The sequence below is a fragment of the Thalassophryne amazonica genome, chromosome 18, assembly GCF_902500255.1.
Source record: "Thalassophryne amazonica chromosome 18, fThaAma1.1, whole genome shotgun sequence".
NCBI lineage: Eukaryota > Metazoa > Chordata > Actinopteri > Batrachoidiformes > Batrachoididae > Thalassophryne > Thalassophryne amazonica.
In genome coordinates this window covers 33,862,149-33,973,214 of record NC_047120.1, presented here as the reverse complement: position 1 = coordinate 33,973,214, position 111,066 = coordinate 33,862,149, and the positions used below count along the sequence as shown (strand labels likewise).

At 41.0% G+C, this 111,066-nt stretch overlaps 3 protein-coding genes, 2 long non-coding RNA genes and 2 other non-coding genes across 7 annotated transcripts in view; 5 read left to right on the top strand and 2 right to left on the bottom strand.

Moving 5' to 3' along the window:
• Positions 1–746: 746 nt before the first annotated feature.
• LOC117531389 lies at positions 747–1,360 on the top strand. The gene is made up of 2 exons (XR_004566619.1): positions 747–1,211; positions 1,315–1,360. It is a non-coding gene; the product is annotated as an uncharacterized LOC117531389 (long non-coding RNA).
• A 21,822-nt stretch (positions 1,361–23,182) lies between these two features.
• On the top strand, positions 23,183–42,591 carry tha1 (threonine aldolase 1). Its single transcript, XM_034194289.1, has 7 exons — positions 23,183–23,542; positions 34,631–34,714; positions 34,803–34,891; positions 35,609–35,794; positions 35,947–36,084; positions 41,993–42,185; positions 42,282–42,591. Exons 1-7 carry the CDS (start codon positions 23,290–23,292, stop codon positions 42,578–42,580), a joined length of 1,242 nt encoding a protein of 413 aa, XP_034050180.1. The 5' UTR covers positions 23,183–23,289; the 3' UTR covers positions 42,581–42,591.
• LOC117531267 lies at positions 24,384–35,704 on the bottom strand. The gene is made up of 3 exons (XR_004566594.1): positions 35,575–35,704; positions 27,248–27,258; positions 24,384–24,393 (listed from the first exon to the last, which is right to left on the bottom strand). It is a non-coding gene; the product is annotated as an uncharacterized LOC117531267 (long non-coding RNA).
• Positions 42,592–45,642: 3,051 nt separating the features above from the next.
• trnal-uag lies at positions 45,643–45,723 on the bottom strand. The gene has a single exon. It is a non-coding gene; the product is annotated as a tRNA-Leu (tRNA).
• Positions 45,724–46,442: 719 nt separating this feature from the next.
• On the top strand, positions 46,443–93,425 carry eef2k (eukaryotic elongation factor 2 kinase). The gene is given in 20 exon segments (XM_034193530.1): positions 46,443–46,625; positions 48,493–48,782; positions 53,034–53,087; positions 59,650–59,750; positions 68,587–68,647; positions 68,745–68,782; positions 70,770–70,941; positions 71,331–71,480; positions 71,572–71,704; positions 71,824–71,951; positions 75,557–75,776; positions 75,888–75,934; positions 78,949–79,026; positions 79,971–80,027; positions 84,982–85,113; positions 87,164–87,256; positions 87,258–87,353; positions 87,475–87,599; positions 90,140–90,318; positions 91,152–93,425. Coding segments are annotated over 19 exon segments (2,250 nt in total). The 5' UTR covers positions 46,443–46,625; positions 48,493–48,506; the 3' UTR covers positions 91,262–93,425.
• Positions 93,426–99,776: 6,351 nt separating this feature from the next.
• trnal-aag lies at positions 99,777–99,858 on the top strand. The gene has a single exon. It is a non-coding gene; the product is annotated as a tRNA-Leu (tRNA).
• Positions 99,859–99,959: 101 nt separating this feature from the next.
• Positions 99,960–111,066, top strand: part of polr3e (polymerase (RNA) III (DNA directed) polypeptide E) — a 22,798-nt gene continuing 11,691 nt past the window's right edge. Inside the window, exons 1-10 of the mRNA XM_034193456.1 lie at positions 99,960–100,121; positions 100,795–100,875; positions 106,153–106,203; positions 106,315–106,392; positions 106,481–106,596; positions 106,815–106,897; positions 107,357–107,464; positions 109,454–109,503; positions 109,582–109,701; positions 110,851–110,940. Coding sequence (XP_034049347.1) covers positions 100,837–100,875; positions 106,153–106,203; positions 106,315–106,392; positions 106,481–106,596; positions 106,815–106,897; positions 107,357–107,464; positions 109,454–109,503; positions 109,582–109,701; positions 110,851–110,940 — 735 coding nt within the window. The 5' untranslated portion in view covers positions 99,960–100,121; positions 100,795–100,836. The remainder of the gene's footprint in view (positions 100,122–100,794; positions 100,876–106,152; positions 106,204–106,314; positions 106,393–106,480; positions 106,597–106,814; positions 106,898–107,356; positions 107,465–109,453; positions 109,504–109,581; positions 109,702–110,850; positions 110,941–111,066) is intronic.

The following is a 111,066-nucleotide window of genomic DNA, read 5'->3' as shown; positions in this document are numbered from 1 at the left end:
GTCTTGGAAAATGATGACGTGTCTAATAACTGCTTTTACAGTGCACCTCAGTGCAGGTAATTATAGTGATTCTGCAACCTCCTTCCACAGTTCGGTAGTTTTTTAGTGACACTTAGTACAAAAATGTATGGATGTACTTACACGTCTACCTTTGTGAGGACCGGCGAAGACATTTCCCTTTTTCAAAGCCCTTCAAAGAGCTAGTCGAGGGTTAAAAATGATTTTTTGGGTGAGGTAAGTGAGAGTAATCATGTCAAGAGGTCTTCACAAGAGCAGATGAACAAAAATGTGTTTATGAGAGGAAGATCGAGTGGGACATTATAGATAAAAAGTGATGCAACTTAAACAGAAATGACAGCGCTTTCTTCCCAAAATTCAACCAGAATAAACTGGTTTTATGCATGCGCGCACACACACACACGTCTAAATAAGCCAGCTCAGCTCGCAGTGACTCACTTTATGTTCCCCGCAGTTGTCCGATTAGTGAGGGTGGAATATTCAGAATGAGTCCTTCATTTCTTTTGTGAGTACACTCAAAATCTTTCCAGCGTGATTCATTTTTTGGGGTAATGACTAGCTGTGCCCAGCTTGAAAGTTGTCAACACGTTCATGGCCAAACACAACACTCGGCTCTCAAGGTTTGGGGAATCAAAACATTCACTATAAAGTTTCAGTGCCACCCTCGTCACGGTTTTGATCTAGGAACGTGAAAGAAGTTGTGCAACATGCCGATACTGTTCCTGTTGTCTGACTGTACAGTGTGAACAGCCTCATTATATTGTTTATGCAACTTCTGAACTCATGCCAACATCAACAGTATGGAGCCCAGAAGATGGAAACAATATTAAAACTTACATACATGCCCTGCAAAGAGAACATCGCGCTGGTTTTTCCAGGAAGGGCCTCAGGTTTGCTGACTGCTTCTTCCAGGAAGGCTTTTTGTTGGCTGATCAGTGCTTATAGGAAAGACGTTTGGTTGGCCCATCAGCACTCGTATTGTCACAGCCGCTTCTGATAAAGCTAGACGAGCTTCCAGGAAACCAGAGATTTACCCTCCAGCATTCCATCATTCCTTCACCATCAGCAGAGAGCAAGTGAGAGAAAGAGAGAGAGAGAGAGAGGAGCAGAAGGGTATAACAGCGATGTGGATCAATAAAAACAATATGGGAAGCATGCACATATTCATATACAGTTGAAATGTGTGCGTTTGTGTAAGTACAGTGCAGGGAGAGGTCTTATACACACACGCAGTGATACACTCTAATGCTGGGATTGTGGTTTACTTTAATTTCACTGAAATCCTCTGTTTTCCAGTAACACCTGATGGATGGGTGTGTCGGCGTTCTGCCTGGAAGAAGAATAGAAAAATCACCTGGAAGGACTTGAAAGTTAAACAGGTTGCAAAAGGGTTTTTGTGAGGCCCGTTGTCATAAGCAGTGTTGTTCTAGGCAGCGGATTGTCAGTGTTTCTGTTCCTCATTCACGGTTGGGAGAGCATAGCGGCGGAGAAGCTCAGGTGCCAAATGGTTTACTGTAACGACATGGACTCAGACCAAACCCCAAAAGCTCTCAGGTGTCACTCAGTCCCCTCAGTCAACGCGCAGGGCTGCTACATCAATGCTGCACTGCTCATATTTGAACAGACATAAGTATAACCCCCCCGTATTTTGGCAACAAGGAGAGTTTGGTGACACACCCGTCAAAATAGTAAGTTTCCCGAATTTTCACGCTTCGACTGTTTTGGGTTTGTATCATGACTGGCCAGGTGTGCAGTCACACCTGTACGGCAGCCTGCGTTGAACTTTCTTCTCGGAATGGACATGACAGAAATAATAAGGAGCTGGAAGTGTTCCACACCCGTGTCTTATGTTTGACACAGATTCATGTAACTGAATTCTTTGTGATTCAGTGATGCCATAATATATGTTGCTGTGTGGTCTTGACATTTGATCAAGTCTGTCCAAAATGGAAGCACATTATCCTTGAATAACACACGGCTCTTCTACTACGTTTACTTTTTTATTTGATTTAATCTTTATTTAACAAGGTTAGTCCCATTGAGAACAAGACCTCTTTTACAAGGAAGACCTGGACAATTTTTAAGTTTTTAATTCACCTAACCTGCATGTCTTTGGATGTGGGAGGAAACCGGAGCACCCGGAGGAAACCCATGCAAACACAGGGAGAACATTGCAAACTCCACCCAGAAAGGCCACAGGTGGGAATTGAGCCCATGTCCTTCTTGCTGTGAGGCAACAGTGCTAACCACTAAGCCACCGTGCTTTATCCATATTGTCCCCATATTGTTCCCAAACTGCTGTTGTGTGTTGGGGGGTTTGGCTGGATGTTTTTGTGTTGTTTTCTTTTCTTTGCTCTCCAGGTGGTATGCAAGCTGGTTTTTGTCTGTGGAGAAGGTGCTGGCAGAAGAATCCTTCACCCTCATCAACATTATTGGCTGCACTTGTGGAGGATGTCCACGTGCAGGCCTAATGACTCGCAGCACCTGTGGATGATGCTCACGTGCAGACTTAAGGACTTTCAGCTGAAGCAGATAATTAGATGGCGTTCTGCATTTAAGCCATGAGTGGTTCAAGCAGAATTGCCGGGAACTCGACCTTGTGACGTTCGTTTGTGAGACACTGAGGACCGCGCCTGGGTTTGACACATCGTGCCTGTGAAGGAGGACGGGTGAGGGACACATGCTGTCAGCACACATCAGAGGTGATTGTCTGAATAAGTGTTAATAGTAATTTGGTATTTTGTTACGCAGTATATTTGAACATTGATGAGAATTGTGCAGCTCGCTTCTCATGGCCGTGGCGTGCGGACTGATGATCCTCCACCTGTTGTGAGAAGCTGCTCATTTACATAAAGCTTAAAGTCAGACCTGAATGTGTTGCTGATAGCGTGTGCCTTTGAAGGATATTAGTTGTAGCTGTTGACTTACCTCACCTCTTCTATCCTTCACAGAGTCAGTTTGTCGTGTCCACCTGGGGGGTGTTTGGCGGTGAATTTGAGTCCAGAAGCACTGGGCTTCGATCCCTTTGGGCGCTGGAGAGCGTGCCATCCTTCACTCCGCCAGACAAGCTATATATTATGTTGTACACAATTATTGCACGGAAAGGGAAATAAATGTTTTGTTTTTGGAACCGCTTTCTGGTTATTTAGCGCTGGGTTCAGTCAGACGCAGGTCCGCTCCTCAACCCGCGTCGGCACATAACAACTGCTCCAGTTAAACAGTTATGATAGTGAGTTTGACCTTTCAAGGTTACCCAACTGACCCTTGGGTATTGACTAGGAAGTAATGATGACTTGTGATAGTCATGAAGGCTGTTATGTCATTATGAAGCCTGTGTCAAATCTTTTAGTATTTACTATTCTTAATAAGTTTAATAATAAATAATAAATTCTTAAAAAAAATTATTTAAAAAATAATAATAATAAACTGTTAATAAATTAATAATATTGTGATACCATGAAAAGTCAACTACTGCGCAGAAAAAATAATGGCCTCTTGCAGAAGAATCATAGTTGATTTATAAAATATACAAATAGGAAACAGATAACATCAAGGATTAGAATTTATATTTCTGAATAATTTGTTTCTTTAAAGTTAAAACAGACTACTTTCTGCATAATTAGTGTGAACAGTGACATAATTATGATTGCGATATGTATTGTATCATTACACCGATATTATTTACATCAGCTCACGTGCCCAGACTTGATTTAATTACTGAGTTAGAACGCAAACACTGCTGTGGCCAGCTAATTAATATTATAGGGCGAGACATTCAGAATCACTCAGAGAAAACTGCTTCTTGTCGCCACTGAAAAGGTGAAAATGTCTGGTAATAATAAGATAAACTTTATTGACCCTCTTGGGGAAATTTGTCTAGGGACGAAGCACAGGACGCTGCCACATACAAGTACAACAAAAACAGACCTGTAAGGGCCACAAAAACAAGGACAACAATACAATGCCAATAAGTACAAATAATTAAAGTGCCATACAATCACAGTGCAAAACATGTACAGCACAACACCATTAAATAAAGTAAGACAGGTAGGATCCCTGTAGAAGTAAATTTGCATATATTTAACTGACTAAATGCAAAGAGAATATTTAGGATGAATGGTTGTATGGTTAGCCGTTTACCTTTGTTGGATGTATCTGTGGCTTTATATACTATTTTACTCTTTTTTTTGGTATCAAAGAATGACCTTACTCAAATGATCATACTTTTAGTCTGGTATCTGCTTAAATGTGCATATGGAAGTGGATTTAACTGGTTTTAGTGCTTAGAACAAAGAGAATCAAGTTACCGTATGTCCCGTCCTTCTGCGGGTTTGGGTAAAAGGTTCAGACTTCCCTCTATGCCCGTGGGGAGCCAATAAGCTTAGGATTTGTGAAATAAGGTCTGCCTTGTTGTCACTACTACATTGCTTTTATAAAAAGTGTTTCTATTCCTTTGTTCGGGATTCTGGTCGAGTGGACCTACTGTAAGAGCGATGTTATGTTGTGAGAATCCAGGCTTGTAATAACTTTGAATACATTTAATCTGACAAATAGTCTGTTTACTGACCTTATTGGGACTGAAAAAAGAACCAGGAGAATACTTACACCTTAGTATCTTGTGCACTGGCCACTTGAGTCACATTTGACTCTTTAAAGCTCTTGACTAGGTGGTCTTGTCCTCATCACTAAGTATCAGTAGCTTGGAGACATTAGTTCCACTGATGATGAAATGGTTACTGAGGCAATATAATGGTTATACTTTGTGGGTGTGTTCAGGCTTCATCTTCTACCCAAGTCATGCACTGCCTTTTTACCCATTTAAGGGGAGGCTTAGAATTATGCACTGCCAAGGTGCTGACATTTGGAATCACCCCATTTGAGCTTCAAACTTGCTCTTCAGAAAAACCAATGGGTGACATCAGAGCTTTGTCCAGTATACGAGATAAATCTCAACTGATGTCCTTTAATAGCATTGACATTGTCTTGTGATAGCCCAGTCTCATGCTTTGTTTTTTTCATGATGCCATCATGAAATGCACAAACCAAACTCATGGCAGTTCATGGGACTGGGCTACGAAAAGTACATTAATCTATTGGTCCGTGACAGGGGTACAAAAATGGGATGTTTTTCATAACGGGGGCATGAATCGTCCCATCCTGTCTATGGCTGATGCTGAGACCCTGATCCATGCGTTTATCTCTTCTAGATTGGATTACTGCAATGTTCTATTTTCTGGTTTACCACAGTCCAGCATAAGGGGTCTCTAATTGGTTCAAAATGCTGCTGCCAGACTTTTGACACGAGGCAGAAAGTTTGACCACATTACACCCATTTTGACATCCCTTCACTGGCTTCCTGTCCCAGTGAGATCAGATTTTAAGGTTCTGCTACTAGTCTATAAAATTGTTCACGGACTGGCTCCTCCCTACCTAGCTGACCTAATTAAACCTTATGTACCGGCCGGGGCTTTGCGTTCTCAGGGTGCAGGACTACTTTGTGTCCCTAGGGTGAATAAGAAGTCTGCGGGTCATAGAGCTTTCTCTTATCGTGCCCCTGTTCTGTGGAATGATCTCTCTGCATTAATAAAACAGTCGGATTCTCTAGAGACTTTCAAATCCAGACATAAGACGCACTTATTTTCCCTTTCATATGGCTAACATATTGGCATAGTATAGTTCTGCGCTTTTTACTCTTTTAATTCCTTTTATTAGGAAACGGAGCAGGCCTCGGCCTCAACGTTACCTAAATTCTGGGTCTTTTAGTGAAGCTTTGGGCTAGTGGCCAGCGATCACCTTTGCATTAATTCTGTTTTTCTTGTTGTTTAATGCTGACAAATTATGCTGTATTTTTTTGTCTTTCTGATGCCTGATTCTGTTTTTTCTCTCTGTTTAAGGTGCAGCTCCATCCAGAGATGGGTGTGGTATTTGTGCTGGAGACCAGCCTGTGCTGTGCACCAACAGCATTTCCTGTATATTTGTTTTGTGAACTGTTCTGTCATTTGTGTCTGTAGCATGGCCCAAGCAGAGGGTCACCCCTTTGAGTCTGGTCTGCTTGAGGTTTCTTCCTCAGAGGGAGTTTTTCATTACCACTGCTGCTCTGGGGGTTAGTAAGGTTAGATCTTACTTGCGTGAAGCACCTTGAGGCAACTCTGTTGTGATTTGGTGTTATATAAATAAAAATAAATTGAAAATTGAAAAAATGAATTCATTTCGTGGTGGGAGCACAACATGTGGGGTGAAAGAGGGGGGTCTGGGAGGGTCATGGTTAACGTTTGGTGAGGGTACACACTTATGCTATAGTTATGGTTAGAGTAAGGAGAAGGGGAAGATTATAAATAGCAAAATAATAAAACCGTGTCATGAAAAGTGAGCGCTTTTCGTGAGGGAGGCACGAAAAAAAATGTGAGCCTGGGCTGGAAAAACATCACATGCCTGTGTCCATGACCTTGAACCAATTTTTGTCTAAATTACATCACTTCAACCTTGGCTGACCTTCAGTTATTCCACCAAATTTAGTCTAGTTCAAACACACATGACCGAAAAAAAATACCCCTCAACACACCATTTGTGGTGTGTGGATGTAACAAATTTTGCAGAAACAATAAGGTGCAAATCCAGCTTACTTGACCACTGAGCAAACATTTAATACTAGAAACACACACAGATGCACGATTTCATTGTTAATGAGTGGAAGAACTGACAGCAGGAGAGAAAGTGAATGGGAGGGTGTGAGTCTGTGGCTGTCATTCAGTTACATTATAAAGAGGTGAGTAATATCAAAGAGCCTCCACTGGCCTCGGCCAGTCTTTATCATCCAGGGTTGTTTCCACATCACATAAAATCGTTAACAGTCTGCCACATTGGCGGCAAATAAACACAGACTGCAGCAACTAATGAATTAAAAACCAAAAACTACAAAACAGGGCTTTTGTCACAAATTGAACTGTACGTTTTACACTGAATTTCACACCAAATGGAAAAAAAGGAGCTTTCAATCCAGCGACAGAGGAGTTTCTGAATGAGAACAGTGGCACTTTGCTGCCAATAAACTGACAGGCTGTTCTGTTTCCTCTCAACAAGAACCCAATTGGATTAACCCATCCCCTGTGCACGGACAGCTGGCACTCTTCACACTTTGTGTGTGTGTGTGTGTGTGTGTGTGTGTGTGTGTGTGTGTGTGTGTGTGTGTGTGTGTGTGTGTGTGTGTGTGTGTGTGTGTGTGTGTGTGTGTGTGTGTGTGTGTGTATGTATGCTTAAATGATTTCTCCTCCACTCCTTAAACATGCATTCTTTAAATGTTGCTCGAGATTACTTTTTTCTTCTTCTTTCCTGACAGTAGAAAACAGGGGGTCCCAGTCTGCCAACCAATCAGAGAGCTGCGTTATAGGCAGAGGTCCCCCCAAAGCACTGCTGATTTTATAGGGCTCCTTCAGAGAAGTCACATGACTTCCCAGAGAGAGAGAGAGAGAGAGAGTGAGAGAGAGAGAGAGCGAGGGGGGAGTGGGTAATGTTGGAAAGAAGAGTGAAAAGAGGGTCAGGAAGGTGACAGGGTTTGCTTCAAGGGGTGAGCTGAAGGTCTGGTAATGAATGGATGGAAAGGAAGCACAACCCCCCCCAAAAAAACAACAAAACAAAACAAAAAACGACACACCAGTTCTCAGAAGTGAATTTGTGCCTTCTGGTCACGACCTATAATTACAGCTTAATGAATAAAATGACACTGTGACTGGGAGCATAAATTAGTCAGTGCACAAATGAAAGATGCACAGAAATATAACTAAGGCAAAGCCTTGGACCAAACATCGACGTAGGTTGATGTAAATACGAGGTCTGTCCAAAAAGTATCGTACCTTTTTATTTTTTTCAAAAACTATATGGATTTGAATCACGTGTGATTACATCAGCCAAGCTTGAACCTTCGTGGGCATGCATGAGTTTTTTCACGCCTGTCGGTTACGTCATTCACCTTTGAGCACGCCTTGTGGGAGGAGTGCTCCACCCCCCTCGTCGGATTTTTTCTTGTGAGAAAATGGCCGAACGCTTGGAGCAGCGCTACAGCATTAAATTCTGACAGAAACTTGGCGACAGCCAGGTGGAAACGATTCGAAAAATCCAAACGGCTTTTGGAGATGAAGCTATGAGCACCACATGGATTAAGGAGTGGTACAACCGGTTTAAAGATGGCCGCGTAATGGTGGAGAGCGTGCCGCGCTCCGGTCGGTCATCAACAAGCCGAAATGACGAGATCATTTCCAAAGTGCACGCTGTGGTTATGCGGGATCGTCGTGTGACTGTCCGAGAAATTGCAGAGGAGGTGGACATTAGCAGGACTTCGGCACATTCCATCGTGACAGAAGATTTGGGCATGAAACAAGTGGTGGCGAAGTTCGTGCCAAAGTTGCTGACGGCAGAGCAAAAGCAACGTCGTGTTGAAGTCTCACAGGACATGCTGGACTCCATTCACACTGATCCCAGCTTTATGGACACCATGATCACCGGTGATGAGTCCTGGGTGTACGGGTACGACCCGGAAACCAAATTTCAGTCGTCACAGTGGAAGCATTCCATGTTGCCAAGACCGAAGAAGGCGCGCCAAGTGCGCAGCAATGTGAAGGTGATGCTGACTGTTTTTTTTTTTACTCCTGTGGTGTGGTACACCACCAGTATGCACCACAGGGTCAAACAATAACAAAGGAGTATTACAGGGATGTCCTCCGTTGTCTACATGATGGTGTGCGGCGCAAGAGACCGGAGTTGTGGGCCACAGGAAATTGGCGCATCCACCACGACAATGCTGCAGCTCATTCCTCTCATTTAATTCAGACTTATTTGACCAAAAACCAGACTCCGGTGGTTCAACAGGCGCCTTACTCTCTTGATGTGGCCCCTTGCGACTTCTGGCTCTTCCCAAAACTTAAAATACCATTAAAAGGAACGCGATTTGAGACAAGAGAGGACATTATGGCTGCAACAACGGCGGAGCTGCACTCCATCCCGAAAGAGGCTTTCTTGGAATGCTTCCAACAGTGGCGACACCGCTGGGAGAAGTGTGTGGAGTCCCAAGGAGACTACTTCGTGGGTGATTAGGTTTCCAACGCTCCAGGTAAGCCAGTTTTTTTTTCCCAGCCAAAGGTCCGATACTTTTTGGACAGACCTCATATATCGTGTTGATTGTATGTGATACACCATAGTTCAAAATTTCTTGGGTGTATGAAGGTCTTCAGATAAAGGTACTTTAAAATAAACTGACACGATTTGTTAATGAAAAACTATTGTTGGCTTTAATGGTACATACATGTGGGTTTATTAAAGGTATTCATGAAAATATCATTGCTAAGTTAGAATATCAAGAACACAAATGTCTGTATTGTCAAGATCGATAGATTTATTGAATGATCAATGTAATTTACAATCCCAATTCTAATGAAGCTGGGACGTTGTGTAAAATGTAAACAAAAACAGAATACAATGATTTGCAAATCCTCTTCGACCTATATTCAATTGAATACACCACAAAGAAAAGATATTTAATGTTCAAACTGATAGACTTTGTTGTTTTTGTGCAAATATTTGCTCATTTTGAAATGAATGCCTACAACACATTTCAAAAAAGTTGGGATGGAGCAATAAAAGACTTGGAAAGTTGATGAATGCTCAAAGAATACCTAACTGGAAACAGATGAGTGTCATGATTGGGTATAAAAGGAGCATCCCCAAAAGTCTCAGTCGTTCACAAGCAAAGATGGGGTGAGGATAACTACATTGTGAACAACTGCATGAAAAAACAGTCCAACTTTAAGAACAATGTTTCTCAATGTTCAATTGCAAGGAATTTAGGGATTCCATCATCTACAGTCCATAATATGATCAGAAGATTCAGAGAATCTGGAGAATTTTCTACACATAAGCGGCAGAGCGAAAAACAACATTGAATGCCTTCGATCGCTCAGGCGGCACTGCATTAAAAACCAACATCATTGTGTAAAGGATCTTACCGTGTGGGCTATGGAACACTTCAGAAAACCATTGTTAGTTAACACAGTTCGTCGATACATCTACAAGTGCAAGTTAAAACTCTACCATGCAAAGTGAAAGCCATATATCAACAACATCCAGAAACACTGCCGCCTTTTCTGGGCCCGGGCTCATTTGAAATGGACAGACGCAAAGTGGAAAAGTGTGCTGTGGTCTTATGAGTCCACATTTCAAATTGTTTTTGGAAATCATGGATGTCGTGTCCTCTGGACAAAAGAGGAAAAAGACCATCCAAATAGTTACCAGCGCAAAGTTCAAAAGCCAGCATCTGTGATGGTATGGGGGTGTGTTAGTGCCCATGGTATGGGCAACTTACACATCTGTGATGGCACCATCAATGCTGAAAGGTACATCCAGGTTTTGGAGCAACACATGCTGCCATCCAAGCAATGTCTTTTTCAGGGACGTCCCTGCTTATTTCAGCAAGACAATGCCAAGCCACATTCTGCAGGTGTTACAACAGCGTGGCTTCGTAGTAAAAGAGTGCGGGTGCTAGACTGGCCTGCCTGCAGTCCAGACCTGTCGCCCATTGAAAATGTGTGGCGCATTATGAAGCACAAAATTTGACAACGGAGATCCCGGACTGTTGAACAACTGAAGTCGTACATCAAACAAGAATGGGAAAGAATTCCACCTACAAAGCTTCAACAATTAGTGTCCTCAGTTCCCAAATGCTTATTGGGCTTCATGTATCAATGTTGCGCACTTGTGGTGTAAATTTATGGCGTAAACTTGAAATACACCAAAGTCGCCGTGACATGTATCAAGCAGTGCGCACCTGCCCATTTCTGGCGTACGCCTGATGTGATCTTGATAAATGCGGTGGGTGGAAACGATCGTAATTATAATAAACACGCCCATAAATATTCAGACTCCGCTTCAGACACACCCTCATTTTACGACATGGAAGCCGGGAAGACGGCAATGAAAAAGAACTCCACCAATCACGACGCATGCCAATAGAGTGTCAAAAGTGGCCGTCGTATCAATTGTTTTGTAGTATATAATCAATAAAGTGTTACAGTGGTCCCTCATTAATCGCTGGAGTTACGTTCTAAAAAATAGCCCGTAATACGCAAAAACGCGACGTAGTCAGCGTTATTTTTTACAATTATTATAGACGTTTCAAAGCTGTAAAACCCCTCACTACATAGTTTATACACTTTCTCAATCAGGCATGAACATTTTCTCACTTTTCTCTCGTGTGTAAACACTCTCAAAGTTCAAACCTTAGTAGGAAAATAATACCAAACTGTTTTCAGGCCCAAACATTTGTTTGAGACATAAAAATAGAACGTTTTTCTATAAATAATTCTGATGGCATTTAGAACTAACAAATTAATTTTAACGATCAACGAACGAGGTTGGACACATAAGAATTATTAATAGTGACTGACCAGTATTTCACAGATCGGGCCTCTGCGTCCTGGCGCTGCGCCTTTTCCCACTCACATCTCGCTGCAGCAGGTGTCTGTGTCCGTGTGACAAACACAGTTATGAGTAGTTGTTGGCGCTCTTTTCTCTTCTGGGCAACAAGATTCTTATAAACAGATACGCAGAACACAGAACACTGTAAAAAAAAAGGCATGCAAAATTGAACTAAATACTCTGCGAGACTCCGAGGCCACGACAGGTGAACGGCGTTATATCGAGGGACCACTGTATTCTCTTTTCACATGTCAATAATTCTTGACGTGGATATTTGCTCGCTCAATTAATAAGACACGCCTAATCTGTCAGATTTCTTTATTTTTTAAATGTATTTCTGTATTTATTTTATTGTGACAACCGAATGGAGAGGACAAAACCTGGTTGCAGCACGGGCGAATTAAGGGAATGACGAAACTACAGTTGTTATTATCAATTTCATAGTCTAAAACGATCACACCACATGAAGTTAAGCTCAGTGCTGCTCTGGCTCCAGGCTCGAAGTCTGGAGAAAAAGGCGAGCAGCGCAGTCTTTGCAGTCAGCGCTGTGGCCACAGATCGTGCTCCGTAACAATCCCGCAAAGGCAGGATTTGTATTGATTATTATGTAGTATAATCAGGAAAGTGTTATTTATGTAACATATGCATTGATTTGTATAATGGCACTGTTTATCATGTTGATGATTTTCATTTTTATGTGGATTCCAGCGCTGGTTCATTTTGGCGTATAATTTACACCACCTCTCGACCTGGTGTATATTTTCAGCGCAGCGTACGCCAACGCCCACGCCCACGTTGATAAATGCCAAGTAGCACAGCTGTTTTGGCGTACACCCAATATACGCTCAAATATCACCGTACGCAACGTTGATACATGAGGCCCAATGAACCCACCTGTGTAAGGTGCATCTGAATACAGCGTTGTATTCTATAAATGATAGAAACACCAAGATTTTATTGGTTTACTGGATGAAGTCGCTTTTCACTACCTTGTAGTGGGAATGCAGAAGCGTGCAGCACAACCACATTTTATTTTAAAATCAAACATGCCCACGGACACTGGGATGTGTGCATTAATACTCGGTAATTACACAATGTGTGCGCTGGGTGTGAAACTGATAACTGTGTTAGTTGTACACTAGGAATGACACTTGTGCTGTTCTGCACACTGCTTTGAGCTGGGTGAAGGGTACGACCCTACATCATCAAGATAGGGCCCCACAAGATGGGAGAGAGCCTTCTTTATCACTGCAGAACAGCTCATATGAGCAAACCACGAAAACATCAAGCCGACGGGCAGGTGTGCACGATCCCGCTGTGATGGTATTGTGCATGTGATGGTGTCGAGCGAACAGGAACACAGTGCAAGCAGTTGGGACGTGGTGCACCACATCCCGCCGCTGATATAGAGAAAAATAAAATAAAAACAAGCTGTATAATTAGTGAATATTACTGGGTTGATATAAATAATAAATAAAAGGGGATGCAACACAGAACCCCGTGGTTAAATAACCCTGGCTAAATAAAAAATAAATGCCACTCATGGGATTCGAACCTGTAAGCTCTGATTATCAGACAGAAACTTTACCACTGCAGGATAATCACTGTCTTATAACAGGAACGTGAAATGGCTAAAATCAACAAGCAGATAAAAAACGCTGTGATAACCGACCAAATGACGTTTGTTACGGCATATTTCTGCTGATACATGACCGAAAGTGGCATATTTGTCACACTGTTGACTTGTCATATGGTCCTGCAGCACACCGCTCACAGGACACGAGTGTTCTGTCAGACAGACATGACATTCAGATCGCCTGCTGCGTATCCACATGAACTGATGGTCCATTCCAGCTGGGACAGCCTGTTAATGTGCGTGCTGTGCGCGCTCTCCAGCCCACTCCAAAAGCAATATATGTTTTTATGTATTTCCAAGTGAGGACAGCAAGCACACACACGCAAGTGTCTGTCAAAACACAATACGTGTTCTGACCTCAGCTGTGACATCCAGAACCAGAGATCTCAACACCTGCAGCTGTCGGCGGACACACCCCCTGTCCAGCGCATACACACCAACACACCATCTGTACATCTGTATATCAGCAGCTCATGCAGGTGCACCCCCCCCCCCCCCGGCACGTCACATGTTTACGGATGGGGGGGAGTGCAACACAGATGCGATTCACACGTACAGCACATATGTGTGCGGGTGCAGCCGACAATCTGGTACCTCACATGTGTATTGCTGTTTTGCAAAGCCACAGTCGTGGGGGCACTTAGACAAATTTCACATCCAGCTCGATGATTGTCTGCTGACTGTTTTCGTGCTAACAGCGCAAATGGCCACACATTTTTCTAAGTGGCAAGCGAGCGATATTAGATGTTTGTGTGTCAGCTGGAATTTGGCCGACACCTGCCACAAGAGGGTTCGATGGGCTCACACAGGGCACACTCTGTCTTTCAGCCGCTGGTGTGCGCCAGTAGTTGTAGCACCAGCTGTACGAGGCGCTGGAGGCAGCTACGAGTTTACATGTATTGCATACGATTCCTGCTTCATGTGCAATTCAGCCACATTCATACTATGTGTGAATGGGCCCTTAATAATGTAATTAATCAAAACACTTTATCACTTCAGCTGACCCAGTTCACTTTACTTAACCCACTGATCTACAAAATGCTCATTCAATGAATCTGTACATTGAGAAGACCAGTGAGAAGATGATTTGGGTGAACTTGTTGTGAAAGTGTAGGTACACGGACCCACAACAGGGGGCGCAATGAACGGACAATAGAGAAAGGTGAATAACAAGTTTTACTGTTGTGAACAGGGCACAACCAATACAACAATTAATACTTTGTAAGTCGAAATCTGCTGGTGTTGTGTGGGCAGGCTCGAAGGTAGGAGACGTCCGTCCCCGTCGAACCGGAACCACCCAGATTTCCTCTGCCACCGAAAACCAGGAGTACTGGAACCGCCAAGTCCCGAATTCCCAGGTGGCCACTGCCTTCGCTCGTCGGATCCGGTACTGCTGGCGGGAAAGAGCACAAACACACAGGTATGGGTGCGACAGCACCCAGTAGACGGAGAGGGGAGAAGCCGCCTCCACCTCTTGAAATAATGAAGCAGGAAGGTGAGTACTTATCCAAGCAAGGTGCTTTCTGTAATCAGCTGTCCTGAAATAGTTTAGCAAGGTTTATCAGAGTCCTCAAAATATATACTAGCAGAGTAGGTTACCTTAATCTCAAGGCGATATCTCGGCACTGAGGTGGAGACGCTGTCCTGCTGATATACTCCGTCCTGAGTGCAGTCAGCTGTGTCTAGTAATGGGTGACAGCTGTCAGCCTGACAGCCTTCGTCGGCGGCAGCGCCCTCTGGTGCCTGGAGCCCGCACTCCAGGCAGGGCGCCCTCTGGTGGTGGTGGGCCAGCAGTACCTCCTCTTCAGCGGCCCACACAACAGAACTGACCCTTTAAAGAAGGAATGGAGGATGACCTCCTTTCTTGCGTGTGTGTTTGTGTGTGTGTTCAGAAGGGGGAGAGTGGCTCTTCTTCTTCAGAGTAACATACATGAGCGTGCGCACGTGTATGATGAAAGGCATGTGCACAATGTCCATGACATATGGGGAGTCAGTGTGAAATGTGAAACAGATGTTCTGAAGCAGTCATGTTGACACCTTTACACTGACCAGAGTTCAGAGCCCATGCATCCATGTGTACGTGCGTGTGCATATGCATGTAGACAGAAATTTCCAAAGTCATTTGCTGGGATGCACTCACTTCTTCATTCATTACATTCAGAATCGAGAATAGTTTTTTGGTTCTTGTCAGCATTACTACTGTAGCATGTAAAGTTTAGATTAGCTCAGTTGTTTCCCGGTTAGGCTGTGGGGGGCTGGGGTGAGCTCACAGGAACTAACAGGAACCTGAATTACTCTGATTCACAGAAACAACTAGAAAGGCACTCAGAAGAGTGCATACCTCCACCAATACCAAAAATCCTCTTTAAATAAGTCCAACAGGCCTTGAGGCCCTCTGGTGCTGGCGCTTATATCTGGATTCCACAGTGTGAAGTGTCTTGTCCCACTCAGGCAGTCATGATGAGTAGCCCAACTCCTACCCATTGACCTAATAAACACAGCCAGCCCCAAACCAAATTCCAATCCTTGGTCCCCTTTAATGGCTCACTCCTGTCTATTAATACATTTTTGTCCACCAGATACAGATTTTTATCTGGATATGGACTAAGATACACCTACATATACAATCCTGGTACCTTGAACACTCCCATTACAGCCTGATTACAGAGTTTTGATCTTTATTGTTGATCTTTGATCTTTATTCTCTATCTTTGATCCTGATGGCTGACCTTAAAACCTGAATCAATTGTTTGATCTTTGTCACTGATCTTTGATCCTGGTTGCTGACCTTAAAACTTGAATCTGATCTTTGAACTTTAGTGCTGACCTTTGATCCTAATTGGTGACCTTAAATCCTGAACTGGAGCTTTATCACTCATCTTTGGTCCTGTTTGCTTACAATAAATCTTGAACCTGACCTTTGATCTTTTCCACTGACTTTTGATCCTGACCAGCTTCAATCCTGATTATTGAGCTTTGTTCCTGATTACTATTCTGGAAATCACCCAGACAGGCAACTAGTCCATCTCCATCTTTCAGAAGTTATCATCTATCTGGTGTGGCTAAGAGAAATGTGATCATCACCTTGGCCTCCACCTTGGCCGGGGTCCTCATCAGAGAAGCACCTGCGTGCTGGATCACATCCAGAGAAATGTGCCACCTGGCCAAAATGTTGTGCCTGACATTCCCTCTTTACACAGGTGATATGCTTCAACAGAGTCTAGCACAAAGTAATTCCACTAACTATCCAGTGGGTGGCAGACACATCTATGGGACATTACAGGGGCAACATAAAGTTACCTTTTCAAATGAGCTCATGCATTAAAATTCACCAGATCGTAAACACTTTGTCTTCATTGTGTGCTCTTTTAATTTGGAGATGTAAAAGATGATAACATTTAGCATTTTTGAGTTATTGTGTTAACAATCTTAAGGTGATGGACACACGGTCTCCAAAGCCAAGGAATTTCGAACTTTAAACGTTGTGTCAGTGAATACTGTCAATCTCGCTACCCTGGGTCTTGACAGGATTGAATAATCAGCTTGCGTTTACAAGAATCAACGTCACTCAGCTTTGTTGACTTACAATTTTACTCCTGAGTCATTTGTTCTGTTCTTGTACTGGCACTGCGCTCCCCAGTTTGAGAACTGCCAGATTAGCGTAAACCAATGCTGTATCCCCTGAAAGGACGGACACACACACACACACACACACACACACACACACTGTGCACGTGTGAAAGACCTCATCCGAAGGAAAGCTTCCCATAAACACCTGTTTTGTTCCAGTTAATATCTGTCGTCACTGAGAAGAAATGATGGTCTCAGTGAAAGAGGAGCGAGAGAGAGAGAGCGAGAGAGAGAGAGAGCAAGAGAGAGAGAGCGAGAGAGAGAGAGAGAGAGAAAGAAGGGGGTGGGTGTAGGGGGGGGGGCGCACCTCACTGCCCTCCATTCGTGAAAGAGAAGAGCTCATGTGGGATGAACACATTCGTTTATTCATTCGGCCCGTCTATTTTCAGCCCAGTGGGTTTATGGTTATTGGAAAGGCGTTGCCGTCTCGCTCCTTCCCAGAAGGAGTCAATATTTCTCCCTCTCCTTCATTTCTCCCTCTCTCTCTCTTTTCTCCCCCTCTAATTCAATATTTTCTCCAAAACACCACACTCCCTCCGTGCGGAGGCAAGGAATGCTGGAAGGCATTGGAGGGGAACACGGTCAAAGTGTGCACACCCTCCTGCACTGTGAGGTTACTCAATGACCCCAAAGTAATAATAATAATAAAAAAAAAAAACATTCTGTGGCTCTGGACGGCCCCCGGTTTGTCTGTCCTATCAGGGAATATCTTGCATCTTCAGCTCTTGTGGGACTCTTGAGACCCACTGTGGCCTTTTTATGGTGATAATGTTTGCTAATGACTTTTAATGATGACTTGTTATGGCTCGTAAAATCTTGATCTGTTACTGGCAATATGAACTTTAACTACGGTGCTGATAAGGCGCACGGGGACCTTTATCAAGTGATTACAATGGGATCAGACAGTATGAACACGAGGGCTGTAAACGTGAAACGTGATTGTAGGTCATAGAGAATCCTGCTCCATTGCCATTAACTTCCATATTTGGTGCCGCCTAAGAGGACCAATACAACACTTCCATACAGTTTCAGTGCACCACAGACTACACAAAAATGTACCGTTCCTAGATTTGTTCCTGTAGCAATGTAGAGGTCAGTACACAGGGCTCAAAATTTCAAAATGCTGTGATCATGTTGAAAAGTAGTCCACATTATTTATCTGATCATCAAAATTCCAAAAAAGGTATAGTTTGCACCATTTACGGCTGAAAGCTCTGGAGTTATGGGGCAACAAAATATATGCTAAAATACCCTCAGCTGTATGAACATTGTGTTTTTTTTATAATTTTCAGTAGTTTAATTAAGATCCTATTGTGCAGTTTGTACATGTTCAATAAAGCACCTATATCAATCAATCAAACACAATATTTATGTTTTAACTGTGTCTGCAGGAGGCCTTGCGTGTGCATGTACATGAGCTTTTGACAAGAGCAGAAGTTGTGCAAATCAAGGAATATTTGTAGATCACCCTCTGTGCATTTGCTGGCATTAATGAGACATTAGGAAGTTAGCTTTGCATTAGTGGACGTTAGCCTGCACACTAAAGCCGCAAAATGTTTTGTAAATGACTCCAGAGTTGTTATCAGGTTACAAAAACAGCGTTTTCAGTCTTAGAAGTGTTTATTTCTCACTAGCTTTTACATAATATATGACATAGGATATATTTAGACACATTGCAGCTAGCAACTAGGCTGTGATATCACCATGCTAACGTCCAGGAAATGTCTTGTAAATAAGTTCAGAGGTGTTGTTAGGTTCCAAAACCAGCGTTTTCAGTTTTAGAAGTGCTTATTTCTTGTCAACCTTTACATAATATATGAGAGACATATATAAACACACATAAAGCGGTTTTGGAAAGACCAGCCACTGATGTCACAGTGCAGCTCCACTCTGATTGGCTGTCACTCCCGTCACTCAAAAACAAAACAGAACAGACTGAAACAGAATGTGACTTAATCTCTAAAAATACTTCTTAAAATATGTCAAGATTAACCATCTTTGAATTTGTCCAAGGTCTGTGTCTCAAGAATGTTCCCTGTAAATTTGAAGACAGTGGCAGTAATAGGACTGGACTTATGCTGAGCACAGAGAGGCGGCCAGACAGATGGACAGATGGGCGCAAAGCCTTCGTAATACCTGATGGCCATATTTAATGGCCTTTGGTAAGAAACAAAGCCTGATTAAATTTTTTACAGGGTTCAAATTTCGAGTTAAAAAAATTAAAAAAAAAATTATTGGTTAAGCTAATATTATGTTTAAAAAGGACTCAGTCACTTTATCTGTTATGTTGAGTTATCATGTTTTAGAGGTGCACTTCAAAATGTTTTGATAATTATGGCCTACAGTTCTAGAAATAGAGAAAAAAGTATCTTAAAATATTACAAGATTTCAGTTTGAGTTGCTATTTATGCAATATAAATACCATAAATCACTCAGTCTGATCTAGTACACACAACCACAATCATGGGAAAGATTGCTTACTTGACAATTGTACAGAAGACAATTTCTTGATACCCTCCACAAGGAAGGTAAGGTACAGAATGTCATTACTGAAAAAGCTGCCTTTTCATAGAGTCCTTTATTCTTGGAAAGTTGACTGGAATGAAAAATTGTGGTAGGAAAAGATTCACAAGCAACAGGGATGACCGCAGCCTTGATAAAATTGTCAAGTAAAGCTGATTTGAGAACTTTGAGGAGCTTCACAAGGAGTGGACTGAGCCTGGAGTCCAGGAATTGGACACTCCTGAACCAGAAGGCAATGTCCACTTCCTAATAAATAATCATAACAATTGTTGTCTTCTACCAAGCTGTTTGCCTGTTGTCCTGTAGTCCATTCCAGCCTTGTGCAGGTCTACAGTTTTGTCCCTGGTGTCCTTAGACAGCTCTTTGGTCTTGGCTATGGTGGACAGGTTGGAGTGTGATTGATTGAGTGTGTGAACAGGTGTCTTTTATACAGGTAACAAGTTCAAACAGGTGCAATTAATACAGGTAAAGAGTGCAGAATAAGAGGGCTTCTTGAAGAAAAATTAACAGGTCTGTGTGAGCCAGAATTCTTGCTGGTTGGTAGGTGTTCAAATACTTATTTCATGCAATAAAATGCAAATTACTCGTAATTATAAAAATCATACAATGTGATTTTCTGGATTTTTTTTTTTTTTAGATTCTCTCTCTCACAGTTGAAGTATAACTACGATAAAAATTACAGACCTCTCCATTCTTTGTAAGTGGGAAAACCTGCAAAACTGACAGGGGGTCAAATACTTATGTTCTCCACTGTATATACTTGACAACATGATTTTAGGTTTTGACCCCTGTGTAATCTTTAATTGACCTTTATTTAGTTCTAGCTACCACTCTGGGAGGGCCACCATACATTTCTTTGTAGGCTATGGCATACCAAGGCTGAAAATGCTGTCTAGTCCCCTTAAGTGTTACTGATTCTGTCAAAAATAGCTGTGGGTTCATGGATTACTACGCTTCTTCAACTCCCAAATGCTGGAATCATGTGGGAGTCGACAAAAATGGAGAACGAGGCCATGACATACTTGTTTAGTTTGAGTCTGAGCTCATGACTTCATAGTATGCCGTCATGTGTTTGTAACTTTGGTTCTGATTGGGAATCACACCTCCACCTTCCTGCCAATGAAATGAATGGATGACAGGTGAGAGGTTATAGTTAAATTTACTGCTCAGCACGGGGATAAAGGTCATATCAAAAGGAGGCTTGTGGCGCAGAAAGAAACGAGACACGTCGAGCTGTTTCACAAAATTTGTAAATAGGGCATACATAGATATCACTCAACCTTGGCAGTAGTCGGGAAATACAGTTGGATCCATTTACAGTGCATCCGGAAAGTATTCACAGCGGTTCCCTTTTTTCCCCACATTTTGTTGTTATAGCCTTATTCAAAAATGGATGCTCATTTTTTTCCTCAAAATTCACACACAGTATCCCATAATTACAATGTGAAAAACATATTGTTTTGAGATTTTTGTCAATTTATTAAAAATTTAAAAAAAATAATGAGAAGAAGAAATCACGCGTACGTAAGTATTCACAGCCTTTGACAGAAAGCTTAGAATTGAGCTCAGGTGCATCCTGTTTCCATTGATCATCCATGAGATTTTTCTACAGCTTAATTGGAGTCCACCTGGGATAAATTCAGTTGATTGGACATGATTTGGAAAGACACACACCTGTCTACATATAAGGTCCCAGAGTTGACAGTGCATGTCAGAGCACAAACCAAGCATGAAGTAAAAGGAATTGTCTGTAGACCTCTGAGACAGGACTGTATTGAGGCGCAAATTGGAGGAAGGGTACAGAAATATTTCTGCTGCTTTGAAGGTCCCATTGAGCACAGTGGTCTCCATCATCCGTAAATGGACAAAATTTGGATCCACCAGGACTCTTCCTAGAGCTGGCCGCCTGTCTAAACTGAGCGATCAGAGGAGAAGGGCCTTCATCAGGGAGGTGACCAAGAACCCGATGGACACTCTGTCAAAGCTCCAGCATTCCTCTGTGGAGAGAGGACAACCTTCCAAAAGGACAACCATCTCTGTAGAAATCCACCAATCAGGCCTCTATGGTGGAGTGGCCAGACGGAAGCCACTCCATAGTAAAAGGCACCTGAAGGGCTCTCAGACCCTGAGAAACAGAATTCTCTGGTCTGATGATACAATGATTGAACTCTTTGGCATGAATGCCAAAGGTGTGTCAGCAAAGTATTGAACAAAGGGTGTGAATACTCATATAGATGATTCTTTTTTTTTTTTTTTTTTTTTTAGAAATTTGCAAACATTTCAAAAAAGTTTTTTGAAATGTTTGCAAATTTGCAAACTTTTCATGCTGTCATTATGGGGTGTTGTGAGTAGAATTTTGAGGTTAAAAAAATTAATTTACTAGATTTTGGAAAAAGTTTGTAACATAACAAAATGTGGGAAAAGTGAAGTGCTGTGAATAATTTCCGAATGCACTGTAAATGCTATAACCTTGTCATCTTAATCCCTGTAAATTTTATTGCGATACATTTTTACAATTGTTGTATTGCCCAGGCCTATATAAGGCCCCAGCTATCAAAATCCAACCCCTCGACCATAGTGTGACACCTGGATAACAGATCAAGTAGGAAATTACCTGTGGTGGTAAAACATTGTGAGGTCCATGTGGCCTCTGCGGTAACCACGAAGGCCCAACAAGAGTGCTAAACATGAGATGGTGTATGAGGCTCTAGTGAAAAAGATGTCCTCAATGGCGGATCAAGCAGAGGAGATGATGGCTTGTAACCCAGTTACTGTAAAGGCAGATGAAGGCTGCAGCAGGTCCTCAAACCCTGATTGCTTGGGATTTACCGCCTATAAGAACAAGCTAAGGATCTGTCAAGGGCTGCATGTTTGTCAGTGTGCAACGTCATTCCCGCATTAACAAACCCATGCACAGATGTCTCTAGATCGAAACTGGATATAGAATTCCACCATCCCGTCCAGGAATCTACCAAATGATGATCTTCCTCACCACTAAGAAACTGCCAGGACACGAGGCCGCACATTTTACACTATAAACATAATGAGGTGACTTGCAGGATGAAGACAGAACCAGTGAGGTCCAACAAGCTTCTGATGAACGTGGACAGCTGTTTTTCAATAGGCACAGGAGCAGCTCTTCGTTTTGCACAAACATCATAAGATAGCGCCTCTGGCAAATCAGCAATCAAACGACACTGATGCTTTTTATTGTGCTGACATGTTGCTGTCACAATTTGACTTCACTTTGAAAGAAGCTGATCGGTTAAGTTTTCCATTGCAGTTAGATGATTGGCAACAAAATAACAGCCGCGGAAGAAGGTTGTTTTTTATTTAAAACAGAGAGAACCACGGATGATTTTCACAGCAAAAGTCCAGATAATTATTTTCCTTCACACAGAAGTCCTACACAGACACCAAGGGCCATTGGTGCCTGTGATTATCCCCAGAAACGGTACCACAAAGCAGATGAAAGTCTACAATTCCTCCAAGATGGCAGGAAAATGCATTGCAGGTTACTTTCCAAGATCAGGCTAGTACCCATTTACTACTACTACTACTACTACTACTACTACTACTACTATTTATTTATTTATTCACATTCCCTCCAATACCCCCTGTCATATTTTTTTTTCAGCCGTTTTGTAATCTGGCTGCTTTCAGGCTGCTGTTATTTAAATGTAAACAGTCCATCGTATAATAATAATCCGAATAAATTCGTGGGAAAACCATAATAATCTGGATTACTGTGAAAATCCACACATTACCAGTCACGAGTTGTGTTGTATGTCAGAATAAGCGGAGTTTGGCGCCGCCTGGTGGCTCACAGTGCTCTGTGCACAATGTGGATCGGTTATCCATTAACTTGCCTTGCAGTAACCCCAGCCAGTGCAAGTCAATGATTGTCGATTACAACGATACAAAGTTCGATCCAAAAAAATCGGAGTTTTAAATCCACCAGCAAACCGGGAAAAAAAAGGAGAAAGACGACAGATGAGTATTATTTGACGTATCACATCATGTGTTCACTCAGAACTTTATGGAAATGTGTCGTCCTTTCTGAGAAGCCGCACCGTGCGCTGCGGTGCAGCTCCGCGCGGTTTTACTATAAAACCGTCAAGACGCGGTTCCGCTCACCGGCCGCGGCGGCTCGCGTGCGGGTGGTGGACCTCCGCAGCGACACGGTGACCAAACCCGGAGCAGCGATGCGACGAGCCATGGCGGAGGCGGAGGTCGGAGACGACGTGATGGGAGAAGATCCGACAGTTAATGGTCAAAACACACACGAACGCGACACCTGACGCACGACTGAAAACTGTGGCGTATTATGGCGAGCCATAATATGAAAGCTCTGAAAACGTTGAATATTTGTGAAAAATATCATATTGTTTAAATGTATTGATATCTTAAGCTAATGAATTGCAAGTGATTTTCAGATACAATATGTTCCTCTATTCCCCCCCCCCCCCCCCCATATATAGGGCATAATATTTTAACCATGTAGCAGCAGAATCAATTCAAACTCATTCTAACAATCAGTACCCACTAAACAAAAACATAAATGAACTACACCTTTGCACATGCATATAATATTGATTCATTAAAATTACAAAAATCTCAATAAAATTTGGAACGGGGCAATTCCATACCCCATTAACGTTAACAGTAAAACATTCAACAATGTAAGAAATTCACTCATATATCTTTTAGTCAATCTTGAAATTTAAACTTTAAGGAAACAACAACTTGCTAAACCCATTTTAGTTTCACATTCCAATAGAATATCAAAACGCACCATTTTTGCTGGAAAGAGAGAAAAAATAGTAATTAAAAAAGACAAAATTCACTTTTTTAATCATTAAATATACGTATGTGTGAGTAATCCCATATCAATTAATGCATTCCTAAGAAATTAAGTGTGTGTTGTTTACCTCTGGGGTAATCCCACACCCAGGGGTATGGATTTACCCCATTCACAGTGTTGAGAATATGTCAAATCATTTTACAACTGAGTCTGAAGGTCAAGATATATATTTTTACATTATTAGATCCTTTATTTTGAAAACATATCAATTCTGTAAAATTATTTGAGAGTTTATAAAACATATTTACCAAAATGAAAGCTTGGATGGTGTAGTTTTGGACCCTAAAAATATGGATTGTTTTTTGTTGTCTGCTCAACTGCCATATTTTTGGCCAGATAGGTTCAAAGGTCAACAGCCAATCAGCAGCCTTGCTATAAAATATACCTGAAATTAGAGCCCGACCAATATGGATTTTTTTGAGGCCGATGCCGATAACGATATTTGGATGAAAAAAAAAATGCAGATAATCCATAAATCGGCTGATTTGCCGATAGCCGATAAATCAGCCGATGTTATTATTATTTTTTTTTGTAAATGAATAAAATGTTCTTTTTTGGACCCTTAACAAAAAAGGTATGAGCGAAAAGCTGAAGCTTTGTCCTCATATTGATTAACTTTATAACAGAGAAGAATTTTCAAGTTCAAAAAATGCAATTGGAGCAGTTAGGGGGCTATTCAAACGGGCCAACTAGTAAGATATCACTCCTGATAACAATCTTTGCCATATCACGTGAGGTAAATCTGCCCTATGATTGGATTTTGGAAAACCTTGTGACGGAGAACCAATTCTGATTGGACACTCGCGTTGCGCACATCATCACACATCTTCCATGAGGAGTACCAAGATGGCTCACGGTGGATCGAAAGTCCGCAGTTAACTTTTCAGCAAAAAAAAAAAAAAAAAAGTAAGTTTCTATCTCATACCATTAAAAGGTTATTTACAATTTAGTAAAATTTGGTCCCAGCCGTCATATACGACAGCGTCGGCCCCAGAGGGTTAATGGCGAACGGCAGTAATTCCCGGAATCCTTCTGGACGACCAGTGAATCTGAATGTTTCAACCTCTTAGCAGTAAATGAAAGTTTGTCATGCCAGAAATAAGGTCTACACAACGTGGGCTTAATAAAAAGCATGACCGACGCAATGAAGCACATTTGACACATTACTACTTAAACTGAGTTAATCAAACTGAGTTGAACTGAAACGGGAGAAATGTGATGTGAATGTAATCGCAAAGGTATTACAAACAACATCCTTATAAACTTACTTGTATGCTTTTGTCAGCCGATCAGTGCTGTGTGACGGCGAACTACGGGGGCCGGTGATGAACACATTTAAGCAGGGGTGTAAGCAGCTCTCAGTGGAATGGAGTCAGAGCTCCATCTACAAACGGTGCAAGGACATTTTACATTGCCGACACAAACATTATTTCAGTAACTGTTCTGTTTATGAGAAATTATCGGCGTTCTATCCGCAAAATTTTGGCTGATAGTGAGTACTTTGAAAGGGGCTTATATCGGCCGATAATATTGGATGGCTGATATATCGGTCGGGCTCTACCTGAAATATAACTTTCTCCCCTACAATCCTAAAGACCCATAACCAGGAGAAAATAAATCTGGTTATGGAATTTTCCCGTTATGGAATTACCCTGGTCTGCCCTACTTATATATGTATTGTGCCTGCTTCCTGGTTCAGCTGTTTTTTTGGTTTTTCTGCCTTTCTTTTCTTATATAATTCCTGTGCTTGTAACTGTGAATGTGGATAACAGCCTAGCATAACAGACAGCATCGATAATCGTATGTTATTGTATGTGTCCCTTGTGGTACTTCATTTACCATTGTTGGTATAAGATATCTACTGTCATATATTCTCATGGTACTGTCATTACCACAGTTGTATGATTAATCTTGTTGGCTGTGGTGATGGTAGTAACCAAAGGTAATTATGTATATGCTCCCCCCCCGTGATTAATGTTAAGTGTTGTATTTTCCTGATTTCAATGTATTTACCCCTTTCTGTGTCTAGTTTGTTATATTTATTTTTACTTTTTATTATTATTTTCTTTCTTCTTTCTTCCTCCTTTATCACTTGTTTGGATGTTTGCTATTGTTGCCCTCCTTTTTTGTTGTACTGTATATCTTATTTTGAATTAAAAAATATATATTATGGCAACCCAACAGTGCCACAAATATGCTACTTTCAGTCACGTATGACCAAAAATTCGCTGTAAAAAACGCTGTTTTGACAGGTATTACGGCGCTTTTTTCACCGCAATTAAAGGCAATGCCGTTAAATGCGCCGTAAAAAAATACGCTGTTTTTCTTCTTCTTCTTGGTTGTCGGCAGTCTAGGCACATTCAGTGCATTGCTTACCCCCTCAGGTCATAAGAAAATTTTTTGAAAAACAGACCACCAAATTCGCTCTCTTCTTTGGGGAAGAGCCATGCCCTAGTATTGCCCTCAAGGAAAAGGTACTACAACCCAAATCTGTCAATTCACTAAACATGACCCTTCTATCCTATATATACGAGGTCTGTTAGAAAAGTATCCGACCTTATTATTTTTTTAAAAAACCATATGGATTTGAATCACGTGTGATTACATCAGCCAAGCTTGAACCCTCGTGAGCATGCAAGAGTTTTTTCACGCCTGTCGGTGACGTCATTCGCCTGTGAGCACGCCTTGTGGAAAGAGTGGTCCAGCCCCCTCGTCGGAATTCCTTTGTCTGAGAAGTTGCTGAGAGACTGGTGCTGTGCTTGATCAAAATTTTTTCAAAAACTGTGAGGCACATCCGAGTGGACACCATTCGAAAAATTCAGCTGGTTTTCTGTGAAACTTTTAACGGCTGATGAGAGATTTTGGATTGTTTCTATCGCTGTAAGGACTTCCCACGGAGCGGGACGTCGCGCATCGCTCCGAGGCGACGTCGTCATCCTGTTTCAAGCTGAAAACCTCCAAATTTAAGCCTCTGTTGACCCAGGACGTCGTGAGAGAAGAGGTCGGAATCAGCAGTTTATCTGGACATTCCACTGTTAAAGGAGATTTTTTTAATGAAAGACGTGCGGATGGATTGGCGTGTCGGCTCGCAGCCGGCGCGGCGCGCCCGCCACAGGAAAAACACCTCCTTTGGAAGCCTTAAGGACAAGTTGGAACATGCTCTGCTGTTAAACAATTTCTCAGATACTCACTCAACTGAAAGCCACCAAAAGCCGCCTGGATTTTTACAGATGGTTATCAACACGGAGGTGTTTTTCCCGTGGCGGGCGCGCTGCGCCGGCTGCGAGCCGACGCGCCAATCCGTCCGCACGTCTTTCATTAAAAAAATCTCCTTTAACAGTGGAATGTCCGGATAAACTGCTGATTCTGACCTCTTCTGAAAGTTCTCTGTTCTCTCACGACGTCCTGGGTCTACAGAGGCTTAAATTTGAAGGTTTTCAGCTTGAAACAGGATGACGACAGCGCCTCGGAGCGCTGCGCGACGTCCCGCTCCGTGGGAAGTCCTTACAGCGATAGAAACAATCCAAAATCTCTCATCAGCCGTTAAAATTTTCACAGAAAACCAGCTGAATTTCTCGAATGGTCTCCACTCGGATGTGCCTCACAGTTTTTGAAAAAACTTTGATCAAGCACAGCACCAGTCTCTCAGCAACTTCTCAGACAATGAAAATCCGATGAGGGGGCTGGACCACTCCTTCCACAAGGCGTGCTCACAGGCGAATGACGTCACCGACAGGCGTGAAAAAACTCACGCATGCGCACGAGGGTTCAAGCTTGGCTGATGTAATCACACGTGATTCAAATCCATATAGTTTAAAAAAAAATAAAACTGTCGGTTTCTTTTCTAATAGACCTTGTGTGTATATGTATATATATATATAATATATATATATATATGACAAAACGGGTAAGTTAGAGCAAAGTTTGCCACAAAGAGATCTGTGCTGGACTTATTCGGTCTGCTTGTATTGATCATCGATTGGGCGCAAACTCTTCAATGGAGATAATTATCATACTGCACAAACACTGTTTTTTATGCGCGTTGCGATGTGCACAGACGCGCATATTTTACATGTGTTGTGTGCATCTAAATGGTATTTTTTACGGTGCTTTTAAGGGCTCCATTGCAGCGTGGAAAAACTGCGTATTTTTTGACACATTGCGGCACATTTAACGGTATCGTCTTTAATTACGGTGAAAATGCTCTGTAATAACTGACAAAACTGCATTTTTTTAAGGCGTATTTTTGATGAGACGTGATTGAAAGTAGCATATTTGTGGCACTGTTGGCTTGCCATAGAAACAACCCTGAGCCACTTTAACGCAATGATTTTTGTTCATACATTCTCACTACCCCACCGCAGTGGAGTTGAAATGAAAGGATGGGGATGTGCTTGTCCGATACTGGAGTATGCAGTTCTCATGTTTGTCTTGTGGCTTCCCAGACTTTGTGCTTCTTGCATGGTTGCAGACATATTTACTGTACAGTACCATACTGTTTCTATTTCATAATGCTTGATGATACAAATGAAGTCTGAGAGCTATTCACTAATTCAGGGTCATCTCCCGTTACGGATGTTTAACCCCCATTTTTTTTCCTGATCTCAAACTAGAGGAAATCGGCCCAGTGTTTTTTTACGTAGTCAAAATTGAGATAGATTATATAGAACTTTTATTCATATCTTGGGAAGACTCCCTCAGGGAAATTGTGGCTCCAGCAGCATTGGACAATAGCATACAGGGTAAGAAGCACACAGAGTATCAAAAGTAGAAGTAAGAAACAATTTGCAAAAAGTAAATACAAAAATAAATACCAGAACTACTGTCTACTACTGCTCCTCTCCTTCCCGTCCTCTGTATTCCTGTTATTCCTCCTCCGCACAAGTGAGGAGTTGTACAGTTGGATGGCCTGAGAGACAAAGGAGTTTTTCAGTCTGTTGGTCCTGCACTTGGGAAGGAGCAGTCTGTGGCTGAAGAGGCTCCTCTGGTTGCTGATAACGGTGTGCAGAGGGTGACTGGAATCGTCCATAATGTCCAGCAGTTTGTCCAGTGTTCTCTTCTCCGCCACCATCAATAGAGAGTCCAGCTTCATGCCAACCATTGTCCTTCTTGAATGTGCTTATTTTATCCCACGGGAATGTTGTTTGGTGGTGAGGCGTAGGGAAGCCTCTTGTGCATGCATGAATTTTTCTTGCCTGCAGAGTGCATCAGTTGCTAGCAGTCAGCTTTAGAGGGAACACATCACATTCTTATTTGTTATAACATAATAGAACGACATGAGGAAAGGTATTTCATAAAAATTTGCCAAAACCTTGGCGATGCATTGCATTTTTGCAAAGCTGCTCCAATTTTGGTAAAAAGTAACGCAAATTATTGGTTGAGCAAATAGAGTTGTAAAAACGAATAGTTTGCACCATCTGTCATGCTTAGTTATCTTATTACAGTGTAGTATATCAATCAATCAATTCAATCAATTTTTTATATAGCGCCAAATCACAACAACAGTTGCCCCAAGGCGCTTTATATTGTAAGGCAAGGCCATACAATAATTATGTAAAACCCCAACGGTCAAAACGACCCCCTGTGAGCAAGCACTTGGCTACAGTGGGAAGGAAAAACTCCCTTTTAACAGGAAGAAACCTCCAGCAGAACCAGGCTCAGGGAGGGGCAGTCATCTGCTGGGACTGGTTGGGGCTGAGGGAGAGAACCAGGAAAAAGACATGCTGTGGAGGGGAGCAGAGATCGATCACTAATGATTAAATGCAGAGTGGTGCATACAGAGCAAAAAGAGAAAGAAACAATGCATCATGGGAACCCCCCAGCAGTCTACGTCTATAGCAGCATAACTAAGGGATGGTTCAGGGTCACCTGATCCAGCCCTAACTATAAGCTTTAGCAAAAAGGAAAGTTTTAAGCCTAATCTTAAAAGTAGAGAGGGTGTCTGTCTCCCTGATCCGAATTGGGAGCTGGTTCCACAGGAGAGGAGCCTGAAAGCTGAAGGCTCTGCCTCCCATTCTACGCTTACAAACCCTAGGAACTACAAGTAAGCCTGCAGTCTGAGAGCGAAGCGCTCTATTGGGGTGATATGGTACTACGAGGTCCCTAAGATAAGATGGGACCTGATTATTCAAAACCTTATAAGTAAGAAGAAGAATTTTAAATTCTATTCTAGAATTAACAGGAAGCCAATGAAGAGAGGCCAATATGGGTGAGATATGCTCTCTCCTTCTAGTCCCCGTCAGTACTCTAGCTGCAGCATTTTGAATTAACTGAAGGCTTTTCAGGGAACTTTTAGGACAACCTGATAATAATGAATTACAATAGCCCAGCCTAGAGGAAATAAATGCATGAATTAGTTTTTCAGCATCATTCTGAGACAAGACCTTTCTGATTTTAGAGATATTGCGTAAATGCAAAAAGGCAGTCCTACATATTTGTTTAATATGCGCTTTGAATGACATATCCTGATCAAAAATGACTCCAAGATTTCTCACAGTATTACTAGAGCTCAGGGTAATGCCATCCAGAGTAAGGATCTGGTTAGACACCATGTTTCTAAGATTTGTGGGGCCAAGTACAATAACTTCAGTTTTATCTGAGTTTAAAAGCAGGAAATTAGAGGTCATCCATGTCTTTATGTCTGTAAGACAATCCTGCAGTTTAGCTAATTGGTGTGTGTCCTCTGGCTTCATGGATAGATAAAGCTGGGTATCATCTGCGTAACAATGAAAATTTAAGCAATACCATCTAATAATACTGCCTAAGGGAAGCATGTATAACGTGAATAAAATTGGTCCTAGCACAGAACCTTGTGGAACTACATAATTAACTTTAGTCTGTGAAGCAGATTCCCCATTTACATGAACAAATTGTAATCTATTAGACAAATATGATTCAAACCACCGCAGCGCAGTGCCTTTAATACCTATGGCATGCTCTAATCTCTGTAATAAAATTTTATGGTCAACAGTATCAAAAGCAGCACTGAGGTCTAACAGAACAAGCACAGAGATGAGTCCACTGTCCGAGGCCATAAGAAGATCATTTGTAACCTTCACTAATGCTGTTTCTGTACTATGATGAATTCTAAAACCTGACTGAAACTCTTCAAATAGACCATTCCTCTGCAGATGATCAGTTAGCTGTTTACAACTACCCTTTCAAGAATTTTTGAGAGAAAAGGAAGGTTGGAGATTGGCCTATAATTAGCTAAGATAGCTGGGTCAAGTGATGGCTTTTTAAGTAATGGTTTAATTACTGCCACCTTAAAAGCCTGTGGTACATAGCCAACTAACAAAGATAGATTGATCATATTTAAGATCGAAGCATTAAATAATGGTAGGGCTTCCTTGAGCAGCCTGGTAGGAATGGGGTCTAATAAACATGTTGATGGTTTGGATGAAGTAACTAATGAAAATAACTCAGACAGAACAATCGGAGAGAAAGAGTCTAACCAAATACCGGCATCACTGAAAGCAGCCAAAGATAACGATACGTCTTTGGGATGGTTATGAGTAATTTTTTCTCTAATAGTTAAAATTTTGTTAGCAAAGAAAGTCATGAAGTCATTACTAGTTAAAGTTAATGGAATACTCAGCTCAATAGAGCTCTGACTCTTTGTCAGCCTGGCTACAGTGCTGAAAAGAAACCTGGGGTTGTTCTTATTTTCTTCAATTAGTGATGAGTAGAAAGATGTCCTAGCTTTACGGAGGGCTTTTTTTATAGAGCAACAGACTCTTTTTCCAGGCTAAGTGAAGATCTTCTAAATTAGTGAGACGCCATTTCCTCTCCAACTTACGGGTTATCTGCTTTAAGCTACGAGTTTGTGAGTTATACCACGGAGTCAGGCACTTCTGATTTAAAGCTCTCTTTTTCAGAGGAGCTACAGCATCCAAAGTTGTCTTCAATGAGGATGTAAAACTATTGACGAGATACTCTATCTCACTTACAGAGTTTAGGTAGCTACTCTGCACTGTGTTGGTATATGGCATTAGAGAACATAAAGAAGGAATCATATCCTTAAACCTAGTTACAGCGCTTTCTGAAAGACTTCTAGTGTAATGAAACTTATTCCCCACTGCTGGGTAGTCCATCAGAGTAAATGTAAATGTTATTAAGAAATGATCAGACAGAAGGGAGTTTTCAGGGAATACTGTTAAATCTTCTATTTCCATACCATAAGTCAGAACAAGATCTAAGATATGATTAAAGTGGTGGGTGGACTCATTTACTTTTTGAGCAAAGCCAATAGAGTCTAATAATAGATTAAATGCAGTGTTGAGGCTGTCATTCTCAGCATCTGTGTGGATGTTAAAATCGCCCACTATAATTATCTTATCTGAGCTAAGCACTAAGTCAGACAAAAGGTCTGAAAATTCACAGAGAAACTCACAGTAACGACCAGGTGGACGATAGATAATAACAAATAAAACTGGTTTTTGGGACTTCCAATTTGGATGGACAAGACTAAGAGTCAAGCTTTCAAATGAATTAAAGCTCTGTCTGGGTTTTTGATTAATTAATAAGCTGGAATGGAAGATTGTTGCTAATCCTCCGCCCCGGCCCGTGCTACGAGCATTCTGACAGTTAGTGTGACTCGGGGGTGTTGACTCATTTAAACTAACATATTCATCCTGCTGTAACCAGGTTTCTGTAAGGCAGAATAAATCAATATGTTGATCAATTATTATATCATTCACCAACAGGGACTTAGAAGAGAGAGACCTAATGTTTAATAGACCACATTTAACTGTTTTAGTCTGTGGTGCAGTTGAAGGTGCTATATTATTTTTTCTTTTTGAATTTCTATGCTTAAATAGATTTTTGCTGGTTATTGGTAGTCTGGGAGCAGGCACCGTCTCTACGGGGATGGGGTAATGAGGGGATGGCAGGGGGAGAGAAGCTGCAGAGAGGTGTGTAAGACTACAACTCTGCTTCCTGGTCCCAACCCTGGATAGTCACGGTTTGGAGGATTTAAGAAAATTGGCCAGCTTTCTAGAAATGAGAGCTGCTCCATCCAAAGTGGGATGGATGCCGTCTCTCCTAACAAGACCAGGTTTTCCCCAGAAGCTTTGCCAATTATCTATGAAGCCCACCTCATTTTTTGGACACCACTCAGACAGCCAGCAATTCAAGGAGAACATGCGGCTAAACATGTCACTCCCGGTCTGATTGGGGAGGGGCCCAGAGAAAACTACAGAGTCCGACATTGTTTTTGCAAAGTTACACACCGATTTAATGTTAATTTTAGTGACCTCCGATTGGCGTAACCGGGTGTCATTACTGCCGACGTGAATTACAATCTTACCAAATTTACGCTTAGCCTTAGCCAGCAGTTTCAAATTTCCTTCAATGTCGCCTGCTCTGGCCCCCGGAAGACAATTGACTATGGTTGCTGGTGTCGCTAACTTCACATTTCTCAAAACAGAGTCGCCAATAACCAGAGTTTGATCCTCGGCGGGTTGTGTCGCCGAGTGGGGAAAAACGGTTAGAGATGTGAACGGGTTGGCGGTGTACACGGGGCTTCTGTTTAGGGCTACGCTTCCTCCTCACAGTCACCCAGTCGGCCTGCTTTCCCGGCTGCTCGGGATCTGCCAGGGGGGAACTAACGGCGGCTAAGCTACCTTGGTCCGCACCGACTACAGGGGCCTGGCTAGCTGTAGAATTTTCCACGGTGCGGAGCCGAGTCTCCAATTCGCCCAGCCTGGCCTCCAAAGCTACGAATAAGGTACACTTATTACAAGTACCATTACTGCTAAAGGAGGCCGAGGAATAACTAAACATTTCACACCCAGAGCAGAAAAGTGCGGGAAAGACAGGAGAAGCCGCCATGCTAAACCGGCTAAGAGCTAGTAGCTATGCTAAGCTAGCGGATTCCTAAAAACACGCAAAGTGAATAATGTGTAACTAATTTAGAGGTGATTCAGCAGAAGGAGTGCTTTAGTTAAGGCACGTAAAGATTACACTGGGAAACAAATCGTAATCTAGATAACTAGATCAATCTAACTGCGCAGATTAAACAGCTAACAGATACAGCAAAACACCGCTGTGCTCCGGAACAGGAAGTGATACAATACCGCAGTGAGAGCCAACCACCAGTAGAGGCAAGCAAGATATATATATATATATATATATATATATATATATATATATATATATATATATATATATATATATATATATATATATATATATATATATATATATATATATATATTCAATTGCATATATGTTATATGCAATTGAAACCAATGGATGTCGACATTGTTTGACCTTTACTGTGGAGACCAAACATTCAACACGGTCAAGACTATTCCATTTATTGATCCTATTAGCTCAGCTAATAATTTCATCACTTTCTCACCTTGATTCCAACCTTTACTGTCTTGTGCATCACACAAATAAAAATATTATTATTAGCTCTCATGCACATATGCATGTTTACTTTGTATTTTTTTCTACACTGATACATTGCATTATTTGCATAATTTCTTTAGAGTTGCAGAAAATCACGGCTGATATGTTTGGAATGGAAGCAGCACTGTTTGTTCCGTCTGGAACCATGAGTAATCTGATCGCAGGTAAACAGAACCAGAGTTTGAGATGTGCTGCGCTTTAATTGGCTGTGTCTGAATATTTAACAGTGGTCATATTTCATTTTCCATGCAGTCATGGTGCACTGCAGGGAGAGGGGTGATGAGATGATTGTCGGCGATTTGTCCCATTTGCACATCTATGAACAAGGAGGGAGCGCACAGGTGAGCAAGCTGAGCCTTCCTTAGGTGCCTTGACACTTGCACAAATTTGATCCGCGCACTTGCACGTAATCTGTCGTGCACAAGAGTAAACTTGTTGTAAACTGTATGTGGCTTCGCGCAAGTGCGCAAAGAAAATTTTGAAATTTTCAAAATCTCTGTCATGCATTAATTATGTGACCTTCACGTGAACATTGCGCAAACAATTAAAAAAACACTGAGTGTGAGTGCGTCAGAGCACCGCATCACAGCACAGCTCATCTGTTCAATTATAACGAGATGTTAAATCTGTCATAAACATAATTTTACAGCTACTCATGAGAAGGAATAAACATGCAGCTGTTGTACCAAGCTATTACAATATAAATATTACAAATAATTACCTTTTAAACTATTCCAAATGTGTTCTCCACCTCATGGAGCGCAGGAGAGAGATAGAGAAGCTGCAGCTGAAACGGTCCTCTGTGATTCTGGAAGCGATTAGAGGGGTTTTCAAGAGCCAAACTCTGACAGAAAATGATTAATTCACTACAAAATAATTATTTTATACACGCAGTGTCCAGTGGCACAAAGCACACCAGCTTGGGAACACAGCGGGTGGCATTGTCACAACAAATTGCGCGTAAGTGCGGAACCAAAATGCGTGCAAGTGTCAAGGCACCTTTTAGCTCATCCTGCTCATCTACTAATACTGAAACCTATGTTTGTGTTTTGACACAGCTGGCCGGCGTGCACGCCACCACCGTGAACACATTTCCCGATGGAACGTTCGACTTGGAGCAGTTGGTGACAAAAATCCGTCATGACTATCCTGACCCCCACTACCCCCGCTCACGCCTCATATGTGTGGAGAACACTCACAATATCCTGGGAGGACGTGTGCTGCCTCTGTCCTTTCTGACGGAGGTGCGTTAGACGCGTTGCACTCCAAGAGACTTACTCAAATATGTCATCGTGTCGACCAGCTGTAGCTGGACTACTTGCAGATGCTCACGATTCAGACATGCACAGCTCTCAAAGATTTGGTCACCTTCATGTGATACACTTCCATCCTCAAGGTGCGTGCAGTAGCAGACAAATACAATCTGTCGGTTCACATGGACGGAGCCAGAGTGATGAATGCCGCTGTGGCACAGGGGGTGCCTCCTTCCACCATCCTGCAACACGTACACACTGTCAGCGCCTGCCTCTCTAAGGTGGGACTGGAAACACACAAACATAATCTGCAGGGATTCAAAAGAAAAAAATATCTTTGGGCCTCTTATAACATTTTTATAAACTTCTTGTACATTTTTTAGTATGATGGGCTCGTCCCAGTACGGGTGTATCATGCCAGATTCGGCAAACACTCGTAAACCCAGATAATTGTATAAATTCCATGTGTAAACCTCCATAATTCCTTGTGTATGTGAATTAGCACCTGTTCCAGAGAAGAGTGAATTAGAATAAATGACACCCCAAAAATACTACAGAAGGATTCACTCCCAACATACATACTCAACAAAAATATAAACGCAACACTTTTGGTTTTGCTCCCATTTTGTATGAGATGAACTCAAAGATCTAAAACTTTTTCCACATACACAATATCACCATTTCCCTCAAATATTGTTCACAAACCAGTTTAAATCTGTGATAGTGAGCACGTCTCCTTTGCTGAGATAATCCATCCCACCTCACAGGTGTGCCATATCAAGATGCTGATTAGACACCATGATTTGTGCACAGGTGTGCCTTAGACTGCCCACAATAAAAGGCCACTCTGAAAGGTGCAGTTTTATCACACAGCATAATGCCACAGATGTCGCAAGATTTGAGGGAGCGTGCAATTGGCATGCTGACAGCAGGAATGTCAACCAGAGCTGTTACTCGTGTATTGAATGTTCATTTCTCTACCATAAGCCGTCTCCAAAGGCGTTTCAGAGAATTTGGCAGTACATCCAATCAGCCTCACAACCGCAGACCACGTGTAACCACACCAGCCCAGGACCTCCACAGCCAGCATGTTCACCTCCAAGATCGTCTGAGACCAGCCACTCGGACAGCTGCTGAAACAATCGGTTTGCATAACCAAAGAATTTCTGCACAAACTGTCAGAAACCGTCTCAGGGAAGCTCATCTGCATGCTCGTCGTCCTCATCGGGGTCTTGACCTGACTCCAGTTCGTCGTCGTAACCGACTTGAGTGAGCAAATGCTCACATTCACTGGCGTTTGGCACGTTGGAGAGGTGTTCTCTTCACGGATGAATCCCGGTTCACACTGTTCAGGGCAGATGGCAGACAGCGTGTGTGGCGTCGTGTGGGTGAGCGGTTTTCTGATGTCAGTGTTGTGGATCGAGTGGCCCATGGTGGCGGTGGGGTTATGGTATGGGCAGGCGTCTGTTATGGATGAAGAACACAGGTGCATTTTGTTGATGGCATTTTGAATGCACAGAGATACCGTGACAAGATCCTGAGGCCCATTGTTGTGCCATACATCCAAGAACATCACCTCATGTTGCAGCAGGATAATGCACGGCCCCATGTTGCAAGGATCTGTACACAATTCTTGGAAGGTGAAAATGTCCCAGTTCTTGCATGGCCGGCATACTCACCGGACATGTCACCCATTGAGCATGTTTGGGATGCTCTGCACCGGCGTATACGACAGAGTGTACCAGTTCCTGCCAATATCCAGCAACTTCGCACAGCCATTGAAGAGGAGTGGACCAACATTCCACAGGCCACAATTGACAACCTGATCAACTCTATGTGAAGGAGATGTGTTGCACTGCATGAGGCAAATGGTGGTCACACCAGATACTGACTGGTATCCCCCCCCCAATAAAACAAAACTGCATCTTTCAGAGTGGCCTTTTATTGTGGACAGTCTAAGGCACACCTGTGCACTAATCATGGTGTCTAATCAGCATCTTGATATGGCACACCTGTGAGGTGGGGTGGATTATCTCAGCAAAGGAGAAGTGCTCACTATCACAGATTTAGACTGGTTTGTGAACAATATTTGAGGGAAATGGTGATATTGTGTATGTGGAAAAAGTTTTAGATCTTTGAGTTCATCTCATACAAAATGGGAGCAAAACCAAAAGTGTTGCATTTATATTTTTGTTGAGTATAGATGTCATCTGATTTAGTCATCTGATTTGTTGAGTGTATGTCAGAGGCACCCAGTCAGGACATTGGAATCAGCAACACTGGGGTTTTAGTTTTTTTAAGGTGAACTTTAGCAGTTTGTGGTTAATGCCTCATGGACCAGCCTGAACCCGGAGTGATTTTTGCCCATTTCCTCATTGTGGGGCAATAAATGATTTTATTATATGGCTACAATGCTACGTGCACTCTGATTGGCTGGTTTCCAGTCTGATATTTTCCCATATCATACTGTTACCGTGACAATCAGTCTGGATCACGTATCAGATTCGTTACAAACCAGAAAGCTAAAAACAATGATTGGAAAAACCAAGTCAGACACAAACGTACTCCATAAATATCTAAGCAGCATCGGAAAAAACACACAGATAGAACACTTACTAGCTAATGACTGGACCATCTGTTAGCAAGTTCTTCATGGAGGTGAAGAAAGCGAATAGGTTTGACTAAAAGCCCAAAACCATCAGCAGCTTTCATATTCGGGCGATACTGTAAGTTTGCGTGTTTACATGTTTACAACCCCTGGCAAAAATTATGGAATCACCGGCCTCGGAGGATAATCATTCAGTTGTTTAATTTTGTAGAAAAAAAGCAGATCACAGACATGACACAAAACTAAAGTCATTTCAAATGGCAACTTTCTGGCTTTAAGAAACACTATAAGAAATCAAGAAAAAAAATTGTGTCACTCAGTAACGGTTACTTTTTTAGACCAAGCAGAGGGGAAAAAATATGGACTCACTCAATTCTGAGGAATAAATTATGGAATCACCCTGTAAATTTTGATCCCCAAAACTAACACCCGCATCAAATCAGATCTGCTCGTTAGTCTTCATCTAAAAAGGAGTGATCACACCTTGGAGAGCTGTTGCACCAAGTGGACTGACATGAATCATGGCTCCAACACGAGAGATGTCAATTGAAACAAAGGAGAGGATTATCAAACTCTTAAGAGGGTAAATCATCACGCAATGTTGCAAAAGATGTTGGTTGTTCACAGTCAGCTGTGTCTAAACTCTGAACCAAATACAAACAACATGGGAAGGTTGTTAAAGGCAAACATACTGGTAGACCAAGGAAGACATCAAAGCGTCAAGACAGAAAACTTAAAGCAATATGTCTCAAAAATCGAAAATGCCCAACAAAACAAATGAGGAACGAATTGGAAACTGGAGTCAACATCTGTGACCGAACTGTAAGAAACCGCCTAAAGGAAATGGGATTTACATACAGAAAAGCTAAACAAAAGCCATCATTAACACCTAAACAGAAAAAAACAAGGTTACAATGGGCTAAGGAAAAGCAATCGTGGACTGTGGATGACTGGATGAAAGTCATATTCAGTGATGAATCTCGAATCTGCATTGGGCAAGGTGATGATGCTGGAACTTTTGTTTGGTGCTGTTCCACTGAGATTTATAAAGATGACTGCCTGAAGAGAACATGTAAATTTCCACAGTCATTGATGATATGGGGCTGCATGTCAGGTAAAGGCACTGGAGAGATGGCTGTCATTACATTATCAATAAATGCACAAGTTTACGTTGATATTTTGGACACTTTTCTTATCCCATCAATTGAAAGGATGTTTTGGAATGATGAAATCATTTTTCAAGATGATAATGCATCTTGCCATAGAGCAAAAACTGTGAAAACATTCCTTGCAAAAAGACATATAGGGTCAGTGTCAACGAGCAGATCTGATTTGATGCAGGTGTTAGTTTTGGGGATGAAAATTTACAGGGTGATTCCATAATTTATTCCTCAGAATTGAGTGAGTCCATATTTTTTTCCTCTGCTTGGTCTAAAAAAGTAACCATTACTGACTGCCACAATCTTTTTTTCTTGATTTCTTATAGTGTTTCTTAAAGCCAGAAAGTTGCCATTTGAAATGACTTTAGTTTTGTGTCATGTCTGTGATCTGCTTTTTTTCTACAAAATTAAACAACTGAATGAACATCCTCCGAGGCCGGTGATTCCATAATTTTTGCCAGGGGTTGTATATATTAGCTATATAATAAACATTATTAACCTCGCTTGCTCGGTCTGTACGTGAAAATATCAGGCCGACGTGTTGACAGTGCGGACCGAGTGTTTACCGTCCGTTATGATGAATCCTTTTTAAGTGATAACTGTTAATTTTGATGCATTCACGGTAAAATCAGCTACTTTCCACTGTGCAAAAACTTAGTGCGTGTGAACATTGCACGAGTGCGGTGCACACTTCTCCGTTACAGAACAGTCTCATGTCAAGACAGACACTCAAAGTAAAATAAAAATAAACCCTACCACCTCCAGTGAGAGAGAAAAAAAAATCTTGAGCAGTCATCCACTTGTGATTTCCAAAGTTCGCTCCACCAAAGGAGTCACCACGCACGGATTGTGCGTGATCGCCAGCCAGTGTTGCGGAGCTCCTCACAAAGTTCTCTTACGGTTAGATAGAAAGTCCATTATCTCCCGAAAATAACGTATTCTGACTTTTTCCCCAATGTAAATAACGTGTGGGTGTGTGCATAACTTACCTACAACTTATGTCCCACGTATGCGTGATGTAAGAGCCACATGCTGGCATACGTCCAAAATATTGTGCATGCCCAAAATTTTTCGACAACCTCGCTGTACTACGACGTATATCATCGTGCTTCAACGTGCTCTTAACTTACACAAAACTTACCCATAACTTATTAGACGTGTGCCAGCGTTTTTAATACACGCAGCATGTGTTGGCTAAATCAAGGTGTGACAGGGGTTTTAGATGTGTTGAAATCTATTGGTCTCCAGAAAGCATAGCTACATGCTTTTGTTCTGCTTTACGCGGGTAACATTTTCATTGCATTTTCCTTTAAAATTATGTTAGAATAGGAAGAGAAAATAGTATTCAGATTGCTTTGTCAGGTCTCAAGTCGCTGTCAATCTTTACACCAATGGAAAGCTATGGCATGCAAATTCAGACCACTATTCATCAACATACAATTAATTAATTAATAGCACGCTGCAGGACCAATTTTTTTTTCTTAAAATGGTGCAACCAAAGACCAACCATGAGCCCAACTGAGAAAGTTGGTAGCACCAGTGCGACCAGGGGAAAAGTTAGCCTGGAGCCCTGTAATAGTAACAAAGCATCACGTCTACATTGGCTCCTTTACCACAGAGGCTCAGAAAGTATTTCATGTTGTAATTATTTTAGTTTATATAGGCAACACAGTGGCTTAGTGGTTAGCACGGTTGCCTCACAGGGAGAAGGTCCTGGGTTCCCTTCCGACCTGGTCCTTCCTGTGTGGAGTTTGCATGTTCTCTCCATGTTTGTGTGGGTTACCTCCAAGTGCTCCGGCTTCCTCCCACTTCCGAAGACAGGCATGATAGGTAAATTGATGATGCTAAATTGACTGTAAGTGTGAATGCGTTTGTCTTTAAGTGTCAACTCTGCAACAGACTATCCAGAGTGTACCCAGCCTCTCACTCACTGACCTCTGGGATAGGCCATAGCCCTCTGTGACCCTGAAATGGAATAAGTATATTTAGACAATGAATGGATTTTGGTGTTATTGTTTGCTATAGTGTGTTTTCAGTAGAATTAAAATGAAAAGTGAGCTCAGTGTGCAACATTAGCGGTGATGGGTTGCTTACTTATTACCAACCAGTATATTGGAAAAAATACACCTAGCTATCTGTATTTCCAAAGACATCATACCATGATCATGTCAACAATTACAGAGGCATTTGCTAGCATTATTTAATTGCTATTTCGAGTATACTTTGGATTTCCGAAACTCCTGGGACAGTTGCGCAGTTCACTCTTTTCATTCCTCTCTAAACTAATTTCTCAAAAACAGAATTTCTTGCAAATTAAGTAATCATTAATGTGAGTACAGCACTCTGAGGTTTGATAGCTTACAATGCTTTAATATGACTTGGTCTGTAATGCACAAACTTTCATTGAACTGGGTGTTACAGAGTTTGGGTGCCCCTGTGGGTAGCATGCTGGTCGGACCCAAAGACTTCATATCCAGGGCAGTACGATGCCGTAAAGCTCTCGGTGGAGGAATGCGCCAAGCTGGCATACTAGCAGCAGCTGGAAAACTGGCTCTGGTTGAGATGGCAGGAAGACTAGCAGAAGATCACCACAATGCAAAGACCTTTGCTAAAGGTGAGTAAAAGTTTTGCTTATAGCATAGAGATTTCTGCAAGCATATGCCTGATTGCCACTGCAGTGTCGCTTCTTCGTTCTTGTTTCTTCTCCTAGCACTGACAGATTGTGATCCTGATCTGTTTGCCGTCGACATGGCAGCTGTAGAGACGAACATCCTTCGTTTTAGTATACAGGAACCTCGCCTGAGTCCCTCAGACTTCTGTACCTACATGTCCCAGGTTGGTGAGGGAGAAGAGGCTGCATTGGGGCAGGTGGTGCAAGTGCTCATGTTCCCTCATTTTGGAAACTCTGTCCGGGCTGTGTGGCATCTGGGGATATCCCCCGAAGATACCCAAATGGCGATCCAAAAGCTGCACTTTGTGATTGAGCAGTACTTAAATAAAAAACTTTAAACCCACTGAAACCTGATGATTTAAGAAATGTTTAATGTTTAGGAAGTCATGAGAACCAGTACATTGGTACCAAGTCGATACCAAAATTCAGAAAAAGTGACTGTACTAGTTTTTCTACATTGTCAGTAATATCGCTGTTAACAAAAATGTACTTTTTCTTTTACAACTGATGTTAAACTCAAAGCGTCGAGCAGATGCTCAAAACCCTTAATGATGCCACACAGTTACTTTCCTAGCCGAGGCCGGTACCTACTTTTAGCGCTGGGTTGATTGAGACAACATAGATTAAAGGACATGTCGCACCAAAATCATAACAATTTAGATTTAGGCTGTTAGTGACCATCCGACGATCCACTGGGATTACTTTGTGCACTTCTGTGACCGGTTTCAAAGTATACGGCATTCACAACAAACAGCTATGGAGACGTCCGAAAACAAAGTACTCTTGAATACTCGGTTGTTTCCAACAGGTGACGTCGCTATTAGAAACGTCCCAGCATGTGTTTCAATGGAATGTAGCTGTTAACATTAAGAACTGAGGCACAGATTAATTTCAAAGTTGACATAAGTGTGATATTGTGTTATGATGACTCGTTTTTAAGTGATAACTGTTAATTTTGATGTAGTCACAGTAAAAGCTGTGGCTCCAAGAAGGTTGATTTGCACCTGCAACCACGAGTCATAAACACAGCCTGTCAGTAACAATCTCTGCTGCAGGATCAGTTTTGTGCAAAATTAATTATGAGTGTTATCAATAAAATCTAAAAAAAAAAACACATCTGCTGGGAGAAAACGAGCGTCTCGTCAGCTGCACAGTGCATGCATGTGTGCGCGCACACACACACACACACACACACACACACAGTGAGCTTCGCAGCACACATACACACATTCTAGCTCCAAATTCACTCTCTCAAAGTAAAAAAAAAAAAAAAAAAAAAGAAATCTAGCCACAAAAGGGGTAAAACCCTGAACATGCCAGACTCACCATTGTGCTATGAATTAATTTCCAAATGTAAACTTCACGTGACCAAAGAAGCACGAGTGCCAGATCACCAGCTTGCCAACCTTGCCACTAGATAGCACCAAATCCCACACTGTATCTTAAAAAATTTAAAAGATTTCTTTCAAAAAAAGCAGGTGTCAAAGTTGATCTTAGTAATCAGAAGTCGCCTGCTAACACTGATTTAATATGGCTTAGGTTGTAGGAAAAAAAAGTTAATTTGGAATATTCTGGATTGTCCTATGCCATTTAAGAAGGCATTCGTCTTAATATATGTGTTCACCCAGTGAAAAGCTGACTGAATAAAAATCTATCTGGTCATCATTATTTATAAATAACTATATTGAAAGCCCACAAAATATACCCTCCCCTCTTTATCATCTGTGTGGCAGTACCTCATTTGTGAAGATTGTCTATTGATCATAGGAATGTCACTGTACGCTAGTGATGTTAAGCTCGAGTCAGGCTGCTCGACACAGCATCGAGCTTTGTGAACCAGAAGTGTCGGTGAGCAGCGTTTCGAGCACGCCCCCATCACGTGACCACTGCGAGCGAGGCCTCGTTACGTCACACCACGTGTCGAGCTTCGCGGGAAAGTCGAATAATCTGGGCATGTCAATACGACCCGCCAAGTATTTAAATGAGATCTGAATCGCGGCACAAACTGGGTTTGTGAGAGGAGGAGACTGCTAGCGACAGTGTTATTGCCAATTACTACGTGACAGGGACAGCATTAGTTTATATTTAGGTCTAGAGCTCATTTAGTATAGTTAGCTACATACACATAGGACCTAACATAGACAGACACACACCACACACAACAGGCATCCATTCATATACAACATTTATCCACACAGTACATGAACACAGGTTATAGGTTAGACTATATATTCATAGGTAGATCAGAGACTGTGAGTGACTGAAGAGCTGTGATTTTGGCGAGTGGGTCTTCTCCAAAGCTGGAGGGGTGGTGAGGCATAAGAGGAGCCGATTAAAGCCCAGCACTGTTGAAATGATTCTTTTTTTGAATAAAAATTGTTGATAGTTGCACAATCACCGTCTCCTATCCCCTCTATTCTAATTTACAAATTACAGTATCATAAGCACAAGTTGCAGAAGCACATGCCTTTCTCACTTTTCCCGTCACATTCCATCCAAATATTGTTTGAGGACTGATGAATCTACATATAGTCTACAATAAAGGCTTTCATAACCAGTATGTGTGCATCTGTAAGGACTATTTATTACATTAAGAAAGACACAATAATGAAGATGACATTTTTTGTTAGTATTTTTCAAGGACAAACCACATCAGTCATGAATTACTGCAAACATTTGTCACAGCACTCGCTCAGGGTAATTCTCAAAGCAATCCAGCATTACATTTACAATCCAGCAGATGTCACCCTTCAAACTGTATCAAACGCCTCGAAGCAGTGTGTCGATTTTCAGCCAGTTGTGTTGAAGTGGCTCATTGGTTCATGAGGCCTCGAAATTGCCATCACTACTGTACGCTGACAGACACACAGTCCTTGACAGATCCTTAGCCTGGTCCAATGGCTGGAAAATCCTGGACAGTCTGGTTCTGAGGACCCGCTGCAACCTTCTTTCACCAGAGTACTATTAGCTTTCTCGTATTCAGGGTTCCTGTTGGGCCTTCATGGCTACTGTAGCGGCTACGGCCACACAAGGTCCCCAACTGTATTGCACCTTAATAGGCAATTCTCTACTTAAGATTGCCATCACTTTGAGAAGATGGAATCAGTTGATCAGTGAAATCACCCGGTAGAGTGGGTGGTTGCAAAGAAAACCTACACCCTCTCTGCCCTTTCTGGAATGAGTTGAAGACCTCTGCTCTACTTGATCTCCCACCCTTTGCCATAGCTTGCATTTAAAGGCCACAGACGGAAGTCAGTGTTGGCAAGGCAGCATGACCACAGTTGACACGAGTATTTGGGTTATTGCTATCGTTATTATACTAAAAACTAAATATTTTTTAAATTAGATATTTCTAACAATGTTTCTGTAGAACACTGGGGAAAGAAAGAAAAGTAACTACTGGCAGCGGTGGGATTCGAACCCACGCCATCGAAATGACTGGAGCCTAAATCCAGCGCCTAGACCACTCGGCCACGCTACCACGCAGTCAGCTCTCGCAAGCGCTTCTTTAGATGATAAAAACGTTTTTGTTGTTAACATTCCTACATTTTTACTGTTTATTATATTTGCAAGAAGGAAAGGAAATGATAGAGTATTGGAGTTTGTCATTCTGACAAGTCAAACTTCCTTCGGGAACGATCCCAGTTAAACATTATTTCATCACTTCCTCTTTGAACATGAGTCAATTTCAAATTAAAACAACACGATTGAACGATTTCCAAAAATAACTTGTTCGGGAACACAGCGCCTAGCGTACAATGCATAAATAAATGTGAATAAATCATTTTTATTAGCGTTAAAACAAAAATAAGACCTCGTCGAAGGCACTGTCATGCACTGTACATGCGCAGTGGCATCAAGATCGAGTCATTTTTTCCGAAACTTTAAACACGATCTAAACCTGAGCTACTACTACTACGGCAGCCCTGAAGGGCCATGTTGAGAATATATTTTTTGAGCTATTTTTAGAGATTATTTGGCGTACTACGAATAATAATGATAACGAAGTACAGTGATTCCGGACACATTTTTCACCCATCCATTCGTATTTTTCCATTTGCATATGCTTCATAATTTAAAAAAGTTCTGAGTTATTTTTACGTCTTGTCACTGTTTATGTAATAGTAATGTCCGACGGTCCTGAAGGCAGCAGAAGACAGGGGCGTGGTTATATGTGCAGTACGGATCGTACGTGCAAACTGCTGCTGGTCCTGTGGTGGATGTTTGTGCTGTTGATACGCACGGTTCGTAAACATTTGGAATACGCTGGAGTACCGACCGGGACCGACCCAGTCTGATCTTTGTTGGATGTGTGAACTGCAGCTACGTCACGTGAAGACATTCTGACGGAGTCTCCCGCTGCGCTGTTCCTCCATTGATAAGGTCGGTTGTTTATACTCGTGGTGATCAACAAGCCTGTCCTGATTGTCATTATAATGCATTATCATTTAACTTAAAACAATGCTGCTACAATTTTTTTACAAACGATTGTTTGAGAGATAGCGCGTAGGGATTTTATGTGTTGCGTTCAGGTCTGCGCCGTCAGCCAGTCGTCACTATACACAACTCTAAATTCCAGCGCTACTGTGTATAGAAACTTTCCTACCGTCGCGAAATAATTTTGTCTGCATGTATTTTTCGTGTAATGTTAAGTATATCTGGATGTATTTCCCATGCATCCGAATAGCTGTGTAATAAACAGCCACGTTGCAGGGTTATTGTGCATGCATAGCTGTGGTGGTATCGGGGCAGAAATCTGTCTCATCTAAACATTGTATTTGTGCAGTTTTTTTCCGGTTACATTTTATCTGTGTTTTATTGTTTTATGTTTTCCTGCAACATTTAACATTGCTGCTAGTTCTCTGGCAATCGGGTGCATCACATTCCATCTAGTAGTCTTCCACATGGTTGCATCACGTGGTCCATCTCTGGAAATGGATCTGAACCGTGGCTGTGTCCCAGTTCAGGAGCTGCACCCTTCTAAGGCTGCATTCATCTGCCGACTACATCATAAGTGGCCTGACTGCGCTGTTGTGTTTTGAAGGATCCTTGGAATGTGGCAGCTTTCTTTCCCCTGAAAACAATGGTCATTCTTTGCAGCCTGCAACAATCCCAGGAATCATTGCGCAATTTTCTCCCCCCAAGAGAAAATGGTTGGTAAATTTGGAAGGGAAGGGCAATGCTGGGCTTCATATGTACAACTGTAAATAAGTCGTGTTTATTAGAAAAGTATAACTAGCAAGTCCCCTTGGCTGCTTGCTTGTTTTGGAGTCACCACAACAGATCCTGGTGGATCTCCATGGTGATTTGGCACAAGTTTTACATGGGATTCCCTTCCTGATGCAACTCCATATTACATGGAGAATGGGCTGGGGTGGGTTTTGAACCAGGAACCTTCTGCACTGAAATAAAGCACACTTAATCACGTGGCCATAAAAGATAAGTATAAATAAGTATTGAAAATGGTTACCAGATTGCGGGTAAAGGCCAGTACTTTAGCTTATTGTGTGCAGTTATCAAGGTTGCCAGGTGACAGGGGGTAGGGACTGGAAAAGCTAATAACACAATGGCAAAATGCTCTGTGAACTAAAACATCTCATTTCAAAACAGTTTCTTCCTGCCTCCGCTGTCCCTGAAGGCCAGATTTTCATAGGTTGCAGCCTGAGAAGTATGCAGCCCCTGATTTGGGATACAGCCCGTATTAGAATTCTGGTCCTGCACATCACTTTCAGAAGTGTGCAAATCATGAAATCATTACACACAATTTTAGAAGTTGAACCATGTTTGAAGTATTGTTGAAATTTCAAGACTTTTTCTGTGTTTTCCCATAAATTACACCATAATTTCAAACTGCTAAAAGAGAAACTGATTTACAAGGTTGCTAGGCATCTTAGGCACCATGTTAGACCTTTGTTTCTATGCCAGAAGCGGGCAGCACCCTTCCGCAGCAGTGTCCAGTTTTGGACGCACAAAATGTATACATCCATTACTGTCCATAACATACACACAGTGGGTCATATACGGGCCTCTAAAACATACTGATTATACTTCTATCCTAATCTGTTACATAACCCCTTGTAAGTGCTCCATGAATGGATGCATCACCTACACACTAGTGTTCTGCCATGTCATTACAGGCTCTCGTACATCCAAGTGACTTGTGTCATCCAGTTGCTGGTTTATGCTACACTATCAGCTCGCTATTGTCTGACCTTGATTTCTGTATCCTGTATGGGACTTTTCTAAACAGTCTTTAAGCCACAAATGAATCATGGAGGACGAGCTGATGTTTCGCAATGGACGAGGAGGGGAGTGCCAAAAGACCTCCTCTGCAGCCAAAACTCTCCCAGCCAGCGAACCTCGTCACCTGGCAAAGCCTGCGCTGATGATGCCGATGACGAAGATGACGATGATGATGACGATCGCATCATCTGCCCCATACTGGCTGATTCCATGAAAAGAAATCACCGACTATATGAGCAAGCTGGTCAAACCTCAACAGCTGTCAAACTCTCTGTCCAAAAGAACTTTGTGTACAAGGTAAGTATCACTGAGTGAAAGAAATAGCCAGATTGCACGAGTTTATCAAGACAAACACTACTGCATCATAAAACCTGACAGAATTCAGTGGTGATAAGTCAGTTGTGTTTTTTTAAGTTCAAATTGTACATATTCAACATTTATCTACCTCTAACAGCTAAACATCTTTTTTAAATTTTAAAATCAGTGGTGGGCACAGGGGCAGCACAGTGGATTAGTGGTTAGCACTGTTGGCCTCACAGCAAGAAGGTTATGGATTTTATTCCGTTCTGTGTGGATTTTGTGTGTTCCTCCCCGTGTTTGCGTGGTTCTCACCGGGTGCTCCGGCTTCCTCCACATCCAAACATTGCATATAGGTGGAGTGGAAACTTTAAATTGTCCGTAGTTGTGGTGTGGGGGTGGTGGTGGCACACTTCAGATACAGCTAATTGGCAAAGCAACGGTCTCATTACCAGATTAGGTTTTCAGCTACCTTAGAAAACCATGAGTAAACCAGTTAAGTTCCACTAAATTTATATCTCTGTCAACTTTAATCAGCTTACTTTTTGGAAAACAAAGTTTAACAGTCAAAACATTTGTAACCTGTAAATACATACATATTGTTCCTGTTGGAGTTAGAGCTATCCAATAAGTGAAATGGACGCAACACTTTATGTACTGTGACTCTTAAACATCTTAAAATTTCAGCTCTTAAGTCTGGGCCTCTGTTTTCTTTCTTTCTTTCTTTTTTCTTCTTCAGGCTTTTAGAGCCAAAAAACAAGCCAAAGGCAAGTTCATCAAATACATTAGTGGTCAGCATTGTGGTAGCTTTTCACACTCTCACGAGCGCCGCTAGCTTAGCTTATGGCAAGCTAAAAGTGGACGCTCTCATTTTTGGCCAAACTTCTGGCCAGTTTCTGGTTATTCTGTGTTAGTACGCACCCAAGGCCGATGTGCTTGATGAATTCCTGCACAAAAAGTAGTTCCCAGATAATTGTGTTATATTCCTGTGGGATAATGAGTATATCTCATCTAAATCAATTCTAAAATTTACCAGTAATAAAATTATAAAGAGAACTGAAGTTTTAAGAGTGGCTGTAATAAATATTAAGAAACTTAAAGTTTATGAGCACCTTCACCTGTTATTGGTCAAGTACACTGTAAACATTGACACGATGGAGTTTGATGCGGAAGAGTTCAGAAAGATCAAAGTCAAAGTGTCTTTATTTGTGTCCCTAAGGAGAAATTTGCCTTAGACAGAGGGGTCTGCTACACAACAAACATATCTGATACATACCACCCATACATCAAAACAACAACATATTAGATCAAAGTTGAAATTAAATACACAATTAATAAAAAAAAGGCATTATTATCATCTTAGTGCAAATTCCGCAATAATAATAATAATAATAAAAATATAAGACCAGATGTCGGTCCCAATGAGAGCGACGCTCTGAGCATTGTGGTAGCTTTTAGGTAAATGTTTTAGCAGTTTATTGGTTTAGCATTAGCACAGTTAGCTTTTCAGTTTGTGTGTTAGCGGTTATGTGAGCTAACATTTAGGCTAGTTTTAGAGTTAGTCTCAAAATAGCTCATTTTTAACTTTGATATCTGTGGCAACACGCTAGGAAAAGATTGTGCAATTCTCAAAGTCGGTCATCCCGGGCATTTAACCTCGAGGAGCGGGATTCCTCAAAGAAAACATTGCCGAGCTCAATACAAACACATGTAATTTGGTCACTTTTCAAAGGGGTCAGACTCGTCAATAAAGTCAATTTAATGTACAGTGGTTCATTTCAGGTCATCTTAGAGTATAAATCTCACCTTTCGAGGCAACGATAGCTGTCAGGTAGCCATTAGAAGCAAGTTAAAGACAATAAAAAACTATCTGAGCCCAAGCGTGTTGTCACGGAAGTACGAATTCTTGCCTTCGGATTGGCCACTTCACCACGTCACCTGGGCGCCAACCTCAAGAATAAATTTGCCCAGATTTGTAATTTTCCTGTGTACTGTCAGATACAGTTAAACACAAGACGTTTTTAGAGCTGGAAGTTAGAGATATAATGAGAGATTTTGAATCTCTCCAGACTCTAGCAACATTGCGACTTCCAGGGCCAGTGATCTGTGCTAAGTGGTGCATACAACGTTGTAAACCGATATGTTAACATTTTCCATGCTATTGTTTAAATGCCAGGTACATTTTTTTGTTGTTGTTGCATTGCTTGTCAATCAAGCCCCTGAGTGCTCGACTCACCTTTGATAGTTTTGTTGTATGCAAGAAAAAAGGCCACCTGTAGTAGAGCTCAGTTCTAAAAGAAATCTGGCCATGTTTTTCCAAAGATTAAAGCTGCATAGCGTGGCTGTTAATGTTTTATTACATTTTACAATCATGCTATAGTCTGTCATCTGACATTTGAGTGCATGGTTAAAGCTACAGTGTGTAGGGTTCAGTGTCATCTAGTAGTGAGGGTGTGGATCGGTTGCAGGTCATTGCGGGTCGTGACGTTTACAATTGTGTTTCTCTTCACATTTTCAGTTCTTTGGTGAATGGGTTTTATGCTCCCTTGCAAGATGTGTGATCTTCCATTTCACAAAAAAAGGATTTTTTAAAACTTGTTAGCCTGCACTAGCAACCAGCATAGGTGAGCAACTACTGATTCTTCATTCTTCTTTAAGCTGCGTTTACACATAACGACGGCAAGTCACGAATGCCACAAAGTATACATTCTTGGCCGCTGATCACGAATGTGATGATTCGAGGTAGAGGTGTCAGGTGTCCTCAGGAACTGCTGCAACCTGTTACCGCACGTTACGATTAATGGCACGTGTTGGTGGAGAATTATCAGGAACCATATGCATGGCAAGAATAATGTTCCGCGTTGTTGCGTGCTGTTGCACGCTCTCGCGTGTAACAGAGCATCATTAAGTTCTGTCACATTGTGAATGAGGTGAATTGTCTCCACACACACCCATATTCATCCAACCATCAGTTGCTGAACAATTCAGATCCCTCCAGTTTGCTACTCAAAATCCACAGCAGAAGAAGTTTGTGATTGCATGCTTAGCTGGGCTCTGTGCCATGTGGCACAGAAAGGAGGAGGAGACTGAGAGAGCCAAATGTGTGGCTTCACACGGCTCTCCTCTTACGCGTTTTCACAAACATCAGGCACATGCAGCAGGTGGAACACCTGCAGGAGCACGCTGAGGAGCATTGGAACGAGTCTTTTAGCCGACTTCGTGTCATTGGCCTACTTCAGCATACTACAGCAATGAAACTGAATGCGGTGCAGCAGGGTTTAATTGTGCGCACGTCAGAGAAGAATGCTGTCATGCTCTATTAAGGATCACCACTAATCAAGACAGAGCAACACGTTCAGTTGCGACCTTCACGACATGAGGCGAAATGAGGGTGGTGCATGGAACATTTTTGACAGCCAAAAACATGCTCCACGAAAATCACAAATATCACGCACCAACACACATTATTAAGAAACCTATTCAGATGCATTAAGTCATGTTAAGTATGTCAGGAATGTGCCAAGAATGGCACAAATATGGCATTCGTAGCTTGTCTCGCCTATGTGTAAACGCACCATTAGTCTTCTGGCCATGCTGCAAGTGCAAAAGATTTACTAAGTTTGTCCCTTTTGGGCTACTGTATCAACATGGAATATGGCGACCCCCACAAGGGGGCCCACTCCTGTGTAGATATGAAGGACTCACTCCAAGCTTATGAGAACACATAGATTTGTTGTTCCAGGTAATTTATACAGTAATGAACAGATGGACGTGAATGTTATAGTCCTTTACTGCTGATAAACGCCCTGAAATCCAACACACATGTAGCTTTAAATAACTCTGCGGGAAAATTCCTGCACCAGCCAGTCCTTTGTTTAGTTTGTGGAGCAAATGTATGACTCCAAATATGGAAGTAAGTCTAAGTTACTGCTCAGGGGACATAGGTAAGAGCTATGTGTCATCTTTTCTACATGGTCATGTTCTGTCATGTTGAATAGTGGTTAGTGTGCCGTCAAAAACAGGAAGTGTCAGAGTGATTCGCACTTCAGATTATTTTGTTTCTCACTACTCGGTCAGACCTTCTGCACACCAGTAAACAGCACTTCCTCAAAGATACTGTTGGATTTGAACTCTTTGTTTTTTGTCTATCAGCTGTTCATGTCAGCATGCTATGTGAATGTCAGAATTGTTTGTCTTTGCTGTATAATTTGTTGATAAAGCCCTGCGCGCTGTCTTTACCTTTCCACATAGAATGACACAGAGGCCGAGCACGAGTCGCACAGGGTTTTGTCTGAGAGTGCACGGGTATGTTACAGAACAATATTTAACTTCCCCTTTCCCCTTATCACAGTCACCATCTCTTCCATCCCTTCTCCCAACTCCACTCTGGGATTTACTGTCTTTTCTTGTTTCATTCAGCACTTTGGAATGTCTCTTTATTTTTGTAGCAACATATTTTCCATCTGATTCCCTTTACCAAAATTCTCCCTGTAGCTGATTATCTTTCTTAATCAGATCTTTCTTTAACTAAATAATTTGTTCATTTGTACAAAAGAAGAGAGGTTCTATTTTTTTCTTTTTTAATACTCTGAAATTTGCATCCAAGCCCCCCAGTAACAGTGTCAGGCTTGGACAGCGAAAATGTAAATGAGTAAGTGGATTAATCCATTCTAGTCAGCTTGTATAGACAATAACTCCAAAACAATAGGTGCTATCATCTTGTAACTGACCAAAGTAAACGAGCATATAATGAGGTAGAACTGATTTAGTTGGTGGTTAAAGTGCATATCTCTGGTAAATGCAATGTCAAATCAGCTGACTATTCTAAATAAATAAAGAATTATGAAGGTATTGATCTATAGTGTTTATATTTTTGGTGTCATATGCCCCGAGAAATTAAATCATAATTAAATCATATTAAATTTGTAGTCGGAGTGAAACACGGATTGACTGTGTGTATTGGTGTAAGTCATGAAGTGGATTGTAACTGGACACAGGCCGAGTGACTTTCAAGCAACTACAAGTCTGTTCCAAATGTTACATAATGATTATGGATGAAATGGCTGTGAATCTCTGTCCTGCATTTTTCAGATGCACTCTGGCTTATTTGACTTTTGTAAGCTATAATCAGGGGCTGTGCAAGTTAAAAAGAGTTGGAAGAAATGATGTATGACCTGGTATATATATATATATATATATATATATATATATATATATATATATATATACAGTAGTGTTCAGAATAATAGTGCTATGTGACTAAAAAGATTAATCCAGGTTTTGAGTATATTTCTTATTGTTACATGGGAAACAAGGTACCAGTAGATTCAGTAGATTCTCACAAATCCAACAAGACCAAGCATTCATGATATGCACAGTCTTAAGGCTATGAAATTGGGCTATTAGTAAAAAAAGTAGAAAAGGGGGTGTTCACAATAATAGTAGCATCTGCTGTTGATGCTACAAACTCAAAACTATTATGTTCAAACTGCTTTTTTTAGCAATCCTATGAATCACTAAACTGGTATTTAGTTGTATAACCACAGTTTTTCATGATTTCTTCACATCTGCGAGGCATTAATTTTGTTGGTTTGGAACCAAGATTTTGCTCGTTTACTAGTGTGCTTGGGGTCATTGTCTTGTTGAAACACCCATTTCAAGGGCATGACCTCTTCAGCATAAGGCAACATGACCTCTTCAAGTATTTTGACATATCCAAACTGATTCATGATACCTGGTATGCGATATATAGGCCCAATACCATAGTAGGAGAAACATGCCCATATCGTGATGCTTGCACCACCATGCTTCACTGTCTTCACTGTGAACTGTGGCTTGAATTCAGAGTTTCGGGGTCATCTCACAAACTGTCTACAGCCCTTGGACCCAAAAAGAACAGTTTTACTCTCGTCAGTCCACAAAATATTCCTCCATTTCTCTTTAGGCCAGTTGATGTGTTCTTTGGCAAATTGTAACCTCTTCTGCACGTCTTTTATTTAACAGAGGGACTTTGCGGGGGATTCTTGCAAATAAATTAGCTTCACACAGGCGTCTTCTAACTGTCACAGCACTTACAGGTAACTCCAGACTGTCTTTGATCATCCTGGAGCTGATCAGTGGGTGAGCCTTTGCCATTCTGGTTATTCTTCTATCAATTTTGATGGTTGTTTTCCGTTTTTTTCCACACGTCTCTGTTTTTTTTTTTTGTTCCATTTTAAAGCATTGGAGATCACTGTAGATGAACAGCCTATAATTTTTTGCACCTGCGTATACGTTTTCCCCTCTCCAATCAACTTTTTAATCAAACTACGCTGTTCTTCTGAACAATGTCTTGAACATCGCATTTTCCTCAGGCTTTCAAAGAGAAAAGCATGTTCATGTTCATGAACATGTTAATGTTCAACGCACATTAGTGGAAATACCCTTGATTTGGTTCTCACACGTGGCCTTGCTGTCACGAACATTGACATTTTGCCTCTTGCCTCTGTGGTCTCTGACCACTCATTTATTAGGTGTGCATTTATGTTGCCGTGTTTAGTGGACCGAAAGCCTTGTCTATCTCTGCGGTGACGCATTAATCCCTCAACTGTGACTGAACTCGAAGCCAGGCTGCCTGAAATTTTGGTTTCAGGGTTGGAGAATATTCAATCAGTGGATAGTCTTGCAGATGGCTTGAATTCAGCGCTCAAGGCTACACTGGATAAGGTTGCGCCTCCTCTTTTAAGGCCACGCCTTCCCAAGGCACAGTGGCCTTGGTTCAATGGTTATTTGCGTGACCTTAGGCAGAAGGCTCGAGGTTTGGAACGGAAATGGCGTAGTTCTAAATTAGAGGTGTTCCACCTTGCATGGCGTGATGCTGTCTTAGATTATAAGCAGGCACTACTGGCTACAAAGCGTGTCTATTATTCTGATTTGATCAATAAAAGCAAACATAACTCAGTTTTTGTTTGAAACTGTAGCATTTCTCATTCATGGACAGCCACCTCTTAGTCACTTTCCCTTTTCAGCACAGGACTTCTTGGACTATTTTGAGAAGAAAATTGAGGATATTAGGTTGAGCATATCTCAGCAGGCTTTGGTCCAACCACTGCATACTGCTATGGAGGTGGATGCGTCCACTGAGGTGTTACCCAGATTTACAGATTTTGATGGTATCTTGCTAGGCGCGCTGACGAAGCTCATGACGTCTACTAAAAGCACAACCTGTTTACTTGATCCTATACCAACAAAACTGTTTAATGACCTGTGGCCCATTCTTGGACCAACTGTGCTGGAAATTATAAATCTCTCATTAACTTCTGGATCTGTTCCTAAATGTTTCAAGTCTGCAGTGATTAAACCATTACTTAAGAAATCCAATCTCGACCCTAGTGTATTGAAGAATTATAGACCGATATCAAATCTATCATTTTGTTCTAAAATCCTGGAAAAAGTGGTTTAGCGACAGCTTGTGGACTACCTCATTGAGAATAATCTTTTTGAGCCACTGCAGTCTGCTTTTAGAAAATATCACTCCACAGAAACAGCACTTACTAAAGTAGTGAATGACCTTTTGCAAGCAGTGGACTCAGATACCACTACAGTCTTGGTGCTGCTGGATCTTAGTGCTGCGTTTGATACTGTGGATCATCATATTTTACTCAATAGGCTGGAGAATCACTTTGGGATTACTGGAACTGCTCTTGCATGGTTGACGTCATACCTGTCCAGTCGCTCTTACTGTGTATTGTGTAATGGCACCTCCTCTGATCGTAGGGACATGAAGTTTGGGGTTCCGCAGGGATCCGTTTTAGGCCCCCTGCTTTTTTCCCTTTATGTAGCACCCCTTGGGAATATACTGCAGCGCTTTGGGATTCCCTTTCATTGCTATGCTGATGACACTCAATTGTACATGCCAATAACTGCTGGTAATCTCATTCACATAAAATCTTTGGAAGATTGCCTTGCATCAGTAAGAAGTTGGATGTCTAATAACTTCCTACTTTTAAATTCTGATAAGACTGAAGTTATGGTTCTTGGTCCAGCGAGGTATCGGCATCAATTTGATCAGCTAGCACTTAGCTTAGGTTTGTGTGTTATACATCATACGGATAAAGTGAGGAACCTTGGAGTAATTTTTGATCCTACGTTGTCCTTTGATCTCCACATTAGAGACATTATGAGGACTGCTTTCTTCCATTTGCAAAATATAGCGAAGATTCGTCCCATCCTGTCTATGGCTGATGCTGAGACTTTGATTCATGCATTTGTCTCTTCTAGATTGGACTATTGTAATGCTGTATTTTCTGGCTTACCGCAGTCCAGGATTAGGGATCTTCAACTGGTTCAAAACACTGCTGCCAGACTTTTGACACAAAGCAGAAAGTTTGACCACATTAAACCCGTTTTGGCGTCCCTGCACTGGCTTCCTGTTCCTGCAAGATCAGATTTTAAAGTACTGTTATTAGTTTATAAAATCGTTCATGGACTTGCACCTCCCTATCTGGCTGACCTGGTAAGGCCCTATGTACCGGCTCGGGCCCTGCGTTCTCAGGGTGCAGGACTTCTGTGTGTTCCCAGGGTGAATAAAAAGTCTGCTGGACACAGAGCTTTCTCCTACCGTGCCCCAGCTCTGTGGAATGATCTCCCGGCACACATTCGGCAGTCGGATACTGTGGAGACTTTTAAGTCACATTTAAAGACTCATTTGTTTTCCCTGTTTTATCATTAGTGTTATGATGTGTTTTTATTCTTGTATTCTTTTATGGTTGTCTTTCTTTTATGATCGTCTTTTTATTGTGTTTTAAATTTTAATTGTTTTTTTTTATGTTGTGTGAAGCGCCTTGAGACAATTTCATCTTGAATTGGCACTATATAAATTAATAAATTTGATTTGATTTGTTCAACAGGTGCTGGCTTCATCCTTACATAGGGGACACCTGATTCACACCTGTTTGTTCCACAAAATTGACGGACTCACTGACTGAATGCCACACTACTATTATTGTGAACACCCCCTTTTCTACTTTTTTTTACTAATAGCCCAGTTTCATAGCCTTAAGAGTGTGCATATCATGAATGCTTGGTCTTGTTAGATTTGTGAGAATCTATTGAATCTACTGGTACCTTGTTTCCCATGTAACAATAAGAAATATACTCAAAACCTGGATTAATCTTTTAGGTCACATAGCACTACTATTATTCTGAACACTACTGTGTGTGTGTGTATATATATATATATATATATATATATATATATATATATATATATTTTTTTTTTTTAAAGCTAGCATTGACTGGAGGGAGATATGCCCTTTAACATGCACCAGATCAGTTAACTATGCCGTTGGGTTGTGTGGATGTAATGTCCCACAGACGTGTCTCCCTCCTGCTGGATGGTTTGCAGAAATTTCCAAACAGCTGTGGTTCAGCTGACATGTAGTTTGCCTGACATTTGCTGGCATGTTGTGTGCTCGTCAGTGATCTGCACCCATCTTCACTTCAGTGTCAGCTAAAAATTTACGCTGGCAGCCGTGGGGAGAAACATGATGCAGAACAAAATATACAACATAGTGGAAATTAAACAATGGATAGAATGTGTGGCTGGGGATGCTGTCAGAACTTTTCTCTGCTACTGCAAAGTAGTGATGGCAAATTGGAAACACTGCTCAGGAACATTTGAAAATCTATTTCAGGACTTTGTTCCTTAGCAAAATGAAGACAGACTTAACACTGCCAACAGCTGGATGATTCACAGTTGTGCATCCTTATGAAATTATGAATTTAATATTTAAAGGCTTCAGTCAGCACATGGTCTGTAAGTCCACTAGCACGTGTTGCTTGTTTTTAGTAAGTCAGATTAAAGGATAAGTTCACTTATTAGCAAAAGGAGATATACAGGCACCTGGAGCAGATTTCTAAAATATTTTGTGTTTTCCCCAAACCTTAAAGTTGCATAGTGTCATTATTAATGTATTCATGCATTTTATGATAACTTGCAACATATATTCTTGGCAACTGTGAAAGGTACTGACATTTTACATCAAATGACACCCTTTAAAAACACGGTGAAATATATTTCCCGTAACGCGAGTCCTTCTGTCTAAATATAAATATGTCTAGAGCCCTACTGGACAGTGACCTATAATTTCAGACGCCATGAGTTATGCTCCTGTTTTTTACCAAACATCTTGGTTTACCAGTTGACTTGATTAATGATCACTGCTAAGAAAGGTATTTGTTGAAAATAGCTCATCTACAGGCAGTCATGGAAAAAGCTCGTGCATATTCCCCCAGTATTTTTGTTTAATTATTCTTTTATTATTATCATCCAAAGAGACGGGTTACACCTTCAGCAATGGTTAAGCATAAATCAGTGCCCCCAAGTTCAAGGGCTGCATATAAATTCATATTTTATGAAATATAAATGATACCATGTCTATTGTCAGATTCTGTCTGCTAATTTTCAGTGATTAAAATCAAATTGTTTGGCCCTGTCCAAAACTTTAAAGGCAATTTAAAAAAATTTATTGTATTTTTTTCCCCTCCTCCCATTTGGATCTTTTATACGAGTAATTTACAGCACTGTTTGGATTACCAGGTGACATTAACTTGCCCATTTTCAAACATGCTTATTATTTCAAGCCATTTTGTTGTTGCTGTTGTTTCACTTTTGTGATTTTTATTTATTTATTTGAGCTTTTCAGCTTTTCTTCCTTCCACGTGAGCCTTTGTTTCTTTCTATTCTGCTGTTGTCAGTAATGTTGGCGCCTCTGGCTTTGTGTACTTTGGTGTATCCATGTTTTGTTGGCCAGTTATCTGCATTTGAAGCACCCTTGCCAGTTTTCACACTTTATGCTGAAGACGAGCTGTTTCATGATTATTACAGGATGCCTGGAGGCATGCCATTGAAAAGGCCAAGTCCATGCCTGATCCGTGGGCACAGTTCCATCTGGAGGACATAGAGACTGAGCCCTGTGTACGCTACAGGTACTATCTTCAGTTGCACTAGACTAGTCAGTACTACATGCATAGTGTAGACTTGCATATGGAATGTCATTTTATGTGAGATAACGTTGATGAAAGTGCTTGCTTCCAGGTGTTTTTGATATTTTCCAAAGTGATGGATCTCAGTGTGTAAATCTAATGGTATAAGGATGATGGACCTCCCCTGGACAATGAATTCAATGGGAGAAACACATCTAAGATTGTTGGTGGCTTTTCTTGGGAAACAGCCAATAGCAGAGGAACACAGAGACAACAACAAGTATGGGTCCAAAACTCTTTAATCAAAGTGGTTAAACAGGCAAACATCAAAAACACAGGAGATTCTTGAGTGAGATGAAGGTGACTGTGAGATATTAGACAGCAGAGTAATCAGTAGTTTGCTTGTTCAGATACACAAAAACAAGTAAAACCGGCCAATCAAATCCACAGGGAGACAGGCGAAGATAGACAACAAAAGATTACTAGGAGAAAAAGTACCCGTTAGATTTGACATGTGGCGTAAGATGTACTGGATCAAAAGCACATAAGAACAGTTTTAACACACAGGGACTAATCAAACAAAATAAATGAAAGGCATCAGACGGCTGATGCCTCCCCTGCACCGTACACACCACAATATAAATGTACAAGTAAATATAAATGTGCCTGTATTGGTATTTTTGACTACACAGTAAATTTTGCAGAGCAATATAAAGTCTGCTGGAACTACATTTGATCCCACTCCAAATAGAGTTAAATAAACTCTATTACAGTGTTAAATCAACTCTATCATGCTGTGAATGACTCCTATTGGAGTTGAAAAGATGATAGAGCTGATTTTACACTATAACAGAGTTTATTTAACTCTTGGTGGAGTGGGATCTGGTGTAGTCCCTGTAGAGTTAACACTGCAAAATTTGCTGTGTATGTGTGACTAAATCAGATGACATCTATATTAACTTCATTATGGTTATTCATACCAATCAATATATGCTTTAGATCTTCCAGATAGGCTTCTTGGTTGTTGAACTATATAAAAAATATATAAAAAACGTGTTTTGTAGAATGTTTTCCTTGACCTTTGTCCAAACTACTCCAAAATCTAATCTCCTCCAGACATCTATTTAACTAATATTCTCACCACATTTGAAGGAAATCCATCCAGCCATTATTTTTAGTTATCTTGTCTACATGCACATGCCAATGAAAGCAATACCCTGTTATCAATGCATCACCAATGCGCAGGTTAAAAAATGGTGTGAGCTAAAGCAGAAGTAAAGAAAGGGAAACACAAGGGAAGGTGCTATCTAACTTAAACCTGAAGCAAGGATGGAAATCAACTGTGATGGTCAGTACGTATATGAAGAAATGGGATTTTAGAAGTTTTACACAGTTGTTTGAAGGAGATGAAGAAATCCTTGTTGAAATTGTCTTTGACACATTTTAAGCCTTTTCTGCTCCATTCCTGAAATGTTGCATCTTACTTTGAAGGAGGGTAATTTTGGGGTGCTGAATCTGAATCTGGGCTCGGATTTCCTCTATCACATCGCATTTGTTTGCAGTCTGCATGTTCCTTATTGATGGATTACGCAAAGGTTGCTCATTCACTCGTGAGTTTGACGTCACTAATCATGCACAAAAGCAACTTCAAAAGCATAGTTTTTAAACCAGGTTAGTAAGATGTGAACAAGAGCCGTAATATTGTTTATGGCGCTGAACAGGTGTGCGGAACTGCAGCTTTTGCTTCAATGCTTGATACAAGAAATATGTTTTCATATCTGAAAAACATCATATGATTGGCAAAAACTAACACTAGATTCTGTTTCATTGCCCCAAATTACCCAAAATCCATTGAAAAACACCATGCAAGAAAAACTGTGTTGACCAGTGTAGTCCTTGGCATTCATTGGTTATAACACCGGTTCTGAGGGTACCCTCCAAACACTAAATATAGCAGACTGGCAGCCAATGAAAGTTTCTCAGAGGAGCGATATTTAGAGGATAGGAAGGGAGCGTAATGCATCGCGGTCCACTATATATCAACGACCGGAAGCACTAGAGTTAAGGTATAGATCATTATCATATACCTATAAATGATACGCCAATATGATTGGATAAAACACTAAAGAATAAATAGCAATACACCCTTTTCGCGGACGGGTAATATTTTTCATACCACCGGAGTAATCAGCCAATCCTGTCAGCGGAGCGGCGCCACGACGAAGAGGCGCGGTCAGAGGAACTGTGAAATACTGGTGAGTCACTATTAATAATTTCTTACGTGTCCAACCTCGTAGGTTGATCGTTAAAATTAAATTTGTTAGTCCTAAAAGCCATCATAATTATTTATAAGAAAACGCTCTTTTTTTTTTTTCTACTAAGGTTTGAACTTTGAGTGTTTACACAGGAGAGACAAGTGAGAAAATGTTAATGCCTGTTTGAGAAAAGTGTATAAAGTGTGTCATGAGGGGTTTTACAGCCTTAAAACATCTATAATATTTGTAAAAAAATAATGCTGACTACTTCGCGGATTTCGCCTATCGCGGGTTAGTTTTAGAACGTAACTCCCGCGATAAACGAGGGACCACTGTATATGATAAAATCGTTACCAAGTTGTTCACCAATGAATATGACTTTTTACACCTTTCAGAAAACCATACAACATTTATCATTTATAGGCATATGATAAAATCGTTATCAAGTTGTTTCAGGGTGTATGGTTTTCTGAAGGGTGTATAAAGCCATATTCATTGGTGAACAACTTGATAACTGATAATATCTCGAACACTGTGGAGATTTTGAATGAGATCTAGACACCAGTCTGTGGATACCAATCTTGTGATCCAGTTTACAGCCTAGAAAATAGTCTGGCTCACATCCTGCATCATGGCCTTGAGCTAGACAAGGGATCCCAGCTGGACTGCACCATAGAACACCTCTGCAAGTCAGGTCAGAGTCAGGCCAACAGGCCTACTCCAGCCATGGCCCTGAGTGCACACCTTAGTCACGCAAACTGGACTGTGGGCGCGGTACAGACTGCATAGTGCAAGTTAATCCAGAACAAACCATGCCATTGTTGCCAATTGTACTGTGTAAACAAAAGCTTTTATATGATTAACCCTGCTCTTTTGGGCACTGTGGGGTTCTCAAAAAATGAGGTGGGCTTCATAGATAATTGGCAAAGCTTCTGGGGAAAACCTGGTCTTGTTAGGCGAGACGGCATCCATCCCACTTTGGATGGAGCAGCTCTCATTTCTAGAAATCTGGCCAATTTTCTTAAATCCTCCAAACCGTGACTATCCAGGGTTGGGACCAGGAAGCAGAGTTGTAGTCTTACACACCTCTCTGCAGCTTCTCTCTCCCTGCCATCCCCTCATTACCCCATCCCCGTAGAGACGGTGCCTGCTCCCAGACCACCAATACCCAGCAAAAATCTATTTAAGCATAAAAATTCAAAAAGAAAAAATAATATAGCACCTTCAACTGCACCACAGACTAAAACAGTTAAATGTGGTCTATTAAACATTAGATCTCTCTCTTCTAAGTCCCTGTTAGTAAATGATATAATAATGGATCAACATTGATTTATTCTGCCTTACAGAAACCTGGTTACAGCAGGATGAATATGTTAGTTTAAATGAGTCAACACCCCCGAGTCACACTAACTGCCAGAACGCTCGTAGCACGGGCCGAGGGGTAGGATTAGCAGCAATCTTCCACTCCAGCTTATTAATTAATCAAAAACCCAGACAGAGCTTTAATTCATTTGAAAGCTTGACTCTTAGTTTTGTCCATCCAAATTGGAAGTCCCAAAAACCAGTTTTATTTGTTGTTATCTATCGTCCACCTGGTCGTTATTGTGAGTTTCTCTGTGAATTTTCGGACCTTTTGTCTGACTTGGTGCTTAGCTCAGATAAGATAATTATAGTGGGCGATTTTTACATCCACACAGATGCTGAGAATGACAGCCTCAGCACTGCATTTAATCTATTGTTAGACTCGATTGGCTTTGCTCAAAATGTAAATGAGTCCACCCACCACTTTAATCATACCTTAGATCGTGTTCTGACTTATGGTATGGAAATTGAAGACTTAACAGTATTCCCTGAAAACCCCCTTCTGTCTGATCATTTCTTAATAACATTTACATTTACTTTAATGGACTACCCAGCAGTGGGGAATAAGTTTCATTACAGTAGAAGTCTTTCAGAAAGCGCTGTAACTAGGTTTAAGAATATGATTCCTTCTTTATGTTCTCCAGTGCCATATACCAACACAGGGCAGAGTAGCTATCTGAGTGAGATAGATTATCTCGTCAGTAGTTTTATATCCTCATTGAGGACAACTTTGGATGCTGTAGCTCCTCTGAAAAAGAGAGCCTTAAATCAGAAGTGCCTGACTCCGTGGTATAACTCACAAACTCGCAGCTTAAAGCAGATAACCCATAAGTTGCAGAGGAAATGGCATCTCACTAATTTAGAAGATCTTCACTTAGCCTGGAAAAAGAGTCTGTTGCTCTATAAAAAAGCCCTCCGTAAAGCTAGGACACCTTACTACTCATCACTAATTGAAGAAAATAAGAACAATCCCAGGCTTCTTTTCAGCACTGTACCCAGGCTGACAAAGAGTCAGAGCTCTATTGAGCCGAGTATTCCTTTAACTTTAACTAGTAATGACTTCATGACTTTCTTTGCTAATAAAATTTTAACTATTAGAGAAAATTACTCATAACCATCCCAAAGACATATCGTTCTCTTTGGCTGCTTTCAGTGATGCTGGTATTTGGTTAGACTCTTTCTCTCCGATTGTTCTGTCTGAGTTATTTTCATTAGTTACTTCCTCCAAACCATCAACATGTCTATTAGACCCCATTCCTACCAGGCTGCTCAAGGAAGCCCTACCATTAATTAATGCTTCGATCTTAAACATGATCAATCTATCTTCATTAGTTGGCTATGTACCACAGGCTTTTAAGGTGGCAGTAATTAAACCATTACTTAAAAAGCCATCACTTGACCCAGCTATCTTAGCTAATTATAGGCCTTCAGTTAATTCAAAATGCTGCAGCTAGAGTACTGACAGGGACTAGAAGGAGAGAGCATATCTCACCCATATTGGCCTCTCTTCATTGGTTTCCTGTTAATTCTAGAATAGAATTTAAAATTCTTCTTCTTACTTATAAGGTTCTGAATAATCAGGTCCCATCTTATCTTAGGGACCTCATAGTACCATATCACCCCAATAGAGCGCTTCGCTCTCAGACTGCAGGCTTACTTGTAGTTCCTAGGGTTTTTAAGAGTAGAATGGGAGGCAGAGCCTTCAGCTTTCAGGCTCCTCTCCTGTGGAACCAGCTCCCAATTCGGATCAGGGAGACAGACACCCTCTCTACTTTTAAGATTAGGCTTAAAACTTTCCTTTTTGCTAAAGCTTATAGTTAGGGCTGGATCAGGTGACCCTGAACCATCCCTTAGTTATGCTGCTATAGACTTAGACTGCTGGGGGGTTCCCATGATGCACTGAGTGTTTCTTTCTCTTTTTCCTCTGTATGCACCACTCTGCATTTAATCATTAGTGATTGATCTCTGCTCCCCTCTACAGCATGTCTTTTTCCTGGTTCTCTCCCTCAGCCCCAACCAGTCCCAGCAGAAGACTGCCCCTCCCTGAGCCTCGTTCTGCTGGAGGTTTCTTCCTGTTAAAAGGGAGTTTTTCCTTCCCACTGTCGCCAAGTGCTTGCTCATAGGGGGTCGTTTTGACCGTTGGGGTTTTTCCGTAATTATTGTATGGCTTTGCCTTACAATATAAAGCGCCTTGGGGCAACTGTTTGTTGTGATTTGACGCTTTATAAATAAAATTGATTTAATTTGATTTGATTCTCTGTTATGAACTTTGACTGAATCAAGACACACAAACAAATACTTCAGGATGCATCGTGGAAAAAAAACTGTGTGGGAGCGGGGGGGGGGGGGGGGAGGTGTTATCCTCCTTGGTGGGTTCACCCCTTAAATACTAACACCAGACAATGGGCCTAAACCTGAATATTCAGTCAAGACCAGTTTATTAGTCATTCAGTTAATCAGCCACATAGATGTTTCTTTGATTTGATTTGTAAATTGCACGTTCTGTATTCAGCAGCACAGGACCCGGGTTTTGCCCTCTTCCTCTCTTTTCATATGCTAATTTTACCCACACGTAACTTCACTCTTCCTTCCCTCTGTGTGCCCCTTTTTTAGCGTGAGCTCAGTGGAATGAAATTCGTGCCACCCTGCCATTCCACACTAGATAAGTCGAGAATGGAACACTTTGTGCACAGATGGGAATGAGAGCGTAATACAGTTTGTAGTTTAAAGGCACTTTTTGTTTTTGTGAAACGTTGTTGCTGCACTTGCAGCACATGCAGTATTCATTAACTCTCACAGCCTGCCAAGCCAAACAGACACACACACACACACACACACACACACACACACACACACACACACACACACACACACACACACACACACACACACACACACACACACACACACACACACACACACACACACAGTATCATGGGTCACGCGTCTGCTGTTGTACTCTGGTCTCTGGGTTGCTCCATTTCGAGTGCTGTCTCCAGTGTATTATTATTATTAATATTATAATTATTATTATTCCATGTTGTTTCATTGCTTTCTAACAATATTCTCTGCTGAGTTAATGATTTTTTTTGTTGTGCTTTTACTCTGACATCTCCTCTGTGCTCTCTCTTCACTAACCCTTATTTCTCAAAATACGCCTGAAATCTCTTGAGGACGGCATGACATAAAATATGCTCACAAAACCTTATTACCACTCAATCAGTTTGCACTTTCCACATAAATACACAAATTCTTGATTTTTTTTTTTTTCTTTTTTCATGCTAAGACTGCAAACCAGGGGTGAATCCAGAGGGAAAGAGGGTGTTGTGGGGGGGGGGGGGGGCATGCCCTCCACAACACCCCTTGATTAAAGGTCCACTGTTGAAGACAGTTTTCATGCTACTATTACTTCAAATAATAATAATCATTTTAACAACTAAAATGTTTAAATCAGTCATACTCTGGGCCTAAGTTTTGCTAGGTTCAATTGATTAGCCACAAAAAGATAAATTTAGTTAATTTAACATTACTGCATAACTAAAGTGGGATGTGAAGTAATATTTTTTTAATGTAATGTCTAAGCTTAGTCATTACTGGGTCTTTTTGAGGTTCTGTCTTTAAAATCAGGTCATTTAGGATGAGGGAAGCCAAAAATATGAAAATGATTACAGCTCTTGTCTTCTCAAACAAATATGTAGGTTGTGATATCAATTTTGGTTAAAGGCAAAGAAAAGGTGAAAATGTGCAAAGGAAAATACAAATACAACACACAGTAAGCAGTACAACTAAATTGGGAGGATTGAGGTGAGAAAATAGTCATAAAAAAACCCTCCAGAATGCATCCAAGGACATCAAAAACCTAAAATAGCATTCATCTGTAGAGCATTCATAAGCATCTGTTCATTAGTGCAACAGTGGATTGATGTGTTTTAATAAGTTTAGAGCAGCTGCGTTTCCACCACAGGAACTCTACCTGTTTCCCACTGGTCACATCTTCTACCCATTCTGTTTTGTTTTTACAAAATGCACCTGTTGCTTGTTGTTGTCTTCATCTGCATGAGTTCGACCAATCGGCATCTGTCTCCACCCAAAACATTTTCAGGGCCACACAGAAATGCCTCTCAAGGAGCAGTCAATTATTTAGTCCTTGAAAACCACGTGTCAGTGGTGATCACTGCGATGGAGGTGCATGTATAAGTATCAAACTCCCTCTAAAATGGATCGCAAGTTGCTGAGATGGAAAAGGACCTGTGGTTGTCTTGGTGGCTTCTTTTTGCATGGTTAGCAGTCATTCAGGAATCTAAACTGTGTGGTAAATATGTCTGGAGTAGGCAGTTCGCAAAACTGAGGGACGTCACCAACACATCCATAACGTGAAGGTGTTTTACACTTCTGTGGCTGTAGCTAGCTGTGATGCTTGCAATGATATATATATATATATACAGTGGTCCCTTGCTATAACGCGGTTCACCTTTCGCGGCCTTGCAGATTTTTTTTTAGTGTAATTTTGCATGCTTCTTCTTTTTTTTTGTGTTAACAGCACATTGTGTTCTGCATCCTTATCAGGCGGGCCGGTCGCAGCACCGGTCGGCATCACCGCGATTGCTCTCACTGCCCCCCTCTCTGCTGTGAGGAGCTGCGGACAACTCTGGCAACAGGTCCAGAGACTACGCTCGCTGTTTTGATGCAGAACAATCCGCGGCACCCGCTGCATGGTCTCGGTAACCGCAGCCGCAGAGCTCCGTGGCCATGACTTGGATTCTTTGCGGGTCCTGCATCCGTACCCCCGGAGGCAGTGAGCGAAGGGAGAGCACGTGCATTGTGTTCTGCATGTGTCTGTTTATAATCTTCTCGACCAGAAGAAAAAAAAGAGTGTTTACACAGAAGAGAAAAGTGAGAAAACATTAATGCCTGTTTGAGAAAAGTGTATAAAGTATGTAGTGAGGGGTTTTACAGCCTTAAAACATCTATAATAATTGTAAAAAATAACGCTGACTACTTCGCGGATTTCACCTATTGCGGGTTATTTTTAGAATGATTGATATATATATATATATATATATAATATGACTAAAGACAGTGATTCCTTATGTATAAAAAGTAAGAGTGCAGATATTTGGCAAATTTGTTCAAGGTCGTGTTTCAATGCTAACTCGCAAAGAGCTTTTCAGCACAAATTGCAGTATTTCATAATCTTCTATAATGCAGCACCGTGTCCACAGGTACAGCGCCATCACAGGAGAGTGGGCTGAAGACCAGGTCCACATCAAGATGGCAGCTCAGGTATTGTCATGCTTTTAGAAAACACACCGTTTTAGCACGATTGAAAATGGTGTGCGTGTCCTGACCAAGACTCTTGCCCTGCTTGGTTTACTCACAGCCATTCGGGAAAGGCGCCATGAGGGAGTGCTTCAGAACGTAAGTGAAAACATTTTGTTAGCTGTCATCCAGCGGTTATTGCCCTCGAGTTCTTGTAGCTGAGGCTGCTAGGAGTCTCTGTGTAAACACAGAAAATACACGGCTGCCTTAAGGCCCTGTAGTCTATAAATGGTGCAGATCTACATTCTGCACGTTTCTGGTCGTGACCCAGAAGACCTTCTACTGACACGTGTCTGAAAATAACCTGCACAATGTCAGTTTTTTTTTTTTTTTTTTTTTTTTTGTTTTGTCTGACCCACAGTTCTGTGTGTTGTCACAATATGAGCTCAGATTTCTAAATGGGCCCTGGAGTTCTTTGGGAATAGCTGCCATAGATAGATGGTTTAACGAGTCCATCCACTCCAGATGTTTAACATGAAAACACAAAAACAATAAATACTTTCATCTTGTAATTCACTAATTTGAAAGGACATATAATGAGGACAAACTGATTAAAATTTGGTGGTGCGATGCACAGCATCAGTGCAAAAAGCAACTTTGTTTTGCTTATATAATATTGCATAAACCTGCACACTTCCTGCTGAACAAGCAAACATTTCAGGAAGCTATAAGGACATTTTTAGAACGAGCACCTTAAAATTCTCTTTCTTCTCAGATATGACTTGAAATAAATTCCATTTCTTTCACTTTCACTTCACAGGATATTTAAGATGAATCTTGATTTAAAAACAAGTCCTTATATCTTACAGAAACTTTACTTGTTCCACTGCAAAATTCCAAATTCTTCCCAAGTATCTTTTGTCTAATTTCTAGCCAAAATACGTAATTATGACGCTATCACTTAACAAGTTATTAAGATGCCCATTATATGTTGCTGAAATTTTATTTAAAGGGGATAGTGTCAGTGGGTTTTTTAAGATTTAAGTCATATAAATAATCTTCTTTGGCACCATTGTAATTTTGTTCCTTAGCATTTAGATAAGGGATTCAAAATATGATATTGCCAATATAATCAAAATTCATGCTGTCTGGAAATAATTTTGAATTTTAACCCCTGGGGGGGGGGGAATTCAAGGGATCAGATGCTATGACCAACATTTGGTAGATTGGAAGTGATTTACAAGAAATCTTACAGATGTTAACGTAAGATTAACGTCACAGGTAATCTCAAAACAACACATGCACACATGCATTTCCTCCTGTAGTCAGTCTGCATGACGGCGATGAAGGAATAGACAATATTCACTGTGGGATTTCCCCCCCAGATAAATATGTCCTCTTCATTAAAATGTGGTATAATTTTGCAACATGTAACAAAACTAAATCTGCATTATAATGCTTGGATTTCGGTAGAAACTAAATTTTCTCAGTTCTGTGAAATTTGAAAGGCCCTGTAGCTTTAAGTGATTTTGTCTTATATTAAGTGTTGATTAGCTATTTTGACTAGACATCAGTCAATTATACTTGGTAGGATTTTACTTTTTTTTTCATAGTTGAGGTCTAGTGGCTGCTTCTATGCTACTATTATGTTCAACATTACTGGTGCTGGATAGTGGAATAAATCAAATAAAATCCTCAGTCATCTAACAAACATTAGAGACACTTGAAAAAGAAGTCCTCACTCATTACGAGACAAAGCATGTTACCTGAATCCTCTACTGGCACTTATTCACCTTTAGGAGATGAAAATAATTTTTAAAAGGGGAAATTAAAGGTTTTGCACTGTGATAATATCGAACACTCACTTCCTTAGGGGAGGAGATAGTCTAGTGGTTAAAATGTTGGGCTTGAGACCAAAGGATCCTCAGTAAAATCCTAGCCTGACCGGAAAATCAGTAAGGGCCCTTGGACAAGGTCCTTAATCTCCTAGTTGCTCCCAGTGTGTAGTGAGTACCTTGTATGGCAGCACCCTTACATTGGGGTGAATGTGATGCATTATTGTAAACTGCTTTGAGCATCTGATGCAGATGGAAAAGCGCTATATAAATGTAGTTCTTTTACCATTTATTTACCATTTTCTGTTCAGGAAGAAGCTGTCGAATTTCTCACACAGCAGTAACTGGAAGTCTGCCTCTAACTACGTGGCCAAACGTTACATAGAGACCGTGGACCGAGATGTTTACTTTGAGGATGTCAGGCTGCAGATGGAAGCCAAGCTTTGGGGAGAGGAATACAACCGCCACCGGCCTCCCAAACAGGTGCAGGAAGAATGGTTCAACTGCAGAGGTGTTCTCATTTAGAATCAAACGTGTGGCAGAATCTGCCAAAGAATGCTGAAAACACCTGACAGTGACATGTTTAAGTCACACAATTGAGAATATCATTAGAAATTTTTAACCTTTGATCTCAATTACCTTGACTCTATTGATTGATATTTGGCAAATTTGACCTTCCCTGGCCAATTCAAGAGCCCAGCTACATGTGCGTGCCACGTTTGGTGCTAATTTAACCTATAATAATGTGGATAGCAATAATAACAACAATGGAAGCAAGTTACCCATGGGTATCCAAACCTTAAAATTCTTGTCAAGAGATAACATCATTTGATTTTTGCTACATTAATATATTGTGTTGTTTAAATGTCCAGGTGGACATCATGCAGATGTGTGTGTTAGAGATGACAAATAGGCCAGGTAAACCTCTCTTCCACCTGGAACACTATATTGAGGGCGTGTACATCAAATACAACTCCAACTCGGGTTTTGTGAGAGACGACAACATCAGACTTACCCCACAGGTGGGTGGCTTGCCTTTCTGTGTTGACACTTGTATTGCCTGTAACCAGCAGTCTTCATTCATTCATTCACTTATGGGTTGTTATACATTAGGCCTTCAGTCACTTCACCTTTGAGCGGTCAGGGCACCAGCTTATTGTGGTGGACATCCAGGGAGTTGGAGACCTATACACTGATCCGCAGATCCACACGGAGGCCGGTACAGACTTTGGAGATGGAAATCTGGGTAAGTTACTGCTCTGTTGATTGTCATCATTCTTGACACATTTGTGAACATCCGTTAGAATTATATCAGAATACCTGCAATGGACAGGAAAAGTAACATCACAGTCACATCTGTTCCAGGTGTACGAGGGATGGCGCTGTACTTCCACTCTCACCTGTGCAACAGGATCTGTAAGAGTATGGACCTGACTCCTTTTGATCTGTCATCTGCCGAGAAATCCAAACTGGACGGCACCAACAAACTGCTAGTATGTCAAACAGATGAACATAATAAGGATATTATGAATGTGACGACCAGTGTCAGAACTTAGCAAGAAGTCAAAGTAATGGCCAGTGATTACAAACCTACATCACTGAGCCAAATATCACCTTTGTGCAAGGTCTGAACAATGTATAATCTACGGGATCAACTTCTTTCAAGATTCATGAGGTTCTTGTGGCCTTATCACATACACACAAGACTCAGTCCCCTGGTGATAACCATTGCAAACCAAACATACCCAATGTCATTTACATTTATATAGGACAAAGTCATAACAAAGTTGTCTCAAGGCACTTCACACAAGTAAGGTCTAACCATACCAACCCCTAGAGCAAGCATACAGGCGACAGTAGTAACAAAAAACTCCCTCTGATGATATTGAGGAAGAAACCTCAAGCAGACCAGACTCAAAGGGGCCACCCACTGCTTAAGCCATTCTAACAGTTACAAGGTTTTTATAAAGTTTAACAAAATTTTATAAAGTTTAGAAAAAAACAAAACATCAGCTACAACAATTTCAGGCATGGGGTCCCACCGTCAGTCCAGCATCCCGCTGTCCACAGACGCCGCTCTCGTGCATTTCCCTCTGTACCTCAGACAGAGAGAAAAAGAGCAGAATCAGTTGGCTGGAAAAAACACACCTAAGGTATAATTCATCAACATTAAATCAACAGGAAAGCAGAGAAAATACTAAGGTGATCACTGACCCTAGCCCTAGGCTTCACTAACAGACCTAGAATTTAGATAAAGTTGAGACAGAGACTTGTTCCATTGTAGCATGGCCCAAGCAGAGGGTCACCCCTTTGAGTCTGCTCTGCTTGAGGTTTCTTCCTGAGAGGGAGTTTTTCATTACCACTACTGCTCTAGGGGTTGGTAAGGTTAAACCTTACTTGTGTGAAGGGCCTTGAGGCAACTCTGTTGTGATTTGGTGCTGTATAAATTAAAACAAATTGAAATTAATGTAACTAATATCATAATTGTGTGGTGGGCACAGTTCCGATAATCCGATAACAGATAATTATCAAAGATAATGTTTTCATTATCGAATTATCTTTTTAGGTAACTTTAAAAACCATTATCAGACTAATTATCTTCGATAAATTTTTGTTCGATCATTTTTAGACTGTTAACGTAAGTAGCTACAAACATTTTTAAAATTTTAAATCAGTTGAGCACCTACCTGTTAAAGGTTTCATAACAGATGTGTAGTTCTACCCTCTATCTGTCACAAAAAAAAAAAAAATAATAATTTCCTTTAACACCATACTGATATGCTGGCAATATCACCCAAGTCATCCAGGGGCATACATTTTTAACTTATGGTTCAAATTTTAACCAAAATAATTTTGGACAAGTTATTTAAAATTACTGTCATGTCTGAAGTTTTATAAAGTGAAAATATCAGATATATGTTTTAGTTTTAAAGTAATGCGCTAATTTTTAAGGTTTTAGTGAGCACATGCTGTGCCCAGCAGTGCATTATGGGTAGGATAGGGTAATCTCAGTACGTTCACGACAGGACACTCTGTTCAGGCTCCACGGACAACAGCATTAAACTCTAGTGCCTAAAACTCTCATGAATATATTCTCTGGATTTATAGACGTTGTTATTGTGTCTGCATTTATTAATTTCCACGCATCTTAAATGTAGCAGACAGATTATCTGGAATTTTGTTTTGGCAAGTTTTCACGGTCTCTACTGCCATCTACTGGCCAGTAGTGTTCATGGCAGTAGTCGTCCTGAAGCTGGGCAGACACTGTATGATATTTTTAATCACTGTACTCGGTTTCAGTTCAAACTGTACCAGAGAACCGCACGGTGTAAAAGTTCAGAGCACACGATTTATGTTCTCACACACATTGTACGTTCAAAAACCACACGTCGGACTTGTGTTCCCAGAAGCAAAACGTAAGCTTTTTTCAAACTTAATTTACAAAAACTCTCAATGGGGGACATAAAAGTTTAAAAACAAAACAACAATTAAAAAAAAAAAACATTACAAGACAGGTCTGCGGTGTTTGCACATGCACAGTGCGAGCGGTTGGATGCTTGTAGCTCTTCAGCAGCAGGATACCCTCACGACGGCCGACCAGAATAATATCAAACAGGTTTGATTTTCATTCGACCATACGATCGGCAATCAGGGGTGGTCGTGAGATGTTAAACACATCTTGTTACTCCGGGTATACTACACGATGCAGGACGCGCGATTAACCTGAAACTCGGTGTGATCCAAAACATGCTCGCATGAATGAAAAATCATCTGAAAAAGGGCCAAAACTCACACAGTGTAAACCCAGCTTAAGTACTGAACGTCTGACACCAGTAGATCATGACAGTGTTCTATTATTTATTTTTGACACAGGTTATATCAGATGGTTATCTAATTACAACTTGGCTTTTTTTTTTTTTTTTTTTTTTTTTTGACAATGCCCTTTTTTTTACAAATAAAAAATGGAATGTTTTACAAAAGCACATTTATCTGTAAACACCAACACACGACACACCTCACATTAACGTGTTAGTTTACATAATGTATGAGTCAAACCAGTCAGTGTTTAGCCGAGGCACATTTTACCCAGAATCCTTTGTGATCTGTCTGTGTTTGTTACAAAACTTCAGAATTAGTGCATTATTCAAATTAAAAGATATATGTTCTATTTTAACTTTGTACAAATGACAGAATTGACATTATTGGAGTTATTCTATCCGTATTCATTTTATTTATTCACCAAACCATAACTTAGCATTGCTTTATTTTCCAAGACCTCCCCCGCCTCACAGCATCATTGTGATTGAGCAGAGAGATGAGCTTCATAGCTCTCCTCAGCTTGCGTCTGTGCTGCAAGCCATGTAGTAAACAGGAGCTTCCAGCAGGGGCAGGACGCTCAAAGACAGAAGTACTGACTCATTGTTTGAGTCTGTTATCCCTTTTAATGTTTCCAAAAGCGATCATGGTGTTAAAACTCAAAATCAGCTTGTTAGTAGTTGCAAGTGTACCAGAGACAATACTGGAATTTATCGGTTATCTGTAACTTCTGGTACATTTTTCGGTGATTTATTGGTTTATCTTTATCAAAGGTAACTTTTAAGTTATCTGATTATCTGTTATCGAAGTTAATTTTTTGGTTATCTGTGCCCACCACTGTGTCTTAGTGAGAGGACCTTCTGTACCAAATTTCACCCTGATAAACAAAATCTTTGCTAAGATAAAGCATACAACAGGTTACAGGAACTGGGCCCCTGGGTGGTCACGAATAGAAGTAAAACTTTATTTAAATTTTAGCATTTTTATTTCAGAGGTTCCAAATGTTTTTGACCGTTAAACTTTATTCAGAAAAATATTAGCTGACTTCAGGATAGCAGAACTAAATTTAGTGGATGCTAATTGGTCTGCTAATGGTTTTTTGGCTGAAAAGCTAAACCACTTACAAAAAAAGTTAGGTTTGATAATTAGGTGTTAGCTACCTAGTTAAACTGTGCCCACCACTGTTTTAAGTGTTATTTCCATAATCTCCATGCTTTTACTTCTGTATCTTGTAGTATATTCTGCTGCAGTTTCCTCAAAGTTTTGTCTTGCGCTTTCTTAGAAATCAGCCCGAACCGTGCTGAGGGGTTGCGAGGAGCACTGTGGCAGTCCTCGCGTTCGTACCACATCATTGAGCCGTGGGTCTTCACTGCTGTTCCGCCTGTCAGAGACATCATCTGTAGATGAAAGTATGAGTGAAGGTGACTCTATTCCCTGTTCTCCTCAAGTCTTTCCCTGCTCCCCACCTCCTCTAAATGGATTTATGGGTAGATCTCCCGGGGGTAAGCACGAAACACATCTTTACATGTGTGGCATTAACACAGAAGGTATTGTTAATTGGGAATGCCTAATGCATTGTCTCCCCAATTTATCTATTTAACCCTTTTCTGCAGTGCACGAACATGACAGACTCAACAATAACAGTGGAACTGAACACATGGTGAGTTGTATAAGTGTAAAAGAAGTGTAAAAAGATCACATGACATCAGAAGAGGTATATGCGATTCCCTTGGTTTGTCTGTAGAAATGTTGTCTCTCACTTACAGATGGGTATGTTAATTCTACCCGGTTCTTCTTATAATACTGTACAAAGTCAAACTATTTCTTAATTTAAATTTATTCAAAGTCACAGTGGACAAACAGGCCTGGATTCTGAAGAACAGGAGATCCATCCATTCAGAACCTCAAACAAAGGACTAAAACAGTTTTTATAAAACATAACATGGACGTGACAAAGGCAGACCTTATTTCGTAAAATCCTTCCTTTATTGGGCCCGTGGGCATCAGCGGGAGGTCCAACCCTTGCCCATAACGCGTGATAATGGTACAGATTATGATTTATATTGTAATTTGAATCTCTTTGCTATAAGTGGTAAAACCAGTTCAATAGCTTAATACTACTTGACTTTGTAAAATGTCAAGGGGTTGCGACTTGCTAGATCATGGTTTTACGTCCAGATCCGTTGCTCTTGTTGGAAGGCGTAGGAGATTCCTGCAGAACTGTGGTGTATGTACGTGTCTACCTTGTGAACTTTAACCCCAGAATTCTTCTGACTTCAATAAGGATTCATGTGTCCCAGGCTTAATATACCTAGACGTCAAGATCAAATTGTTTTGCAGGGGCATACATGCAGTCTGAGTGGAAGACTTACAAACATGGATGCAACAAATGACTGAAATGGAATGCAGAAGTCCTTTGGTGACAACACCTTCAAAGCTGCCAGGGATTGCACTGGTGCCACCAACCTTCACATGAGAAGGTGTTTAATCTCAGAGGGCATGATAAATATTATCATATGCTTTCTGGCAATTCTGCGCTGTCTAGGGAGCTTAGAAGGTGGCAGTGTCACAGAGGGTAGAAAAGGACAAATATCTGAGAGGAGTCTATGCCGTCTGTCGTCTAGTGACCATTGGGATGTTGACAGAGGAATTGAAGCCCTGCTTTCCTCCAAACCTATACCACTGACCACCATAGACATGGCAAGTGATGGTGCGATCCGGACAGATGACTGCTGTACTGTCCCCTTTTGCCAACTACTTTGAACAGTTGTATAAGAGTAGTCACCTGCCAGGATGTTGGACATCTCTGGTGACAGGATTCTGGTGTCTCACCCCTCAGTCAGCTGTGAACTGTCAGGGCTTTTTGGGGTGAAGATGAGGTCCAATTGGAATTCCAAGCATCCTTGCTTTCATTTGGGAAACCTATCATTCCAGCAGGCTGGAAGAAAGTGCTTGTCCTTCTCTGGAAGGGAATGAGTAATCTCCTGGATTGCAACAACTACAGGAGGATTAGACTGTTCTCTCTCCTAAATGTATTTACAAATTTATTGAAAGCTATTTGTTGGATCTCAACCCTGTTAACAAACCAAAAAGCAGATGAATGCACAAACATAATAACATCTACTGTGTTTTCTGAACTATAAGTCACACCAGAGTATTAGTCACATCTGTCCAAAAATGTGTTCTAGTACGTACCTTCAATCTCCCTTGTTTCACTCGGGGTCACCACAAGAGATACAAAGTGAATATGCATGTGATTAGTTGCGTAAGAAAGGGCATCCAGCGTATAACGTGCCAAAATGTTCCATGAAGAGGAAAAAGTTATACAATACAAGCCACAACGGCCTATAAGTTACATTTATTTTTGAAACTGTCTTATTGCTTCATGCTACAAAAAGCAAAATTAATTGAATTGGTACATATTTATTTATAACCAAAATGCTGTGTTCACAAGCAGAAGCTAGGAAGCTAATTAATGAGTAAAGTGCTTCTTTTGGCTACTGAATAGATGATCATAGCTGAGGTAAACAAGTAATGTAATGAACATTTGAAAACTCCTTCTTTAAAAATTTGTAGTATAGACTTGGCTTAGCTTGTTGTTGCTGTTCTTGTTTCATACAGTCCAAACAAGTGTTGTTCTGATTATAACCCCAAATCAGAAATACTTCAGACAATATGAAAAATGAGGTAGGGGGAAAAAAAGCAGTGATACTTAGATTTACTTTGACCTCTATTTTACTGCTGACAATTTGAACCCAAGATATTTCATGTTGTGTGTCATCACTTTATTTTATTTGTTAATATACATTGTAGTATAAAGATTAGATTCCTTCTTTTTATTCTGGACGGTGATCTTTCAGGTTGAGAGCATGATTATTTAATTTCCTTATTCTCGAAGACAAAGAGCATTTTTCTCATTGAGAACTTCTTCTTGTTTTGTGATGGTTGGCATTTAGTTTAATGGTGTGAATCACAGTATCTCATTCAATATACAGAAACCGCTTGTCACTCATATTAAATTACAAATGGACTGCATTTATATAGCACTTTTATGGACAAAGCACTTTACAGTTACACATTCACACCCATACACTGATGTTGGGGTACAATTTAGGGATGAAGGACCTTGCTCAAGGGCCCTGAGTGGGTTTGCGGTGTGCCGGGGATTTGAACAGACAATCCTTTGGTCACAAGCCTACTGCTTTATCTAGGGGAGATGATGGTCTAGTGGTTAAGACGTTGGGCTTGAGACCAGAAGATCCTCGGTTCAAATCCCAGCCTGACTGGAAAAATACTATGGGCCTTTGGGCAAGGTCTTTAATTCCCGTATTGCTCCCGGTGTGTAGTGAGCGCCTTGTATGGCAGTACCCTCACATAGGGGTGAATGTGAGGCATTATTTTGTTGCAGGTGGAAAAGTGCTATATAAATGCAGTCCATTTACTTGACCATCACTTCCCCTACCTTTCATATAGATGGTGCCATCTTGTGGCTTAGATGATTATGCAGTATTTTCTCATATATAAAGTTTTAAAAAATAAGAAAAGCAGCATATTCTGGAAAATATAGTAATTAAAGCTTATCATACAGTATGTTCTCTCTAGTAATGTGTGCTACAAAAGTGAAATATTTTAAAATATGAGGTATGAAATTGAGTTTGGCCTTTGTATCTGCAGGAATGTGAGAATGGTGGTGACAGTGGCTATCCCAGCGAGAGAAGAAGCGATGGGGACCCAAGTGACCATTTAGATGGAGTAAGGATTTGAGTTTCACTTTCATTTCAGCTTGACATTTTCGTGGATTGATTTGTAGGATTTTCCAGCAGGCACTCAAAAATGGTTTGGGTAAGCTGTTAACTAATAAGTACTCATGGATATATCAAACATAGGACTAGTTCAAACATTTTTGAATGAAATTACATACTGTACAAAGTCCTCATTTGACCCACAAAGAAACAATGGCTGAAAACAAATTATTTGACCTTTTTATATATTATATAGACAGTCGTTACTATACATTATTGGTGTTGAAGATGCATTTCAAAAGAGTCATATTTAGACAAACACATTTTTAACTGTGCTTTAGATAGTGGTGTAGTACTCAAATCTGGACTGGGTCTTGACTGTCTCTCGACCACTACAAATTCCCGGTGTCAAGACCAACACTTGAGTTTTGGAGTGGTCAAGACTAATTAATGTGGCATGAGATTACTTTTTGAATTGAATACCTTTAGTATTTCTTTGCTGGGGGTGTGATATAACCATGTAGTATTCCAACTGTCTGGCTGCTACAATCATAAGCTTTTCCAAAAGCAAAATGGGTTGAAATGTGTTGTTGTAGTATTTCAAGTACTCTACAAAGGATTTTTGCTCCCTAGAATCTGGAGGGTAAAAATTTTTGTTTTTTGGTTTGTTTTTTCTTCCCCAGCTAATTCACTTCAGGGTATCTATTGCACAATATTGGTACAGTTGTTTAATATCAGTTTTTAAGCGCACTGATGGGCTACATTAGCTCCCTTTAATGGGTGCAGACCCTAACTCATGAGACCTGTTATTGTTTGTATTCTACTCTGTGATCCATCAATCTTTTCTGCATTTGTTAGTCTGCAAACACTTACCTTTGTCCACATTAGGTTTGACATTTCAAATTAATGACTGTAGGTTTTTGTAATGAATTTTGTATCATCATCATCATGTAGGTCCATCACCGCTACCACAGGCATTATTCAGAATCGGATGACGACAGTTTCAGACGGGTAAAGAAACATAAAGAAAATCAGTGTGTACAAGTCCTCATTGTCTTTTTCATTCACAAAAAATAGTAATAATCAACTCAGCCTGCTCAAATGTTCCTCACCTTTGCCTTTCATTTCCCAGTCTTTTGCATTTTTCCCTCATCACTTGTTCATCGGTGAAATCAATTTCTCAGTTTTCCTCTTTTAGCGATTGCATGCCCTCTGTTTATTCCCTAGAGGAAGATGGTAGCTTTGTCAAAATTCTCTGTAAACTTTAGTACACGCAGTCAAGACAACAAATCCATAATTATTCACACAAAGGTTCAGCAGCTAAACATTCTCCTGTGTTCAGTGGAGCAACTTCATTGCAATAAACTTATGACGTCTCTGAAATGTCATAACTGAAGCAAATTTTGTTAAAATTTGACTATTTCAATTCAACATTCATTCAGTCAAATAACCTTCAGTGACAGAGCCCCAGGGATTGATGACATCCATCCTGAAATGCTGAAGGCTCTGGGTGTGGAGGGACTGTCTTGGATGAGACGAGACATCTCTTCAGCATTGCGTTGAGGTCTGGGACAATGCCTAAGGAGTGGCAAACTGGGGTGGTGGTCCCCATATTTAAAAAAAGAGAACCAGAGTGTGTGTGTGTGTGTGTGTGTGTCAATTACAGGGGCATCACACTACTCAGCCTCCCTGGTAAAGTCTACTCCAGGGTGCTGGAAAGGAGGGCGTGGCCGATAGTCGAACCTCTGATTGAGAGGAACAATGCAGGTTCCGTCCTGACCGTGGAACAACCGACCAGCTCTTCACTCTCAAGGATCCTGGAGGGTGCCTGGGAGTATGCCCATCCAATCTACATGTGTTTTTGGGGACTTGGAGAAGTTGTATGATCGGGAACCCTGGGAGCAGTGGTGGCCACAGCTCCGCTAATCCGCTAACTACTAATTATCGAAGCTAATGTTTTCATTATTGGATTAGCTTTTCAGATAACTTTGAAAACCATCACGGGACTAATTATCTTCCGATAATTTTTAGACCGCTAACATATTTTTGCAGGTGTAGTGAACAAAGCTTAACAGTTAGAAACATTTGTGAAATCTGAAATCAAAGATCTGAGTACCTACCTGTTAAATGTTTTGTAGTAGATGCACAGTTCTATCCTCTGCAAACAGAGGAGAGCTAGTTCCAGGAGAAACCACTCTATCCTCTGCAGGCAAAGGTGAACTGGTCACAGAACAGAACAAAAACAAACAGACAAACAAAAAAGATAATTCTTTTGACCCCATACTGATGCGCTGGCAATATCACCCAAGTCATCCAGAGACATACAGTTTTAACTTATGGTTAAAATTTTAAAAGTTATTTAAATTAACATCACGTCTGAAGTTTTATAAAGTGAAAATATCAGATATATGTTTTAGTTTTAAAGTAATGTACTAATTTTGAAGGTTTTAGTGTGGACATGCTGTGTCTAGGTGCATTATGTGTAATTTCAGTACATTCACGACAGAAGAAATGCATTTGAGACACTCTGATCAGGCTCCACACGGACAACAGAATTAAACAGAAGAAATGCATTTGAGACACTCTGATCAGGCTCCACACGGACAACAGAATTAAACCCTTTGTATATTGTGCCTAAAACTCTTGTAAATATATTCTCTGGGTTTATAGATGTTATTTTGTTTGTTTTATGTAAAAATGCCAGAAGAAGCCCAGATTCCTTCTCCATTATTTTCAGTTGGAATCATTGTGAGCTGCAATCGCTTCCTGTTTGCTTTAGAGTCCTGCTTATATCAAACACTGTCTGTCATCTTTGTTCCAGAGTAATATATATATAAGATGTCTGAAATTCAGTTTGCGTTTATTAAATTCCATGCATCTTAAACTTAGCAGACAGATTATTTGGAATATTTGTTTTGGCAAGTTTTCACGGTCTCTACTGCAATCAGATGGCAGTGTTCTATTTATTTTGACCCCGGTTATATCAGACGGTTGTCTAATCACAACTTGACTTTTTGGCTTTTGCAAATGGCTTTTTTTAACAATAAGGGATATTTTACAAAAGCAAATTTCTATGTAAACACAAACATGCACCTCACATTGACATTTTACATAGAATGAATGAGTCAAGCAATCGGTGTTAGCGGAGGCTCATTTACCCATAATCCCTTTGGCATCTGTCTGTGTTTGTTGTTACAGAACTTCTGAATTAGTGCATTATTTAAAATTAAAAGATATGTGTTATATTTTAACTTTATACAAATGATAGAATTGACATTAATGGAGTTATTCTATCTGAATTAATTTAATTTATAAATCAAACCATAAGTCAAAAAAGCTCTGCCTCACGGTGGCACTGCTGTATTCTGTTAAGGATTAATGACTTGTTTTTTGTGTGTGTAGAGTTGAGCTTAGCCTCTCTCAACTGCTGCACTGCTGCAAAATATGTAGTAAACAGGAGCTTCCAGCAGTGGGCAGGGAATACAGAAGTGCTGACTCATTGTTTGGGTTTGTGATCGCCTTTGATGCTACCAGAAGTGATCGTGGTGTTAAAACTCACCTGTTAGCTTGTTAGTAGTTGCAAGTGTACGGGAGACAATACTGAAAGTTATTGGTTATCGGTTAGCTATAGCTTCCGATAATTTTTTTGGTGGTTTATCAGCTTAGCTTCATAAAAGATAACTTTTCAGTTAGCTGATTAGCTGTTATCAAAGCTAACTTTTTGGTTAGCTGTGCCCACCACTGCCTGGGACATACGGTGGGAGGTACTGCGGGAGTATGGAGTGAGGGGTCCCTTCTCAGGGCCACCCAACCTCTGTACTCACAAAGTAAGAGCTGTGTTCGGGATCTCAGCAGTAAGTCAAACTTATTTCCGGTGGGGTTGGCCTCCGTCAGGGCTGTGCCTTGTCACAAATCCTGTTTGTGACATTCATGGACAGGATATAGAGGTGTAGTTGGAGGAAGAGGGTGTCATCACTGGTTTTTGCAGATGATGTGGTCCTACTGGCTTCATTGGTCTGTGACCTCCAGCACTCATTGGATTGGTTCGTGGCTGGAATGAAGATTAGCACCTCTAAATCTGAGGCCATGGTTCTCGGTAGCAAACTGATGGATTGCCTGCTCTGGGTATGGAATGAGGTCTTGCCCGAAGTGAAGGAGTTCAAGTACCTCGGGGTCTTGTTCATGAGTGAGGGGACAATGGAGTGTGAGATTGGCTGGAGAATCTGTGCAGCAAAGATATTCGCTCTGCATTTGCTCTGCCATACTGTTGTGACAAAAAGGGAGCTGAGCCAAAAGGCGATACTCTCAATCTACTGCTCAGTCTTCATTCCTACTCTCACCACTGGTCATGAGGGTTGGGTCATGACCAAAAGAATTAGATCACTGGTACAAGTGGCCGAAATGGGTTTCCTCAGGAGAGAGGCCGATGTCTCCCTTAGTCATCCATGAGGGGCTTGGAGTAGAGTCACTGCTCCTTCGCGATAAAGGGAGCCAGCTGAGGTGGGTCCGGCATCTGGTAAGGATGATCCCTGGACACCTCCCTAGGGAGGTGTTCCAGGCACATCCATCTGGGAGGAGACCATGGGGGACACCCAGGACTAGGTGGAGAGATTATATCTCCACACTGGCCTGGGAATGCCTCAGTATCCCCCAGTCAGAGGTGGTAAATGTGGCCCAGGAAAAGGGAAATTTGGGGTCCATTGATGGAGCTGTTGCCCCATGACCCGATTCTGGATAAGCGGTTGAAGATGAGTGAGTATTTCAATTCATTGGCCTGAGAAGACAAATTACAGAGAAAAGAAACACCATCTGCCTCTGTTCCAACCTTTTGTTTACCCTGTTGCCCTTGAATTTCTCCAGTGCACCCGTATGTTCTCATCTTCCCATTATATGATTTAACTTTCACTCTTTGACTAGTAGGGGTGTTCTCCTTCTGCTCTGAATTCATGGCTGACATAACTATAGTTAATTACAGATCTGTGTTATTAATTAATTACTTACATGTCAGTAATTGGTGGAAGTTGCAGCAGGTTTTAGAGTATACCCCTGAGAGTTCCTGCCTTTCTGCCTGCACCTAAAGGAGAATTCTGGCAAAGTACGACCTAGGCTCTGTGTTTAGATGTTTTGGGGTCACCTTGCAGAACAAAAACTGATTTAATCGGCACATTATTCATTGATAACACCAACGCAGAGTTCGCAGACAGAAGCTAACTGACTAATGTTCCTGGATGGGGTAATAACAACTCTGCACAATCAACCTATGACCACCAAACAGGCACAAACATCATTAGATGTGACCGGTTGTGTGGACCACTTCAATGCAGAGATAAATGTATGCACTTTTTCCTCACACATAATCTAAATAAACTTTTGAAAATGAGCAATTACAATTAGCCTCTTACCTTAGCCTAGCTGTCCCCCTCCTTGTAGCTCTCCACTGGGTGATTACAAGTCAACTGTGGAAAAAAGGACTGGTTCTTATAGAACAAGCTCTTACTCTGCAATCAACTTGTAATGACCCAGTGGAAAGCTACAAGGAGAAGGACAGCCAGGCCAACTGTGTAATCACTTATTTTAAAAACTTTATTTATGTTTATCGAGGCAAATATGCACACAATTCGTTCAACATTGAAGTGGTCTGGACATACAGTGGTAAAGAGAAGCAGCAAGAGTTGTTACTACCACATCCAGTAACATTAATTAGTTGTTACCTTCTACTTGCTAATGTGGTGTTTGTGTTCTAAATAAATTCTACACAGATTCCATTCATTTTTGTCCAGAGTGAACAGATGAGCCCCAAAACATGTAAAAATAGAACCTAGTTTGAAAAAGCCAATCTTCTCCTTAAACTGTCCAGCTGTCTAATCACCTCACTGAAGGCCAGCTGGTAATGTTCTCCGTTTTTTTGGGGGGGGGTCGGGGATTGTTCCATCTCCCCTTGTTTTGCTGGATGCCCGTGATTCAGGTGACAGATGAGAAGTGGAGCTTCTATCATTCATCTCGTGCTCACGAGCACCGACCTTCCTGTGTTGCCACTGAGATGGAGCGACTTGCTGCTCTTGCGCAGAAGAAACTTGGCCAGTCAATCCTTGGAAAGGTAAGGGAGCACAGAACCAGATGATTTTAGCTTGTTAGTTTGTCATTAACGCAGGTGCTGTAAGTGCTCCTGATGATAGTTTGTCTTTTAAATTATGAATCCATGTGTGATTGTAGGTATTTCATATAGGTATTCTTCTGTTTCCCCCCATTGATTTCCCCCCCCCAGAGTCACGGTGGCAGCCACGTCATCCTTTTCCCCAAACAACATTCTGTAGCTTCTGTTTGGAAAACATTGTTTGTAAGATAGATGAGATGTACAACCTCTCCGGGGTGTTCTTGGTTACCTCAGGGCCTCCTTCCAGTGGGGCCTGTCCTGAAAATTTTTAAAATAGAGGCATCCTTTCAAACTGAGGCAACCAGATAGTCAAACCTCCTAGAGGTCTCCACGCTACCCAAATGTGCAGTTTCTAATTTCCAGACGCACTTGAAAGTCCAGAACAAAATCATTATCAAGGCCCATGGTGTCAGTTTTTTTTTTTTTCCACATTGCAATAGTGTGTTTGCGCTGAAGATGTTTTCATGACGTACTTGCGCCCCAACGTCACCAACTATCGAGGCTTTGTCTACCCGTACTTCACAATGATTGTTTGTAATTTGGCAGATCGCTCCACTTGAATGGGAAAAATTTTTTATGTATCTTTTCGACTTGACTTTTTTTTGTTCTTCTGACCAAATTGCAATTTAGAAACTTACTTTCTCTGATCCCCATGTGCTCCCACAGCTCATTTTTATTACTTTCCTTTCTTCTCCCTCTGTTTAATGGGACTCAATAACCTGACTCGGCTTCCTATAATTGGTATACTGTCAAAAACTTGTTTTCACACTGCAAACAAACAGTTTTCAGTTGATTGGGACTGCGACCTCTTTTGTTCAGACCAAATTCTGGTTCTTTGGTCTGCACTGTAGTCCAAGACAGCTTTCACACCTGCTTTTTTTTTTTTTTTTTTTTTTTTTGGTTCACATCAAATTCAAAAATCTGATGTTCTGGACCAAAATATAGGAGTGAAAGGACCCTCAGAAATCCCTGATTTGTCAAGAATTAGCTCTGGTGTTACCTGTCAAAATCCATGTATCCTGTTCAGATCAGGTGCTGATTCCTGTGAAGGTTCTAATTCCAACTGTGGAAAAATGACTGGATGGATAGATAGATATGGATATTATATATATTTTAATTTAACCTTTATTTAACCAAGTTAGTCCCATTGAGATCGAGATCTCTTTTGCAAGGGAGACCTGGGCAATTCTAAAGTTTCCAATTCACCTAACCTGCATGTCTTTAATATATATACAGTGGTCCCTCGCTATAACGCGGTTCACCTTCACGGCCTCGCAGTTTCACAGATTTTTTTAGGTCCAATTTTGCATGCTTTTTTTTTTTTATACAGCACATTGTGTTCTGCGTCCTCATCAAGCAGGCTGGTCGCCGCACCGCAAAGGGAGAGTACGTGCATTGTGGTTCTGCGTGTCTGTTTATAAGAATCTTCTCGCCCAGAAGAAAAAAGAGCGCCAACAACTACCCATAACTCTGTTCTTCACTCGGAAAAAGACACCTGCACCGACGTGTCACTCAGTGGAAAAAGGCGCGACAGCAGCGCGGCGCCACGGCGCAGAGGCGCGATCAGAGGAACTGTGAAATACTGGTCAGTCACGATTAATAATTTCTTATGTGTCCAACCTCATAGGTTGATCGTTAAAATTTTATTTGTTAGTTCTAAAAGCCATCATAATTATTTATAGGAAAACGTATTTTTTTCTCTGGTCTTATTTTCTACTAAGGTTGAACTTTGAGAGTGTTTACACATGAGAGGAAAAGTGAGAAAATGTTAATGCCTGTTTGAGAAAAGTGTATAAAGTGTGTAGTGAGGGGTTTTTACAGCCTTAAAACGTCTATAATAATTGTAAAAAAAAACGCTGACTACTTCGCGGATTTCGCCTATTGCGGGCTATTTTTAGAATGTAACTCCTGCGAGATTATATATATATATATATATATATATATATATATATATATATATATATATAAAATTTCTTTTTTTTCTCATCCTTAGGTCCACCTTGCTATAGTACGCTACCATGAAGCAGGTCGTTTCTGTGAGAAGGACGAGCCTTGGGATCAGGACTCAGCCCTGTATCACCTAGAAAAAAGCCGCTCAGTGTGGAGAGCTGGAAGCGATCATCGCTTTGGGACAGTGCTATCTGCAGCTGCCGCACCACATACTGCCAGACCTACAGCTGGATGTACTCTTATTTATTTTTTTCTTCTCCGTTGTCCTTTGGTTCTTACTGGTTATTTATTATTGTCGTCCATGCTTGCATTCTGACAAATAAATTTTTCTTCCTCTTTTTTTCTAATTGGCAGGACACTGCAGGAAATAAGATGAAAGGTTTCAAGTATCTTCTGCAGGCTGCTGATGCTGGGGACAGATCCTCCATGATCATCATGGCCAGAGCCTTCGATAATGGATTGAACCTGTCAGCAGACAGGTTAGCAAGTGTCAAATCTGCCAAAAGAAAAAAAAATTAAAACAATTTATGCATGTAGTAATATTAAAATTTGTTCCGTCTCCTTTTCCTTCAATAGTTTCTGTGTTAGAAAATCCTTTAACAGCTTAATCAAATGTGGGTTTGTTTACATCCCAAACATAAAGCCTCATTTCTGTTCAGACAAAGGTGGGGGTGGGGGGGTGGGGGTCCCAAATGGCTTCAACAACAGCAACATGTCGACATCAAATATTGAAAGTACTGAGAATTTAACAACCAGTTATCCTGAGTTTTAGTGTTTAAAGTAGACCTGCATTGAAATAAATGTGGTCAGATTTCAGAAAGAAATAGCTGATATGTATTTATAAGACCCTTGTGAATGCAGTAAAGTAAATCTGTAAGCCCAAATTTGTAATTCAGCAGAGAAATCTTCATTTAAAAATGACAAATTTGCAGCTAAAATTTAGCCCCTCTGTGAAAGCAGTTTGTACAGCCGTATCATTTCCATGACGTCAGGGACAAGACGACGCGCTCCCGCCTTCAGTCCGATCCCGCATTGAAATTGATTTTATCTGTTAGTAATGTTACTTATACACGTCCTGGTTTCAACATCCAAAGTAAGCTGCAATGAATGTGAGATACAGATCTGTGTGCTCAGATCAGCAACGCATCGACAGCGGGCGCCGTTCTTCACCGATGCCTCGCTTTCTGCCTCCGCTGCGCTTACCAAGTCGTGCTCGGTAAACACAGAAGCGGGCCACTCACATCGCCCGTGTCTGTTGTGCAGCCAGCACCACGTCCCTCTCTACTGAATGGAGGTGCAGCACACTTGGCACAAGTCCAGAGAATACGCTCGCTGTTTTGATGCGAGCGGCCGGTAACACCTGTTGCTGCAAGGACAGACTTTCTGCAGCGCCGTACGTCTCGTTTATCGGAGCTGCAGAGCTCTGTGGCCGCTGAGAGAGATTTCTAACTTTTTAATGACTTGGATTCTTTGCGGGTCCTGCCTCCGTACCCCGTGACGGTACCGGAGGCGAAAGACAGTAGATTTTCAATGCGACACCACTCAGTCAAACGGTCGTATGAAAAGTCCCCCAAAATAATTTTCAAGCACAAATAAAGAAATGTGTACTCACCCAAACGTGCCGCAAGACAATATGACGTTTAAAAAAAGTAGATCCTTCCGTATAAGACAAGAAAAAGGTGCAGATGCAAACTGACGTAAATCCACAAATACATTGGCGCAATGCATGCTGGGAGAGGGTCTTGTCCGTGACGTCTCGGCAGCGTCCATGATGAGAGGGACAATTTGCGGAGGGCTAAATGTTAGCTGTAAAATTTGTCATTTTCAAATGAGATTTCTCCGTTGAATGACAGATCTGGGCTTGCAGATTTACTTTACTACATTCAGAAGGATCTCATGTGTAAATGTAAGTCATTTTTTGTTCAAAAAATCTGACTGCATTTTTTTCAATGCAGGTCTCCTTTAATTCTTTCATGTTTGGCTGTTTAGCTAAAGTCTAGTTTTTAAGGTTTCTGACCCAAATCTCACTCAGTATGGAGAGAATAACGAAATTATCTGGGCCTCAAGCTATCTGTCCTGTCAAAACATAACCCCTCTAAGGTTAATTTGGAGAAGTGAGGCATTATTTAGTAAGTTTTGGGGTGTCTGCAGTGTGTAAATGTGGAGTAACTCTGATGGCAGAGTTATTGATATGATAACAGACTTTTTGGAATTTGAAGTCTGTATTAGTCCATGAGCCAGTCTTCAATTTTGACCTAATCTGTACCACTTAAGGTGACGAAACAACACTTAGAATCCAGCCTCAGTGTACCATGGCCTACACAAAAATGTATCACAGGAATCCCAGGGTGGCAGCTGTAGCCAGCGAGGGGTCAATGAAGAATTACACAGAGGTCAAAATTTAAAAATGCTTGTCATGTTGAAGACTGTACCACATTATTTGTCTGATATTAACGATTCCAAAAAGGTATAGTTTGGTCTATCTATCTATGTCTATCTAATGTTATGGGGTAAAAACAGCAAAAATGGTGACAAAGACCAGTTTCAGTTTGTACAGGGTGAAAAGTTACACTTGCTCCAATTTCAGTAAAAAATGATGCAAATTATTGGTTCAAATAAAACGATTAATAAATGGAATAGTTTTGACTGTACTGAATGTTTGGTCTCCAAAGTAAAGGTCAACAATGTTGATGTCCATTGGATTCTATGACATGTGACATATGTTACCCTGTAACATGATAACTAAGCATGACAGATGGTGCAAACTATTCCTTTTTAAAATCTTACTAACTCAACCAATAATTTGCATCACTTTCTAATAATTGGTACCACCTTAAGGTATCAAAAACTTGCTTGGCTCATGGACTATATGAGGGAAATATGAATCCTGGAACATAGTCTTGAGAATATTGCCCCCTAGAGGAAATTTTAGAGCTGCTTTTATTTGTAGGAAAAGGGGGTTTCAAGGATGAACTACAGACTAAGGTCTCTTTGTTTCTATAATTTTTTCCACTCTCAGAAAGCAAGACTGGAATGTGGCCATGCAGTGGTACGACAGGGTGTTGAATATGACCGACTATGACGAGGGAGGAGAGTTCGACGGCACACAGGATGAGCCCAGCTACCTGCTGCTGGCCAGAGAGGCTGAGATGTACAAAGAGGGTGGCTACAACCTCACCGCTGACCCCCAGAAAGCAGGTTAGTCAATACCAGCTCAACAGAACCATACATGAAGAGAAGATGAGATGACAAAACTGAATACTTGATTGGGGGCAAAATTGCACCTGCTACTGTCTGAAACAGTTTTTCACATGATAAGCGGAGCAGTTGGAGGTGAACAGAGGTAGAGCTTTGAATATGTTATCCAGGAGTACTTGCTGACTTCACTTATTAAAGACTTCATAACCATTAAAGTGGAAATTCCAGTCTGGCTTCTGTGTCTCCATGTTGTGTATGAAAAGCTTTGTTGGGACTAGAATTTAGGATATTGACTGCTGAGAGCCATTCCTTTGGTCACTCCTGTTGATGTTGGTAAATGGACTGCATTCATGTAGTGTTTTTTCACAGTCAGTGCTTTACAGTGATGCATTTTGCCCTCTCACCCCAATGTTGGGGTGCTGCCATGCGAGGTGCTCAACTGCACACTGGGAGCACCTTGGGGATTAAGGGCCTTGCCCAAGGGTGCTTAGTGATTTTCCAGTCTGATGGGGGATTTGAACTGAGGATCCTCTGGTCGCAAGCCTTCAACTTGACCATCAGCGCCCAGTGTGTTAGCAAGGGAGCTAGCAAACGTACCACAGCTGGAGTAGATTCAGAAACAGAATATCAGAAATAGAATATTTATAAACACTAAGTTGACAGGACAATTTTCACGACAGCATAGAAACTACAACCTTGTGTGACTGGCCTTTTGAAATGGTGGATTTCAACAGCTAGCGTGCAACAACACAAACACGCGCTAGTGATGTTAGTTTCTGACTAAACTTTGAAGAATGTAGCGAATTGTTGTCACTGTGTGTGTGTCGTTACAGGTGACTTGTTTACAGAGGCAGCAGAAGCCGCTACGGCTGCCATGAAGGGGCGGCTGGCTAACCAGTACTACATGAAAGCTGAAGAGGCCTGGGCACTTATGGAGGAGTAACACCAGCTCAAGGACATTCTTTATTTCATTTTTTTTTTTTTTCCTGGACATGCACACAGAAGCAACAGAATTCGATAAAATAATTATGAAAATTCAGATCAAGGCCAGGGCACTTAATGGTATCTTCCTGGAATCTGGAAGCTTGCTTTGTTTTACGGTTCAGGATAAAAACTTGAACGGTTACAGTTTACGTATTTTTTTATGATGTCATGCTTGCTAATGGTGCTTTAGGTGTGTGTGTGGGGGGGGGGTACCTCTCCTTACCCTGAACTACAAGGATTTCTCAAACTTTCTATCAATATATTTCCGTTGAAGGAGTCATATTACACACGGTTTAAGCAAGTGAATAGTACAGATTAAAGCTTGTTGCCAAACGTACAGTGGTTGAGAGAAGCCACTACACTTCTGAATTAAGACAACACTTGCATAGTAAAAAACAAAAAAAGACTTGTGTTAATTCAACAAGTAGTTGCCTCAAAAATGCCTTGCAAATTGAGAAAACACAAAGAACACAAAAGAATTACACAACCGTTTATTATTGTTTGCGATAGACTGGCATCCTGTCCGGGATGTACCCCAACTTTCACCCTATGAGTGCTGATAGGCTCCAGCCCTCCTGTGACCCTTAAATGGAGTAAGTGGGTATAGAAAGTGGATGATTTTAATGTGTCTGCTGCTAATTCACACAACGCACACACACACACACACACAAAAAAACACAGATGTGCTGTAGATAGCCACTACACACTGGACATACTAACAACATCCAAACATGTTATTGCATGTGTTCTAAGTCATATTTGTGTTCTTTGCTTTTTGGTCCTTTTTTTCAATTTGCAAGACATTTTTTGACACAATTACCAGTTGTAGAGTAGATGTCGGTATTTTTGTATTTGCTAGGGTTGTCTTATGCATGTTGTGGCCTCTCTAGGCCACTGTAGAGGTACACACATCCACACTATGTTACCCCCCCCCAAAAAAAACAAAAAAACAAACAAACAAAAAAATAATAATAAAATGAATAAAAAATTAAAAAACTGAATAACAACCTTTCCCGTGTTTATCAGGTCTCTAAAGTGAGTTTCAAATGTTTAAGACCTGCGCTTTGGGAGAGCAGGCGTCTCTCCATTTGTCCCCGCAGACTGAGCGTACCTAAATTATGCTTACATCAAGAAATATGTAAATGCACAGTTACACAATTGTAGGATTCTGAGGGTGTTTATTATGCAACTGTCACCGCATTATTGTTATTATTACTATTAAATATACATTAAAAAGTAATTTTGCACAATATGGCCCTTTTAAATCTTAAAATCACTGTTTGTGTTTTTATAAAAAAACAAACAAAAAAAACAGGTGTGAAGTTTTAAATGCTATTCCATGAATATTAATATACCAATGCTGAATATATGTATAAAAAATGCTTGGTGTGTGGAAGTGTCAAACAATATTTCCGTTACTTTTACTGATAAACAATACTGATCATATTTTCTTTCCTGTTTTGATTCTTACGTAGATGGCATCAACATTGAGTCTGTGTTTTTAATGCTGCATCACGCATTGGATGTGTGAATTTTTTTTATGTTATGAAAATGTAGGAGGGAAAATTGCTTGTGTGCAGAGATTTTGCAAGTTCTCATCTTTTCCAGGCCATTCGGGAGGTTAATTCAGCAGTAAAATTACATTCGCTGCGTTCTAATTAATGATCAGGTGGAAATAGGGATGGGACAAACCAAGGACACAGGATATTCCTAGGTTTTGCAAAAACCTGGGTATGTACCCTGTATGCAGTAAACAAGTCCATCCACTCCAGTTTAATACAATAACTCCAAAAGAATAAATGTCATCATTGTGTAAGTCTCCAAATTAAAGGGGTACATAATGAGAGTAAAGCTGTAACACTGATGCACGAGATCAATAGGAAAAAAAGCATTTGTTTTGCTTATGAATCATACCACATACCTGCGTGCCACATCCTCCATGTCTAGACTCGTTGCAGGGGAATAATCTTGTCATCACATGCATGCATAGAAATTAGGAGCAGGTGTTTCTGAAGTTACTTTTATCAAGGCCACCAATGCGAGACAAATAATATGCAGAACTGCAACAATTACTCCTCTTATATCTGAACCTGTTTTATACATTACTGGTTCCAAAGATCACAGCAATGTTAAGTTCAACTTGTCTAACACACTAATGTGGAGAATTATGGGAGCTAAATCAGGGCCAAACGTTTTGTAATCTGAAAATAAAAGACTGAAAAAATAAATTTTGAAACTGAAAATTAAAGGTTTGTAATCTGAACATAAAAAGATTGAAAAAATACATTTTGAAACTGAAAATTCAATGTTCTTGAATTTATAATCATTTAAAAGTATATATCAAAATAAAAATAAGCGTAAGATATATATTTGTCAGTTTAAATAATCTTGATTCAGCTCTGTAATTTTTTTGATCAAATAAATTATTTTCATTCATATTTCTTTTTTTCACCTTCAGATTTTTTTCACTTTCAGATCTTATTTTTTCAGTTTCAAACTTTTGGCCCCATTCTGGCGTGGGAGGGCATGGCTTCGATTGAGAGGGGTGTGGAATTGTGAGTGACAGGAGAGCAATCAGTCCTCACATGATGTTGCATTCAGGAAACGTGGGTACTTTATGACTCTGCTCCTGTCTCCATCGTGGATTACTTCACGGCTGGGACGTGAAAGAAAATAGAGATAATGAAAGCTTATTACGAGGCTTTAAACCCTCGAGCTAAAGCTGTTTATTGTGATTGGTGTGTAGCAGTTGGTTCAGTGGATCCGTATGTTGTACCGGATAGTGAATTTAATGATGATGTAACAAAGTTGACCGGTGTGAAGAAGCCCCACTGTTACAGGCGTGGCGCTGAGAGAGATCCACCGAGTTGCTGATCCACAAGCTGCCGACCAGGTGCCTCGCCGGCCTCCTGCAGAGCATCACAGCGGAGCTCTGAAAGCGGAGGTCGGTCTTGAAGTCCTGAGCGATTTCTCTCACCAGGTGCTGGAAGGGCAGCTTGTGGATCAACAGCTCAGTGGATTTCTGGTAGCGGCGGAGTGCCACAGTGCCGGGCCTGTAACGGTGAGGTTTCTTCACACCACCTGTAGCGCTCTTCGGGTGGCTTTGGATTGGATTTACAGGCGGTCTGCTTGGTTCTGTCCATATTAAAGTGTCCTTCAGATCTGCTGAGCCAGGTCTCTCGTGTGTCACTTAGAAAGCTCGTAACACTCCACTGCAGCCTGTAAAATGAGCGACCTGCCTCATTTTCATGCAGCGATGCTTTCGCTGCGTTCACGGTCTTGTGTGGATTGGGACACATCAGTTATTTAGGTATAGGGGTTAAACTTTACATCTTGCATATTTTCCAGTTTTTAACATCAAAATGACCAAGAGTGGTCTAGAATTACTTGTAATAGACATCTTTAGCATCACCTTATTTACAGGTATCAAGACAATACAGTGGAGAGAAAGTGTTGTCATTATCAAAGTACCCACGTTTCCTGAAAGCAACATCATGTGAGGACTGATTGCTCTCCCTGTCACTCACAATTCCACGCCCCTCTCAATCGAAGCCACGCCCTCCCACGCCAGAACGGGGGCAAAAGTTTGAAACTGAAAAAATAAGATCTGAAAGTGAAAAAAAGATCTGAAGGTGAAAAAGAAATATGAATGAAATAAATTACAGAGCTGAATCAAAATTTATATCTTACACTTATTTTTATTTTGATAATACTTTTTAATGATTATAAAATTGAAGAACAAACATTGAATTTTCAGTTTCAAAATTTATTTTTTCAATCTTTTTTATTTTCAGATTACAAAACTTTTGGCCTTGATTTAGCTCCATAGTATGGAGAATATGCCTGTACCATCAGTCGACAATCTCATCACACAGCATCAGTGATGAATGTTTTCTCAAAACTACCAGATTTATGGAGTGAGGTAGTAGACACTGTTGACATGGATTTGAATGATCAAATAAATGCTAAATGTTGTTGCCATTATTGCATTTGGATATGTGAATCACAGTTGACATTAACTGTTACCATGAATCATGTTTGACACCATCTGCAGTTAGGCGACATTATTCAGTCAAGCTAGCATGTGACACAATCCAGTATGGGTTGCTGCGGACTTTACCAAGCGCCTTCTGGTGGCTGTTTTTGGTCAATGAAAACATCACCGAACGCAGTACAAATACATGTAATTTTTGGTCACTTTTCAAAGGGGTCAGACTCGTCAATAAAGTAAATTTAATGTACAATGATCAATTTCAGCTCAGCTTGGTGAATATATTTCATCATTCCAGGCAGTGAGAGCGGTCAGCTGGCTGTTAGAGACAAAACAAAACCAGCTGATTTCATAAGACGATCAATGCAGCCCGAGCTTGTTTTCATCGGGTGGCCAGTCGCAGAAGTACGAATTTTCACCTTCGGATTCGCCACTTCGTCGCCCATGGGCTTGCCGCCAGTTGCCATCTGCTATATCCAGGTAGGAGTCAATGAAGGATTACACTGGCCAAAATGTAAAAATGCTCCAATCTTGTTGAGAGGTACATCTATACCTCATTATTTGTTTGTTCATAAGAATTTACACAATAGTACTACAAATATTCTATAGTACTAGCCTGTAGATAGTGCTATCTACAGGCTAATCAGAATCAAATCTATTGTCATCCAAGTTCTCACAAGGAATTGATCTGGTGTCATTGGTGCATAAACAAAAGTTTTGCAGTGCGCGCGCCAAAAACATTTCGGTCATGGATCAATAATGTTTGGCAGAAAAGTACACAAATATGACCAACTTCACAACATGTTGTTGGACAAAGCGGCTCAAATGACCCGAAATTCATGCCGGAAAATTACATGTACCGTACTGTTAGATTGGAGGATGATGACTGTATAAAGAAGTGGAGTCAATGAGGGACAATTAATCCAGAAAAAGCCACTTGCTGTGGCAAACTGCATTAAGAACGTAACAGAGAACTTTAAAAGGGTCATGTGCACATCAACATCATTGCATGGCAACGAGCTGGAGAAGCATAAATCAAGCTTTAGGATTTTAAGGTACCACTTTGCATCGACTTAGAAACAGTGATTCGACCGAATGTAATCTTTTTAATGCACATAATGCCTGGCGCTTATTAAGGGCAGGCGTTTATTTATTTTTTTTTCCTCAAAGTTTTCACCAGTCATTAAATTAGGCAGGTCCCGATTCAAGGTCAGGCCATTTAATCAAGGAAATACGCAAGCCTAATTTGTACTGGGGATTCCCCATAGATCGGTCGGTGCCTCCTGACTGTACTAATCCCTTACATATACAACAGATTTTGTTGGTTTTATACATATAACGGATTTTGTCCATTTTATACATATAACCGATTTTGATTATAACGGACACAATTTACTGGTCCACCTGAATCCATTATATGCATGTTTTACAGTATTAGCAGGCACGAAAAACGGGGAGTTTGTTCTGTACTGAGTTTTACCCTTTCTGCGTGCAGACAAAATCCAACTTAATGTGAATAAATTCAGATCTTATCTCCATGAAAAACATGGAGTTTGTTCTGAACTGAGTTTACCATTTCTGTGTGTGAACCAAAATCAGGTTTACAGGCGGGTTTTTTTTTTTCTTCCATAAATTGAAACCAGCTCTCAGTCCTTTCCACAGGGTAATCTCAGTACAGAACAAACTTCCTGCTTCTGCTGTACCAGAGAAGTGCTCTCGGTCTAGGTGTCTGTAAACATTTCCAACAGATTATTCCGGTCCTGGAGCACCTGCTCCCACCACAAGACTCTCCTTTCCTGCTCCATTAATTGGTGGTACGATAGTCACCATTTTTGAGGTAAGACACTGAAGTTTTGTCAATTAAAATAAGATTAGCCTCCTTTGCACCAGGCTAAAAACTAACGCAAAACTCAGTGCTTTGTGCAACGACTAACGTCAAAAGATTAGTCAACTAAGTGAGTTTAGTCGACTAAACAAGATTAGACTGCTTTATGAAACCAGGCCCAGGCCTTTATTGAACACCTATGGGTGACGTCACACAGTATATCTAAAGTCTATAAATTTGTCTTGGGGGGGGGGGAATCATGCAATGACTCATGGGATTGTTTGGGCCATGAAGGAGGCACTTGATGATTTATCTTTCAGTTGGGGAAAACCAGCTGCACACAACCCTTCACACGCAGCCTTGAAAATGGGACAGCCTAGTAGCATCACTTACGATGAATGGTTGACAATTACAGCCTTAGGGCTCTGTCATACCTTGACAATTTAGCCAGCGTATGGAGACTGTATTAAAATACTGGCATATGGGAGTGCACATCTAATAAATTATGCAGCTGTTACACCTTGACGATTTAGCCAGCGTATTCTGACAGCCCTGTTTCACTGAGTGGATCGGGTTGTTACTGCATGGCATGTGTCAGAACAATTAAGTCTGGCTTAGTTTGCGTTTCTACCGCTGGCAGAACACTTTCATTTGGCAGGTAGATCACTTAAATATTGATGAGCATGTCATCTCTACAGTCGCACGGCTTTGCCCTTGCACATGGAGGCAAAACAGAGTAATTTAACATTTTCTTTTTGTCTTGGTGGCTCATGGGATTTATTTTCATCATGTGCAGAGTGAAGAATTGTTGACTAATGGCTGTCTTAAGCACTGACGTGACTGAGGCCTAATTGACCCCCCAGCCCCATCTGATCAGTCCCCCTGCTGGTTCAGGCCCAGAAACCCACTGTGAGCAGAAAAGTCACCAAGGGACATCTTTTAATACGCTACGTTTCTTCAGCCAAGAAGGACCTGTATTTTCAGATGTTGTTTTCCAAAAGGCTGTGGCTACGGCTGTGGTACGGACCCGTATCTACAGAGACCATTCTAAAGATACGGAGGGTGTCTTACTGACCAATCAGAATGCGCAAATATGTCCGTACTCGTACCACATGCGGCTAAAGGTCCGGTGTCACATACAATTCTTTCCACCTCGCTTAGAAAACAGTGCTGGGAAATTGAGGTGGATGATTGATGAAAGAAGCAAAACACCTTCACAATTTATGTCGATATTTTGATGAATTTCTTCATTTGCATTTGATGACTTTCTTAAGTACAAGTGGCCGAGATGAGGTTCCTCCGTAGGGTGGCTGGGCACTCCCTTAGAGATAGGGTGAGGAGCTCAGTCACTCGGGAGGAGCTCAGAGTAAAGCCGCTGCTCCTCCACGCCGAAAGGAGCCAGTTGAGGTGGCTCGGGCATCTTTTCCCGCCTGTCCCTTGGACGCCTCGCTGGAGAGGTGTTCCGGGCACGTCCCATCGGCAGGAGTCCCGGGAAAGACCCAGGACACGCTGGAGGGACTACGTCTCTCGGCTGGCTTGGGAACGCCTTGGGGTTCCCCCAGAGGAGCTGGAGGAGGTGTGTGGATCGGGAGGTCTGGGCGGCTTTGCTTGAGCTACTGCCCCTGCGACCCAACTCCGGATAAAGCGGAAGAAAATGGATGGATGGATGGACTTTCTTAATTTACAGCAGCTTCATTAAACAAATGTACTCGAATGATTATCAGCACGACGGCGAGCTTACAGGCTAACCTCCACTAACACTACAAGACAGTTGCCATTTATGGCTTCTGAAACAAAGGAGAAAAAAGAAACAGCACAGTTCAGCTGAAGCATTAGTGGACGTGAAATATTCTGTATCTGTTAAGAGCTTCACCTCTTGTTCCACGTGTGTATTTCCCACCGGTGTCACGTATGTCCACTCAGTGAACCTCGGCCCGTACCTTTAGCAGTCCCACAGAAGATACGGATGTACCCGTAGCCACTTCGTTTCCAAAATCGGGACTCTTTATGTGAATATGTTTTCACCAGGCTGTGATGATGAATCCACTGAAACAACATAGCAAGTAGATTAATTTACTCCGTGTGAATGGTTGTAATATTTGAAAGTCTGTTTGCATGAGGACTGCAGTTTTCAGCCAATCAACAGACAGTATTAATGGATGCATTTCTACTTATGAAAAATTTACAAGAAACGTGTCAACAATCGCATCCCTTACCAAAAAATAGTACTGATAAGTATATAAAAAGTAAACTAGAAGTATACTTGAAACATACTTGCATATACTACTTTTTGGTAAGGGATACCAACACCTTATCAGCCAGGCATACGTTGAAAATATTGTGAATGCCCAAAACCTTTTGAGGTAATCGGCGTATATCAGCGTGCTTCAATTTATACAAAACTTACCTGTAACTTATTAGACGTACGTCAGCGTTTTAATACCGCGTCTGCATATGCTGACTAAATTGTAAAGGTGTGTGACAGGAGGGTTAGCGTAAGCATGAGACACAGCCTAAAACTACTGTGTGCGCAGGGCGTCATGTGTGCCATAGTGCAGAATTTGGTATCTATTAATACTAATTAAAAAATGAATTAATGAATTGAAATCATCATATAGGAAAGGATTTGATCTAGTCCGGTGACTCTTTAGTTCAGCCGGTAGCGTGGCCGAGCGGTCTAAGGCGCTGGATTAAGGCTCCAGTCTCTTCGGGGGCGTGGGTTCGAATCCCACCGCTGCCATTAATTTTTCAAATAAATATTGGACTGAACTCTTGTTAGTATTTAATTTTGTTGTTTTTTTCTAGCTATGGTTCATGAACGAAAAATTTAAGATATATTTTTAAAGCGCTGCGGTTGCTGTGCATTATGGGTATGAGCTTCTCCCCACGTGTCCCGCAGCCAGTCACACTTTACAGAATCCAGTAGACTTCAGCTGTGCCTCAGTTTACACCGGATGATCAATTGCCCTCTGAAATAAACTGTACGGTGGGTGAGGCGTGCAGGTGAGAGCTACATGTGGACAGAGTGTTATTAAAAAACACACCCAATATATTTTTATAGCTTCTTTTGCGTGTTAGCTAAGCTAGGTAGCGTTATCAGTTCACTTAATACCGGCTACCAGTCTGCTAGCTAGTTTCGTTCTAAAGACGTTTGTTTGAAACGCTGCGGGTGAGTTTTAATTTTTAACCTGAACAGTCTATTTTTGTGTACTTTCGTGAAATTTTATTAGGACAAGGCAACGACAAAACTGCCTGAAGGCTTTGTTGCTAACAGCTCGCTAACGTAGCTAGCTAAGTTAGCCTGAAAATAAAACTTCTAAGTGCTGATGGCGACTTTAGGAGATGTTATTTTGATAGGATGACCCTGTTGTCATGTGTGGTAGTTATATAAAAGTATGTTAGTTCGTGTGTGCACTCTGGTTTCTTATTTGATGTGAATTACATGATCTTGCATCATATTTTACCTGGGTGGTAGCATCACTTCAGACCTCCACTGTCTGTCAATTATAAAAATTAACCAAATCAAATAAATCAAGTCTCTGAAATGATGTAGAAATTATGTAAATAGGTTGACATGCTGAATCTGTGCTACAGACTTGACTCAGCAGTGTTGTTTTTGTTATTTTCTTGTCATTTTTCCATTATGACTGAATTTCTGGCATTTCTGTATTTCTAGGTTGATTTCTGAGACATTTTGCCTCCCCCTGCCTAATTCAATATGGCCACTGGGGACGATGATGACCCTATTATAGAAGAGGTGCGTCACACTCTGATTTTTGTGCATATTGTGAGCAATGATGTGTTAAAGTTCATGACTTAATTACTGCTTGCATAAATGTCAGTCACACGTTATTTGTGTGCAACCATTAATCAACAAAAACCTTTACCCATAGTTCCGTTTTGTCTGTTGCAAAACCAAATGCAAGTCATGTAATTGTTTCTCTGGCTATAGTTAAGCCTGATTTATGCTGCTCCTTGTCCACAACACCGTTGCCATATGATAGATTAGATTAGCTAGAACTTTATTAATCCCTTGGGAAGACTCCTTCAGGGAAATTGAGGTTCCAGCAGCATTGTATAGCAGCACATAGGGTAAGAAGCACACGAAGTATCAAAAGTAAAAACAATTTGCAAATATAAATACCAGAAATACTGCTCGTTACTGGTTTAGTGATGCTACTGTTCCTCTCCTTCCTGTCCTCTGTCTTCCTGTTACGCCTCCTCCACCCGAGTGAGGGGTTGCCCTCTGCATTGCTATGACCCCTCTCCGTAGCCTCACGTGCATTTCCTAAAAAATTGAATCTACATGTCGAAACGACAGCAACCATATGGGCTGTAATTGCTTACTTTTCCAGTTTCACTCCTTCATCTCCCTTCATATTTAAATTTCTGCAGTGCGCACGCCGATTATATTTTAATCATGAATGAGTTAGAAAATTTGATACAGGTACATGAATATGACCACCTTTACAACACGGTGTCGACAAACTACAAAGATGCTCAAATGTCCTGCAATTGATGGAGGGAAATTGCACTTAATGTTAGTTTGGAGGTTGAAGACTGTGTAAAAAAGTGGAGGTCAATGAGGGGAAAAAAGGACCAACAGCAGTGGCGATGCAGGCAGAAAGAAAGTCCCTGTGTTGTTCTTCACATTTCGACCTCTACTATTCTGGCGGCAGAAGCATAAATCAGGCTTTAGAGCTGTCATGAGAATTACTATATCCACTTATACCGTATACAGATAAGAGAGTTGACATAAGGATGTTGCTAAACGCGATACCACAATAAATGGCATAATTTTCACTGCCATGGTGAAGCATCACAGTAAAAAAAAAAAAAAAATAAACAGGGAAAAAATTATTCATTCATTTTCTGCTTATCTGGGCTTGATATCCCCCAGGAAGAGTGGAGGACTTTGTTGACGCTGGGGACATGTCGGCTAAGCTCCTTGACCTATGGAAATAATTCCCATATGGGAATTGGTTGAAGTGTCACTTCTGATGATTTCCTGCTTCTAAAGTTGCTTGGCTGTCAACACACCTAACTTGTGACCATAACCACGTGTTTATTCATCAGTGCACATATTTTAGCCATCAACATTGAAACGGACAATGGGGAAGGAGCGGCAGATGTACAAATAGGAGGGATGCACACAAACAACAAGTCTGAAGTTTCACAGAATTCCAAGGGTTTTTGTGAGGGGACGGCATTGGTTGAGAGTCATCAATAGGAGGGACCAAATCATGAGATAACATTAGCGATTAGGAGTGCTAGTTTGTAGTGATCAAAGTTCTCTGTCAGTTGGACTGCCAAAAGGCAGGGTTCACGCTGACACCGTCCTGATGCAAAATCAAATCTGGACGCAAGATATAAAATTTACTGCATCTCCATGACACATGCGTGCCACATTAAAAATGTTAAAAAAATCAGTTTTGAGAATGTCTGGATTTTTGTTTTTTCTCGCTGGCATCAGCGAGTCCCTGTCTGTTCCTCTGTGTCCTGTTTGCACTCTGCAGGAGGAGGGAGGGGGCAGTGGGTCAGCCTGCTGTGTGTTGAGGGTAGATGTCTCGCATCGTAATGACAGCAGCAAGCAAAGAGCCGAATGCAGAGTTTTACAAACATTTTCAAATTTTTCTTTCAAAGTCTGCTCTGGGTGTCGCTGTGAGAGTCCTCGCTGTGGTTAAGACCCCCATATATATTAAGACATATAACAAGAATGAGCAGGAATCAAGCAGAATCAGCCGGAATAGGGAAAAAACACAAACTTTGAAGCACAGTTGGGAGGGACAGACAGTTGAACAGCCATGTTCAACTGCCGGGCGACCACATAGAATGTGGGCGGATCCAGACCTGACTGATTCGTGCTCACCTGTATGACCGCAGCCCAAGCACGGCGACACACACTGCTGTCAGACTGCACCAGAATCATAAGTAAAGTGCCCAGACTGCTTAATGAATGCCCTCGGGTGCTTTCACTCACTCACTCCCCCACTCACTCACCGATTCGCTCATCCCAAACTCTCACTTGCACGCATTGACCTGTGAGCAGGATGTTGCGCAGGCAGGCGTGGGGGTGTGGGTCCCACACATGACGGACTGTCAGACAGTGATGTGCTGAGCATATGGCGTACAGGGAGGGGCTGTGCGCCACACTGTCCAGTCAGACCATAGGCGTGCCGCGGAATGTCGCCTGACATGGTACATTTTTATGCCGTGGTGGACGGAGGCATTTGTGAGGCGATGATGTCAGCACACTGCACAGCCAGGGCGAGAGGGACTGGCCCTCTAGCCAGGGCAGATAACTGGATCTGCCCTGCACTCTGACATGCACCTGAGGCTGTGCCGGAGGTGAATTTACATGTTTGTTTATGGTGTCATGGGCTGGCGAAACAGTACCGCAGTCATTCCTCCAACAGAATTTGATGGTAAACATGTCATAATATGTGTATTATGGAGGTGACTTCCTGTTCAGCTGTGTTGCGGCACAGCGCTGAGCCTCTGACACACACAATGGCGCATCGGATCGCAATGACAGACTGTGCTTTGGGTTTGATTGCGCAGTGTTCATGTCCACGTCACACGATGGACGTGTGCCACATACATGTTGCATATCGACATTTCCTTTGCATTCCCTGAACAGGACCCAGTGGACGTGCATGTACGTGACACAAGTGGGACATGCTGGAAAAATTTGATGTGCCCGGGCCTTTTCGGGGTTTTCCGACCATGATCACTTTGTTCTAAATGCTGTTATGACGCTGTAAGAATATGTAGATTGCAGTGAGATTGCGCTCAATCTGTACATGGACAGCTGTTTGATTGGTGTCTCACCTGGACTGCGCCATGAGTGTTTTGCACATGTGCAAAACAATCGAGGTAGCTGTAGGAATGGGCCCTGCCATGTCGACTGCTCTGAGACAACTGTACGACATTTTCAGGCTGTGCCTCGACACTTTTCGAATGTGGGTCGATTTTTCATTTGGATGCCATTCGACCTCATTCGTGCAATGTGTGATGGGGTGTAAATGAAAAATATAGCTGCAGTCCCGCAACACATTAACAAATGCACCAATCCCCTCCCCCCCAAAATAAATATGTTAATTTTTTGAGGACAGCATGACATGATATGTGCTTATAAAACCATCCTATCTCTCAATCAGGTTGCACTTTCCACATAAATACAAAAATTCTTGATCATTCCTGCTTAGAGACTGCAAAACAGGCGAATCCAGACGGAACAAGGGTGCTGTGGGGGGCACGTGCCCTCCACATTACCCCTTGACTAAAGGGCCACCTTTGAAAACATTTTTCATGCTACTACTCTTTATTATTATTATTGTTATTGTTATTACTATTATTATTATTTTAACAACTAAATGTTTAAATAAGTATTCCTTTGGGCCTAAGTTTTGCTATAGTTTTGGACTAAGTTTAATTGATGAGCCATATAAAAATAAGTTTAATTTAACTTTTCTGCGGGATGTGAAGCAATATCTTTTATTTAATGTAATGTCTAAGCTCAGGCATAACTGGGCCTGTTTGGGGGTTCTTGCTTTAAAATCAGGTTCGTTAGGATGAGGGAAGCCAAATATATGAAAATGATCAGGGCTCTTGTTTTTAGTAATCTTTTCAAACAAACCTGTAGGTTGTGATATCAATTTTGGTTAAAGGCAAAAGAAAATACAAATACAACACACATTAAACTAAATGTGTGTGTGTGTGTGTGTGGGGGGGGGGGGGGGGGGGGGGTGTTAAGAAAATAGTAATCAAAAAACCCTCCAGAATGCATCCTTGGACATCAAAAACCCAAAATGTTCTGGGAGCTGCTGATGGCCCCCAGATCCTCTGCTGACAAAGATCCACTTTCACTGATTTATTTATTAATTTATGCTGTTTTCTTACATGTCTCCACTTTAACTTTAATTGCTAGGACACGATTGCAAAAGGGTTTCTGTTAAAAGGCAAACTGTGAACAGCTAATCATTTGACCATGGGAGGAAAAAAAATCAGTCTTATTTTGTTTTATTATATTTTTTCCTTTAATTTAGTTAGTAGCGAGTAATGCACACCCTTTAATATCCCCACTTTTAGCATAAATATGTAGCCAAATGCAAAAGAAAAATGCAGCAGCCTCCAAGCTTTTCATTTCTCATTGCTGTTGGGCTGAATAAAGCTTGAGTCAAAATCAGATATGTGTAGATTTGTCCAAATTTCAAAGCTCCATTTCTCTGTTACAGTTTTGTTTAGATCAGGAAGACTTTTTCGTCCCTTACCACACCTCAGCTTGTTGCTGCGCTTCCATGTCTACCGCCATTACATATGTTGAAATATCGGACATAATTTTATCTGTTTGAAGAATTGTTGACTCTGTTGGGATTCAAACCCATACAACAATGGTGTTGACAGCCAGTGTTGTGCGTTTGAATGAGAAGACTGTCACTTTTGGGACTCCTCAATACTCCTACATAGGCTCTGTGACCCATTGGTGCTGGTGCTTATCTTCTCCAGATTCCATGGCATGAAGTGGATGAGAGTCTGTGACTCCCCCCAGAAGGGACACTAGTGTGACACAGATTACTTTCCCAGCCAAGGCCGGTGTCGCTGACCAAACGGTCCAGCCCTAAAAATGGGTCTGCCCTGCCTTCACTGCACATGCGTCATTTCGGAGCTGAGCAGCATGTCTCAGACTGACTTTCTACACCCAAAGCGATCAATGGGAATAATGTGAATTAAAAGTTTATTACTGTATGAAAGGGTGCACTTCCATTACATTATATAAAATGGTCTTCAAATATTGAAATTATTATTTGCTACACTATATTGTCCAACCAAGTAGTTATTGTGACAGGCCTAACTACTGTGAAACATGCATATGATACAGGAATTGCATCACCAAATGCTATATAATGATTGAGGAGTTTTTCTTCTCTGTTGTCACAAATGTGCGCTTGTGGGAAGGGTAAAACTTACTTGAATTTAAGACTTTGAGGTGACTTATGTTAGAAATAGCATTGATCATTATTTTTATTTTTAGATTGATGTGTACCTTGCAAAAAGCCTTGCAGATAAGTTATATCTTTTCCAGGTATGTTTTCCCTGTTTCACTTCAATGTTGTGCTTTATCATGATTTAGTACAACCATGGTGAATTTCTGTGTGTGTGTTGTCATCAATCATCTTTACTGTTTTTCAAACAGTATCCTGTCCGACCAGCCACTATGACCTATGATGATGTCAGCTACTTATCTGCAAAGATCAAACCCAAGCAACAAAGGGTAAAAGGGCCTTTTTTGTTCCTCACAACCACTCTAAAATATTGTAAAAGTGTTTGTAACATCCTTTATTGTATTGTCCCTTGTGCAGGTGGAGTTGGAAGTAGCCGTGGATACTATGAGTCCTAATTACTGTCGTAGTAAAGGGGAGCAGATAGCGCTGAATGTGGACGGCACCACGTGCGACGAAACCAACACCTATTCAGTGTATGTCTGCTGTTAACCCTCATACACGCTCTTAAAATGTTTTTCCTGTGACAAGTCTAGATTGCTGGAATCGGTTGATGCTTTTTTATGATTTTGTATTGAAGGCAAGGTGTTCTTTTATTGCAGTAGCCTCTGTAATACAGGCAAAAAAACTTTTTAGCACCAGTGCATCAAGTCAACCCATTACAGGTAACAAGCTTCTTATTTTTTGCCTACAGGAAAATGATGGACAAGCAAACTTTCTCCTCTATCCAGGCGACCACTAATACTTCCAGATATGCTGCTGCTGTGTTTCGCAAAGGTCTGTTCGGATACCGTGCATCTTGAAAGTATTCACAGCACTTCGCTTTTTTCCACATTTTATGTTACAGCCTTATTCCAAAATGGATGAAATTCATTTTCCCTCCCTCAAAATTCTGCACACAATACCTCATAATGACAATCTGAAAAGTTTTTTCTGAGATCTTTGCAAATCTATTAAAATAAAAAAACTAAGAAATCACATGTACATAAGTATTCACATCCTTTGTTCAATATTAGTCAGAAGTCTGTGGCATCATGTTTGTTTTTGTTTTGTCTGTTGCTGTTACTGTGTTTCTCCAACCAAATACATGTATTTGCATTTTGTTGATGTTCAGGTGACTTTATTGCAATATTATATAGTGTCTATGGTTATGTTACAACTAATGGATTGCTGGTTCTAGAACAGTGTACATGAGCTTCTTTGTTCTTCTTAAATGTATGTTAATGATGTCAACAGGTGAGCTTCATGTCACACCTTTAACGGGAATCCTTCAGCTGAGACCCAGCTTCTCTTACTTGGACAAAGCTGACAACAAAACCAGAGAGAAGGAGGCAGCCAATGAAGGTTGTCTTTGTTTTTCATGTTTTCCTCAACTGCGTACAACACTGCTCGTCATTCTTACCCCCCCCCCCCCCCCCAGGAAAAAAAAAAGTTTTGGGAGGGTATATACTAGAGGTGCAACAAATTGATTTGTGATCCGTATGGACTGCTCCCCATGGTTTGGCATGCATATGAACTGTCAATTAATTGCAAAGTTTACGTCGTGTGAAATGCAAACTTATTGTCACGTGACTTGTTTTAAAGTAATAAATGCAGTGTTCCCCCTACCATTATATTAGAGGAACCTCTCTCCCTTGAAGGTCAAGTAATCTTATTTTCTATCACAACAGATGTCATTTAAGGTTACCTTTCCTATAGAATAGGTCTGTGCCTTGTCCTTTTATTAAACTAAGTAAATAGCCTGATGTTATTTATCTTATTTACATAACGGCATGTAATTTCTGTCTCTACATAGTCACACGTTTGCAATTCTCTGCTCTCTGTATTGTGTACGGCAGAGTTCTATGCCCGATGTGCGCACACAGACACGTGCGCACACAGGTGAGCATACTCCCACCAGCAGACAGAGTGCGCGTCAGACAATATGTTGTCAAACCACTTGAAAAGCAAGACTTTTTTAAACAAGACTGGCTGTACAAACTGATCCTCCCTTTGTTTTTTTGGGGGGGGGGGGGTGCTTGCTAGATCTGCACTCTATAGCCAGTTGCCAGGTCTGCACTTTATAAGCCTGCCTGTTAGGGGTCAAGCCGTTTCATCCTGTTTTTACACTTTTTGGATCATGGGTGATTGTAGTAGAACGCCGCCCTGTGGAATAGGAGACAGAGAGTGAGAAAAGCAGGCAGTTGTGAGAAGAAACCAGACCTGGTCATTTATGGTATGGTTTTCTTGCCAGCACAGTTCAAATAATTGTTCAGTTGTTATATGGACTGCTGTCACTAAAAGAAACACACAAATGCCATTGGGCAAGGTCCTTAATCTCCAAGTTGCTCCCGGTGTTGTAGTGAGCGCCTTGCATAGCAGCACCCTGACATTGGTGTGTGAGTGTGAATGGGTGAATGTGAGGCATAATTATAAAGTGCTTTGAGCATCTGATGCAGATGGAAAACTACTATATAAATGCAGTCCATTTACCATTCACCAAGAGTTCTATAAATGTTTGTGTCAGTCTAATCCCCCCCCCACAAAAGCTGCAAACCTAGGGGAAACACTGAAGTGCATAAATCTCGACGCAGAGCTGCAAATCATGCTACAAATTAAAACACTAATGTAGTTTCTAAGTTAGTTCTCTTCCATCAGGTCTCTTTGGTGGGATGCATATTTTTATAGCACTTAAGAAGAAAAAAATAAGCATGCTTATTTTCTGACTTGAGGTGTGGAGATTGAAACACATTACTTCTGGTGTGATTCTGGTATTTGCTGAAAACCCTCCTGTCCTGTGCACCAACAGCATTTCTTGTATATTTGTTTTGAGAATTGTTCTGTAATTTGTGTTTGTAGCATGGCCCAAGCAGAGGGTCACCCCTTTGTCTGGTCTGCATGAGGTTTCTTCCTCAGAGAGAGTTTTTCCTTACCACTGCTGCTCTGGGGGTTAGTAAGGTTAGACCTTACTTGTGTGAAGCGCCTTGAGGCAACTCTGTTGTGATTTGGCGCTATATAAATGAAAATAAATTGAAATTGAATTGAAAATAAATTGATGTTGTGACTTCAGAGGTAAATAGAATGCTGCGTTAGTTTTAGCAGGTTAGCTAATGGTACTTTGTGGTCACTAACTAAAGGAACACTTGCTAAATGTTCATTTTATTTGCTTGATTTTTATAGAAATCAATTTCAGTTGTACTTCACTTCTAAAATGCATTTTTATGTGTGTTCTTAATGGGAACATACATTTCAATGTTTTTTTATGCTTGAACCTTTGAAGTACTACACGTATAATGGTGGCATTTGACTTTAAACACATGTTGCTTGGCGTTTGACATGTCTTATTGTCCACAGGTGGCGACTCTTCCCAAGATGAGGCTGAAGAGGAAGTCAAAGCTATTACGGTAAAAATGTATGCATTTGTAAACTTAAAGGCACTCTTATTAAATGCATTGAGGTATAACTTTGTTAGCATTTGACAGGTACGGTTTGCTCGTCCAGAGTCGGAGCAGGCCCGACAGCGGAGGTTCCAGTCGTACGAGTTTCTCCAGAAGAAGCAGGCAGAGGAGCCTTGGATTCACCTGCAGTACCATAGTATAAAGGTAGAGGGCACAATGACCTTTGTTATACCACCCAGAATCCAAAGCAAACATAAAACCCTACAGCAACTACATGAAATCATACAGCATCAGTAATAATTTGGACATCTGTTCTTGTATTTTTTTTTTTTAACACATCATATTTGTCACTTGGATGTAGAGGTTAAACCCATCTATTAAATATTTAAACCTTTTTTTTTTTATTGTAGTTTTCAGGCTTTCATCATAAGATTTAGTGCCACCGATGTCCAAATACATGCAGGCAATATTATTTCACAGCAGGGATATCATTTTTGTAAACTTGCTCAAAGGTCTCTAATTTTACATTGTTTTAATAGGTTATACAGCGCAGGTCACTGTAGCATATTTTAAAGCAGATCAAGGACGTTTGGACTATTAAATGTTTGTTCTGTCATTTGTGTTTAACTGTTCTCAATTTTTTTTTTTCTAAAGAACCATTTTGGTTTCTTCAGGTTTCATGTAGCTGTCAGTATACTCTTTAAACTGGCAGCATTATTAAATTATATGTCATGAATATTTTATTAGTTAAATGCCAAGGTACAAATTACTCATGGGGCACAAATGTGCCTTCTTGTTATGTGTAAGGGTGTCGCTCTGTGCCTTGTGTGTACAATTTTTATTTTTTCTTCCTTTTTTTTTTAAGTTGCTTAATTTTTGTGTTGAATTGTCAATTGTACAGATTTGTTTTTTTTTTTTTTTTTCTTAAAAAGTACATAAGTTCTTTTTAAAGAACTTATGTACTTTTTACATAAGGCAAAACAAGGCTGCTCCCTTGTTTTGCACTCGAGGTCACCACAGCAAATCCAAGGTGGATCTGCATGTTGAATTGGCACAAGGTTTTATTTTTCACCAGACGCCCTTCTGATACAACCCCACATTACATGGAGACATTTGGCAGGGATGCAATGGCCACCACCCAGTAATTAAAATTTTTAATAATTGTATAAGGAGCTTAGATTGGTTTTATGTCATAAAATGGGGGAAAAAATGTGAAAAATTGTCTGGCTTATTAACAGTGTTTTATTATTTTCCATGATGTGATAAACATGTACACAGTGGACTGTGACTGTTGTTTGGCGATGATGTTGACACAAGAGTTTCACATGCTTTATTGTTGTTGCTCACATGCAGGATGGGCGCTCAGAGCATGAAAAGCAGTACCTATTCTGCCAATCGGTTGATGCCTCGGAGAATTGTGAACTGGTCAAAACTCCTAAGTATGTACAAAGACTTTAATCAGTTTTATTACTTGAAGATGAATAATGTAATTCTACACGCAGCCTATTGCATCTTATTAATAGTCATTATTGGCTTTCACTATCCAAAAATAAACAAAAAAATTATGCC

Bases quoted from the DNA above. Each gene is read 5' to 3' on its own strand.
- tha1 (XM_034194289.1), top strand. From the start codon at position 23,290: ATGTGTTCACTCAGAACTTTATGGAAATGTGTCGTCCTTTCTGAGAAG. The intron at 23,543-34,630 runs GTCAAAACACAC...TAATTTCTTTAG, and splicing joins AGAAGATCCGACAGTTAATG to AGTTGCAGAAAATCACGGCT. The intron at 34,715-34,802 runs GTAAACAGAACC...TTTTCCATGCAG, and splicing joins CATGAGTAATCTGATCGCAG to TCATGGTGCACTGCAGGGAG.